General features: G+C 46.1%; 2 protein-coding genes across 2 annotated transcripts; one reads left to right on the forward strand and one right to left on the reverse strand.

The window, feature by feature from the left end:
• The first annotated feature begins 3,565 nt into the window (after positions 1 to 3,565).
• On the forward strand, positions 3,566 to 63,476 carry ARHGAP31 (Rho GTPase activating protein 31). Its single transcript, XM_054269948.1, has 12 exons — positions 3,566 to 3,665; positions 39,015 to 39,117; positions 39,613 to 39,757; positions 44,624 to 44,706; positions 45,329 to 45,436; positions 47,115 to 47,260; positions 48,559 to 48,757; positions 50,525 to 50,649; positions 53,048 to 53,107; positions 53,927 to 54,547; positions 54,877 to 55,187; positions 56,085 to 63,476. Exons 1-12 carry the CDS (start codon positions 3,566 to 3,568, stop codon positions 58,527 to 58,529), a joined length of 4,446 nt encoding a protein of 1,481 aa, XP_054125923.1. The 3' UTR covers positions 58,530 to 63,476.
• Positions 63,477 to 69,366: 5,890 nt separating this feature from the next.
• Positions 69,367 to 80,908, reverse strand: UPK1B (uroplakin 1B). The gene is made up of 8 exons (XM_054269872.1): positions 80,877 to 80,908; positions 75,688 to 75,775; positions 74,967 to 75,167; positions 73,383 to 73,457; positions 72,552 to 72,662; positions 72,089 to 72,268; positions 71,250 to 71,333; positions 69,367 to 70,622 (listed from the first exon to the last, which is right to left on the reverse strand). The coding sequence occupies exons 2-8, from the start codon at positions 75,754 to 75,756 to the stop codon at positions 70,572 to 70,574; spliced, it is 771 nt and encodes a 256-aa protein (XP_054125847.1). The 5' UTR covers positions 75,757 to 75,775; positions 80,877 to 80,908; the 3' UTR covers positions 69,367 to 70,571.
• Between the last annotated feature and the right edge of the window lie 37,192 nt (positions 80,909 to 118,100).

Here is a 118,100-nt window from a genome sequence, read left to right on the forward strand (position 1 = left end):
AGCCACCCCTGTAGCCCAGCCTGCCTGGCAAGAACTCTCCTGGAGCTCCTCATGGTTTCTTTCTCTCGCTGCAGCACATACCTCTTTCACCCAGGTTGCCACGCCATTTCCTTTCTCCAGCTCTCTTCCCTCCATGGGAACAGCAAACCTAGAGCATCTGAAAGACTTTCTGTGAATAAAGTGGCAATATTCCTTGTTTTGTTTCTAGCTTCTCTTCCCTCTATTGTGCTTCAAATACTGATCTTTCTTGTCATGGAGGTGGCAGTCTCTCTGCTTTCCCCACTAGGGTACCATGGTGATGATGCCTGCTGGTGGGTCCTGCCATCTGGTGCTGGATACTCAGAGTCCAGGGTCCTGGCTGGGATCAGGGCAGCAGACCACAGACCCCAAATAACCAAAATGAGATGGTAGCACCTAATTTCTGCAGTGTTCATCAGCCAGCAGGACCCACCACCATGGCTTCCAAAGATGGCACCAAGAAATGGTACTTCCAGCTGAAAATGCCTGCTGGGCTGAAGTAAACACCACGGGGTGAGGGTGATGTACTGACCCAGCAGTGCTGCTGAGTGCCCATGCTCTGGGACTGTGAGCCTTGGAGCAGGGCTGTACAAGGAAGGGGAGGGGATCCATGTTGCACAGGGTTCTCCCCCACCCCTGGGGCCAGAACTCCCTCGCTGGTGACATAAGGAAGCTTTACTCATGCAGGGGGTGATTTTATTTATTGAATTTATTTATTTATTTATTTTAAAATGAAGGCATTCTCTTCTGAAGACATTCTGTTTTAGATAGATTTGCAAGAGAGGTGTAGAGAAACCATATCTAAGACGAGGGAGGGCAATGGAGATGGGGCAGGAGCGTGATGTAGGGGGTCAGGTGGACACAGACCCTGTTAGAGATATGACTTCCATCTGATGTAGAGCAGTGGAGGAGACCAGCACAGTGAGATTAAACATCTTGTTTAGCTCAGGAAGGGAGGGGTCTGCAGAGGGGAGTTCAGGACTTCAAAGAACTTGGTGTGGTTACTCGCCATGCTGAACCTGCTCTCCCCCCGCTGGTCCTGTGTGGGGACTCAGCCGTGTGGGAAAGGGCTGTCGAGTGCAGCAGGACATGCCTCCTCCCTGAGGGGGCTGGGACAGGGCTGCATCTTCCAGCCACCCAGCCAGGGGGAGGATGGGCTGGCAGGGCACACAGGTCTGAGCGTCCTGCTGTCTGTGCGAGCTGTGTGAAGCGAGCCCTTGGCAGGCAGGCAGGATGCACCGTGGCACGCGATGGCTTTGGCGGCATGCCGGCGCGGGGAGGGATCCCATGCTATGACTCGACATCAAGGTGCTGTGAGAAGCTCAGAATAAATTCAAGGAAGTTCTAAGTGTTTCATGAGGACTGAGGGTTCCTGAGAACAGCCACTGGTCTGGTGGTGAGAGCTGAGTGCTCCTCCTTAGTCTGCGAGTGGGAGCAGAAGGTAGGGAGGTGACAGGCCAGACATCTCTATGACACTCTGCAAATCACTTTCCCCTCAACCTGTCAGGCATCAAGCTGTAAAATGGGGATAATTATGATAATTGCAGTGATAAACTGCACAATCGGAGCTATAATTGGGCAAGGTCCATCACCGGGTCCCTTGGCATTTTTTCTTATGTGTGAAGTGGTAACATCCAACACTTCTAAAGGAAAAAAAAAGTCACCATACCAACAGAACCTGAATTGATTTTGACAGAAGTCAGATCTCAGACAGAGCTTGATTTCTCTGAAAAATTAATCTCAAGTGAGTGAGGTGGTGAGTTTGCAGGGAGGTTCCTCTGCCCCATGAAAATGCAGAACCAAGGCTTGTGAAGGGAGGTGGGTTAAGCGTGTCCTTAGCCCCATTTCCTGGCCAATTTTCCTCTAAACCAAAACTACTTTTCTTGTCTTTGGCCTGGTTTTTAGTGAAAAGCTGTAATATACTGTTTTTCATTTGTTTGTTCATTTTTTAACCCAGACCAGATACATTTGGCACAGAGTAAGACCAGTCAGTGAAGCCTTTGGATAAATAATTTTGCCTCCCTGGGTATGCTGGTGGGCATACCCAGTCCTGTAAAGAAATCAGAATTTCTGGGATAAAAAAATGTGAAGTAAGTGCAAGGAACTGCTCTAATGAGCTGACATCTGTGTGTACTGAAAACTGGACCAGAAAAGTGTTTGTGGGGTGAAAGGGGTGATGACACAGACAAGGCTCGGGGCCTGGACGCAGACCTGTCCCATTTCCCTTCTTGCTGTACTGAGTCATTTCAGCTCCTTATCTAAATCCCTTTGTTGGTCAGGGGGAGCCTTTTTTGGGAGCTGAGTCGAAAGTATGTGAACTCAGATGCCCGGGCAGCATCTGTTTCTGCTTGCCGGGGAGGAGGGAGCAGCAGGTTTCCCTCCTTCCCCCTCTCTTTAATTCCCCAGCTCTCGGTCCCCTCCTTGCACTTCAGCAGCTCCGTCCCGCACCTCTGCAGAGGAAGGCAGGTCCTGCAGTGACACAGTCACGTTGGAGGGCAGGAAGGCGCCTCGCAGCGAAGGACTCGGCGAGCAGGGCAGAGATTTATTGGAGAGGCTCCCGCTCTCTCCGCTCCTGGCCGGAGCCTGCCCGGCCCTTGCCGCGCTGTAGGGAATTGAGAGCAGGCAGCGCCCGGCCGCGCCAGGGATTCCTCCCGGGCAGTCCGCTATCTGCCGGGGCAAATCTTCCCTCTTCCTTCCCCATCCCCATCCCTGTTCCCCAAACTCCTCTCCCCGCCTTCCCTCAGCCTCTCGCTCACACACACACACACACACACACACACACACACACACACAGACACACACACTCACACACACACTACTGCCAAAAAGCGTCCTCCGCCCCCCTCCTCAGCTAACTTCCTTTCAGCATTTTTTTGAGCTGGATTATCCCAGGATTTGTAAAACGGGGAAAGGAGAGAGCGAGGGAGCGGGAGTCAGGACAGGAAGCTGGTTTCTCATTCCTCCAACTGTCCAAAGCAGGAGGAGGGGAAGGGGGGGAGCCAAAGAGGAGCCTTGTGCAGACTCTTCCCCAGTCCCTTCTCATTAGTCCGTTTGAACTTCCAGTCTCCTCCGAAAGCCAAGGAAGGGGAGCACGACCAGGCTGGGACGCCTTCTGCTGGAAGTGGCGACAGCGCGACTGACGAAACGCAGAAGGTGGCTGTGGAGGGTCCCGGGATTGCGCTGAGGGAAAAGACGTCCCCCCACCATCTCCTGCCCCCAAGTTGCCAGCTCTGATGCGGGCACCCATCCGCCACCCACTTGCCTCTGATGAGAACCCTTCTGGGCTCAGGCTATGATCGCTGCTGCTGCGGGCTGTGGAGCCTCCTCTCGCCCTGACCTTCTTCTGCCACAGGAGCAGCCCAACATCTGGTGGGGATTAATGTTTACTTCTCTGGCTGGACGCTGTACGGGACCCCCGATGTTGCTCCCTGGGAGCGGGACACGGGCGGTGGTCTGAGGAGAAGAGCACGAATTTTGTCGCCCAGCGTGAGGCCGGGGGGAGGGGGGCAAGGCAGGAGGGGGGTGAACCTCTTTTGGGACTAACCTCATGAAGAACAAGGGAGCCAAACAGAAACTCAAGAGGAAGGGAGCCGCGAGCGCGTTCGGCTGCGACCTGACGGAGTATCTGGAGAGCTCTGGGCAGGATGGTAAATGCTTCTTTATTCTCGCTCTGGTCGCAGAAAAGCCAAGCGCGTGTCCCCCTGTTCTTACTGGCAGGACTGCAAACCAGACCTTTCCAAAAGCTAAGGGTTAGACAACCTGGAGCTGATTTATCCCCGGGAAGTGGAGTCACTGCCCCGTTACTCACAATGAATGAACGGTCGGAAGATTGCTTTGGTGATGCATCTGCATGACCCTTGCATGAGTAGTGCTGTGTGTGTGGAAAGGACTGGGCTGGGGTTCTCGGGCTGCCTAAGTGTGTACAAAGACAGCCTGACATCAGTCGTGATGTCCTCTCCCATCTATCTGGAAGGGAGTAACAGGCTTTTAGCGAATCAGGTCTGGAAATCTGAATGGTGCTCAGTGTTGCCTCCTCCAGGATTTCAAAATCCACCTTAAGTCCACGAAACTAGAATTTTGGAGGACTCTGGGGAGGAACTGGACTCCAGTACAGTTCCCATGTTGTCCTTGGACAGCTGGATGGAGACAGGACAGAGACTGGGTAATGGGGTGGAGTACGGTGTGTGGTGTAGGAGACATCTGAGCTAACACGTTCACCACCCTGCCTGTTGGCTTTCACTCCTTCTCCCCTTGACCTTCGTGCTCCCAGGTATTGAATGAGAACACAGTAGCTCAGACAAGAGGTAACTCCAATAAAATAAGGGGGTCCTGAGTTTGAAATAGTCAGTCCTTGATGAGGGAAGGAGCAGAACATTTTTTCTTAAAGTGGGTTGAATGACAAGAGAAGTGGTTGTGAGTTTGGCCAGCAGAAGGACCTGCAGTTTAGCGAGAGGAAAAAATAAATACATGCCTGTTACCGTCCGTGATGTTAGCATTGTGATCCCTATTTAGCGTTGTGTTCCAATTTGAACTGACCAATTTTACCAATGTCAGGTTATTTCAAGGAAAAAAAAAGACTTCTAGCAGCAATGCCAGTTTTGTACAGGGAGAGCTGTACAATCAGGTCTTTCATTTGCTGATGAGCATGGCTGATGAAGTGCAGTGTGGAACCACACTGGCAGAGGGATGGGCTGCATAACAGGAGTACTTTCCATTGCACAGTGAAGAGGGCAGCAAATGTATCACTAAGATGAAGTGTTATATATGTGCATTTATTTAGGTATGGGGGAAAACCAGACGTTCAATTGCATTGTGGGCTGTCTGCAACAGGTACTGGATCTTTTAACTTATATAGCTCTTAACAGCAATTGAATTAAGTGTCAAAAAAATAACAGACTTAATGAGCTGATGTCCCTTTGCCAGTGTGAGTTACTGACAGATAAATTCCATCCAGTGCTACCATGGACCTCTGTGGTGAAGGAACTATTTACAGCTGTTTACAGGAGCACTGGAAAACAAGGCAGGGATGGCGGGCACAGGCAGTATATTCACTTGAAGCAGCAAGGGGAATTTTAAAGACAAAAAAATACTTACTGCAGTTGAAATTAGGCCAGATGAGCAAAATCTATTACCTAAAATGCCATCTTTTTTTTTTTTTTTTAATATAAGTCTTTTGAGAACAAGAAGGAAGGACATTTTCTCAAATCTCATTTGTAGCATGGTTCACAGTTCCAATGTACTTATCTCTCCATGCTGAGGAGCAGTGGGGAGAGTAGGAAGTTCCTTTACTTTATGTGGTACTGCTGTTTTTTCAGTAGCACATCCCATTGCCCAGTGCTGTGGGATCCAGAAATGAAAGGCTCAGTTGTTGTAGGTTTATTGGTAAGGGTGTAAGTTGGATTAGAAGCTCCAATTCATCAGGACAAGGGGAAAAGAAATTAAAGTATTAGAGATATAAATTTTGTTGGTAGTAGGACTCTCAGGATAAATAGGAATGACCAAGAATGCTGAAGTGATGTCTTGGGGGAAAAAAGGAAGGTTGAGATGTCACCAGGACATCACAAACTTGCAACCAAATTAGAAGAGCATTCAGGGTATGAGAGATGGTTGATTTGGGGAGAGTTGAATTGTCCTGCGAAGAATTATGTCCAGTGACAAGTCAGTGCTCCTGTAAGCAGCAGGTTTTACAGGGACATGAAGCTGTAGCTTTGTTTTTTTCTCAGTGCTGTGTGTTTAACTGGTGTGATGCAGGCTCAGGTTGTTCCCTACTGAGAAGCAATGAAGTTCTAAGACTGTTCCTGATATCTGAGAGTCAGGAGCAGGAGAGCTCTTTGGCTGCTGTCCAGCAAACATTTTGTTGTGCTGTGGGCCTTTCTGCAAGCAGGTTTGAAGTGTACCCAGAAGGGTTAACCGTAAAGAAGATGCTGTGGGCCCGGCAGGACGTGAGTCATACTGGTTGTGCTTTCCGTGCTCAGGTTTGCTTTAGGCCATCCTGCAGTGCTGGTGTGTGTGACTGGAGCTGCACAGAGGCTGAGACCTGCTTTGCTGCTGCTGGCCAGGCGAGCACAGGGGGTAGCCCAGGCTAGTGAAGACGATTCAATTTGGAATTTTCCCCTCGGGGTTAGTACATGACCTTTACAGTTAGGGGGTGCTGCGCTACTTGCGCTATGCTTTGTGCAGGAGAGGCACAACTTGAGTCCCTACATGCTTGTGGTTGTTGATGAGCAGCTTGTGCTTTCTGTACGGACCTTAGTCCCTGTGCTGTTGCCAAATTCCATTGGAGAGAATGATATTCTGCTAAAGGTATCAGCATTTCCTCTCTTCCCATGTAACTCTTTAATGACTTGCTATGGTTCTCTTCAGAGACAGCCAAAGACCCTGCTGTCTCCCTTACCAGATCCATGTACCTAAGCCTCTCTTAGAAAGAACTTTATGATAATACAATAAAAGCTGCAGCAGAGCTACAAAGCATTAAAAAAAGATCAAATAGGAAGACTTTAGCAGGTACAGTGAAGCAGCTCAGGAGCCAGAAACATGATACAAAGCCTTTAGCTGCAAGTTGATTCTTTCAGATCTGACACAGGTCAGTGGTGATGGGCAGATGTGGATGTCTGGTGGCTGGTTGGACACTCAGATGTGTTGAATTTACTGTGTTTCAAGTCAGTTCCTGTCAGTACCACATTTGACCCTACTTGGCCTTTTCCTGCTGGCAGTGTCTGCACAGACACTGGTCACACTTCTTATGGGGGCAGACTGCTATCAGTGCACACAAGCATTTAAAATCATGACTCAGGCCACAAAAACCACCACATAAAATCTTTGCTGGGTTCTTTGTCCGCTTTCTGTTTTCCAAAACTTCATTGTGCATCTGGGTTATGTTTTCAAGTCTTTCTTTGGTAAGAGGGCTAGAAACTCGGGGAAAAATAAACTTCTCTTCCTCCTCACCATAATTATCAAACAATGGCTTAAATAGCAGCGTGTATGAGGACAAGCTCACATTAGACATAAAGGAATGATGGCTGGCAATACCAGTGAGGAAAAGTTGTCTAATTTTATGTAGTCCCTCCTGTGTCACTTCCAGCACTGAGTCCATACTTGAAGGCAAGTGATCTTTTGGAATATAAAAGCTTCACTAGAAAGCAGTGTCCATGCTCAGGCTTTGGACATGGGTAGGTATCCATGCAGAAGGAAGTGAGTACTAATGGCCCTTTACTAAAACTTTTTACTGTGCCAAACTTTATTGAAGTGCATCGGTGTAATGGGGCTAACAGATAATTGTCTTGAAGGATTAACATTAGAGTCATGTTCTGGCCTCTTGATAACCAGCTTGGTTTCCAGAGGAGAAAAATGCATTGTGCCTCTGCTGAAGTCAGTGGGAATTGCACATCAGGCTCTCAGTTACTGTAATAACAACAGTGTAATTTTCTGGTGACGAATAGGCCAGCAGAGAAGACAAGACACAAGTTTGTGCACCATCTTTAGCTGGGGCAGGACACTCTGAACTCCTTAAGAAAACAGTCACAAAGAACAGTCTTGCTTCTGGTTATATCACAAAAGTATTGTAAGAGGAGGCTATTGTAAGAGTCAAAGCTGTTAAAGTGAGAGGAGCTAAATCAAAAGGAATTTTAATATTCCTAGTGCTTCTAACTGTGGGAAATTCAAGCTGGGATTTCAGGTATACAGCCACGTACAACTTCCACTCTTTAAAATGGAAATGCACACAGCATCTACAAGAATTGAATTGTGATGGTAAAAGATTATCCAGTCTTTTGTATAGGAACTGCTAACGATCCAGACCTACCTTTGCTTCATATGCTTAGAGCCAGGTAGAACTTGGAAAAAGGCTGAATGTTTCCTGTGTTTTTTTGGTATGCTGGTGTCTAGATGTTGGGCTAAGAGGTGCTACCAGGTGTGCATAAAGCCAAATCTCAGACTTGATGCCTTGTTCTTATGGTGCAGGTCAGCTCTGTGTGTCTGAGATTCCCCTATTTGCTGGAGAGTTAATTCTGCTGCTGCTGTACCCCTCTGTGGTTTCTTCCACATCTGTTTCCTGCCTGATGTTGTCTGATTGGGATGCAATGAGCTCAGCTTTTCCCCTCAGCCCCCTCCCACACTCCCCACAGCTCCCTCAATGGCTCTCACCCTGAGCCTGTAGCACCCAAACCCCTTCCTATCTATTCATCTGATGCAGCTTATTAGCTTTGTTTGTTACTTGCTTTAGAAAAAAAGGGCTGCTTCGTTTGAGAAGTTTTGGAGCCACCAACTGCCTTGTTCTCCCCACTTGAGGGGAGAGAGAGCAAGAGCAGCCAGGAGCACTCCCTGAGGCTGGGGAGGGAAGAGGAGCTGTTGTCTTCAAATGTAGACAGGGAGACATGAGAGGAAACCCTTACAGTACTATGGGAAAAGGAGACAACAACATGGCTTGCCCATATGACACTCTTCTGTGCTGTGTGGCTGTGCAGTGGCTGCTTCTGCCTGGTCACAACTACGTTTGAATGAAAGAATAAGGAATGTTTTCATTTTGCATTAGTGGTCTCAAAAAGCTGGTGGCTCTGGCCAACCCTGACTCTACAAGCAGGTTCTTCAATGCATCTGAGAGGTGCAGTAGGCAAAGACTTTGCTGTGGCATAGGCAGGTAGTTCAGAGGGAAAGCAGTAACAATAATTCAGCAGTAACAAGCCGGGTACAAAGGAAAGGTGGGTTTGGATACTGCTTGCTTGTTTTGGTACAGCCCCTTGCGCACCCTGTCCTCTGCGCAGTGATTTTGTCATCATGCATTTCACTGTGAAGCTGCCTTGCCCATACACGACTGGATAAGGAGACCTGTCACTCAGGAAAGAATTTCTTGCTTCAAGAGCAGACTCCCTTTGAGTCAATCATTAAACCTGCCACACAGATGTGAAACAGCTTTTCTGGGCCCTGTGGCTTTCTTTCCTCACCCTGGCATGTCTTTCGGGATAGGAGCATGCTGGGATGAGCATGAGGGTGCATGCAAGTCCATAGTACAAATAACTGTGCCATACTTTTGGGTAGGTGCTTTTGGTTAGTGCTGCATGCAACAAGTCCTGGGAAAATTGCTGAAGAATCATTAAAGGCAAACTGGAGGAAAAAGAAGAAGCTTTTATTTATTTTTTTTTTTAAAGTCCCCTTGGAAAAATGAAAATGCCACATGCTCATTTAATCTGCTGCAGAAGAATGAAGAGCTGCATTCATCCCTCTCTCAAAATTAGAAACTGTGGCACTGGGGATTTCTGTCTCAAGAACTGATCAAGCTGAAAAGAACCTTTTTGTGGAGCCAAATTGCCTTCAATCTAGATCTCTTTCCTGACCTACCTTACTCTGTGGCTATGCAAACACTTGTCTCCATTCAAGGAAGGAAGTGGCAGGGGCTGGGAGGAGAACAGGACAAGAACGGCCTCTTGGGCCGGCTCAGAAATGCTCTAGTCCTCTTTATTTTTGTGTGTGGTGTGCTCTGGGGTCTGATCCACATTTCACACTGCTGGTATGCTGGGAGGCCACATGGCCTGTGCTCTGTGGGGTCTATTCCTGGCTCTAGTCATGCAGGCTGTGTGGATATTTAAGGCTGCATCCCCTCCCTTGTGACAGGAGCAGAAGGGACAGTTGAACTCTGATGTTTGGGGGGAAAGAAGTGGGATTGTTATTGTACAGTGAAGGAGAGCTGTGGCAGCGGGGCCTGAGAGCTGAGTACATGTATGGGCAGGTGGAGGAGCTAGGCTGGGCTTTGAGGGAAGACAGCTCCTTGGCCTTTCAGTGTCTGCCAAAGCGTGTCTATGGACAAGAGATGAGCTTTGCTGCCAAAGTGGATACTGTGGAGGAAATTATTAATAATGTAAATTCTTGCATTTTCTCCACCCTCTGTCACAAGTGGTGCATCACATTTTGAGTCCCAGATACCAGCCTCTATGGCAACAAGTGAGAGCAAAAAGACACTGGGAACAATGGGAACAGAAGCCATCTGTTTGCTTCTGCTACTTTGCTGTTCCTTCTTGTTTTGGATTATGTTTGTGTTACTTCCTCAATCTGTTTCTGGTTCCTGGGACCTGGATTTTTGTGTCTCTGTGGCACAGTGTTACTGTTGTTTAACATTCATGTTGCAAGCTCAGCTCCTTGTTCTGTATTGACTTTCCATTGCTAGCACTGTGTGATTAGCAGAGAACTCTTGCATGTTGCCTGCTGCTTTACATTTCCCTGACTGAGCACTGCAGGAGGCAGATGTGTGGTTTGCATGCACCGAGCCCCACTTTGATCCTGCCTTCTCCCCCACCCCTGCAAACAGCATGAATCACATCTTGCCTGCAGATCTTAGGTTAGGACACGTATTTCGATTTAGCAAATGTTTTCTCTTTGTTGGTAGCAGCTGATTTCATCTGAACTTGGAAACCAAGGAGTAGGGACTCCACTGCTTGTGGTGCCACAGCTCTCAAAGGTTCAGGGAAACAGCTGTGCTGGATGAAGCACTGACAGTGCACAGGGTGGATGTGCAACACAGGCTGAGCTAGCAAGGGATGGGCAACTCTGGGAGGTCCCCATTGGTCAGGGTGGCTTGGGTCCCAGCTTTGGTGCAGGCCTGGTTCTAGTTTGGAGAGCTCAGAAAGCATCTGTAACTTGGGCTTGGCATATATGACGCAGTTCTACAGCAGCAACATTTGCTGGCAGGCAGGGTTGTGCCAAAAATGTATGTTCCAGTGTTTCTCCTTTAACGGTAATGGGGAAATGAAAACAACCTGTCAGTGATGGCATAAGCAGCCCCGCTCTGAAGGGCTGGGCTGGGGTGGCTGTCAGATTGACTGCCCACATCATGGCTTGGACTGGATCTCGGTCTGGAGGGTGATTAAAGGATGGAGAGCTACCAGCATCTGCCTCCAGTCCAGCAGCACCAGCAGGGTGCCAGATACACTTAGAGCTCTGACAGGGAAACCTACAGATATCTTATTGAAATGCAAAGGCTGCTAAATGGCTGCACTGCTGGTTATTTCAAGGGCAGCTAGTGTTCCTAGCCGCCTACCAGTGGCTCCTTTCCATACATTCCCTGAGCCTCAAGCCTCAGCTGTCCTTTGCTCGCATGCCAGAGCCTTCAGCTTCTCTGCTGATAACTTCAGTTAATGTGTTTTGCATTGTCAACAACAACAACAACCCAAAACAAACCAACCAAACAAAAAACCCACAAAAAAGCCCCAAACAAAAAAAAAATCTGCAGTATGTTTACAATGCACACAGAGAACAGTGTAGCATAAATTGAATTTATTGTTAAATGAAATTACGTTGTGCAACAGTGCTGACTGTATTATTATAACTTTCATACTTAATTCAATAATGTAGACTCTGTTTTCCACATTTATCTGAAACCACAAGCAGACTTTCCAATCTTCTGCACCAGTGTGATTGCAGATAAGAAAGTACTTCACCATGGACTTAAGATCTACCTTTTTGTCAGATGCTGGGGCCTTTGCATACAATGAAGTCATAGCCACCAATACTGACCCTCACCCTCACTCAGGTGCCAGATCCCTGCTACGCCTGTGTGTGACAGCGAGGAGTTCAGTCCCTAATGCTACAAATCTCATGGAACATAAGTGCACAGGGGATTGCCAGTCCTGTTTCACCCCCCCTGCCTTGAACAGGACCCTGCACCTGGATTAGATCCCCCATTTTCACCTGAGTGGGAGCCCTTTGATTTTAACAGTGCACCAAAAGTGGAAGAGCAAAACTCATGCTTTTTGCCATCAGTTCCTCCAGCTCAGTTGCTGTGTTCCCATTTGGGAGCGGCCACCTGGCCTAGGTTCAAACCAGCCTTCTTCCACCCTGGTGTCAGCTGGGATGATGGGTGTGACAGACTCAGTTCCAGGCAATGTCAGGTTGGCTGCATGGCTGCCTCAGCTTAGGTGAGTTAATGTCCATGTAGGAAGAGTTACCTTAACAGCAGTAGAAAATGTTACAGAATCACAGAATTACTGAGCAGGGACTTCTTGAGATTAACTAGACCAAACCCTCTGCTCAAGCATGGTCAGCTTGAGCCAGTTGCCCAAGACTGTGTCCAGTTGAATTTTAAATATCTCCACAGAATTTTGGATGTAACCTCTGTGAGCAAACTGATCCAGCCTCAGACTACCATCAGAGTAAAAAAAGATTGTGTTCAGATGGAATCTCCTGGTTTTTAATTTATGTATCTTGAATTGTCAATAGGTACAACTGAGAATAGACTTGCTCCCTTTTCTTCATTCCCTTCCAGCAGGTCTTCATTCACAATGATAGATCCTTCCTAATCCTTCTGTTATACAGGATAAGATGATCCTGGCCTCTCCTCACATGAGAGATGCTCGAGTCCTTTAATCATCTCTGTGGCCCTGAGCTGAGCTTGCTCCAGCAAGTCCTTCTTGTACTGTGGAGCCCAGAGCTGGACACAGGACTCCAGCTGTGGGCTCAGCAATGCTGAGCAGAGGGGAAGGATCACCTCCCTCAACCTGCTGGCAACTCACCTCCTAACTCTTCTGATGTTCTCAGTAATCTATGCAGTTACTAGCAGAGATTTTCCTTGGTATTCCAGTTTTTGCTGGCAATTCAATCAATAACGTGCAATCAGGGCATTGTAAAGGATCCTTTCTACCTTGCCTATGCTCTTTCTGCCCTGGTTAATACCCAAAAGGAATTGTCTTTTCATAAAGAGCCCCAGTTCTTTAATGCTTTCTGAAGTTTTGCTGCTGGTCAGCCCAAATAAATTGATTTATATAATACACTGCTCTGCTGCATCTTCTGAAAGCCATGCAGAGCTTTGGCCTAATAGCAAGTCTACAAAAAATGCATTGAAGCAGCACACCTTTCTCAGGTGGTGTTTGTTCCCCTGTCCTCCCCCAAAGCCACAGTGCACAGGGCATTGTGGCCAAAGCATGTCCAGCAGACTGGAGAGTGAGAAACTTTGCTGCCAAAATGGATACAGTAGGGGAAATTATTAATAATGCAAACCTTGCTTTTTCTCCACCCACTCTCACCAGTGGAGCATCACATTTCAAGTCCCAGATACCAGCCTCTATGGCAACAAGGGAGAGCAGAAAGGCACTGGGAACAAGGGGAGCAGAATTTGTGTTACATCTCCAGCACAGGGATCGAGCAAGGGGAGGGGAAACTCACATCCCTTTGCAGGATTCTCAGCTGTGTCTGCTGCTCTTAGAAATATGCCCTGAGCAGCTGACTTGGGTTCATAGCAATTTGTCTCCAGCTCCTCACTGCCCTCTTCTACGCTCAGGGCTCAGCTAACTAAATGCCTTTGGAAATGCTATTATCTCCTGTGCTCTCTGGGGCCAGGAGCAGCGTGAAGATTGATCATCTGGAACAGGAGGCTTTGTTTAGTTCTATAAAGTACAGAGGAGTTAAAGAAAGAACAAAAAATAAACGCCAAACCCAATGCAAAACTCACTTTAAATCTCATGCCCTTTATTTGCTCTCACCAATCTGGGAACGTGAATGTATTTTGTTTTGTCATGTCATTAGATACTATCACATGAGGAAATTGTTAGAGGAGATATACTTGCATCTCTAGAACAGGGATTGAACATCCAAATGGCCAGGAGATATTCCTGATATAAATAAGTTGTGTAATTTATTTCCTGAAGAGCATCAGACCGGAGACCAGGTCAGCTTCTCTGATACAAACTTCATTTAAAGGATGCCCTGGCTGGTGTTCACTAAACACAGTGGCATTGATACTGTGTTTTTACCTGAAAGATGCTGAACATGCTCACAAATTTTCTATACACGTGGGATGCAAGGCTGAGAATCCAGGCTGGATCTGTGCCTGTACTCACCATCTATATTCACTGGCTCATCAAAAAAATGCTGATTTAGCAGACAGAACACTGGGAGGCAGGGTGTCTGTGTGTGTGTTGTGTGTGTGCTTATCTGCAGCTGAATATTTCAGTTGGGATATTTTTTGATACATTGGCATTCTGCATTTACCATCTCAGCAGTGAATGTGACTGTCAGTCCTGTTGCAGACAGGCAGCTTGGCAGCACAACAGAGCCATCCAGCATGTGGAAAACCCTTTGCTGCACATGCAGCTAGTGCTGGCATTTCTATTCCTCTCCCATTGTGGTGGTAGCAGTCACACCTCAGGAGGTTCAGAGGTGTGATCAGGCAGGGTGAGCTTCCTTCTTGAGCCCTTGCATCTGTGCTGCAATTTGTGTGAAATAAATAAGCTGTCAGAGGGACTGAATTGTTTACTTTCTTTGTGCAAAATCAGAGAGGGAAACAGCTTCACCATTTTGCTCATTCTGTTTTTATCTTCTCAGTGTGCCCCAATTGGTAGTGCATTTTCCTTACCCTTGTTCTGGTCAGGTAATTTCAGATACATGAGAGGCTAAATGAGAACAAACTCTCTTGTGAGATTTATTGCATCTTCTGCTTCTAATCAAGGCAGAAAAATAGAGCAACAGACTTCCTTCTGTAATCCTGTTCTCTCCATTCCAGTCCCGACTGGAAACCAGAAGTACAACAAGGAGGAATGCAGAAAAAAAAAAAAGTTAAAACAAATGTCCTGGAATCTCTAAGAAGAGTGTGGGGTTTGGCCTGAGGTAATGGCTCAGGGGTGCAGAGGGGGCATGGAGGATTCTCCCTTCTCTCAAGTGTTTTCAGTTCCCCCTGCTTAGCTGTTATTTTTTACCTCCCCCTGTGCTACCCTCCCCGTCTCTCTCCATTTTGATGACTTTATTGCCAGGATGGCAGTATGAGCATGTTGCCAAAGTCAATACATCAAGCTCTGTGCCCAAGGCAGGCTTAGGAGCAGTAAATGAGAAGAGCTGGTCTTGATCCATTGGGTCCATCATTCTTCCCTCCTGGCTCGATAGTGACTTACACACTGCTGCCTGAGGTTCGCTGCGTAAAGCCACAAACGGGAGCTGAGCCAGGAAATTCAGTTCCATATCCCAGTAACTTCAGTTTGGGGTCATCCTCCAGACTTGCCAGAACCTAGATAAGGAATGGAGTCCCCGGCAGCCCCATCTGTAGATCAGGTGGGTGTAGGTGACCCAGTGCCTGCTGTCCTCCTCGGGGTGGCAGGCAGAACACGGTGCTGGAGGCAGCCCTCCATCGCTGCTCACAAACCTGCTTGGGGCAGGGAGGAGCTGATGTGACAAACACAAAGGAGGGCTAGGAGTCCTAATTAGTCCTAATTTCTATCCTGCTAAAACACCCATCTGTCACTCTGCTGCAATAATGAGATTTGAGGAGATTAACTGGATACTGGTGAGGGCCCTCAGCATGGCAGCTCAGTGAGTGTGCTGCTGCTCAGCTTTAAGCCACGCTTGCAGCAATTACACCCCAAGCAGGTTTTTATGTCTGGGTAGTGCTTGCATGGGAGTGGCCCAAAAAAATCTGCTACAGGAATGGGGTGGGTGATTCAGAAGACGGCAAGCATAGATTCAGCTCTGTCAAGTTGCTGTCTAGGCGTCATGTGGGGAAATGTTGCCATTTGGGCACATGGTAAAACAAGGACCCCAATATTTAAAAAATCCCTGGTTTATCTTTTTCTTTCCTAGAGGACAGGGTCTCTTTTACAAATGCGCATGCTATGCTGTGTCTTTTCCTTTGCAGAAGAAATTTGTGCTGGAGCTAGGATTTGTTTTTTTATCCGGTGTCCTAAACTGTCACGTAGTGCTGCTCTGCCTGGCTCAACAGCTGCCACCTCCCAGCCTAGAGGTGGGTGGAGTGAGTCTTGTTTTTGCAGTTTGTGAAATATTTCAGGATGTAAGGCACTCATTAAATTATTGATGTTAGCTCTTGGGCATTAAACAGATGTGAACTGCAGCTCTGGATCCTAAGGGCTTTAGAGGCTTATCCCTGCCCTAATGATGGTTCCCTGTTTGGGATTTTCATGCATCTCTCACTGCAGATGTGAACTCACTGCAGGATGGTGGAAGGATTTAGCTGACGGACAAAGGGTGACTGCAAGGCTTTTCTTTGCAACATTATATACCTGTGAAGCAGATCTAATTGAGCTTTGGTAGAAAAAGGGGAAAGACACATGCATGTTTTCTTTAGGAGAATGGAAAAATTAGAAAAATATGTTCCTGTCTCTTGACAGAGCATACTTTCAGGGTATGAAAAGATTTTGAATAGTTGTGATTCAAGGAACAGTGCAGGTGCACCTGATATCAATTCTTGCGCTTAAGGAAAGATATTGTAGCTTGTAATGTGCCTTATTCCTATCCCTTTTCCCAGCCCTGCCTCCTTGAAAAGTGGCTGGCAGCAGCAGCACTGCTGACTTTACCTTGTGGTGATGGCAGGGTGGAGGTTGGGACTTTCAGTGCAGCTCTGTCTCTGCAGTACCTTCAGCTCTTTGGCTGGGCTGTGGAGGTGAAAAGCAGCACCTTGGCTGATGAGGGACAAGGAAGGGAAGGTAGAGAATGTAACAAATATGGCACCAAGAGCTGTTGAGATCTCTGGACAAGTTTGACGGCTGCTTTCTGGTTCCCAGGGAACTGACTGCAAACAAAACTCTGTGTATGGCAGGAAAATCCGCTGCCAGGTTTGACAGGGGTCTGTGTTTGTGTTTGGATGGGAAGCATTCAAGAGGCTTCTCCCTTCACCTTTGCTTTCCCACCCATTCTCCCCTCTCTGCTTCGGGGCGCTGAGGGGCACAAAACCCTCCTGTTTGTTGTGGGGCAGAAGAAGGGTGAGGGCCTTCCATGACCCTCTCCTCCCCTCAGCAGTTTGCGTGGTAATTAGCTCGTCCCTAGCAGACAAGCCCACAGCCCAACAGAGCGACAATTCAGATGCTGAACAATGTCCAATTATCCCAGCCCTGGGAGCAAGTGGCCACTCCCTGACACGTGGGCTCCGTGTCCCTGGCCAGATGGCTCCTCAGACTCCCTTGGCTGGCCCAGTAATGCTGCTTGGGGAATTTGACACGTGTCAGCAGTTTTGGCTGAGTGCTTTCGTGAGCTACCAGCAGTGCAGTTGCCTGAAATATTGGGAAGAGCTCAGTGTGCACCCCAGGAAGTGTCACCCACTCCATGCCCTGTGCTGAGGCAGGGCTGCTGGCTACAAGGGAACATGGGTGCTCACCTGTGGAGGGAGATCTCGCAGCCTCAGCTTGGCTACCTGTATTTCCCATCTGGTTTGGTGACCTGCTGGAGATGTAAGCAGCTTAAAAGCACACCTTTTGCTTTTCTCTTTGCATTCCATCATTTGTGCACCAGTGAGGGCTGAACTGCTCAGATTGGAGTTGGAACTGCATGAAGGAGGTGGCAGGGGTCCCACCCATGGCATGCCACAGGCCGTGGCAAGCTCTGCCCCTGCCAGTGCCTGGCTCAATGAGAGACCTTAGGGCACTCCTTTTTCCACATCCTACCTCCCTCAGTGATTAAATGATGCTGGTATCACCTTCTTTTTGGTGCAAAGTTCCCATTATTGTTGTTATTAAATGGGAAGAGTCCTAGCTGTTTTCATCACCCAGTGCTGAAAAGTGGGCTCTTGCAGCTCTGGGGAGTTACACATTGGCTGAGAGTGAGGGCAGGGAAGGATTGGACTCACCCAGCTTGCCTTTCTCAGCAGGTTCCATACCAAGAGGCTCTGAGGGAGGTGTGAGGAGCACCAGGGTGGCATCACATGCCCAGAGTGCTTCGTTGTGACTTGGCTTCTGCCCCAAAACGTGACAATTCAGCTTTGAAGAGAACATGACAGCCATAACCTCTGGGGTTAGGAAATGGAAAAAACAATTCAGCATGGATCTGAAATAGCAGAAGAGATTACCCTAGACTGGAGCTTGGCCAGGCTGCTTCTGCTAATCTTGCAAAAAAAAAAAAAAAAGGAAACCAAGCAGAAAAATAAAAAACACTACAAAGAATTTCTGCAAGGCTTCATTTTATAGTCTCTGATTTAGAAGGCAGAATGTGCAATAACACAGCTTTCCCTTTGCACACCATGGGATGGGTTCATTACTGACTCATGGATAGGACTGCCCCTTACTAGTTGCCTGAAGCAACTTTGATTGATTCTGGTTTTAGGACCAGGCCCAACCTTAATTTATGGATAGAAGTTAATGATAATGCATCCAAAGAAACAGCTGGGAGGAAAGAAGTGTGGCAGAGAAATGGAAAAGGACACTGGAGGAAATGAATGGGAAAAGGGAATAAGGGAAAAAGTAGTATGGAGAAAAGCATGTGAGGAAATTCCAACATGCATGAAAGGGAGCAGACGAAGGCTGGAAAAACTACTCTGAGGGCAAAGCTGACTGTATTGGAACAAATGTAGACTGCAATGAATGGTGGAAGAGAGAGGGCTGTAAGTGGGAAGAAAATTCAACATCGTGGCAGCTTTTTAGTGGGGGTGTTACAGAGGAAGAGACACTGTTCTGGGTACAGACAGTTGGAGGATAGACAGGAACATGCTCAAAGTGTCGACCACGCTTGTTATACAAAACTCCTCTTCCAGATATTTACCCAAAAGTGAGACAAGGCAATTGGTAAAAGAATAATTTCTGACTTGTTTCAGCCCTTGGAACAAATTTGGTTTTATGAAGTGCAAAGGAGATGCCATTGAGTTACTACATTGCAAGTGACGTTTTTTTAATCAGCTAACTACATTTTTTCATTCCCCTTTTGGCGCCTAACTGATGTTAAAATGAGCTTCAGTCTCTGACTGGTTCCAAAGTCTATGGATGAGGACAAGAGCAGCTTTGCCTTGCTTGGACAAGCTCTCAATGTTTAAATGTGCTCATCTTCATCACCTGCTGACGGATGTGGTGCTTCAGCTTCCTTTGCTTTGGAAGCCTGTGCTATGAATCAAAACTTCTCTGATTTTACAGTGTCCAGCATGGTCCTGCTTTTAGATCATTCAGTTCATCCCCCTTTGAGACACACCTGTGCAAGAATATGAATTTAGCCTGGAGTTTTCTTCTCTCTGAAACAGGTCAGCCATATACTAAAATCAGGATACAGGTCATGGCCTGAAGTGTGGCTCAGCTGTGTTGGCTGCATGGAACTGTGAAGGCAAAGAGATGATGGACTTGTACAGCAGTACTGTAGCTATCAAAATGTAAGGAAGTTTGATTAAGTATGATCTCAACGCCCTTTTCCTGCAACACCCCTTCTTGTGTTTGCAAAGTGTTTGTTAGTGTCTCAAAGCCCTTAGTACAGCAAGATCCAGGAGTCAGAAAGACAAAAGAAACACAGTCCAGAAACCCAATTCCTGGACATATGCCTTTGAGAAATGTAGTGCATTAAAGGTTTTTTTCTTTGGTTGCTTCCTCTTTCCTTGCTTCCTCCAGTCTTTGTTATTCCCAGCAACGACTTTATTTACTTATTTGCTTCTTCCCAAACCACTGGACAGACGGGGGCTTCATCAGGGAGCAGTTTAGCTGGAGTGGGCAAAACAATGGGGCTTTAATCAGGGTGCCTCCAGCAGCCACTGCTGGCCAGAGGTTTCTCTGAATTCCCAACATGGAACAGTTGCCTCTTTCATGAAGTGCCTGTGGGATGAGCACAGGATTGCTACACCCAAAGCATTTTCATGCAGCCACAGCTCTCTGAAAGGAAACACTGCTGAGGACACCGCCTGCAACGCCCCAAGCTACTGGGGTGACCAGCATGAGAGAGTCTTTCTTCCAGGCCTGGGCTGTGTTTGCCTTCCACATGCAATATGTGAATAGCTCAAGTCTGGAAAGTGTTTAGGAAAGCATCTAACTTTTCTCTTAAAGGAGAAAAGAAAATAAAGGAGGGAAAAAGAAAAAGAGAACGTCAGGGATAAAGAAATAGTTTCCAGTGACTTGATGCAGTGTGGCCAAACTATTTGTAATAATTTCCTTTAAATTCCTTTTATATAGAAAGAATTAAATATGAAATCATGAATCAGGAAGCAGTCATCCTGCCAGCCAGTGACATGTACAGAGACATCAGAGCAAAGTGAGAAAGACACAGAACAGCAGGAGACTTGCAAAAACCTTTTTTAGCTCTCTCTTTTTCTTCCTCTTTTTGTTTAGTGTACACATTCATGTAGAACTAACATTTCTGACCCAAAAGGAGCTGCGGGAATCTCCTGCTGTTCCTTGTCTCTCCGATGGCAGCCCTAAACCTTCCTGTCTTGATGTGTCTCATCTGTCTGTGTTTCCTGATGGATGTTGCAATCCCCAGATGTTTGGATACCTGATTCATCTCAAAGAAGACTGTGAAACATTAGGTATTTTTAAATATCCAGCTTTATAATTGCTTTGTTTAACTTTGCAGCATTCTGAACTCATGTAAGGCAATAATAAAAATCACTGCTGTTTTCCTTCAAAGTTTTTTGCCATTGCTGCTTCTAAATTTGTGTGCACACAATAGCTTTTGCCTTTGCACTAGCAAGGTTATAACATTCCTGTTTCCTGAATTCGTGTTTTTCCAATGGCTTTTTTTCAAACCCTCTGTAAAGGTTCCTATCAGGAGTGCCCAGGCTTTTGTGCAAAGGAGGATGGATGTTACCCAAGTGCTACCAAACTCAAGAAATCTCCGAAACAAAACCTGAAGTCAGAAGAAACAGAGCTTGTGCCTGTTGTCTGCAAAGGTCTACAGGCCCACAAAGCTGACTTGGGTTGGATTTGAGTTTTGCATATCTCAGAAGCCTGCTGGATTACACTCTGGAGCTCTCTGGAGCCTTTGCTGTGTCTTGGCCAAAATGAGAGCTGAAGATGCCTCTCTGAAGCCCTGTTCATTTCTTGAACTTACTCTTCTCAGATTGCTCTGATCAGGGCTGAATTTGAAGTACAGACGCCTGACTTCAATTTCCCTGAAATACAGGGTGTTCATCTCAGGATTTTTATCTGAGTCTGTCTCTAGCTTGGCTCCAAGGGAAAAGAGAATAAATACTACAGGCCAGGAGACTGCAGATGCAAAAAATTATAGGCTTTAAAATGTCACTAGCTGAGCACATAATAGATATTCTTCACATTTTATGATTAGCTGTTGTGTTCTGTTGGCCAGTGCTGCCTTCCTGATGTAATTTATAAAGGAGTCTCAGGTCAGGGTGAGGCAAGCCAGATTCAAAACTGGATTTCCTGAGAACACCGCTATCTTTTGCAACTTTTCCTTAGCTTTCTCTGAGCAGGACAAGCTTGCCTGTGTACACCTGACTGTGACTCCCACCCGCTTTGCCATCTCCCCTTCCATTCCTAGTCCAACAGGACGTCATTCCCCCAAATATCTGCTTGCATACTGCAAAGCAAACTGGTTTATGAACCGGGTTATGCAGCTGAATCATGCCATCATGCCCAGCTTTTCAGATCAAGGGAAGTGCCTTATGTGTAGGATTCATACAGCTGTCTCCCATCTCTGCCCAGAGCCATCTTAGAAACTGGGATGACCTGAATGCTGTGCGTGAAACCAGTCTCTACCTGAGGCCATCTGTGCCCAGGGGACCAGGGCGCTGGTCTTTAGGCCTTGGCAGCTGTATCTGCACTTAATGGATTTGTATTGATGTGTTTCCTTGCAACTTCTTTCATCTGGTGCTCAGGTGGGCCAGAGGCACAGCTGGCCTCACTGAATGTCCCCTGCCCAGCATCCTCTGGTGTGTGAAGCTGTGGAGTAGAGGGGGCTGTGCAGAGCAGTGTGGCGGAGTTGGATGGAGCCGGGCTGTACAAGCCAAAGGATCCAGTTAGGAGCAAACCCCTTGTCTGTATGTTGTGCCACGAGCCTTCCCTAGCACGGGGCTCTCATCACTCTGTGTGTTCTTTCAACCACTCCATACACAGAGTCTCTTACAGTGGGACACAAGCAGTTTAAGGGATTTTCATGCTGTCAGAAAAAAAGAGTCTTCATTTTGTTACTGTGGCTCTGAAAGGTTTCTCCAGCACCTTGTAGCCTCTGACTCCTTGCCTCCATTTCAGCATGCTGCCTTTCACCACTGAGCTCTTCCTGAGGCACAGCCTGCATGGCGTGGGGCCAGCCTCTGACCTCAGTGATACTAGTATAAATCTGGGATACTGCAGCCAACTGGTATGGAAGTACTCAGCTCTGGATATACAGAAAGTATTCCCAGCCATAAAGGGGCTTATGATTTGGGTTAGTGAAACAGCAGATCAAAGGCAACTTCTATGTGATGGGGATACTTGCAAATCTCTCTTGTGACAAAGTGTTTCTGCAACATCTACACTTTCCTTGTTACTACTAGAGTGAGCCATAACTTAATTCCAAGGATGTCCAAGGAGTGCACCAGAACTCAACTGATGCAAAGAATGAAAAAAATAACCAAATTTTAGGTGGATTTGTCCACAGAAGGTTGGCTGTTGTAAGTTGCTGCATTTGACATTGAAGACAGTGGTGCTGTCAGTTCCAAGAGAAATAGGTTGTGTTGGCCTAGAACTCTTCTCAGATTGCTGAGAAACTCTTGGTGAGATTGGGTATGGATCAGAGCAGTGTCCAAGTTGAAAGCTTTGATGACACTGTCTGGATAGGAGGTTTTGGAGACCTGGAGACAAGGCATTGTCTGATTTGAGTGTGCTTGACACAGAATGACCTTCCTTGAATGAAACTAAGCTGCAGACAAACATGAACTTTTGTGAGACTTGCAGCAAAATTCCTCTTTGGCCAGGGTCCCTTTTTTCTGTAATTGAAGGAAATTAATGGAAAATAAAGAGTGGGGAAAAGTATTATGATAGGAAAAGATCAACTGAACCTGAGAGAAGCAGAGCAGAGAGCAGGAAGAGCCTCAGCTCATTCCTAAATTGGATCGCATCCTTACTGCAATGCTTCCCAGGAAAGTGCAGTAGAGCAGCCTTGCTCAGTCTTCTCAAGCTGAAGCCAAACATGTTATTTTGGAACAACTGAGAGGCCATGACCAAAATTTTGCAGCGTATTGGTGGGCAAAGAAGAGAGAGAGAGCAGGACAACAGCCCTGGAAGCCCTGAAGGTCCCCCTTGGTACAAACACTTCACGTGGGCCAAGGAGCAATGCTAGGGCAACCCTTACTGGGCAGTGCAGGCTAAAAATGCTTCCTGTGATGGGGCAGAAAGAAATGGCCTGTGGTTGCTAGTTGCTTCAGCTGATTTTCCCCTTTCCTTCCAAGAACTCTGCCCTGGGATGCTGTGACAGCAGGAAGACACATTTTATGGGCAGTTCCCTGAGGTCAGGCGAGCTTGCTGGGCTCAGCATAGACTCTCCTGCAATCTTACAGGGAGCAACATGGCTCAGGAAGGTCCCAGGTCATCTCAGAGCAGTCCTGGGGGCATCTAAGGAGGTCTCTGGGGCAGGATATGCCTGGCTACCCTATCCCTACCCTGACACACCTACCCTTGGATTTGAGAAAAGTCAGCAGAGCTGGAACAGCCATGAGATCTGAGTTCTGACAGCCCTGCAGTCCGCTGGCTCAGGAGGCAGCAGTAAGGCATATATTTGGACTCTTCCTCCAGACAAAGCAGGGAATGTGTCTGAAGGGGTGGATACCCATCCCAATATCCAAAGGAGGGCCCTGAGCCCCCAGCATGGTTTTCCTGTGTGCCTGGCAGCATCAGCAGCTGCTGGTTTGGAACAGTCTGAGTGTCCTTGTGCCAGCCAGGGCAGCTGGAGGTGGATTTGTTTCCTGTTGATTTCATGGCAGTGTTGCTGCTTCAGGCCACTGCTTTGGTGTGAGGAACAACAACATCCTGGAGGAGACACCCAGTGACCTGCTGGCTGCTCCATGGCTGGCCAATGCGCGTGGCCGGCGTGGGAAGCGGGCAGACCACCCTGACGGCACCAACAAAGCCATCGTGCTTGCTGACATTTCAGGGGAACAGAGAAGGGAACAAGGGCTGGGAACAAAAGCTAGGAACAAAAGTCTTTGATGCAGTTTAGAGCTGCAGTTGGAAGATATGGGCCTGAATTGTAAATGCCAGATCCAAGTGCACTTTTGCTGGGGAGGGATTTTAAACCTCCATCCAGGTCCCAAAGGTGGGGCTTGAGTCTGAATTCCAGGGAAAGAAAGTTATGCTGAAAACTGAGTGTGCTGTGAAATTAAAATGAAAGATAAAAAAAGGAAAATAATGAGTAGCTGAGGAGATGGAAGAAGTCAGTAGACAAGGAATGCAAGAAGTGTGGTATAACTGATATGTAAACAGAAAGAGCATCTCTTGCAAGGAATTCAGGCCTCTCCTCACCCACCCCACACCCCCAACCTCCCTTCCCTGAAATGATCAGAAATATTGCAGTTTCTCCCTAGATGACCCCTTGATACAGTCTTGCTATTATTGTGGTATTCAGTTATGAGACAAGCATTCAAGAGGGAAAAAAAGAAGAAAAAAATTATAGAAGTGACACCAAGCCACAAAGCACAGGACCAATTCCAGACATTCCCAGGAGCAGGGCTACTGAAGTCTGGTCTTTTGGCACCAACTGACTTCTAGGACAAACAACCCGAAAGGTTTCTCTGACCATCTGATCAGTGATCTCTGATTCAAATCTCCTGAGGTTTTAGCCTGTATGTTCTGGTTTAGGATAGAACTTTGGTCAGGGAGATTCTTTCTGGTTTGGTGGAAGCTTGGGGGAAATTGATCCTCTTCCAGAAAAACACATTTGTGTGAGATTTTCAACTCAGCTTTCTGGGTCAGTGATTCTGACAAACCAGTTACAATTTCTGCATGTTTTACCAACTTCTGAATTTTTGAACATAAGCTTCTGTTTGCCAGGAGTTGAGATACAAGAAAACTGTCTCTTAACCTTAGGTCTTCCACTATCTCAGTGCATGACTCAGGCTGACAAATCATTTCTGTTTCTCCTGTTTGCACCTATGGGATGAGAATGATCCTTATCCTCTGTTAATTCATGACTCCTTGCCGAGGGCTTAGATTCTTGCTGACATAAGCAAAGCACATTTTGTGAGACTGTGCTGAGGTTTTATCCTCACAATAGGGGACGTGACATACAAGCAAGATTTCAAATGAGGGGGTTTTGTGTCCTGAGGGTTGAAAAGCAAACCATAGGACACTCACCTCCTTTTTTCTCATTCATTGACAAGAAACACATGCAATGTTCTGGGCTTCAGCTTGCAAGAAACAGTGCTGCCATCCTCAGAAGTGTACAGAGAGGAGCAAACTCTAGGCAGGCATTGATGATATCACTCAATGTCCATTAGAGCTCGTTCCTGTTTTGCACTGTACTGTATTCCATCTTCCCTTACCACAAGATTTCCTTTCATCCAGAACTGGAATAAAAAAGGAGAAACTACCCCTAAATAAAAATTCTCCAAAAGGTTTAATTAAGTGAAAAATAACAATATAGGAGTAAATATATTTAACCTTCTAGAAACAATGTAACTGAGTGTTGGTTGAAAAATTGAACTGAATCCATGCATTCTGGTGAAACATTTTGATTTTGTGAAATGCACACTTTCCTACTGGAAAATCTTTCAGCTGGATGATTTTCAAGTGGCCTTTCTTCCCACATGCTCTAGTATCCAATTTAAACTCCAGCTGCTGGTTATTCGTCCCTTGCTGTAGTGAGTGCTGGCACTTATGCTTTCCTTTAACTCAGCAAACTCTTCCAGGGAATCGTTCTGTGGCTTAAAAGGCACCACCTGATAATGACATGGGAAGGCTGGTGAGATGGTTTTGTCTTTGTCTGAGCGGCCAGTGCAGAACCATTCCATTCAGAACAATCTCCTGATGGATTTTGAATATCCAGGAAGCCTGCCTCCCACCGTGTCCCTGAGAAGGCAATCCTTCATGATACTGTGTCCCAGCGTTAGGATGTTTTCCCTACTCTGTAATACCCTCTCACAGTTCCATTCACTCATGGCTACAAGCCCTTGATCATGCAGAAGCAGCTCTTTCCCTCGATGCTGTGCCTCCCTGTGCAGACCACTGCTGTGTGCCTTCATTTCTCTCCTGGTCATTGGGCCAGCTGTGCCTATTTGCCACCAGCACTTTGTTCTTCCTCCCCAGCTAATCCCTGCAGGTCATTAGAGTTTCTGTGCCTTTTCTCTTCCTCCTCCCCATGTGCTGCATGGTATCCTGTTTTCCTTGTAACTGTAGCCACACTGCAGGGCTGAGAGACTCAAGGGTTTTTCCATTAATAATCCCCACGCCCTTTTCCTGGTCAGTACAGTGCTTAAGAGGGATTGAGGTAATTCATTCACGAATAGCAGGCGGTGCTTGGAGAGGGGGAGAGGGTGGCAGGAAGATGTGGGCTCGGTGGGCTCGGTGTCTCCTGTGCCCCCCTCCAGCCAAGGGTGATTTTGCTGCCACAGCAGCTCCTGGTCCCCCATCCCGCTGTGGTGTGTGAGCACTGGCACAGCTCCAGCCATGGAGAGCACACCCTCTGTGCCTGGGAATGCTTGCTCCAGTCAGCACTGCACATTTCAGCAGCCCTGGCCAGCTCCTGCTGGGAGAATGAATGTAGGTGGGCTTTTTTTCCTTTGCGTCGTACACCCTCACCAGAATTTAGGATTTTGCAACTGCACCTTGAGTAAGAATTTCTTCTGGTGAGGAAAAACTAAGCCCCAGTTCACTCTGTTTCAGCTCTGCTGGCTCTGCCAGACTTGGGGCCACATCTGCTGTTGACTATAGTTGCATACAGCTGGAATAATTTTGTTGGCCTCTAGTTTGTGGCAAACTGCAGACAGAAATTGGAGGTATAGTCCTTTGCTTAGTTACTGCAGTGTCTCAGGAAGGTGACTAGGCCACAAATAGGAAAAAAAGGAGAATATCACATTATAAGAGTGTATTTTATTAACATATACTTATGACTCATCCCAGAGGACAATTAGGAACACTAGTTCTACATAGTCTGCTAAGGGACAGGTGCTATTCTGGTTATTGCTGTGTACTCCTCAATAAACACCCTCCCCACCCCACCTGTTTGGCTACAGTGGTATGGATGTGGTATAGAAAATGCTGGGGGGCTCCATTTCCCCAGTCAAGAGAAGCCCTTTCCTGCTGGGGTGCATGTCCTAAGGGAACTCAACTCCTTGCTCTGTGAGGGAGGCCATGGGACCCTCATGGCTGAAATCCTGTGAAGGGCAGGCAGCACTGTTACCCTCTGGCTGTGCTCCTCATCCTCTGCCTTGCGGTGTGTCCCTGTAGCCACAGGCTCCATGTCTATTTCTTACACTGTGCAGCAAGCTGCAGACTTCCTGATGGGAGATGGGACAAGCCCATTGCCTTCTCTAATGGGACAGTGCAAACCTTGAATACCATGGGCTGGGGGAGGCCTGAAATGATGTCTGGTTAGGTTTCCTCTTCTCTGCTGTGGCAGTGACACACACAGGGGCAGTCTGTGGAGCTGAAGTGATTCAGCTTGGTGTGAGCTGTGTTCTGCACATTCGTCGCCCATTTTCTCCACTGCTGATGAAACAGCACTGGCAGTGGTAGTGATTCCTCCATTTGAGAGAATAAAAAGGAAGGCAGTAGTCTGGTGTAAAGGTCTTGGCATTTCCCACAGCTTATGACAGCGCTGCTGGAACGCAGGGGCTGTGGCTGTAGCTGTTCTATTGTGAGCTTGCATTCCTTAGCAGTGGGAAATCGGCAGCTGTAATTAGTCTCTGATGTTCTCTGCTAATAAGTGATTTTCTGCTACTTGCAAATACCAGCATCTCTAAGACATAACTGTATTGATTTGACCTCTTATCTCCTCTCCCTCCTCCTCATTGAGAGGGACCCCAGATGTTCTCCAAGACTACTTGGAAAAAAAGTATGGAAAAAGTATGGAAAAAACCCATCCACCCCTGCTCCTCCCTATTACATCTCTTTCTCCAGTGCTATTTTTTTTCTTTTCCCTGCCATTGGGTAGGAAAATGGTTCCTGCCAGTCCTCATGGAAAAGGACACAGATGCCGTCAGGAAGCCCATTTGCTTTAGGAGGAAGAGGAGCCTGACATCAACAGGAAGAGCTGTGCAGCAGAGCTGCTCCTGCCTCTGAGAGAGGGGGCCTTGAAAACAATGTCAGCTCGCAGTTCAGGACCAGCCAGCAGGAAACGCATGCACCCTGGTGTTTGCTGTGCAGAGGAAATGATAAGCACTACCTGGTCTGACTTGGAGCACAGATAGCATAGGGGGGGAAAAAAAGTGGGGGAGGGGGAGCAGGAAAGTTGTTTTTCTTCATACTGCTTCAGAGCCTGCCGTTTGCAAAATGGAAAACAAAATAAAGTGTGAAATATGGAATATATCAGGAATCTGTGGGGGGCTTGGAAACCGAGGAACACAATTGCCAAGTGATTAGATTTACTGCTTTAGTAACTGCTTGGTATTGGGTTTTTTCCTATTGTTAGCACTGAGAATGACCCTTAGTTTGATAACCCCTGGCATGCATGTTTATTGAGAGGTGAAGGGAGTGAGAGGCTTGTATCCCCTGTGGAGGATTTTTTGTGCAGAAAGACATGGGGACAGTGCTAACACTGGGAGCAGAAGGGCCTCGTGAGTACAAAGAAAAGTGTTGTGTAGATGGATGTCTTTCCTGACTTGTCCTTACTAGGTGAGGGGATAGAAGTCTTCTTGAGAAGTAAGGAGATACCATCATGCTGAATATTTTATTCAGCTTTATTTCTTTTCCTCTTTTACTAGTGTCTTTAAAAGCAACATTGTGCCTCATTTCATCACTGACCATCTGACAGAGTTAGTTTCTATTTCTGATGCCCTTCCACCTCTGGCAGGCAGTTGCAGAGTCCAGTCCCTGCAGCTTAGCCTTGGAGAAACCATTCCTTGTCCTCTGGGTGCATCTCAGTAGTTGTGTGCTGATGTCCTGAGGTGGAGGTGGACAGACACAAACAGCATGGCAGGAAACATTCTAAACAATCCTAGCCCAGCTCAGACTCTGGAGGGCTGGGAGGCATTGTGACACCATCTGCAAATGTTGTTCTGCCTCCTTTGCTGTCCTTGCTGATTCTCTCAGGCTCTGGAGAGCGAGCAAGCTGCCCTCTTGCAACATATGTGAGCACTGATGTGCCACAAGGCTGGCAGATGGAGCAGTGCTGTGCTCCCTGCTGTTTCTGCAAGAAGCCCTGAAGGAGCAGCACCACATGCAGATGTTTGAGTCAGGCTGCTCAGCAGCTTCTTCTTGAGCTCTTTACCCTCCCTGGTGTATGGAAAGGAAAACAAAATCCTTGTGAGCACCGCTATAAGAAAACACTTTAGAGTACTGCAGCCCCTGAAGATGAAAAGGTGTAGCCAGCATGACCCATATCCCATGGGCTGCCCTTCTTAACTAAACTACTGAGATAAACCAGTCCATTGAGACTGGTTCTGGACTTGCTGATGCAGATGTTCATGCATGCTTGAGGAACAGTCCCCAGGACCAAAACTTTTCCTTGGCTGTGGGTGAGTGCTTCACCCAGCAAAGCCTTCAGCAGCAACAAGCAGGAGGACCACATGTCATGATGTGTCCCCCAGACCTGTGACATTGGCCTAGCATGACTTTCACATCTTTTGACTTTGTTAGGCTTTGATTGACAACTCAATAAAACCCATCTGTTTCTCTAAGAAGGATTTCCTGGTAATGCATATGAAACCTCACACATGCACACACGTACATACATAAACAAATATAGTTGTATGTGTAAAAATACATTCATTTGTGTATATGTATGCATACACATTTATATGCTGATATGTGCCTTTATTTTTGTGTAGAGTTATGTGTGTCTGATCAGATGCTGCTTCTGGCAGAATTTTCCCCATGTTTTTCAGATCCAGAAACTGAGCCCACAGACTGTTGTAATCATATACCTGGGCATGACTTAGGATGGGTAGAGCAGCACCTTGTTTCACCAGAAAAACATCAGCAACCCCAGTAACCCACACCTTAATCCTCTTCAGAGAAATACTGACCTGTTTTCAGCCTCCTCTGAGCAGGGTTGGGGGGAGCATTTCTAGGTGACCTTCCACTGCCAGCAGAAGTCTTAATTTTCCAATCTGTGCTGAAACTCCCACCATCATTTTGTGCTCCTGTAAAACTGGTGAAAATGCTTCTGTCATTTGTATACCTCCTTTGCTAGTATTTGCATGTCTCAGTAAAAGGTGAGAGGGTGTAGAACAAATTGATCCTATTTTCTTTTGTGGAACACACTGATGAGTCCAATGGGATTTTTTGTATGAGTGTGTTTCTTTGGGTCAGGCCCAGGCAACCTGGCAATGAAAGCACTCAGTCTAAATATGTGCTCAGCAACTGAGCAAAGATGGAATGGATTTGATGCTGCTTGGCTACAAATTATAATGCTTGATTATTGCTAGTGCCTTTGCATGTTTGTTTTCAATCAGACTGAAATCATAAAGCCTTATTTACTTTTTAGCAAAAGTCTGTTTTCGTTTGCCTTTCACTTCTCATTTGCAGCCGTCATGGGTTTGCATTCAGGCTCCTCATCTGTCTGCCTGTGATATGTAATGATCCTCAGCGATTTCTCCTGCTCTTTGCCCTAAGTTGTTGACTGTCTGTAAAACAGCCCATTTGGAATAACCTCTGGAAATTGCTGTACCGCTCTTGACTAGGAGAGCCCTAGAGGCAAGATCAGGGAGAGGCCTGAGTGAAAGAACATTGCTGCATAACCCAGTGTCAGTCTGCATCAGTCCATCAGTGTGACAGAGGGCAAAAGAAAAAGAAGGGAGAAGGGAGAAGATATAAGTAAGTTCTGTGAGATTCAACCATGCCGTTTTTCTTCCACATGAGAGCTTGGTCCAGGACCAGCTTCTCTGTTAGTTTGTACCTTGCTACTGAATGATAACCTGGGCTCTCAGTGGGGTGATGGGCCCCTGTTCTCTCTTTTACATACCTGAGCTTGTTGGCACTGCCATCCTGAGTTAGCTGGCATGGCTGGATGTGGGCTTTAAAGCTTGGGAGTGGTCATGTATGCTTGTGAACGTGTGGCAAGCATGGAAGGAGAACCATGAGTGCTGGTGAGCCTCCATCCTCTCCTTGCACATTTGAAGGAAAATTACACATTCCAGAAATTTCCTGGAAAAGAACAGCAGAGAGAACTGCAGAGCAGCCCACTTTGCTGCAGCACAGGTGTTCCTGAGATAACAGCCCAGTTTCTTGATTCATCTTGTCTCTTCTGCAGCCTTCCAATGGCATTTATTTGGGAATTAGCTGCTTTTGTCACCACCATGCCACTGCTACAAAAGGGAAGTAAGGATCTGTTGAGCAGTGGGAGATCATTACGGAGCAGCATAGAAACTGCAGGCAGATTCCATGTCCTCTAGAGATTGCTGCAGATTTCAGTGTATGGAGATGGTGTTTGTGAAGGGCACAGTACAAAGGACTTCAAAACTGTTTAACTAGTCACTGGTATTTTTCAGGTGCACATCAAGACCTAAGCACTCAGAATTTCCTTCTAACAGCCCCAAAAGTCTGTATTATAAAGAGAAAGCTGGAATTCCTATTGCCTAGCACACCAGAGTCCAAGTAGAAAAGGACTCAGGGACAAACTAACACTGACACTCAGGTAGGGAGCATTGATCCCCTTGAATTGCTGTTCTCCTGATTCTGGAATCCTAATAATCCCATGTAGGAATCTCAAAGTGATGAGGGAGATTTTGGGTTCTACCTCCTTACAACAGTCAAGAAGAATGTGTTCAAGCTTACAAGTTGCCTCCACAGTAATTTTGGGACTGTGAGAAAATGAGCAGGTCTATATCAGGTGGCAGGCCCAAGTAAAAGATGTGCTTGATTTTTAAATTTCTTCTGAAGCTCTTGTAAATGAAAACATGAAGACCAAAAGCTGTGAGAGGAGGAAGAAACTTATGGAGTCCATGCAATCTGGGGCTTTGTTGCCAGCAGTTAAGTGGGTTAGCATGGCTTACTTGGATTTCTATGCTTAAGAGGAGAGCAGAAGAAGAAAGGAAAGCATGATACAGAAAACATGCCATGAGCTTGTTTATAAATCTGGATGAAAGACAGTAGGCTGTGAAGAGACTTCAGATGAAGCCTACATTGCTGGCTTTCCATCCCATCACCCAACACTTACCTGGGCTCTTCCCGGGCAGGTTGCTTGTCCCAGCTCCCTTGAGCTGCAGCATCGGCATCGCCCTTCTCCTGCACTCCATCAGCTGGTGCAGCCTTTGGATTTTTTAGTGGTTTTGGTACCTGTCACCAGAATCGAGGTCCATGGCAGAATTCTTGTCTTACTGCTTGCTTATCGTCACAGCATCTAGGCATTTACCAAGAGAGAGGTCAATTCATTACATGCAGCTCCAAAACTATTCTGATGTTTTCTATACTTACACCCGAGTCCATTCCCAGACACAGCATAAATTATCCAGTTACTCCCATCTCCAGAATTATTTATCCTGATTGCTTGTGATGTGGTAAACAAAATGCTGTACTATATCCACCCTAATCTGCTGTGGATCAGGTTTGTTAGGATTGGAATGGTTAGCTGAGGACGTGCACAGCTCATTGACCTGCCATGCAGAACCTGAGCCACTGTTTTCCGAGGCGGTTGTACCACAGAGTCAGAAAAGCCAGGAGTGGAGATATCCTGTTCTGTTATCTGGTCCTTTTTTTGCAGGAAATTCTCAGCAGGATGTTTTCCTAACAAAACTATTCTAGTATTTTGTACAACCTCTTTCAAAAGTGCCTGCGTGACAGAATTTGCCAGCTATGTCAAGGTGAAGTCACATTTCAGAGGGGCACGGTGACCGCCGGGGCTGAGAGTCAGCATTCAGTGCCTGCTTTGGCAGTGCTTTCTCTTAGGCTCTCTTTGATGTGTGCTGTCTGTGAGCTGGCTGGGTCTGCCAAGGGCTTTTTCATTCCTGCTTCAAACATCACAGTTGTCAGATCTGCTCTGGAAAATCAGGTGTTCCTACATGTCTTATTTAGATATGTTCGATGTAAGCTGGGTATAATATCAATGGGGGAAAAAAATATCCTTGATGGTGGTGCCGTTGGCTTCACTCAAACTCCCAGGCAGGGAGGTTCTGTTGAAATGTGTGAGCCTGCAGGTTGTGTTGAAATGTGTGTGCTTGGAATCAGAAGGGCACATCCCAAACAGCACTCAGTGTTTCCACTTCCCACGCAGGCCATGGAGGGTGATGGCTTGTAGCATCTGACAGATTTGAGATCTGTTTTTCCTACATTTTTGCCCACAAAATCACGACTGTGACAGGACAGTGCTTTCATCACAGGGAATGGCACTGTTGTGATAACCTTTGTGACACTGCAGGGCCATTTCTCACAGAAGCAGAGGGGAAAAAGCACATGAAGTGTGTGACTTACACAGTGAATAAACTGTGCTGCCCATGTGGACAGGATCACCTTGGTGCCAACCATTCATCCTTTTAAACTGCGTTTATGGCAGCTAAAGGAGAAAAGCCAAGGTGAATTGTACAAACCAAGTTGTTTTTTTTTAAGCTGGTTTGATGCTGTTTACTGTCTCATGCTGTTCAAATACAGGTGTGTGTGTGTGTATGGAGGGGTTGTGGCAGCTTGGCCACAGCTAACAGCCAAATTCAACACTGGAATTTGAGAGTGAAACAGGTTTTGGCTTTTTTTTTCTTTTCTTTTTTATTTTTTATTTATTCTGTAAAATTAATTTAGTGCTGGTGAAAAGTATGCACAGACATCCTGGAAACTGAAGCTTTGTCCTTGTAGAATTTATGTCCGGACAGGGCAAACCATCCCCTTTCCCAGCTCTGCCATTTTCATCTCTGAGCAGGAGAGACCCTCTGCATGGATTTTGGATGCTGTGGTCCCTTCCATCCCAGGCTGGTGCTGGCAAGGAAACAGTGGAAGGCAAAGGAAATGCTATGTGGTGGGAAGGCAGGATTTATCCTTAGCTGCCACTGGTTAGGGCAGTGCACTGGGAGAAAATCTGGTGTTGTGACTGATGTGCTGCACCAGGGCTCGGGTGAGCTGCAGGGAGGAGAGCACAGCTTGATCTGCTTTCAAGTCTGTTTCTCAACCAACCTTATGCCTAGTGAAAATCGGGCCATGTCAGCAAAAAAGAAAAAAAAATATAGAGAATCAGCTTTAAAACTCGTGATTTACAGTAGAAAGTCAGGAAATGCAGAAAAATATCATATCAGAGATACTGATGATCAAGTATGTTGCCATTTGTACAATGTTGTTCCTTTCCTGTGATTAGGAGGCCAACTGAATATATTAGTTTGTTCTATTTTGTTATTATTTTGTACAAAATAACAACTCTCGCTTAGTACAGACTGAAACCCTTTATAAAAGGAAGTATTTTCTATTTTAGTCATTTAAATTGAAACAGGAGACTTTTGACCTTTATTGTCACAGTATTGACATAGCATGATAGGAAGCATGCACTACTATTGAGGATAATTGAAGATAATTTTAAAAAATACTTATGTATAACAAAACCAAAAGGATGAAATAAAAATGTCTGCAATCTTTTTTTTTTTTATGGGGCAGGATTCATAGTGAGGGGAAATGAAAAAAAAAAAATCCAAACTATTTCCTGCAAGTCAAAAATCAAAAAGTTGGTGTTCCAGGTGAAATGAAAGGTCTGCATTTATCCTCCAAATAGCTGAACTAAAATTAAAATAAAATTAGAGAGGACGTAAAACCTCCACCATGTGGCAGAAACCAGCAACCAAGGAGGCCCTGAGCGTGTCTGTCACCAGTGCTTATCCTTACAAGGAGTGGTCTGAGAAAATAACAGAAGGATAAAGTAGAAAATTCAGTGTGCTGCTGTTCAGTCCAGCTCAGTGCAGTGCACCCTGAGCACATGGCCCAGTCCAGCTTAGCTGACTTACTGTCTAACTGGGCACTCTTCACACTGACTGGTTAGGGTGTCTGACTCAGCAGCCTCCTCCCTGTGTCCCTCTGTAGCCCATGGACTCTCAGAGTTTCTTCTGGAAGGTGGCACTGAAGGCCAGGATATTGCCTGCATCTCCTGCTGGACCAGCATCTTCCTTGCTCTTTGCTGGCTTTGGTGGGAGGCCAGGAGGCCATCCTCCCACTGGTCACTGGATGGGGTCCCTCCCTCTTTTCTTAGTGACCTCTCCAGCTTGGGCTGCTGGGGGATCCAAAAAATGCTCAGTCCAGTGCCAGATGGAGCCTTTGCCAGGCTGGCAAAGAATGGGCACCTGGCTTGCTGGTGGGGAGGTTTGGGGGGTGGCAGCACCTTGGCTGGGAAGGGACAGGAGAAGGGAGAGCCAGCAGGGCAGGGAGGTGGGAATTTCAGTGCCCACTGCTGACACTGGGAGCTGGGGGCATCAGAAAGAGGAGAAGTGGTGCCTGACCCAGTGAGAGTAGCAGACTCCTGTAAAGGAGGTGGCATGAACTGTTGTCTTGGAAAAGAGCCTGGTGAAGGTGCACACTGAACTTGGAGGTGATGCCCAGTGAGAGTGGAACGAGTTACTGTGACTGCCCTTCTGGTTTATTTTTGTCTAGGGGAAGACAAGTATTGTCTTTTGTGTGCAGAGTGTTTATAACTCAATTTCCCTTCTGACTGGTGCCTTGCTCCACGCTCTCTCGTCCTCCTCCATCTGGTTTCTATTGTAATTTTAAATGAGGACAGTTTGGCTGTCTGGCAGAACAAGCAGGGTCTGTGTGACACCAGCTGCCCCTTCCAGCTCCTAAGCCTCCTAAGCTTGCAGCACAGTGTTAATTATAGGAGTGTCAAGGCTGGACTCCCTGCCCCCCATCTCCTTTCTGCGCCTGCACGTACAGCCCCTGCTGCAAATCCCCATCCATGTCTGATCTTCCCGTGGGAGACACCCAGCCCTGTGATTTACATGCCCTGTGACTCTGATAGAGACCTGCTGTAAAGCACATGCCAGAGCCTGTACCTTCCTCCATTCAGGGCTGATCCCAGCCTCAGTTCATCAGGAGCCATATCTGAAATAATCCTACCAGCTCAGAAACTCCTGGAAGTGGGAGAGAGCTGCTCACTGCTGCTCTAACCTCACCACCCCCAAAAGCCCAAAAGGCTAAGCTTTGTAGGAGATCAGAGCTGCTCAGGAATGCCGGAGCTACAGGTCCTGCTCAAAGAAAACATTTATTGTGCTCCAGTTCCATACAAGTGCTGCATTTAGGGGCTTGATTTGCAGGAAGTCAATGTAGTCCCTTCACCTCCAGGGATCTGAGGTCAAAGTCTGTAATTTTCAGTTGCGAGTGAAAAGTGTCCTCTATGGGATTTTTTTTTTTTTTGACATCACAAAACTGCCACAAATTTTGGCATAACTGACCCTTTCTCTTTCTATGAGCCAAAGACCTGGTATGGCAGGAAATCTTGCACATGATGAATGAAGGGCACTGGCAGAGATATGTGAGAAGCCCAGGGTTGGAAAAGCAAGGAAAAATGCAGGGCTGCAGTAAGAGATACTGGCAGAGCTCAGCGTATATTGCCTATTTGCAATCTATAGGTTGTCCCTGCTGTGCAGTTTTCACCCAATTTTAAAAATGGGTTGAATTTTATACATTTGCTACAGATTGTTCCCCTCAGGCCCGTGTTTTTTGCTTACCAGTCCTCAACAGACAGATGTAGCCTTCTCTTCTTCTGTATAGGGGGTTTGCTTACCTGCCCGAGGCCTCTTGACCTAATTTACTCCAAGGAAACTTCGAACTCAGCCAAAAAATGGTGTGATTTAATAGGTCTTACTTTCAAGAGGTCAAATTAGTCACAACAAACATCACTATCTGCATTTTTAGTTGGTTTTCTTATTCTTAATACTGAGGTTTTAAAAGTATCTAATAAAGCATTCTTTGTGCATGTACCCCATTTTTTGGCAGCCAGGCACCATCATATGAGGCTTGTCTCCATGAAAGACTGTTAACCTTTAGACAAACCTTGTCATGTGGCTGTCGTGATCAAATATGGTTTCTGTTCAATTAATTCTTTTTTTGGGTTGCATGGAGTTCAATGGTTTCTATTCCCTCACCGAGACAGATCTGAGGTGGACATGGATCTGCCTAACTTTCATTTTTGCTGGTTACATGTCATTTATTCCAAGACCCCTACCAAGAAGGAAATTTTAATATGCCATGTATGCATAGCTTCTGCCATAAAGATGTTAAAGCCTGATTTTCCAGAAATGGAAATGAGGCCTGAAGTAATTTATCTTTCTCTTATTTTAGCATTCTCATCATCATATGATCTGAGTTCCCTACTGCAGTTAATCAGGACTTGCTCAGAGATAGGAAGGTCCTCTTTTTTTGATGTGTCACTTGGACTTTTCTTGGAAGGATATTAACGAAATTTAGTACTTCTTTTTTTTCTCTGTCTCCTTCCACACCATTCAGCCCACATAGCAAGTAGGTGTTGCATGCACTGAAAGGAATGCTTCCCAGGTCCTTTCCTTTCTGGAAGGCTCTGATGCACCTTCCCCTCCAAAGTCCATGAGGAGAGAATACCATAGCTCTGTGACTGTTGTGGACAAAGCTTTCACTCTGTACACTTCAGCTGTTCTCTTTGCAATTCCATGGTTTCATGAACACTGTTTAGGCTTAGGGCCTCTGCCATGAGCTCCACCCAACAGCTTGAGGGTCTTGAAAATCAGCACAAGGGCTTTGAGTGTGACACACCAATGTACCCATGTTCTGAGTGCTTGCTCAAAAAACCCATAAAGTCAATTTTTCCCTGATGTTTTGGAGAAGCTCCTTTGGCTGAGAAGAATTAGTCTGTTTGGACCGTTCAGGCTTCCAAGTAATCACTGGGACTTTGTGCATGCCTGTGTTTGGTTTGGCCAAAAAACAAGAGAAGGGACACATGAAAGGACTTCTTCTGTACTTCCCTCAGCAAGTCAGGAGGCAGAAGGGCAGCCCTCCCCTGAGTGACTGGCTCAGTAGCAGTGTGTCCCTGAGGTGGGTGCAAGCTTGGAGCCCTTCTCACCAGAGCCTGTGCCCTGCAGTGCTTGGCAGGGACAGGTCCACCCATGAGCTGGTTCTGGCCTCAGTGGCTCCCATGGGAAATAATAAAATAAAGAAAAAATAATAGTGTAGTAACTTTTTTTGTTCAGGCTGTCATTGGAGGGCTGTCTTTGGATGCCATCTGATGAAGCACATGTTAATATGTCATTATAGTCCTGAACTTTAAGCAGAAGGGCTCAGGGAAGGTCCAGCCAGAGGCATTGTCTCCAGGGTGTCACAAAGATGCAGTAATTGCTATGCCTGGCTTTCCAGTCAAATCTATGGCTTAGCTGGTTTCTCTCCATACAGCTTTTGAAATGTGCTGTGCAGCAGAGTCAGCATTATAGCAGGGAACTTTTGACTTGTGCATTTACTGACTTGTGCCTATGGCTGTGTGAAGCATTGCATTAAATACACAGTAGTTTCTAGCACCTAATAAGGAAGGGCTTTCTTACTGTTATTGTTATAGCTTGGGTTGTTATAGTACTGGGGACAGGGAGCCTTGATCTGACCAAGAGAATGGGGGGCTCTTGTACCTATATAATGGGGAAAAAATAAACATATACCTTGGGTCCAAGCCTGGATGTAAATGTTGTGCCTCAGGCTCCTCTCAGCTTTAAGACTGGTTAGGTCTTTGTCTAGTTATGCTGATGGAGTTCTTTTGAAGCCAATGTCAGGTTTTGTCAGTGTGCAGATCTAGTCAATATTTGAACTTTATACCTCCTCAGTGGGAATTATGAGCACTAAACTGTGGGTATGTAGGCTTATATGGAAGTGTGAATGCTTCTCTGATTTTTGTCCAAGCCAATGAGACCTTTTGGCACAATTCAGCAAGGCTGGAGCTCTATACTGAGGAGGGTGGAGGTTCCCAGGATCTCAAGCTTTGCCACATGCTTTCAATTAGAATGAAACAGCTTATTTTATTTTATTTTGGAAGAAATAGGAAGAGAGGGAAACCCTACCTTTCTTTCTGCTATGTTACTGTGACTTCAGGGTCAGTCATTGTCACATGCCAATGAGCATTGCGTGGCACAACCACAACATATCCTCACGGCCACTTCGCACTTGCCACGGGGCTATTTTTGATTTGCACTGTATTTCTTTCATTGCTGTACCCTCCCCTGCATCCACAGAGAGCCTCTGCTGTTTTTTTCATGGAACTGTCTCCTCTGTGGTGACTTGTGGGAGCTGTCAGTGTGTATTCACTGGACATCTTGCTTTGCTTCCCTCTCGTAGTCCCTTACGTGCTGAAGAGCTGTGCAGAGTTCATTGAGACTCACGGCATCGTGGATGGGATCTACCGGCTCTCAGGAGTGACATCCAACATACAGAAGTTGAGGTAAGGGCAACGTTTGGGAGTGTCAGAGGGATTCAGGGACATTGCTCATACCTTTTTGGTGTTAGTCTCTCAGGTACACACTGTGGCCAACAGAGGTCCACACTGATGCAGAAGATAAACTGTCTTTGAAGTTGCTAACAGGGAAAGACAGCCTTTTAGGGATTAGCCCAAAAAACCTATGTCTCCCTCTGCATCTATTAGTGGGAAAGGCAAGGAGGGTCTCAGTGCAAATACTGAGTTGCTCTCTCTCACTTTGGGACAAAGCAATCTCCTTATATCAGTTTGAGATCCACTCCCTGCGTTAGGGATAATGGAGACTAATTGAAACCTCAGCATCTCCCTGAACTTGGGACACAATCTGGGCCAGCCTGAAGAGACATCTCTGCTTTCCCATTTGTTTTTTCTCATTTACTCTGTAAATGAGTACTTAGGGTGGAGTACTGGCCTGCTACAGCTCTTATTCACCCATATTGTTATGCTTCCATATTGTTTCAGACAAGAGTTTGTTTCTGACCAATGCCCAGATTTGACAAGGGAAGTTTACCTCCAGGACATCCACTGTGTGGGGTCACTCTGCAAGCTGTACTTCAGGGAGCTGCCCAACCCTCTCCTCACTTATGAGCTCTACAAGAAATTCACGGTAAGACCCTTGGCTGTTCTTGTTCTTCTCCAGCAGTGTGGATGTGCTGCAGATTCCTCCATGACAGCTGTTTGGGATTCACTCCAATGTCCTGGCTTCTGGTGCATCTATCCATGTAAACACTTCTCAGTGCTCTAACCTTCTCATCTCATGTTGGCTCTCTTTCCCTGTCCTTGTTTCTTTTCACCATTTCATGTTTATTTCTCTCAGTTTGTCTGCTGTTTCCTCCCCTTCATCTTGCTCATTTTTTCACTGCGTTTCTTCCCCACTGCCTCTTTTTCTCCCCATTGTGCACCTCCTCCCAGCACTACTAATTCTCTTTCTTTTCCTCATTACTGTCCATCACTGAATCTTCTGGCTCACCTGGGCTTGTGATCATAATCACAGGGGTGTGGTTTCCTCATCCCTGTCCCTCCAACTGCCCCTGACACCTGCACAAACTGGTTGCCCAGCCCATGTGTAAAGTATACACTTTTCTGCATCTGTCACACTTTTCATACTGTTTGTAGGGCTGCAGATGAGGATACTGGTTATGCCAGATACGACATATCAGGTCCATCATGATCACATTATAAATAAAAATGGCAGAGGAAAGTGGCAGCTGGCCAAGCAGAAATCTCTAACTTTGTTTAAAGAGATTACAATTCAAAGAGTAGTTACTTGATTCTGGAAAGCAGCCATAGATTATACGTGGATACAGTTGGAGCTTAGGAGCAGACTGCGGGGGAGCAGAAATATAAGACCACAATGCCTGAATTTTTAAGAGACTTGGCTAATTTTGATGACAGATAATATTTTATTAAAAGGTGGCACAGCAAGCTATGCTTGTTATTAAAGCCTGCGTGTTTCTTAGCGCTCTAAATCTACTTTCAGTTTTTTATGACACCAGCAAATTTACATTCCATCATGAGGCTGAAATCTTGCATGCTGAAGGTATGCACTTCCAGCTAAAAGAATTTACCAACTTCTTAAGATAACTGGTGTGGGGGATGGGAAAGATTGTTTTCTCAGAGTTAGAAACATCCGTCCTTTGTTAAGAATTTCTGTCATCCTGCTCTTTCCCATTTGCTGGGAGGAGGAGGTGACAGCCATTGCCAAAAATGTCAGATGTTGCAGAGAAGAAGTTCTGCAAAATCAGGTGTTGCTGTCTGAGTTGCCTCTATCCCAAATCAAGCACTTCCAAGCGACACTGCTGTGGCACAGGAGGCACTGGGAGACATCCATGGGGTCCTCACAAGGAGATGCTCTCCAAAGTCTCCCTGTTGCCTCTTTTGGAAAGAGGTGTCAGTGCAAGGGGTGCTTGCTGTGGGGCAAAGCCAGATGGGACCAGCCAAGCAGGAGCTTGCAGTAAGAAGTCAGGTAGCTCTTAGGAACACAGCTCTGCTGGGGATTTTGGGGTGGGAATGGCTCGCTGTGCTGCCTGACAGCCGTGCAGTAATGTTAGGTGTCTTGCTGTTCCAAATTTTAAGTAAGATTGGTCTTTGTTTCAAGGTGATGTAGAGTCAAATCTTCAGGGAAAATCCTGAGCAGATTTGAAAAATTGACCTGTGTCCTCAGGATAAAAGGATTTTGAGGATATGGGGTAGGTTTGCTGGAGACAGTCAGGATGAATAGGATCTTGAAAACACAGGGTATCATTCAGCCATTCACTGTAACTGATGAGTCTCATTCTTGTTGGAGCTATTTGGCCGGTGTCTTCCTGGCTATCGCTACTGATTTATGGAAGAAAAAATGCTCTAAAGGAAACATTAGGATTTAGATGGAAACTTCTTTTAGGAAAGAATGTTTGCTAAAAAGTGAAGTTTTGGGATGATGACTTGCAGATTTTCAGTAGATACATTTGGTAAATAGCTTTATTCAAAAACAAAAGGGAAAACATTTCTGTAACTGTCTGAGTGTTTCTTTTACAAGTACTTTCTAAAGGAAATGTTTCAATGTTACATCAACACATTCTAACTTACAGAAAATGTCTTTCAGAAAAGGGTTAAATAGTTCCAAATTTTAATTATCATTTCTGTAACTAATGTTTGAGTGTGATGCTTTTGGTCAACCTTGAACAGTTGTTTTCTAAAATCTTATATACCAGCTTCCCAAAATGTTATCACTTTGGGTTGACCTAAAAGGTTGATTTTTTTAAATCTCTGGCTTTTCAGTTTTTCCACTTAGCCACAAAATCCATTATTCATGCAAGCCTGCATAGAAGGGATTTATAATTGGTAACCCAGCTGACAGGAAGCACAGTCAGATACTAGGAGGAAAGAAAGAAGAAAGACCGATTCCCCAAGGAGCAGAAAACCCCCTAGGAGCGTGTGTGTGCGTGGGGTGTCTGAGCAGGGAACAGTGGCAGCTGTACCTCAGCAGAGGAGTGCTGGTAGGAATAAAGAACACATGCTGATCCCAGCCTGACTGAGCCAGAGCTGGCTCTGAGCTGGGATGGGCTGCACTTGGAGTCACCACAGTGATTCAGAGATTTCTGTCTAAGGAAAGTCATGTTCTTAATGACTAGGGAAGGGTTGTCCTCTTGGTCATCTCTATGTCAAGTTCACAGGTGTAGCATCCCGGTCATGACCTCACTGGCTATACATTCTTGCCAAGTGATTGCCATCTTGCATCCTAGTGATGGATGGTTGTTTCTCGGGACATATAAGTTGACTCTGCTTGGCTTGTTCTAGCCTGGGCATAGAGGGACCAGCTCTAGGAGGCCAAGCTTACCTTCTCTCTCTGGACTGTATTCCACTCCTTAACAAGGGCTCATGAATTGTGGACTCCCAGAATCACTAGTGGAGTTAAAAAAAAATGGCATAAATTCATACCATGATGAACAGATATGCAGGAAATTGAATTATTGGTTCTTCCTTGAATTTTGTATTCGGCTGCTGTAATCTGCAGTTTTGCACAGCTCCTCAGGTCTCAAAGCACAGCTCGTGTGGGTCAGACATGTGGCTTGGAGGAGTGAACAGGTCATGACCTCAGAGAAGCTGGTATTCACTTGCTGTCTAATCATTAGGTCTTTGAGACCTGGAAGGTTGAATATGGTTATGAAAATGTGCACCAGGGGAGAAAATATTGTGCACAATCTAATGCTTTAGGTGCACCAGTTAAAGTTTTTATTTCTCTCAGTCTCCATTTTTGGACAAGACTATTCAGCTGGAAACATTGTATTAAGATTACAAGAGCTCTTATGTTTCAGATTTCTGGGCTTTTTTTTTTAAGGCACCATAGATGTCAGCGATGGAGAGAGACAGGGAGACTGACTCCGTGATCAGAATCCGATTTTATCGTGGGATACGAATGCTTATATACTATTTCAGGGAGGCTAGTAATGTGTACTACAATGATTAGGTTAAAATCACATACATAAACTTATGCATATAACAACATCTCTTGCTTGCAGAGTTTAATGTGATTTTCTTTTTCTGGTAAACTCGTTTCATTTAATCTCCTTGCAACCCAGGTCTAATTTTCAAAGTTCTGTTTGCTTTTGCCAAGGCATCCTGTTATCAAATCTCTTATGTTAACCAGGTCCAAAGTCCATCATCCGTCTTGTGTCCCCCCAACATTCCAACACACAGACACTTGTAAAATCACTAGAAGGAGTTAACCTGCCTTTAATTTGGGCAAACCAAATACATGTGCATCTCATATATACCTAACTAGTGAGCTCACTTGTTTTATCTGCCCTCACTTCTCTGGGCTGGAAACTGGCAGTGTTAGGTTAGCTGATGGTTGCAGATGAGAAGTGATCTGCAGGGAAGAAGGCAGTGACAAAACCAGCGGTGGTAGCATCATCACAGAGGGTTCTGTAGTGGCTGCTGCAGGAAGATGCTTCTGTAGCAGTGGTAATTTCAGGTTCATGATGTTTAAGTGATGGATGGCTTGGGAAGGGTTGCTTCCTTCCTTTCCTCCCCTGGCAGAGCTGACATCTGTCTGGAGGCAAAGCTTGTGCTGGCTGTGTGGGTCACAGCATCTTCCTTTGAACTCGCTCCAAGATCCAGCAGCAAGCGGGCGGGTAGGAGGAGGTTCCAGACAGTCGTGCACTGTTTGAATTGGTGGTGGCTTGTCCTCCCCCAGCAGAAATATTGAAAGGGAATAGCTGAACAGATGAATGCCAATGCAGTGAACTCCCAGGAATGCTGACAAAAGCTTCTCGTGGCTTTCTGAGCTCTTGGTCTATAGAGATTTGCTCAAGACTGAGATGTATAACTTTGATTCTGTCTAAGCCTGAGTATAAGAGTTTATTAATCTGCTGGGCAGGGATTCTGCTATGGCTTCTTCCATCATGAAAGATGCAAACCCACAAAAATAATCCCTTCAGCTATGTTGTTATGACAGTCAAAATATTGTTTATTTTGAAGAACACAGAACATGTATATTCAAGGTATTCTCATAAAACAGCTTGAAAAACATGTTTTAACAGGTTATTTTTGGGGGGTGTCATTGCTTTTTGCTTCTTCCATTATTTCCACTTCTCTCTTTCTCCTCTCATTTTATCCATCATTACCCAAGTTAAAAAAAGTGAAAAGAACCAAAAAAATATCCCATGAAAAGCAAAGCAAAACAAACCAACATAAGCCAAAAACCCCCCTGTAATTTGTAATTGAAGGTCTAAGTCCTTGATTGGCCCTCTCCCTTAAATACTGACCACCGTGTCTGAATGTCTGGGCATGGTGTGCTGAGACATGGAATAACAGTGCATGAAATCTCTGCTGTGCTGGGGACACAAAGAAACTTCTTCTTCCAAGAGCTCTGTAGGGTAACAAGAGAGCATTCCCTCTGAGACAGGGTGTCTTGTGTGACCCTTCTTATCCCTCTTCCTTTTCCCCTGAGTCCATTGCCAGGGTGTACTCTTTCCTTGTGTCCCTGCAGGAAGCAGTGTCGCGCTTCCCCGAGGATGAGCAGCTGGCACGAATTCAAAATGTCATCCAGGAGCTGCCACCATCACATTACAGGTAAGATTGTGTCCACAGAGGTGCTGAGGATCCGCATGGTGACCTCACGCTCATCAGGAAATAGTGCCAGAAATAGCTCTAGAATTCATTTCCAGAAATCAATTTCCAAAAGCTGACTCACCATTTCCAAATCTGGCAACAATTTATCTGGCATTTAAATATCATTGAACAAACCTTTGTTAGAGACAGAACAAGGTGTTCTTGCTGCACTCTTACCATCCCCCTTCCCCAAGTATGAGCACTGTGGCACCCTTGGGCAGTGTCCTGGGTGTGGTAAGGAGAAGATGATCTGCTGGAGGTGCTTGAGCAAGGGCTAAGAGCTCAGCCTTTGCAGCATCCCATTCCCTCTTCCACCCATCTCCCATGTTCTTTGCTCCCATCATGCTAAGGATAGTTTGGTTCATGCCCCACCCCTGGCCTACCCCAGCTGGAGCTCAGCTGTTCAGCTATTCACTGCCATCCCCTGCAGATGCTGGTGCTGTGTCTCCTCTGCCCCACGGGCTCTGTGGTGCCATTGCAGACACCTGGGGAGGGGACAGGGCTGGCTCGGAGCCTCGCTGTCCCAGCTGGCAGGCCCTGGTAATGTGACACATTTTTCTTTCTTTGTATGAAACCACTGCAGGACGTTGGAATACCTGATCAAGCACCTGACTCACCTGGCCTCCTTCAGCAACATGACCAACATGCACACCAGAAACCTGGCCTTGGTGTGGGCTCCAAATCTCCTCAGGTACAGTAGAGGCTCCTCTAATTCAGAGCACCGTGCTGAGTTCCAAGGGGAGAGGCAGCATCTGAGCACAATGACCTGAGGGAAATGCAAATATGGGGAAAAACTGAGCAACTAAAGGGAAGAGCATAGCAGAGCAAACAGCTTTTCTTCCAGGTTGAATAATCTAAGGTTTTACTGCCAGCGTCCAAGGAAGCTTGTGGGTTTGTGTGTTTCATATTGAAAAAAAGTTGTTATTTGCAAGTTGAGCATAGATTTAGAAAGGGGGACTTAACTCATCACTTGGGAATGTTAATGACATTTTTGATGGTGCCAGTGCTTCTGCAGCAGGGCAGTGAGAGACAGCAAGGATCAGAAAGGAGAAAAACAGGGCAATAATACTAGACCTGTTCCCAGATCTGCTTGTGCAAAATTGAGATGAGCTTGCTGGGCTTGAAACGGCAGCCAGTGTCAGATCTCAAGACCACCAGCTAGTTTTTCATGTTTGTTATGCCTGGCAATCTGCTGTGAAGAAGCCTGGATTAGATGCAGGCAGGGGTTTGGCTGCTATGTTGTAGAGCTAAGCAGAACAAGGAAAAATAGCATATGGGGAAAAAAATTAAATATTTTGTATCTTGTCAAAATTCCCTTTCCATCCATCCAATACTCCTGCATTTAGAGGAAAGAACTATGCAAGGAGAGTGCAGGACTGCAGCTGGGCAGGAGAGGGGTGATAGCAGAGCCATCAGGGTAGCCCTGGGCTGGCAGAGAACATTGGCTAGAGAGGTGCAGGCCTGAAAAGCATGCTCTAAAGAGTTATCTCACCCTTCTGAATCCCAAAAATGCCAGAGCAGGTTCTGAAAATGAATCAAATGTTGGCTCTATTGAATATCATAAATTGGGACTTTACTGCTGAGACATTTTCATTCTAACATCAGTCCTTGTCAAAAAAAAAAAGAAGTCTGTTTTTCCTTTGCGATCTTTAATAAGTACAAGTCCCAGGGAGGAAAAGAAAGGAGCAAGCAATGCAACTGCAGTCTCCTCACAGGGTTATCCTCTTGGCAATGCCCCAAGCTGTTATCTAACACACCAGTCATTAACTTTACAAAGGATCCATTGCCCAAAGATAATTTCTTCAGCAACACTTTGGCACGTCAAGATAAGGAATATTCCTTTGCTGAGGGCAAGATTGAGAATGTGGGAGCACAGGGGAGGCAGAAAAGAGACTATTGGGGCACACAGTGAAGTATTGAAGAAATTGGCATGGGGAAGACCTGAGCAGGGTCTAAGGGATTTCACTGAGAGGTCATTGAAGCACTGAGTAGGGATCTAGAAGCAGCCTTTGAAGGCTCCTGTGTTGTTTTTCAGGCCCAGCCTTGACATAGCTAAAATAGGAAAAAGGAAGAAGAATGGAACTTGAGAGTCACAGTTTTACCTGATGAAAATGTAAAAGCCATGTGGGGAAAATAACACATTCAGGAAAGGAAGTAGCAGAGATGGCAAAGAAATCAAAGAAAATAATTTTTAAAAGAGTGAAAAGACAAAGAGAGGATGAGGGCCTGTGAGGGAAGGAGAGGAAGAGGTACAGCAAGAGTGGGGAAATGATCCCAGCTGCCTTGCTTGCAGGAAGAAATCTGGTCTGTCCTTGCCAGGGGCTGTGTGTGGCAATGCTCACTAGGGGTGCCCCTCTTTGCTCGTGCAGGTCAAAGGAGATTGAGGCCGTTGGCTGCAATGGGGATGCAGCTTTCCTGGAGGTGCGAGTGCAGCAGCTGGTGATCGAGTTCATCCTGAACCACGTGGATCAGATCTTCAACAACACCAGGAAAGCCAGCTCTGCAGAGAACATTGGTAGCAACCTCCCTGAGCCACTTCCCGTGTCACTTGCTATGTTGTTCAGCTCTCCCTTCAACTAACATTACAAGCACAGAAACCCGTGCTATCACCACAGACTTCCCCAAAGACACCTTGAGCCCAATATCTCATTACTCTTGTCTTCTTCATCCCTATCTTCAACATCTTCTTTTTCAATACTAGCCTCCTTTAGTGTTTTCTCAGGTTGCCTTTTGTCTCATCCTTTGCATGTTCTCCTGTGGCTTAACCCTTTCCCCAAAAGGAAGAACCACCAGATTGATTCTCAGTATTGGTCTAAACTTTCTCTCTAAGTCCATCAGCCACAGTCTCAGCTCTTCTGTCAGATTCCCCCAGTTACAATTCCTCATACCAACAATACCTGCCCTGCAGCCACTATTTCCACCCAAGGCAGAGGTCACACTCCCAGGCACTCCTGGGAAAAAAATTAATCTTGTGCTCCAAAGACTTCTATCTTGTTCCTGAGGACATTTTATAAAAGAGATTTTTTTTTCCTGGGACATCAATAGTTTTCAGAGATGCTGATTTTACTGTTTAGTGATGGTTTTGTTGGCAAAGACCGGGAAGTGAGAAGGCATGGATCAACAGTGACCTCACTGCAGTAATTGCAGAAATATACACCTTCCCATTTTACACAGTCAAAAGACTTCTGATACCTTCAGTACTCAGGCAATATCCACCTTTCTGCTCTGCAGCCCTGTGTCAGCTCATTCTGCCCATCTTTACCTTAACATGGCTTTGCCCCTGCCCCCACAAACAGACACTTTGGGTTATCAGTGAGACTGCTTTCTGGTCACTGAAATGGATTAAAAGGTTAAAGTAATGCTAGTTTTTAGAACAATCCCCCATCCTACAACAAGACAAGGAGAAAGATGTGGAAGTGGGAGAAAGAACCAGATTGGGATCAGGGAGTGAACTGCTCCCAAATTGGGGGAGGGTGGGGGTGAGATGGAGGAAGGGAGTGAGGGAGGAGTAAAGGGAATGTGTCAGTCCTGGTGGTTTTCAGAGACACCTCCTTCACACAGAAGTGTGTGCAGCAGAGGAAGCAAATCCACACAACCCAGCCTTTGGCTGGCAAGCATAGCCCCTGCTGGGAATGTTCTCAGATGGATAAGGTTGCTGGGGAGCTGAAAGGCTTATCTGACAAAAAGCCTTTCTCCCTGCACGTGCCACTTCTTTCCCCCCTCCACAGGAGATGTTCCAGTCAAATAAAGTCATGAAGCTCTTGCTCTCATCTCTCCTCACCCCAGGCTGGAATGTATTTTCTTGTTTTTCAGAGAGTGCATCAGTTGTGAAAAGTTTGACCCTCCCCTCGGCCTCCCTGCCAATGAAACTGGTGAGCCTGGAAGAAGCCCAGGCACGGAGTCTGTCTGCATCCCATCCTGCTCGGAAGGAGAGGAGGGAGAACAGCTTGCCTGAAATCGTGCCTGTAATTGGGTCCCTCTTCCACACAGTTGTTGACCTTCCTGACAGCAAGTAAGTGCCAAGAGGAGTGTAAAGCACAAACAGAAAAGTGCAGGTTCCCCAGTGTGATTGAGCATGATCCTTCTGTTAATGTGATACCCCCACACCTGCACTCATCTGAATCTACTGCCCCTACACAAAGAAAATTCAGTGTCCTCAAAAGAGGCAGAGCTACTCCTGAGAAGTATTTCAGGTGCTGGGTTCATAGCTTCACTAGCTCTCCTCTCTCCATCAGGGAGATCCTCACAGACCTCCTGCAGGAGGAATGAGTTGTCTTTGCATCCTTGTGCCAGCTCAGAAGTTGGCTAAACACGGGATGAGCGTGGAGCAGGTTGGGGCACAGCTCATCTACGAGTTCCACCTGCTGGTGGCTGGTCCAGGGCATGCCTGGTGCCACTGACCTGCTCCTTCATTCTCCTGGTTCCTCTGCAGTTGCAGCCAAGCAGGAAGGCTCATTCTCACTCCCAGCATGGAGAGATATTTACACAGTGGCACCTATGCCAGCTATGTCTCTGCCAGGAGAAGAGTCTGATTGCAGCTGAGGTTGCTGCAGTTGTTGGCACAGCTGCCCAGAATAAGTATTTATCTATTGGTCTATCTAACTGTTAATATATGGCCACTCTACTGCCTGGTTCAGATAGATTATAGCCTCTGCAGCAGGAGGCTCATTAATCTGCTGACCCAGAAAGCACCAGAACAAAAAGATATTTATTGGCACTTGATATATTGAAGCAAAAAGGAGTCATCTAAGAGAATACTGGCAAGAAGATAACCAGCTTAAGACAAAAATATGTTTGTCCCTCTAGAGTGTCTTCTCCTTTCTCATTTGAAAAGTCCTATCCCCAAATATTAATCTCCTTTGTAGGACTGATTTGTACTTCTCTGTGCATTGATCAGAAAGAAAAGCAGAAATATGGGGATAGAAAGCCCAGTGTGGAGAGCAGGACAGGGAGCTAAGAGAATTCTTGCTCTGAAAGATGGGGAGATTGAAGGAGGAGTCAGAATGAGAATGAAGGAAGTGAAACAGATCGTCACAAAGAAATATGTATACAAGGAAAACATTGCATTAGGACAAGAAGCTTCTTTCTGCAAAGGCTGGGATTTCCAAAGAGACTCAGGGAACTGGTGTCCCACTTCCTCTGAGGGTTATGAGAAATTGATTTAATTCCCTTAAACCTCCTCCTGTTTGGTTAGTACATTATACTTGCACATGAATATATAACACCTGTGATTAAATTAAGGTTGGCATGAGAAGCATTAATAGCTAGTTCTCGTTAAGGAATCCCTTTATTTTTGCCATAAGACATGGTCTTTAAAGCATAACTTTGTGCACTGAGAAATGGTAGCAGTTCCATCAGTTCCCTGGAATTTATCATATATTGTGTCATTAAAACCTGTTTAAAAAGCAATTTTTTTGCTTTATTTCAGGATAGTCTGAGCCTTGAAAACCACTCTTTTCTGGAGACAAGCATGGTTGATTGCTCAATCACTGTTGCTATAGCATGATGCCAGAACTAACTATCTGAAGGCTTAGGTGTCTTTCCATCCATGAAATAGTTAAATCAGCAGTACAGATAAATCCTTACAGAGTGATTGCTACCTATGCAGCCAACAAGGGTTGCTTGTATGGCCATGCTTTGCAAGCTTTAGAGTTAAAAGAGGTGTGAGAAGAAAAAAATGGAAAGTGTTGAGGGGAGACAGCTCAGAGGCCTTTGGAGGGCATTAAAAAGACAAAAGTCTCTAATGTTTGGTGACCATCTGAACCTTTTTTCCTTCCAGGAGGAAATTATCCACCAAGTCCAAGAAATGGAAGTCAATATTTAATTTGGGCCGTTCTGGCTCAGAATCAAAGTCTAAACTGAGTCGAAATGGGAGTGTCTTTGTAAGGGCACAGAAACTCTCTGGTAAGAACACACTTTACAGCTGAATGTTTCTCTCTGAGGCTTTCTCCTGTGTTGTTGGTAGCATGGGACAGCCTGTATCCACTTGTCACTAATGCCATAGACTTGAGATAGTCTAATGGGGTCCTGCTCGTTGCCTGGTTTCATACACATCTCATTCTCCTGTGATGGCAAGAAACACCCTTCCAGGAGGCTTGGACAGACAGCTACAGCAAACATTGCATTTTGGTACCTGATAAATGGGCTCCTGTTGTCCAGCTGTCAAGTCTGGGGACTAGGAACTGTTGTGTAGGTTTGGATTCGTCCACTGTTCCAGCCCAGCCAGTCTGTGTCTCCTGAGGCTCATTACATGGCACTGGGTGCATGGCTGTCTTTCTAGGCTGCCCTTCCAGGCTGTCCTTCCACTAAAGGACTTTAAAGAACCAACTGCATTCAGTGTCTTTGTGAAAAATGAGGCACCAGGAATGCCTTCAGCTCTGTCTCTCAGCACTTTGAGGGAAGCCATTGCTTTTGCAGAATTTACAAGAGAGAAGTTGTGTTTTCTTCTGGCTGTAATCCCGAGTTCTAACCTCTCCTGGGCTGCAATCTCTTAAACACTTTGCTTCCTAGAAAATCACATGGCAGTGCCAGTTCCCAGTGTTAAGAAATGATGACTCAATCTCTAAAAATCATGAACTTGACTCAAAAGTAATCACATTCTTAAAAAGAAAGCATGCTATTTTATTTTGAATTCATAAAGAAACGTTTTGCGTTTATATGTTCCAGATTTTTTTCGTATCTCCAAGTCAAGGAATTGTTTTCTATAGGGAGATGAAAGTGGATTTTTTCTTTATATAATCTGTGACTTCAGGAGCTGGTGTTTGGAGGACCACTGCCTAACATTGTAGGACTTCAAATAAAACATTTAATATTGGCATCATCAGCTACCACTACATATAGGAGAGGCTGTATTCAGATCAGAAATGAGTGTGAAGCCAAATGCTGGATCCAGCTCTTTTTGGACCCCTGCCTTCCCCATGTTTTGCATGTACAGGTAGCCTCACACAGTGTGGCCATGACAGACTTCAAAATAGCTCTCTATCCTATTTTGATCACGGGATCACCTTCTCACTTTGATAAGGAATACTCTGTCCCAGAATAGCGCTAGCCCAAGGAGGCCCAGGGAGGATGGCAGCCCCAGTGATCGTGGAGGCTGAGCCTTGTTCCAGGGACAGGTCTGAGTGACAGGGGGCTGGACACCTTCACCAGCAGGACACACAGATGCACAGCCTTGTGCAGAGTTTTCAGCACTGAAGCAGTGCCTTTCTGTGCTGCTGTGTTACATTTTTCAGTGCTCTTTCCTTACAGCCCCATGTGAGGGAACAGACGAAGTTGCTGCTGAAACTCAGCACATGCTTTAGCACAGCTTCAGTCTGTGCACACAAATCTGTAAGTCACATAAAATGTGACTTACACAGCTCCCCAGCTTGAATTCTGTTCCTTCTGGAAAGCGGAAACAGTGCTCAAGATATCACGTCCTATGAAAGTAAAAAGTAGCCAGGACTCCATATAAATGTAAAAAGTAGCTGGAGTTTCTCCTGTGCTCATGTAAGAGTCAGAGCCAGAAGCCTCAATTATATAAACAAATGAAGTCCAACAAGCCTGCTGACTTTCTGCTTTACCTACTTTGTGCAACTCTGTAAACAGCAAACTTTACTCCCAGACATTTTCCAGATCTCCATGGACCCTTTCTGGGCTGCCAGAGACTAACTTGTCTTCCTTGCCAGCTACATTTCCCCACCTCCCTTCCTTTTTTCAGAGCAGTAACAGCTACAAGCTTCCAAAGCCTCTCAGGAACAGACCTGTAGAGTGTATAGTAACAAACAACAGCTTGTTTCTGGAAAAGCAAGTCCAGTGAGGATGGCCAGCAAAATAGGTCTCACTGCCCTCAGAAATTTCCAGAGTTCTTGCTGGAGGCAGGGTATGCTCACATCAGCAAAAGAGCTGGGAGTGCAACGTAAAAATAACCCAACATTTGCTATCAGGAATGAGAGGTGATAAGGCATTTATGTCAGTTTAGTTAAAAAGTCCCCCACAACCAATAGCCTGACTAAGTCGGGGAGGAGAGTGGCACATGGCAGCTTTGGGGATGCTTAACTGCTTCAGAGTGGAGGTGGTGTTGTCTGGCTGGGTTAAGTATAGCTCTCCACATGTCCAGCAGGTGCAAAGCTGTTGTTAGCACTAGCAGATCCCCAGCTGTGGGTAATAAGCCATGTGGTGTAGATACATGGGGGGAATGCTTGGAAATGGAAAATGTCTGCCTGGCATGCCTGTCTATATGTATGCAGCCTTTGATCTTTATGGGCTGAAGCCTGCAAAGCCACAGGATCTGATACCTGCTTCCACAACTCTTTTTCCACAGAAAAAGCAACTATCCGGCCTGCAAAGAGCATGGACTCGTTGTGCTCCCTGCCAGTGGAAGGTGAGACATCCATAGCCCACCTGTACTGTAGGGGGAAGGATTACAGCTCTGCATTCTCAGCAGCATGGATCACAGAATCACAGAATGGTTTGGGTTGAAAGGGACTTTAGAAATCTCCCAGTTCCAAAACCCCTGCCACAGGCAGGGACACCTTCCACTGCACCAGGTGGTACCAATACTTGAGCAAGCCTTGAACACTTCCACAGCTGCTGTGGACAGCCCGTTCCAGAGTCTCACCACCCTCAATGGATGAGCACTCTGTGTCTGGTTGTGTATCTTCCTGTACTTATGCCATGGCTGCTGACGTGTGTCCCCATCTCTCTGTGTGTGTGCATTTTTTATTCTTTTCTGTGTTGTTTTTCTCAGTGCATCCACCTGAGAGTTACCTCTGTGTTCAGCTGCACCTTTATTGGCAGTTGGACTGCTTTGATTTCTTTTCTGGTTATTCTGGGCACAAAAATCCCATTTGGAGGTAAAAAAGGCTTACAAAAAGGTGACAAAGCCTGGTGTGTGCATTGTGGGCACTATGTGATAGCCCCAGACTTGGCTGCTGTGGATGGAGAAGGGTGTCTAATAAAAGTCTGAGCTGACTTCCACTGGAGAGCATTCAGTCCTGTGCTGCCTACCTGCTTTGAAAGAAGCCCTAGGCTAGAGCATAGAAAGCCTTCAGTGCCACTTGGCTTCATCTGTCTGGGGAATAGTGAGTGTTCAGCAGGGCAGGACTCGTCCCTGGAGGGATTGAGGAGGGCTCCTCACAGAGGAAGTTTGTTTGCTAGTTCTTTGCTTCCCACTGACTCGCTCCTCTGTTCCCATCTCTAGGGGAGGATGACAAAAGCAGGTTCAAGCGGTCAGTGACTACTGGAGGATTCTTTGTTCCCACCAAGATACGGACAGGAGGCACAGGCAGCTCATATGACCTCAGCAAGGAGAATGAGTGGGAGCGGGAAGGATCTGCCATGGGGGCCAGAGGAAGTTCAGAGCTGGGTGGGGAGAGAGGTCTTCCCTGCACGCCGCAGGTGAAGTCAGCCCCGGAGCAGCTGAAGGTTTTCCGGGTAGCAGAGGATGCTGAAAATGAGCAGACTGCAGCCAAAGGAGTGCTCATGTTCTACACCTCTGAAACAGCCACCAAGTCAGGCTTCCCAAGCAGCCTCTTTCCCTTGGAGGCCTCTCCTCATCACCAGAGGAAAGCCCTGAACATCTCGGAGCCGTTTGCTGTCTCTGTCCCGCTGAGGGTATCGGCGGTCATCAGCACCAACAGCACACCCTGCCGCCTGCCCACCAAGGAGAAGCCTTCCCTTTCCAGCCTAGAGGAGCTGTCTTCTCTGGTGGAGAGCACAAGCCCCTCTGCTCTGGAGCCAGGGACCCACACCAGGACACAGCAGGCAGCAGAGTGCAAGGAGAAACAGCCGGGGCCAGCTCTGCCACTGGCAGCATCCAGAGGTAAGCTGTGTTAAGGAGGGGGGCATGGATCCTCAGCTGGGCTGCTGGAAGTGCCCTGCAGCTTGGTGCTGTGGAGGTTTCTCCAGCTTGAGCTTGTGGCAGGAAAGAAACTAACCCATAGCAGAATGGGTGTTGACTTGATAGCAGGTCAGGGTGGTGCTTGCTGCAGTAAGGAGCCTGGGGAGGTGGGTGACCTCAAAACATCTGGTTGTGCCTGGAGGGAGCTCTCTAGCTTTGTTAGTTGGTGTTGGCTCTTGGCAGCACTGCTATGTCCCAGTGCATGGGTTTTCAGTCTCAAGTAGTTACATTCGTTTGTGTTTCTCACCCAGGCTCTCATCCTGAGGAGCCGGTGGCAGCTGGGAAACCTGAGTCCCTGGAAACGCCACAGCCAGCAGCAGAAAATCAGGAGACACGTGGGCAAAGCAGCTGCACAAGCAGCACCAGTGGCCCCCAGCAGTCCTCAGAGCAGAATCCCACCTTGGAACAAGCACCAGCTTCAGAATTCCATAAGGGACCACTCCCAGCAGACAAAGCAGAGCAAGGACAGCTCAAGATGAAGGATGTCTCCTCAGGAGGCAGCTGTGACCAACAGGAGGTTGAGATGGCTAAGACAGAAGGAGGATCACGCCTAAGAGATGTGGTAAGGAAGAAGGCATGAGGAAGGTGGGGGACCATGTCGTGGTGGTGACTGGGAGGTTGTTTAAAGTTTCATTGTGTGTCTGTAGTTGTGAAAACTCAATCTGTAACTTAGGCCGAGCAGCACCAATAATTGACCATTAACTGATTTATTTCACTTCTGAAATCTCCATGTGGTGATTTACCTTTATGTAACTACCTACTGTCCCCTTTTGGTCATCTTTTCCTGTAACTGTAGAATTTCAGTCTGTACCATCTGTCTGCTCTGAGACTCTCCAGATGTGAGACTGTCCGGATGTCTGAACATTTTGACCCGTGGTCTCTGAATTCCCCTTCTATTTTTGCTGTCCCATTTGTCCTGGACAGCCTGGACAGTCATTTTTACTCCCATTCTCTACACACAATTTTATTTTTTAAATTCTTACTATTTTTTGCCTCCTCTGTATCTCTAGCAAAGCCTTTTCACCAAGTTTCTTACAGCGATACTCATCTCTGGACAGCTATTTAAAGATCTGCTGGCATATCTCCTTGAATAGATTATTCATTTGAGTTTGTGTGCAGTTTGGGAATGCATTTTCTCTGGCAAGGCCAAGTGAGCCTGAATGGGAATTGCTGAGAAATGGGCTGGAACATTCCAGCTACTCATTCAGCTCACTATTTCAGTATGTCTGTCCAGGCCTCCTTTTGGCTGCACCTCAGACCTTCTCCTCCATAAACCCACTTGTTTATAGATGCATTTTCTTCCTTGAACTGGTAGCAGTCTGTGTGTCTGTGTTTCTCTACCCATGAGCATGCTCATCCAGGAGCCTGGCTGTTCTAGGAGGGCTCTTTGGGGAAAATGGAGAGGTATTTACTGGGAAGTTGTGAGCTCCCAGGTGATAGCATTTTTTCTGTTTTTCAGACTGAGGAGGACCCATCGAATGCCCTTCTAGAACCGCTGTGGCCAGAGATACAGCAGGAACTGAAAATCATTGAACCTGAAGAGGAGCTCCTGCTCTTGCCAGCAGCTGTTCCCAAGACAAGCCCAATTTCTGAATCCTCCTCTTCAGAACAAACAAATAGTCTTTGCTCCGGCCCAGGGCAGAGTCCCACACTCACTGAGCAGAAATCTGAAAGCAGAGCACCACAGATAACTCAGGTGCCTTTATTTGGTGCCAGTGGCATGGAGCAACAAGACAGCCTCCCCAGTTACCAGTCTGATGCAGCTGCACAGCAGAGTGCTGCTTCAGCCCTACCCAAACTGGGCACAGTTCCAATGGGCTCAGCCACTCCAAAGAACCACCAGTCAATGGCGGAGAGCAGGAGTGAATGTCTCACTCCTACCCCGGACTGGACACTTCATGGTCAATCAGAATTTAGTGAGATTGCCACTAGTGATGGATTATCTTGTTCCAAAGGAGCATGTCCAGAATCAGGGAAAGAAAAAGATGGCACTTACCAGCTCCAGAGGGAAAAGGATGGTCTTACCAGAGTCCAGACTGAGAGGGAGAAACATGAGATAATGACTAGTGACGAAAGGGACACATTCTCCTCCAAGGCACTGAGTGGAGCTGGAATCCAGGAGGGGAAGGAAGGCAGTGCTGTTAGCAGAACCCAGGATGCTGCTGACCAGGATGATGAGGATGCCTGGACAGATAATGTGCAGAGCTTAGAACTTGTGGAGCCTTGGGAGGATCACCAGTGGGTTACAAGCCCTCTCCATTCCCCCACCTTTAAGGACATTCAGGAGAAGATGACGCAGGAGTTTCACCCACAGAGGCAGAGGGCAGAGACAAGCCTTTCTCTGAGGCCGCGCTTCAGTCGCAGCCTCTCCCTGGACAGCAAAGACACGGTGCTGAGCCTGTGGGCCACCCCGTTCCCTTTCATAGATGCCCCTGACCAGCAGCTGCCCTGCGGTGACATGCTGCATTCAGTGACTTGTGAGCTGTCCAAAACACCATCCACGTCCCCCTCTGCTTTGGGCAATGCGATGCAAGATGAGAATGGCCCAAGTCCTCCAGAAGAGCCTTCAAAACCTGAGTACCCCCTTATGAGGGAGAAAGCGCCAGGTGAGAAAGCAGGACCCTCCAGAGTCCCTCTTTCAGAGACAGAGGGAAAGAAAGTGCATGTGAGCAAAGAAAACCCTTGGAGCCCAAAGCTTGAGTTGTCTTTCCCACACCAAAATAGCCCAGGCAGTTCTTCACAGACTAAGAACACAAAGGAGGAGTTCTCCATCTCTCAGGACACTGCCCTGGGAGGAGAGACTGTCACCAAAGCATTGTGTTCTGCCGCTGAGTCACAGCTGAGCAATAAAGGTGAAGAAACACCTCGCAAAATAAAGACCAGGCCTTCATCCCTCAACTTGGATTCACTCCTCCCAGCCCCAGATTTCTTCACATTTGAGAGCCTGTCCATGCCATCTGCCCCTGGGAACCTCCTGTATGGGCAGAAGGAAGTAAAGAGCAGTGATTCTGTCCCATCCCTGCCGACACACTGCCCTGCTGCCGCTCGGGGTGTTCCCTGGGGGTCCCGTTTCAATGCCCCCCTGGATCTAGACTTGGATTACCTGGCAGTGGCCCACGCCACCACCGGCCGTCGTAACTCTGCCCCCGTCAGTGTCTCAGCAGTCAGGACCTCCTTCATGATTAAGATGTGCCAGGCTAGAGCAGTGCCTGTGATACCACCCAAGATTCAGTACACCCAGATCCCCCAGCCCCTGCAGGCTCAGAATGCTGCTCCAGCCACTGAGAAGAAGGAATCAGAGGCCAAGCAGGCCATCAGGCCAGCTCCACGGGTGGCATGGAGCCACCTGGAGGCCCCCAAGAGCCCGCTGACAGAGAAGAAAGCCAAAGCAGAGAAAGAAAACAGTGACCCAGCTCAAAAGGACTCAGCCTGCCCCTGGCACGGCAGCCTGGGCTCTCCACTGGAGCCGTCTCAGTCCAGTCACCACCCCGCTCTGGATGCCCCCGTTCTGCGCCGAAAGCGCACCTCTGGTGGGGAGGCAGCTGGAGATAACCCACAGTCTTCAAAGATAGAGAGGCCATCGGGGTTCTCCAAACCCTCGTACAGATCTAGGCCCGGGAGGCCCCAGAGTCTGATTCTCTTCAGTCCCCCTTTCCCCATCATGGACCACCCTGTGTCCTCAGCAGACTCCAGGGTGCTGTTGTCGCCCATCAGGAGCCCCACGCAGAGCTCTTCCCTGAGCCCCATTTGTGGGGACCTGTCCGACCCCGCAGGGGTGACGCTGCGGAACAAAATGACCATCCCCAAGAATGGCCAGAGACTGGAGACCTCCACCAGCTGCTTCTACCAGCCCCAGCGGCGCTCCGTGATCCTGGATGGACGAAGTGGGAGGCAGATTGAGTAGCAGCTGCTCCTCCTATTCCTTTTCTGTGATGGTTGGAATGGGAGTGTCCAAGACCAACTCTGTTGCCATTTTGCTGTTGTTAAAACTATTCTGTGCAAGATGGACCTGAATCCTTTATGGTTTCCTGCAAAGCTTTTGCTATGGAAGGTCATGGTATCTTTGTCTTGCTTTTCATTCCCCTCGTTGCTCCTGCCTAGTCCCTCACTGTCTGTTTTTTTTTAATGGTAAGCCAGTCCCAGGGAATTGCATTTCTCACACCTGTTCTCTAACAAGCCCTGTGAAAGTCTCATCCTCCCTATGGAAAAAAGGAAAGGTAAATCTCTATATAATTATGATATAGAGCTGAGAGGAAACATTGTTACAAAACACTGCAGCTCAGGGTGCAGGGCACAACATCTGCTGAGGAGGTAAGTCCAGATGTTTGGGAACTCCTACCATTGTTTCCCAGACTCCAATGAAGGACTTTCTGATTTACACAGTGTAAATACAGAGTGCAGGAGGCTGGAGGTAGCTGAAGAGGAAGGTGAAGCTGGCATGAGCAAATCACACAGGGCGTGAGGCACCCAAGGGTGTTCCAGTGATAAGCACACAACCTGAAGACGCTGCCTCCAGCTCTCTCCTTGCATCAGAGATGTGGTCTTTCCAGCCTGTGCAAGGGCTGGAATGAAGGCAGCTGGACAGGAAAGGCCTAGTTGTTCTTGCAGTTTTCCAGGTCTTGCTCAGGAGTTTGAGTGCTCAGTCTCTCCTTCCCTGGGCACATAAGGCGGGTGCGGTGAGGAATGAGTGTGCAGCTGGCTGCCCAGCGTGGAGACCCCTCAGGCTGAAAGCACTGAAAGCCAAGACAAGGTCACACCAAAGGCCAGTATCAACCATTTTCATCATTGCTTAAAGCCAGATGACACCTCTGCAGCTGTCTCCAGCTGAGCTCCACACTGCCAACAGCAGACAAAGGCAAGAGGATCTCCTTATCTCTACGTCCTTGGGCTGTTGCCCTCTAGCACCCTGACTGACATATCTCTGACCCTTGATCTTTCGTTGCCACTGTGTGGCATGTCCCCAGGTGCTTCTTCTCCATTTAAATTTCCTCTCCTATGATTTTCCACTGTTTCTTTGAGAGTGTGGCTGGTTGCCACCTCCCTGGACCTCAGTGCTTTCAGATTGATTAGGAGTATGGTAAAGAGGATGATTTGTGGGACTGCAGAACAGATCATGAACAAGTCCTGAGAGGGGGATTTGAAGTGAATTAAACTCTCTCCTGAAGGAAACATTAATGTTACAGACAAATACATGTTCAGATATGCAACAGCTGCCATGGGAATAGAATTAAAGCTTCCTTTATAAAGCCTCTAACTCTGCATTCACCACAGGCTCATCTATTGCCTGATCTATGACTGTGGGTGATGGCAAAGTCAGGTACAGCCTGTGCTGTCTCTGCAATTTAAGAGTCACTGGTGACTAGAGAGGAGATGGGAACACAGGTGTTGCTGCCAGCACTGAGATTGTCCCTGTAATGTGCTTGCAGGGGCCATCATTCCTGGAGATGTCTGTCTGCAGGCCCTCAGGTGGCTGTGATGGGCTGTAGTTTAGGCAGTAAACTCTTAGGAAGTGCTATGGCCACCACAATGAGTGTCAGCCAGAATTTCCCAAAAGACGTGTGTTTAGGGCTTTGTTTTGTGAAGTGCTGGCAATTTCCAGTGGTTAGCAAACTCACCCCATGAGCTCCTGGTCTGTGCAGGCTGTGTCACTTTATTAGTGCCATTGTGGCTGGAGGGCCCGGAGCCCCCCCATGCAGTGCTTTCTCTGAACTCTCCGATTGCAAAAGGAGAGATATGCCGGAGTATTTTTGAGAAGTTATGGGCCCACAAACGCTAGGAATATATCTTCAGCAGAATTTTCTCCTTCCATTTCCAAAGGGCATGTGAAAAACAAGAGGGCTTTTCCTTGTCACAAGCCGCAGTCTTTGATCCTCCCCACTGCACTCTTCATTTGTGTACAGTACCACATGGGAACAGAGCAGAGAACTAAGTCTGTGCTGTCAGTTTTGTTGAGGGAAATTATTAAACCAGATGAGAGCCTGGAGTTCTTGTTTGGGTCCCTGTTCTTTCACAGGCAGCAGCCTATGCTTTACCTGGGCAAGCTGTGGACAGCAGGCCCAGAATATGCAGCTTCATAACAATTGTATTATTCTACTCTCAGACCATAATATGCCTGTGCAGCCTCTTATTAAAACTAGGGAATTTCCAGTCCTTCATGCTCCTCATAGTTCGCACAGCTCCACACTGCATATACATGGCACTGCCTCATGAGAGAGCTTTTGATCACCATGGCTGGGTTAATGACAAAGGGTAGGTGTGATACGAGGTACTGTGGTAAGGCTTTAGAAGAAGTAAAAGTTGTGGAAATGATGCCCAGGTTTTTTGGCATCAACAAAAGAGTTTGCTTTGGACAAGGACTTACAGTCTCTCAAGTCCTAGAAGTTTTGACTGCCAAGGCAGCTGGAAGGGAGCTAGAGAAGCTCACAAAGTAATGCATCAGAAGGAAAAGAAAAGGTGATGAAACCTTGGCATGTTACAACCATTTTTTTCACCTCCTTATTCTCATATAAGCTGATCTATGAACAAGAAATGAGGTCTGGCAATTTGTATATAATACACTGTCTCAACTCTTAACAGCATTCCAGTAAGTAATACTGCTTTTGGCATAGGTGGTAAAACTCCTGCAAGAGAAAATTATTAGAAATCTTTGCTTGATATTAAAAATCAGCCTTAAGTAAGATCTGTATCCAGACTATACTTTTTAAGGATATTTCAGAATTTGAACTCAGATCTGGGTCCTGGACTTTAATTAAGCAGAGATGCTGCAATGATATCTCTATTTTGTTGCTTGATCCCATTGCTTATCTACAATTTCATCTCCAGCTGATGTATCCGCAACACTTAAAATATAGCCCCAGGTCCTGCAGAGATGAAAGCATGTTCTTAGTTGCAAGGTGCCCTGTTGTTCTCAGCTCCAGATTCAGCTTTCTGCCGAGTCTGTAAAGTTTGATGCTGGGTCCATGCTGATACTGGTGCCTGCAGTCAGCTTGAAGAGCCAGAGCCTGGGAGATGGGCAGGGCCAGGAGACAGATGCCACCTCCCTCTGAATGGTGCTGGCTGGGTGGCAGGACCTTCCTGAGATCCAGCTTTACCAGGCCATCCCCAGTGTCAGTTTCGGGGTCAGACCAGGTTTCTTTAAGAAAGGATTTTCTTCTTTCTTGTGTTTTTTCTCCTTGGGTTTGGGTTTGGTTTTTATTGTTTTTGTTTGTTTGTTTGTTTGAGGGCTTTGTTTCTGTTTTTCCTTCGCTTATCTATGAAGCATTATGATGAAGGATAGATTGGATTTATGGGAGATGAGTTTGGCCCAGGTAAGCAAAGCTGGTTTTTCTTGGTATTATTGAAAGGACCTTCCTAAACAGACTGGCTCATCATCTGCAGCTCCACAAGGATCACTTCAGAGACCCTGCAGTACATTTCAATTCTCCTGAGACTGTGAAAAGTAAAGGCTTTTGCCCAGTTTGCAGATGGCCCCAGTATCAGACATGACAAAATATCACCAGCATGTGTTACTTGTGGGCTTTTACATGGAAGTGGAAGAAGAGTGAGTAAATTTCTTTTCCCATGTAGTCAGAGGGTTGGTGCAGCTTCTCTTAAACTAGCTCAGAGTGAAAGGGCTGAGCTGGCAAAGGTGAGAATCCCTGATGGAAAGGAGGGACATGGACAATGTTAGCTTGTGTGGGAGCTGCCTCACTGGCAGGAGAATAAACAGAACTGAAGGTAATATTTTACCTTATAAACCCCAGCCCTCTGGGCTGTCCATCTCATACTATCACTGTAGAAAGACTGAAGTACTTATTGTTTCACCTTTAGAGCTTCAGAGGAACTTAAGTCTGTTTTAGAGAGCATCTGTGAAGTCTGCAACATTTTCCCTCATCCAGCGTCCAAATGGTGCAATAAAAATATTTTTTTCTTTCTTTATGGATTCTGAAACACCTGTAATGGTGAATATTTTAAAATTTTATATATATATATATATATCAACCTATATATATATATAAAAGATCATTCTATGTAAATGTATTTTAAAAAGGAAATGTAATTAACACGAAGGAATTGCCTAAATAGTATTTTACACATCTGTGAAACTTGGGCTGATGCATGGAACTGCTTTCTGCTGCTAGGTTTGCAGCACTGAGAGTGTGAGATCAAGTGGCTTTTTGCCCACAGAGAAGCTAATTAGTTCTGGTTAATCTGTGGTGGGCAGAAGGCCTGAATGTGCCTTCCTGAGAAGGATCTTGTCCTGGGAAAGGAGGGACAAGACCAGGGGAGACCAGAGTTCAAGGGCTGATTTATCTTTCCACAAGCTTCTCCCCAGGCCTTGAAAATGCAGACAATCTACTGAAGCACATACAGCCTTTCAGGCAAGCCCAGGTTTTGCAGTTGTCCTTTTTGCTTCTCTCCATCTCTGGAAAAAAAAAGAATAAAAATCTCTAGGGATGATCCCTATCTTGTTTAACCTTTGCTTGCTCCTAACTGATGTAAAGGCTTACTGGTGGTAACTAATTCTGTTCCAAGCAAGGAATGGAAAACTTCCCATGAGTTGGACTGGAGATGGAGCAGGACTTCAACAGCCCCAGAAAGGAAGGATGGCAGAGGGCAAGAACTTTCTGAGGGCTCCATACAGCAGTCCAGACCTTGGATCTTGTGCTTGCAGGCACTAGTCCCCTTTGAATGTTATTTGCTGCCAGGTCAGGAGAAGGGCTGGAAGCTGGACACTATGAAGAGGACTGTCTCCATCCTGCTGGCCCTGGTTTTGTGATTATTTTTCCTGCTAGCTCTGATGAATTGCAGTTTTGTTAAGCTTTTTTTCCTCTGTGTGGACTTGCCTGCCTCTGTGCGTGATTGTTTAAAAAAAAAAGGAAAGAAAACAACAGCCACAAAAGAAAGATGTTTTGCCAGGTCTCAGCCATGAGATTAAACTGGAGTTTTTATAAAAACAGATCTGTGCCCTAGTGATGTTGTGGAATATTCCATTTTTTTTTTTCTGAATTTGGTTTATGAATACAGTGCAAATGCTTTTGTTGTCCTCTGACACAGAGTTTGAGCCCCTCTTTTGTTCTGTGAGTGGCCAGGGCACTGCTCTGTGTTTGTGTAGGCTTTGATGGTGGGGACTGAAAGTTAGGCCCTGACCACACACTTTTCTGATTGGAGGTTGTGGGAGCTGCAGAGCAACTGCAGCTCTGAAAATGAAGTGGGGGCTTGGAGATTTCTGTGGAATTGCTGTTATCTGAAATGCTTTAATATTTTCAAGGGTAAAATAATCTTTCCTCTTACCATTGCTAGTTCTACCAGGCTGAAGTTTCAGTGATGTGCAACCATGTCCTCATATTTAGCACATCTCCTGCAGAATTCTGCCTTGCCTGTGATAATGCAGAGCAATGCAGAGTAGAACATGAAAAAACTTTGTGCTCCCGGTTCTTGTGCAGCAGAAGCCAGGCTGGAACAGCAGAAGGCTATGAAGGCTGCTGATGCATCATGTATACACTTCTGTTGATTTGTAAAGGACAAGCAAGAACTTAAACAAATTATTAATTTAGTTCCTTGGCTCTCATTGAGCCAGTCTCTGAGCTGCAGCATGGAAGTGAATTTTGGTATTGTTTATTCCATCCTGGGATCAAAGAGAGGGGAAAAAAAAGGAGTGTTTTGTGTTTTTAGCCTCAGTGGATGTATTTGCAGGGCAGCTTGATCACTGTTCTCCCTAAAAGGCAGATGAATCATCAGGTTAGATGAAATATTTTTTTTCCTACTCAGCAGCTGAACTCAGGGCTTGACTCCCTTTCCTACCTCCTTCATGACTTCAGTTTCCCTTTAGGAAAATGCCTGGGTTGTGCTTCCTGCTTACCATGGCAACTGGCATACAAATTGAGAGAGAAAACCATGTTTGTTGAACTCTGGAATTGTTGTTAGCCAGAGCCAATTATGAGTGCTGTATGAGAACCAGTATTTTCCCATTCTTTGCGCCACAGAGTCTCGCAATGACTTGGCCATAAGGCAAGGGGAGAACCTCAGACTGGCCCACAGCATTCCCATGGTTACAAAAATTAGAAATTAGGCCAAAGGGACACTGCAGACCTGCTCCTGCTGCACTGGCACTGTGCCCTAAATCAGGGTGCTTGAACACATGGCAGTGCCTGAACACTTTCAGCCAGTTTATTTTGCCTGCCTGACTCAGGGCAGTACCCTGTGTAGGTTGTATTGGAAGCCATAGCTACAACAATTTGGATACTTTCAGCTAAGCCAAAACCAGAATTAAGCAAGTTCCCAACCTGGCTGTTAACCAGGAATCAACCTTAGCCAGCACCATGGAGCATTTGACACTGGTGTTTCGTGCATCCCCAGTGCAACCTAGGAGTCCAGCAGCTCTGGACAGCAGGACATCCCACTGGAATCCCACTGGAATCTCACTGGAATCCCACTGGAATCCCACTGGATGGGGGTAAAGGTCAGCTGGCAGCAAAGGGGAGGCAGGCAGTGCAGGGAAGGGAAGGGAGACTGGCACAAGGCACCACCACCAACAAAAAGAACAGAATTGTAACAGCCAAGAATAGAGAAATGAACTCAGATTTCTGAGTTCATTTTGCATCTGGACAGAGTAAATTATTCAAAGAACGTGCCTCACCACAAGGGTAAAGGATGAACAGTTTCAGTGTTAAGGATTAGGAATGAATGGGATCTGCAAAGCTCAGATCTGCCCGAGTCCTGATGCCCTCAGAAGTTAGACACAGTGTGAGTGTTAACACTTGAATGTTTGCCTCACTCCATAATGAAACATATTTTTGTATGTCTTTTTAGCAAACTGCAGTGTGAGATGAGCTACATTTTGCAAACCTAGACAACTCCTAGAAATTATGTTTGCAATTTGGGTCCAGATCCATCTTAAAATGGGGCCTGTTTTCTTCCATAGCACATCTGCTGCAGAGGGTACATTTATCTGTCATTTAAATTCCTTATCTGAAAAGACCAGGAATTATTTGAATTCAGTGAGAGGAAATGACTTCAAAAAAAACCTTTGTAGCTGCTTAAGAAAGAACCACAAGGCACACAAACATGGGAACAACCAGAACTGGAGAAAGGAGAATAACACGCATGATAATTCAACAGAGGAAGTTTCTAGATAAGTAAAATCCAAAAAGGAAAAAAAACCCCAACACCCAACAGCCATGAGATTAAATTGAATCAGTCTGAAGAATATCAGGTAACATTTTATTTTCCTCTTCCTTCACAGAGATCAGAAAGAAGAAATCAGAAAAAATAGTGCTCACAAACTGCTTTACTTTTTTTTTTTTTTTTTTTTTTTGCACTGTGAGATAATTTACTTTAAATATCAAGGGTCAGACAGTATAAAAGGACTAGGTTTGTTATTTACAGGGTGACTTGGATTCACAGTCTCCAGCCTCTGTGCCAGCCACAGTACCCTGCTAAGGGTGAGCATTGTTTTGGGAAAAGCAGGGAAGTCCTGCATTGGCTCACAGTTAGCAGCAGCCCTGGGTAGCCAGAGCAGCTCACTGCTCATCCCTTGTCTCTCTTGCAGGGTTTATCTCAACTGGTGATCGTGCAAGAACTGCACATGACCTTGCCTGTGATGTAATTTCACCTCAGAAGCAAGTCAGAAACACCCTCACCTTTTTCCCTGTTGAGGATCAGCCCTCAGCAGTCACAATCCGCTCCTCCCAAAGCAGGATCTCCGAAAGATGCCTGAGATGGCAGGAGAGCTCTTGCAGGAGGTTCCCAGCATACCACACGTGGCAGGGGATTTCCCAGTTGCCAAGGAGGGCAGGGCTGCCAAGGGTTGGGAGGAGGAGGATTCATTTAGGAGCTAGTTTTAGGTCATTGGTCCCAATAAACATTTGCTTGGCTGGAGTCCCTGTTGTAAGGAATGTGAAAAACTAAGATGCCAGGGCAGTGAGCAGGAAAGGGAGTAAATCACCCAGGTCAGAAGGTACAGAACGCCACTGTCAGCCTGGTTCCTAGCTTTCCCAGTGAGGTGGGTAGCCAGATGTAAGTATGGCACATAATGGCCATTTTATGTCATACATGAACCAGCAAAGTTAAGAAAAACAGGGCCTGAAAGGGTCTGTGCAAAGAGGTCTCATGCAGAAGAAGTGAGGGGAAAGGAGGAAGGGGCAGGAAAACTTGGAAAAATGGGGGTTGAGGCACAAGATACAGAAAGGCAGCCCCACAATGCCCCATTGCCTGAAGGAACAAACACCTTCAGTACTGCCAGCAACAAACATTCAGCAGTGCAAAAAACACCAGGTTACATTTCTGTGTGGGTGGGAGGGCAGCATGTGGGATTCTTTTTGGATTGGAGGACACAGCACTCCATCAGCTATGAACAGAGGGTGCTTCTCAATGAGACTCTTGATTTCTCAAAGTTGGGAGTATTGCAGTAAGTTAATGATCTAAAAATACATTTGGTAGCTCCATGAGAGAATTGAAGCGCGCTTTTATTGCCATGAGAGAACTGTGAATATTCACACCTGTAGAGAATGAATACACAGAGCAAATCTGCAAACAAACCAAATGACTTTCACCTGCAGCATTTTTTCCCTTCATCCTGTGTTAGCAGGATGTCTTAGTGCAGCAGTTCTCATGCACACATGCATACTGCCTGCTCTGAAGCCCACATACACCCCATGCCTTCAGGAAGCAATCCAAACAGCTGAGAATGACCAGGGTTTTTTTACAAGTCTCAGCTGACACCTAAACCTGGTCACAACCATTCCTGTCACAGACTCCATCCCTTCCTCACCCTTTCCCTGGCACCTCAGATGATTTCAGAGGGTGGAATAAACCTTCAGAAGCACAGATTTTTCTGATTTTTCATCAGGATTTTTCATGACCCTGATCAACATCATTCTGTCATCAGTCCAATCCTCTCCTTCCCCCTTAGTTCAGGCAGATAATCCTGGGGTTTTCTGGATGCACTGTGGCATTTTTGGAACTTCTGCACTGATCCACCATTGCCTGGTTTACTTGGTCACAGCTTTTATTTTTTTAGAACACAAATCATCAAGTGCAATGGGAGGGAAAGTTTAAGAAGCAGAAAGCAAACTTGAAGAACCCAAACTGAATTTTCTTGAGCTGCCATTTATGTAATAGGTCAATGGTATCGTTTGCAACTGGTTGGAGCAGTTAATACTGCAACAGTCTATTTAAAGTATTGCCAGTTTCTCTTCTCCTTCAAAATCCTGCAGCACTTTCCTCTATACTAAATGCAGTGCTGTAATCATACCACACTTAGATGGAGCAAAAGACCAGAGGAGGAAAATAATATTTGATCTTACCTGCTTCTATGGTCCTACAGTTTTCTCCAGGCAGAATGACCAGTGACATCCATGTTCAGAAGGCCTTGCTGGCCTCTGGAAGGTCCCAGAGCCAGTTGTTTCACCCATTTGCAGAGCTGCTTGAGTTTCAGAAAAAAAACTCAAGCAAGAGGCCCTTATGCAGGCGGGCAGCTATCCACGACCAAGAGTTATTGGAGGCGTTTGGCTGAGCAAGGACAGAGTCTCTGTGCCTGCTGTGTCCTTCCTGCTCCATTTTTCTCCTCTCTGCTGTTGCAGTTGGCAGGAATTTGCAGTTTCTGGCCAGTAGCAGAGAACCTAGTCTTTGCCATTGCTCCCTAACTTTGGCAGATGCTGATTCTCTTTAGATTTCTTTACATTTAGGTTTTACTGTAGCTTTCGGCAGGATAAACATAAAAACACCCAACTCTGCTGATGCCTTGTGAAGGCTGACCTAGAACAGAGGCTAGATAGAGTTAAAGAATAAAGTAGGTGTTTATTAAAAGGCCTCAATGGATGCACATAGGGCAGTACAAGAGCCCAGCTAGCGCTACATCTCCAAGATGAACCAAAATGGTCACAAAAATGGACAACCGGTCATGGGGTCTCTCACTTTTATAAGTTCTGATCTGTTTGCATATTGGAGTTAATTGTCCAACTATAGATTTAGGTTATTGTTTGTTTTTCTCTCTTCAGTCCACTGCTGTTTGTGCTCTTGGGCCTGAAATTTGGGTCGGTTGTTCTCGGTCCCAAGCTAGAAAAGGAATTGTTTTGTCTAGCTATTCTGTGAAGAGAGCTTACCATCCCTTAATATGGAGTTCAGAACTACTACACACTAAAGCAGTACAGAATCAGAAAAATATGAAAGCTAAAACCTAAGGAAACCTAACCTACCACCAAACTTCCCCCTCACCCCCTAGAAAACCAAACCTTAATCACTGACATACATGATCTGCATGGTCAATCCATGACTCAAGTCTCACAACAAAAGTGCTGAAGACTAATTTCCTTGTGGAATTTCTCAGAGTCCAGGGTCTCCAAGACCGTCACCACACCACTGAACCAGGGGAGTGGCTGGTCCGTCAGGATTGTCAGTTCTGAAGGCACAGTCATACAGAAAACTCCTTCTGTGGTGGAGGGACCCAACCTTTCTTCCTCATCTCTTCACCCTTATGTGTGCCTCCTCCTCTCCCTCATCACTCTGGCAAGGAGCTATTTGGCTGCTGAGTTTCTGTAACACACTGCATCTTGGTGCTTTAGCAAGATCTCTGTTACAGGATGTTACAGCCTGTCATTGCCCTGCCCCACATGTCCTAGACACAGACCTTCATTGTTTTCCCTTCCCAAAGACACAATCTTGAACAAGAGAAAAAATTCACTTCCATTTCTTTTTAATTAGTATTTTGGTGAATGTACAAAAACAAAGAATCAAGGCAGATGGCAAGCATCAGGACATGAACCAGTACATCTATGGAAGAGGCTTCACCTTAAAACACCCTACAGAGGAGCACATTTCTCACAATACATTAACTACTGAAGCATTCACTAGGAAAGACACCAGCTCAGTCTGGGCCAAAGTAAACAGCCTTTGTTGAACTGAGTGGAAACAGCAAGCGCTGATGCAAGGACTGGGTTTGGTTCAGTTAGCTCCTTGCTTGCATTTTTTCACAAGAGTTACTCACTGCCATTATTTGCCATTTGTCCTACCTGATCCAGGGACATGGAAGGGGAATGACACAGGGAGTGTGACCATTTACACACAGGCAGCTAAAGCAAGAAGCACAATAAACCAGGAGCATGGAACAGCCACATTTGCAAAGGCAACTGCAGCAGAGAACCCCCTGTGTTCTGCACAAATTCTGGCCCGTAGATGTATGAAATCTTGTGCAAAATAGAGAACAGCTTTTTTGAAGGAGCTGCTTGTTATCAGGTGGAGCTTTTCCTGGACTGGCACTTCAGAAGGTAGGAGCACATGCAGTAGTTTCATCAGTGGCAGGAGGTAGGCTTGCGTATAGGCAGCATAGTGCTGAGGAGAGAGCTAGCCTTTTCTTGGGCTTGCCTAGCAACAGACTGTCTATCTGTGACATGTTTTTATTGTTGACACACTTAAATGCTCAGAGAATTTGCCTTATTCTAAGGCAAGGGTGACAGAGACCAGCAAGAGAAGTTGATCAGTAGAATATAACAGAGATCTGCAGTCTTTTCCCTTGCAACATCTGTCCTTATTGGTCACAGGAGGTTACAGTTTTGCTCACATAGCCCTTCCTGAAGCGTTATAGTTTAAATTCAAACTAATTTTAGAGAGACATTTTTCTGGACCAAGTGTAAATGGACATTTTCTTTTCTGATGTCATCAGAGAACAAAGCAGATCACTTTTTTCTCCTCATCTTATGCTCCAGGATTTCTTGCACAGTGAAAGAAGGATTGTGCTTCAGGCAGGAGGCATTAAGGCTGCAGAACAAAGGGCAAAGGCAGGGACAAGAAGATTCTTTCCTGCAGAAGTCGTCACTTCTTTGTGTTGAGTTTTTGGAGGGGCAAAAGTATATGCAGGAGAGGTAGTGGGAAAACTTCAAATCCTCCATGGCTTGAGGAGAATGGAGTGGGAGACAAACAAATGCAGTTTCACATGGCTCTTCAGGACAGCACTGAGGACACCAGGCCTTCAGTATTCAATTCCACTCCAGTAGAACATGGTGCCAAGGAGGACGCAGAACTGAAATGACAACACTGTTATGTTTCTCTGCCCCCCATGTCCTGATCTCCACTCCTCCCCCAGCCCCATTTAGTCCTACTGGTAGGAGAGAGTAAAAGAAATTCTTGAAAATCAAAGCCTGTTCAGGCAGAGGATCTTAAAAGCTTTTTGTCTGCACAGAAGCTACACAGTAAAGAAAGAAGATACTTGCAGCTGTAACTATTTGGCTATCACTCTGCTCACTGGGGATTGTCATGAAGCTGCTGAAGCCTGAGTACTGAATACATTCATACAAAATCTTCAAACTACTAGCTCAATTAGCTATCTTGATGATCCAATACCCTTCACAAAGAAGCATCTGCAAGCTGTGTTTGCTGTGTTGTATTGCTGAGATGGCAGCAGGTAGCAGCAGGCCATGGCAGGCTGGAAGGCCATCTACTTCCCCACCTCTGGAAGCCAGAATGGAGGGGAACTTGTAAATGTAGCCCTTAGTGGAGCAGGCTACAGGCAGATTTGTGATGAATGAATGACGATAATCTATGGACATTTTAAATGCGTCAGTGCTGTCATCCACCTCCACCCAACTGGGTGTGGAATAGCAAGAGAAGAGAAGAGAAGAGGAAATAAAGGCAAATATTAAGTACTTACAGTCCAGCAGAGGATGGCAAAGCCAAACCAGGCAACACCCCAGGCATGTGCGTTCACTGGCCCAGACATGGCATCGTAACAACCCTGAAAGACAACAGGGATGACTGAACACCAACCATGAGCCTGCACTGCAAGGTGACAAACGTATCCACCCCCGAGAGAGGCTGAGGTGGCATGCTCCTCTCCTGCTGCTATTTGGGTAGCTCAGAGGGTCTCAAAAACCAAGCCAGAGCTACACTGCTTATTGACAACTTGCAGATAACCCACCTGTTTCTGGCTCCAAATACAAACTGGACCCATCTCACACACTTCAAGGACAACTTGCTGTGCCATCACTTGCCAAGTACACTTAGATAACCAAACACAGCTGACACAGAGTTGACCTCCAGAATCAAGAAGCATCAAGAAAATTTGAAAGCTTGAATGCCTTCTAGAAATGCAAGCTAGTGCAGAAGCTGATGCTCATGACTCAGCAGCCTAGTGAATAGGACATGATGGTCTACTGAAAAGTTGTTCCTTGAGGAGGAGAACTGCTGATTTTCCTACTCATATTGTATACTCTCATCTTTGGGCTAAGTTTGATTTAGCTACTGTCCATCTACATGTTAGAGATGTCACTTTTTACTAGTGGCTTGGGAGATTTCTCTCTCCATCAGGAAAGACTTTATCCTAAAAAAAAATTCCTGTCCTGTTCAGCAACATGGCCAGGACTCTACAGGCATTTCTTCTCGTCCAAAAAGCTTCTGAACACCTGTAGCTTGCAGTGAAGGAGAAAGGTTTCTTTCCCTTACAGCAAGGCACTGATGTACGGTCAGAGGAAAAAGCAGAGGTTATCTTACATTGCTGTTGTAGTAGCCAGACACTCCGAGTTTGCAGCCATCGAGGTTGACGGGGAGCCCTTTTGCATCCAGCACGCAGCACGCCCGTGGCCAGGGGTAGTCGGCGTCGCTGTGCGTGCCGCGGAAGGCAGACGTGTAGTTCTGCCAGTCGGAGGGGCCGTTCACCCCGCAGCAGTGGTTCTGCAGGGACACACAAGGGAAAGGTCTCTGTGGGCCCAGGGCACAGCCCTGCACGTGTCAGCACACTGGTTAGGCATTAATCACAGATTTAGGGGGGAGATTTCTGAAGTGCCTGCCTTTGACAGTCGGCCGTCTGATAAATGAGCTAAAGCGGGAGTGTGCCAGAACTTTCTTTAAGGTTCAAGGCAGATGCCATCCTCTTTATTATCCAGCAGCCCCAAGGAGGATTGAAATTCCAGGCTTGCAGAGCATTTAGTAATTAGTGACTTTTCAGTGTTGTTACCTGACGCATGAGTTCATCCCATGTCTTTGTGACCTCATTGTCACTGTTATTGTTTGGCTCTGACTTCTGATATCTCTCCAGCATTTGCTTCAGGAAGACATTTGGAGTCAGCTACAGAAAAAAAATAAATAAATAAACCAGAGAAAAATGCAGAAACTATGTAAATAAGTGGCCATGTAAAGCAAATCCAAGGTTATTTGGAGAGGGTTTGTTTTCTTGTTTCGGAGTCCTGCTGGAGAACAGGAATGTTGCTTCTCCTCTGATTTTACACATGAGAATAAAGAGCAGGATTTGAGGAGCAGGAGCAGCAAAGATGAAGATCTCAAGCCGGCACTACTAGATGTATATCACAAGAGCTGTGCAGAAGCTATGGATTGTATTTGGTATGTTGGAACTAAAGCACCACAGATAATTTCCCTCCCCACAGTATCTCCAATAATCCATGTAATCTTTCCCTCACCAGTAACACTGCCTGGGGCAAAGCTGAAGATTTTCTTCTCTGTGTATGATAGATTAATCAGTGGGTAGCTGAAAGACTAAATACTCTATTGATGATTCAACTAACCCACACTATTATTTCCTCAACCACAAGGTGTTAAACATTTTAAAATGTTAAAAATAACAAAACTATGTTCGAAAAAACAAAGCTATTTCTTTGATTAGAATAATGATGTTGGAGTTTTTTCTTGTGGGATTGTCTTCTGCTCAGCAGTAGTCCTGTGAGTTTACACTGTACCATCATATTTACTACAGTGAACAGGGTGACTGTGTGCCCTAGAACTTGTGTTTCTCAGCAAAGTTAAAAGAATACATGGGAAAAGAAATACTCACTGAGTCTTGGTTAGTCGCTGCTGTGATGCTAGAAGCCATTTCAAATGCAAAAGTGATCAGCATCAGAATGATGTACTGTGGGAGAAAGAGAGCAGAATGGGTTATTGGAGAAACAGTTCAGCATTTTTTTAAAGATTAAGCCAGAAACTCTGCTTGATGCAAAGGTGGCCAGGCTATCATATTCCCTCTCACCCAGCCTGAATGATCTCGTAGCCCTTCCCAGTGCTTGCTCCAATTTGCAATCTGCTTTCTTGAAGGTGAATGACTGGAATTGTTCTCCATCTCACAGACAACATTTCATCAGAACCTCATGGCATTAAGACTACCCTGCCTCCACAGAAAATACTTTGTCCTTTTCTTCGTTGTGTCTCATTGGCAACCTATGTTTGTGTCATGTGTCCTCCTTTCACTTCCACTTACCAGCTCTAAGCTTTTCAGCAGGAAGCTGTTCACTCCTGGCAGGAGAGAATTGTATTTTGGGGAAAGGGAAGGTGCAGCTTAGGGCATCATTCAGATTGTCCTGATTTTCATCATCAGATTTCCTGAACACTCCTACATTGTGAGCAAAGATCCTTCATGAAAACAGATTACAAGGGTCACCTCTCATAGTCTCTTTCACTCTTTCGTTTCTCTTTCCAGCATAATCCCTTTGACAGTTTCCATTTTTTCTTTGGAGTTCTTATATGTACCTGTTCCTCCTCCCACATTATATAATGTTCTTCTCTGATTTAAAGCATTTTTTCCTACTTACCTCAGTTTCTGTCCCTTGTATCCTCTCATAAATCCTAAACCAGAGCCTTGGGTTTCAGCTGAGGCAACAACATTCAGAGTTAAGGGAATTCTGTTTCCTCAGCTGTTTTCTGGCATATTCCCTGGCTCAAGAGTTCAGATCTCTGAGTTCCTCTTGTCTAAAACAGACACCCTGCAATCCCACAGTAATCCACAAGAGAGCTCATTTCAGAGTTTTCATCTCTACCCTTCGTTAATGCAAACACCAATTAAGTTTTGCCACTGCCATACTAAATGACTAAGTAAGACATTGTACTGAGATTTGTCCACATCTTAACCTTGTCTTTGGCTTATCCAAAGCTCTGTCCCCACCCCTGTAATTTCTGCCTGCCTGCTGATGTCTTATGTTCTTCATTGCACTCGTATTTGGTATCCTGACACTCACTAATGCCTTGTACAGAAGTCATTACTTATCAGCTCCTAAACTGAATAGTACATGACAGCTGAAAAGCGGTAAGGGGTGGGGAGAAACAAGGATCTAAACCACATCCCAGACACATGTGATTGCACAAGTGCTCCTGCATTGCTTCAGGGCAAGGTCAGGGTCAAGCCAGTCAAACCTTCACTGTGATTATCTCCATTTATTCCCTCAGCCTGGTTCAGGAGCTTCATGGGCATGAGTCTTCACAGGAGTCACCTTCTGGGATACCACAGCCATGACCAAGAAGAACCTTTGGCTCCTTATCAGTATAAAAGCTGTCTTTGTTCATTGGTTGTTTCCCAAGGTGACCAGGACACCAAGGCAGTGTTTGTTCAGTTTGGCAGCAGTAGGAAGGTAAATTTTGTTATGCTTACCACCAATAGCAAGGTCCTGCTGGCCTTGATGACTCCAATGATACCAAGGATAGACAGGGCAAAGAGTGCAAGGCCGACAAAGATGCCAATCCAGGCGGCAGCGTAGATGCCACTGCTTTCTGTGGCTTTCAGCAGAGGGTAGGCACCATGGGGGTTGGACACAACGTAGATACACTCTGCTGTCAGGGCAATGCCACACATCTGGCAAGCACAAGAAACCCATTAGCTCAAGGTTCCCCAAAGAAATAGCAAAGACAGAAACAGGTGTAGGCTGCTTTCCTTTAATTCAACTTCCTGCCAAGTGGGAGATATCCAGCTCCCTCTGCCCAGCTCTACAATCTCTTGTATTGGGACTTCACAGAAGAATTGCAGGCAAATCTCACCCAGCCTTGATCTGAGAGGTCAGGCCCAGGACTTGAGGATGTTAAGAAAGAATGAACAGAACCCTCCATTACCATAGGAGGGAGGTGGCTGGAAAAATGTTGGTCTGCTCCTGCTGACAGTTCTAAGGCTTTTCCCCTAGCACCTATCTTGGTATTGTGGATCTGCCCCTGCTGTCCCTTTCCCACCCAACTGATCATTAGGCTCTCCTTATCCTCTTCTCTCATGCTTTACTGGACCATGTATGTGTGTATTTCACAAGTGAAGAGGGAGAACTGCTGTTTTAAGAAGTGTCATACTGGAAGGAAGCCTCCACCCATTCTTGTTCCACTTCACTTACCCCAATGACCACATTCCCAAAGACTAACAGACCCTGCAAGATGTGCATGCAATCATCACTTTTCGCCATCTTTAATTCTTCATGCAACCTAGAAAACAACAAATACACTCTTCAATTAAATCACTGGTACAATACACTTCAATCAGAAATACAAATTATCCACGAGGAGAAGGGCAGACAGAACTTGCCAGCCTGTCTGTACACCTCCGATCCCTTGCTTTGTAGTAGTTTCAGAGGAGACCTCCCCAGGTGTTAATCTGCTAACTCAAACTCTCCCTGATACTGGAGCTACAGAAGACTGGGACCACTTTGGGGACAGCTGGTGTCTTCAGCTCCCTTTTGATGAGGGTTTTCATCCTCACAACAGCACTCACAACAACCTCTGCTCATGGGGTGTAATTTCTACCTGGCCAGAAACACCAGCCCCATCTGGATGCAGAGGGGACAAGTTCAGCACCCTCACTTCACCCCCATTCCTATCCTTGGCCATTTTGAGCAGCACCACCATGGGACTGAGCTGGTAACCACAGTGGTCTGGCTGTATCCCACACACACTTTCAGCACAGGGCTTTGCTACCAGCAGCCCCATCTCCCACCCGTGCTGGGAATGGGAGCAGAGTGCCCCAAGTCAGGTGTGAGGGAGGAAGAGAAGGAGAGAGGGACAGCTCAAGTTGCAGCTGGCTCATGGGAGGCAGGCCAAGTAGCATTCCCACCAAATTCCTGAGAATGCTTATATCCTGCAGTCTAGAGTCAGGTGCCCTGCATCAAATTCATCCCCTTCCAGAGAGTGCAGCATAAAGGCATCAGTCAGAGGTGTGAGAGCTCTTGGAGAAAGAAGCTCAGACACCACAGCCCACCAAGTTTTTCTTTGAAAGGGATGTGTGCATGGAGAGGGTAAGGGGAAAAAACCCAATCCTGAGACAACTGCATTTACCAAAGAGGTTAAGAAAATATAAACCAGGAAAGAAAGGCTGCAGTGAGCCCAGCTTGAGCAAAAGCTGCTTGAATGTCCTTCTTCTGCCTGAGTACCTGCACTTGTGCCTCTCTTTTGCTGGGGCCACTGACTTCCTGATTCTTCAAAGAAGACGTTGGGATATATGAGCAGACAAAGCTGTCAAGGAAGGGGAGCTTTCTGAGGAACAGAACATTGTGAGATGTCTCTAAAAATGCCATCTCCTGCCTCCTCAGCAGCTGCCCTTCTTGGGGTATGCAGGACCTCCAACAGTGGCAGATGGAAACCAAGCACTTTGTACTGCTCTCTCTGCAGTGGTGTGAGGGTTAGGCATGCAGACATCTCCAGAGCTGTCACCATTATATTGGCAATGCCTAAGTATTTTTGTATGATAGCATGTGTAGGAATTTTTTAATAATATGCGGCCATTATTTTCAAGTTGAGAAGACTTTTTAGTCCCAGCTGGGTGTTTGGAGGCCAGACCCAGTACACATCAAACTGTGACCTATATTTGAAAATGGCAGGCTCATAAGGTCAACCTGGATCTCCGTCCCTGCCAAATTTCCTGACAAGCCGGGGTGTCCAGGGGCTGTCTTGCAGGTCAGGTCTGAGTCTGACCAATGTTCAGCCATGTGTTCTGTAATACAACACTGCAAAGTCTGCCAAACCTAAGAGGAATCCTGGTCTCCCACTCATTTGAGAGCTGGAGAGAACACTGCCTGGCTCATGGGTCTGTGTCCTGCAAACCCCAGAGACGCTAAAAAATCTTTCAGTTATTGCCATCTAAGGGACATTGCAAGCCAGGCAGCAATCCAAAAAGCAAGGAACTCTTTCCTGATTGAACACAGGCAGGTAAACTCTGCTACATGGAAAAGTGGGTCTGCTCCAGTTGCACTGTATAAAGCAAGGTTGAATGTGTTACCCTGTTCAGGGTAACAACAGCACTGACATCTTGTACATGGACTGTCCATCCAGCCCAAGCTCTTGCCTCTCCACAAGCTGGCTTTCTTCTTCTCCTTGGCAGGCAGAACCTGCCAAGATCTCCCCTTGGGCAGGTATTTTTGCAGTTATATTAGCTGGAGAGAGCAAGCCTCTTCTCTTGGGGTGAGCCCACCACCAGTGGGCTGCTATGGCTGTGAGGAAAACTGGACAGAGTCACCACCACAGGTATCAGCTGGAAAATGGCAAGCTTCCTGACAACCTAAGGTTCTCCCATACCTTAACTAGGCTCAATGGGATTGCAGGGCAGGGGGAAGCAGAGAGACCAAGAAGAGGAAAAGGGAAGGATGTACTGTAGACCTAAAACCTCCCAGTCTTGCCATATTTCTATGAATTATCCCTCTGCCTCCAAGTGATACGGGCCAAAGGAGCTCATTTCTTGGTTTCCACTTTATTAACCTGTGCCACATGGGTCAACCCCTTGTCTGACCTCCTCTCCCTTGCAGGTGGTCCAGTATCACCATCAGCAATGAGAGCACCTCCCAGGCAGGTGCTCCAAAGCCATGACAACAGCTGGGCAGCTGGAGAGCCAATCCTCCAACCTGTCCCGGAGGAGAAGCTGTGGGAGACCAGGAGCTTTCCTCTGCTCCTCATGCCTCGGAGGTGAGCTGTGTTCAGCAAGAGTAGGTTGCACAGCACTAGGCACAGGTGCATGACCACAGAGCCATGAGGCCAGCCTGGCTGGCGTGCCCGAGGCAGGCTGTGCACAGAGACAGCTCACAGGCACCTCTGGGTGTGACAGTGGCAGGCAGCCCTCCACCAACCCCCAGAGACACAGCTGCCCACAGGCACAAATGCATTTGGAGGTAGAGAAGCCTTCTTCTTGGGCTTGTTAAAATTAGTGTTATGACCCAAATGTAGTTTCCTGGGCTTCAAGGAAATCCCTGAGGAAATGGGAGCTTCAGCTGCAACCTTTATCCAAAACTTCCACTAAGAAGGCAGCCAGGTCCTGGAATTTCAACCTTGACCTGGCGTTCCTCAGCACATCCTAGAAACCTTGTAATTTAGGTGTGACCTATCTAGGTCTGAGGTATTCAATTATCACTGCCACAGACTTTGCTCCATGCTCTAAGCAGCTTTGGAATGGTGTCTATTGCTCTCATTGTACCAAAAAACCCTGTGTCCCTCCTGAGGAACATCTTACTCCTCCTGACACTGGTCACAAGCAGTACAACTGGTTATAACTTCTCTCTCCTCTCCCTTTACACCCCCAAAACACTCCTTACCCTCATGGGGGCCCAGGTGAGCCTGCCATAGCCCAGGAGAAGTGGTAGCCTTGCCTCCCCCTGGTACCCCACAAGGTGCAGACAATCTATTATTTCCATGCCCTTGAAGCTTTCTTGACCTCCCCTCACTTCCTTTACCCTCAGTATCTCTGAGACCCTCAGCACAACTGTGGGAGACAATAAAGAAGCTCCTTTCTGCAGAGGCTGGCTTCTGCCCTTGTGTTTTGGGCGATAACCTCATGCAGGCTTTGAAAGGACACTCTTCTGGCAACAATTCCTGGATTCAAATGGGATTTAGTGTCTGTTGTGCACCTCTTGTACACATTGTGCTGGTCAATCTTTTGAAGCCTCCACACCCTGTTTCTATATATCCCTGGGACAGGATTTCAGTGGCCTTGCGGATTATTTCCCCCTTCTTAGCCTAGCTCTACTCCATCTCTAGCCAAAAAAACTAATGGATGGGAATTCATTTGGCATTGCCCACCACAGAACCAGGTGGCATTTTGATTGCCTTGCGTTTTGTGCTAGTTGTCCAGCACTGTGACAAAGGGACATCCCAAAACATCCCTGTGAGCATCATTGGCATTGCACCCCACTCCTGGAGGTTTCTCAGCATGGTGGTGGGGCTTGTATGTGCTTCACATCACCCCTTGCCACCTCCCTTTCCCTCAGCGTCCCTGCTCAGGGCGTTGCATTCTCATGCCCCGGTGCAGGGAGGCAGAGACAAAGGATGCGTTTGTTTTGTGACTCACGGGCTCTGCCCCACTCGAGCGAGTGCAGCTGAGCAAACCCGGCTGCCCGGCAGCAGAATCCTGCTCCCTGCCCGCACAGCCCGGGGCAGGAGCCTGGGCACCTCCCTCGTGTCCCAGCCCCTGGAGAGCGTGTCCCTGCAGGCAGCAGCAAGGTGCCGGGCCAGCCCTGGGTGCTGATGGAGGGAGGGCACCCAGGTGGAACCGCTGCTGGAGGCTGTGCCAAGGCCAGGGCCAGTGCCATGGGAAGCTGCCCTGAGCCACAGACCGCCTGCGGACCCCGATGCATCAGCAATAAACTTACTTTTGGGGTTTTTTAAAATTGGTTATGATGGAAAATTTATCCCCTAAGGGGCTTAAAAAGAAGGTATTTTCCAAGTGCTTGGGACACCTCGAGAATTACACAGTTATTAAGAGGAAGTAATTTAATATGTTAATGATGAATCGCTTGAACTCCACTGTAAGAAGCTGAATGTTCTACAAATGTCAGTTGATCAGTTGTTTACTTATTTCAAAGCAAACATCTCCAGTGGACACAAACTCATGCACTCCTGCCCTGCTGGACTTTCCCCAGTGCTCCACCTCTGACAGAAAACTTCTTGTGTGCTAGGAGTCAACCACACTCAGAAATGGAAGAGGCAGACAATTATTTTGTGCTACCAGAGGAGAAAAATAAAGCAAAAACATAGCTCAGCATCAAGCAGGGGTCACAGACTAATTAAGTTTCCTTTCAAAGAGGTTGGTACGAAATGAAGCCTGTGTGAACAGTGGCGTGGCTGGTAAATCATCATCAAGCATAATTACCTTGTAAGTAGAGCTGGGAGGTAGGTTTTTCCTCTCTCCTTTATTAATTCAGCACAGCCAAAACAAGCAGGTTTTTTTAACTTTCCTATTTTCACAAGTGAGGGGAACTACAAGATTCATCTTCCTCTACAACAATTTTTCCTTTTTTTTTTCTTTTAACACTCAGATTTACAACAGATTTAATTTTTCCATTCCCTTCTCCCCAGTCTTTAGGAGAAAAAATATGAAACAAATGAAAATACACATAGAGAAGACACAGCCTGAGGTAAGAAAAATTAAATACTTAACAATTTCATGCAGTTAACCTTATCCAGGTACCAGACTCCCACATACCAAACACAGCCCAGGGACTAAAATAAAAAAAACCATTAAATATAAGAGCTGTCTTTTCTCCTAATAGACATTTCTGGCTCACATGCCTCTTTAAGAGGAAGACCATGACCAAAGGAAGGCACTCACCGCTCTCTTCTCGTGATGCTTCCAGCAGAAACCCCAACCCACCTGCAGAGCTGAAAAGGCCCTTTTCTCCCACCTCCGCCGCCCTTTAAAGAGCCCAGTTTGCTGAGGAGCGTGCTGTGTGATTGGTGGGGTGCCCATCACATGAGGAAAACTTTTTTTTTCTAGCCAAACCTGTTCCCCAGTCCTCCTGGGACCGAAGGGTGTCTCTGTGATTCTTAGATCATATCGGAATGTCGTTGTGCTGAAAACACAAAGCTTTAAAGAATTTCTATTCTTATACTCTCAAAAGGGTGGATGAGTGAGTCACTCATATGAGGCACTTGAACTTTAAAGAGGATGGGCAAATTGGAAGGACGTAAATACATGAAGATTGCTGGGTCACTGCTTCAACGTAGGTATAAGAAGAGTGCACTGAATAGAAAAATAAAGTAAATTAATTTTAATGTTTTTATTTCATTATGTAGCACAGGAATGATCCAGTTGTTTGGGTTGGATCCATTTTCGTTTCATTCAGCTTGGGATTTTTTTTGGAAACAGAAATGTAAGTGTTGGCTACTCTGCAGGACACTGTGGATGACATGAAAAGTGGGGGGAATATTTCATTTCCTTGGGCATTCTGGATTTTTCATGTAGTCAGTCTTATTAAGACAGAACAAAATGAAGAACAGATATATCTATTCATTGGCCTGTGATGAACTGAGAACAGCTATGGCTGAGGAACAACAACAGCAATGGAATGTCTTTCACCTTCCCCTCTCACCCTCATTCCAGCACAAATTTGCCAAAAGTCAAGATTCACATTACTGGTGTCTTGAACATGTCTCTGGCAAAAGCACGGGTGGTTGTACTTGTTCTTCATCTGCTGATGCAAAAACCAGCCAAATAAATAACAGGCTTGGGAAAGGTAATGGGAGTTCCATGATGTTAGAGCCCATCACAAGTCAAAAACAAGCACGAAAATAACATCTATATGTCCTATTGGTGGCAATCCTGGCAAATATTTGGTGTGAAATTAGTGAGCAATGGTTCACTAAAGGGTCTTACGGATTTCTTGGTACTTGAAGACAACTGAAGAGAGATCCCACTCTCCCACGTGAGGTCTGTGTGAGGTTTAACCCTGAAGAAAGGACAGTACTTTTGGCATTTCCAGTTCCATGAGGTACCACAGCCATAAGCAAAAGGAGACACATCGATTGCAGCCAGCCTGATCTACTAGAAAGGGACAAGAAAATAGTCCCTTGGGTCCTCAAGAATACAGATGCAGATTTGTCTAGACTTAAATGACTCAGACCTCCTTGCCCACTAATTTTGCTCCCTAAAACCCATGCAACCTATTTTGGTGTATTTGCCACCCCGTATTTTGGCAATGCTGGTGGGACCAGGTGTTTCACACCAGCTGGTGTCCTGGGCTCTAGGAAGGCAGGCTCACATCATTTTTCTTGGACACTGAGAGCAGCTGGCAGGGGAAAAGCAGTGCCTCCATCTCCTGAGCATCATAGTTGGGCTGATCTTGGGGCAGTGATTGGACAAAAGCCTGCCATGGTAAAACACCCCATCACATCTCAGCTGGGAGGAGAAAAGAGGCTGCAACTGTGGAAATGCTCTCTTGGGAAAACAAGACGAAGAAAGAGAGGAGAAGAAAGGGGAAGCTGGCAGTGAAGTTCATAGCCTTGCCAATCACCAGAACTGCAAGTAGCTGCTGGAAGAGAACCCAGGTGCAGCTGAGCTCTTGCAGCTCTGTAGCCCTGTCCAGGGCACTGCAAAAAGCTGTTAGAGTGAATCCTTGTTTGGGCTGGAAGAGTGGCGCAGGCTGGACTGGGTGGTGGTCACCCTTCAGCTGCTGTTACCATTTGGCTGTCACAGTTTGTTAATTTGGTATAGAATGTGGGTAAGAATATTTTTTAAGGTCTCTGGAGAGAAATCTGATATAGGAAAGGAGAGGCTTGGAATGGGGGTTTTGTTTGTTTCTTTGAACTTCTTTTGGTGTGTGCCAACAAGGTGAGACTATGAGTTTACATGAATGCCTGTGCAGAGCAGAGGGTCAGACAGACACCTTGTCTGGGGAGGGAGCACAGTGGGGCTGACAAGCCAGGGCTGGGAAGCCTGGGAAGCCCCCATTCCCACAGGGATACCTCCAGTGGGGTGCCTACAGCTGTTTTAGCCTCCCCTGTAGGACTGTGTCTGTGCTGGACCAACACTTCTATACAGACAGATCCATGCATTTGTGTGTGCTCTTGCACATGGGAAAGCTCCAGACTGTTGAGTGTGCACACCAACACTTCTATCCAGCCAGATCCATACATTTGTGCAACCGCTTGCACTTGGGAAAGCTCCAGACTGCTGAGTGTGCACACCCTTACATAGAACCAGACGTGTGTACATGCACAGGTATAAACTCATACACGTGTGTGCTTTGTGTATCCAGCCACATGTGTGCACATACGTGCACATCTCTGCTGCGAGTAAGTTAAAGGCAAAGTGGGACTTGGGAGTGAAGACATGCTGCCATTTGGGGTTTCATCTGCAGGGATGGTCAGATGCTGAAGCCACAGCCTGGCCTATTTTCAGATGGAGGTGAAAAATGGATTTCTCAAGAGATCTATCACTTGGTTATTGTTACGTGCTCAGCGGGTGACAGGGCAAAGTTAGAACACGCCTGTCACAAAGTATGCTGTGTTTATTCAAAATTGGTATGGAAGGCATGCTAGAGGATGCCCAAAGCTGCTGAGAAGGGCTGATTAGATGTTGTGGTTAGTTCCAGTGTGTTGGTTCCACTCTTCACCTCTAAGAATACTTTCCCGTCTTCCCGAATCCTTTGAATTTCTTCTCTTCGTAGTGCGGAAATAATGATTTAAGGCTGACATAATATGAGAGGGAGGAATTAGGGAGGGAGCGAGCACACAGAGAGGAAAAGGAGCTTGTGGTCAAAGTAGCAGACTCCCAGGAGTCACCTCTGTGACCCCCTCATGCCGGTGTCACGACAGAGCCTCTGCCATCCGTGAACAGGAGGCTCCTCACTGCATTTGTGGTGCTGCACATTGAGATTAAAGCTCATGGCTGAAGGACCAGGCTTGGGAAATCCCTTGTCCCCACCAATGTGGCTTCAGTGTTGGCCAAGCCTGTGCTCCCATGCACAGGTTCAGCTTGACACACACTGTCTGTTTGGCCCAGGGAGAGGACTTTTTTAATGATTGTCCCTCCAGTATACAGTGGCAAGTTCATGGCAGCCCTGCTGGGAGTAAAGCCAAGCATCCCTGTTGCAGCTTGCTGCAGAGTGGCTGCCACCTTTCCTGGTAGAGTCCCGACCTCATCAGCTGGGTCAGCAGCCTCCTCCTTGAGGGCACTGCTCCCAGTAGCCCCAGCCCCAATTCCTGCCACCCAGCTTTGCTCCTGCGTTCCCGGCAGGGCTGCGAACAGCTGCTTCCCAGTCCGCAGTTTGACCTTCCTTCCCTGGGCCAGATTTGGGTTTGAGGCTTGTGCCTGCCACCCAAGCCCTCCACGTGCCATGGCCAGGAGCCAGCTCCTCCTCGGAGGAGAAGGGAATTCCTAATGGCTCCTCCTCTCCCAGCTCAGTGCCGCGGCACAGGGGGTGAGGATGCAGGCGGTGGGGGACAGATGTCACGGTGCCTCTTGGGTTTGCAGCTGGCCTGGCCCCCTGCCAGCCTTGCATCCCACCTCCCCAGTGGAGTCCTGTCTTTTGCTACAGCTGCCTCCCCCTTTTGGCAACATTTTTGCCCTTTTTTGCCACTTCTATACCTCTCAGCCTCAAGAGAGAGGAATAACTGTGGGGTGCAGAGAATAAATAAGTGAATACCACCTAGTGAGATCAGGGGAGAGCAACTCTGTCTCTGAAATTGTTTACCAAACAGTGCTGAGTGTGGGGAGACAAATGGCATACCATGAGCAACAGCCATGGGCTAATTATAGTGGGTTAGGATAAACCACCGGGCCACTGGGCTGGCCACCCCAGCTAAACCTGCAAACATATAGGCTGAAATGCTGAACTGTATATATATTTTTATATATATATATTTAGTATGATGTGGAACGCAGTCAGTAACTTCTGTCTGAAACTTCAGCTACCTTGGCAAAGAGTGTTACAGAGAACACAGATACGAGCACCTTTGTGATGCTAGCAATCCTGGAGTTTTGCATTTAGCAATTCTTCATTCCTAAGAAGAGTGCTCATAGGGCACACTCTCAAGGACTGGGGTTTTTTGAGTTAAGAGAGGGATGCACCTTATCTTCCCAATTTTGTACGATAGCTTTATTCATGAGCTTATAACTACATCTGCATTTCAGTATCATTAAAACTTGCAATTTTGGGTAGTTGCGTAAAGCCCAAGCTACTGCAATCATGAGATTGCATGAAAATTTGTACTTTCAGCCTTTCAGAAGAGAATGTTCCTCCTGAATGTGAGCAAGCAGAAAGGACAAACAACTTGGGAGAAAGCTGCTCTGTCTGATAAAGAACAGAGGTCAGGCAGGGACCTGCTTCCCCAGGGAGGTTTGGGCTAGTATTCATAGTGATATTTGCACGAGTGGGTAAAGGCAATAACAAATTAAATCTCGGTACTCCACTGCTAACAATTAGACCAGCTACTCTTGCTCCCTTCCTCAGTGGTCTCAACCCAAAAGCATAGAGAAATAGCGGATTCTTGTAAAGATTAATCCTTATTGGCTGCTACTACTGTTAATAAAGGAGACCCTCAGGGTGCCTTCTTGTACTCACTGAGTGAGATTTGGGCTCTAAATCTCACCCTAAGGATGTCTCTTACTGTGCTGACTACGAAGGGAATTTGTAGGAGAGCCTCAACACATGCCCAAGGCCAATTTCTGCAGAGGAAAATCCAGACCAAAGGATTTGCATCTTAGAGCTGCTGATCTCACCCAGGTCTTTCAGCAGCCCACAGGTCACATTTTTGTACACAGAAGAAGCAGAAGATAAAACAAGCACGGAGGAGCATGGGAGAGTGCAGAGGTCAAGCTGTGCCCTGACTCCCCTACCACCAGCAGGAGTTTCTCCTGGCAGGGAAGGGGAGCCAAGCCCGAGAGTGACGCTCCACAGCCAACACCCTTGGGGCATAAAGGGGCCGGTAAAAGGGACATGGTGTTCTCTTGTATCTCATCTTCAGAGGAGGGCAGGCCAGCCCCCTCCGAAGGGGAGCCTGGCCACAGGCAGCCATAGAATCACAGAATCATAGAATGGTTTGGGTTGGAAGGGACCTTAAAGATCATCCAGTTCTGACCTCCTGCCCTGGGCAGGGATGCCACTCACTAGATTAAGTTGCCCCATTCAGCCTGGCCTTGAACACTTCCAGGGATGAGGCATCCACAATTTCTCTGGGTAACTTGTTCCAGTGCCTCACCACCCTCTGAGTAAAGAATTTTTTCTTAACATGTAATCTAAACCTGCCCTCTTTCAGTTTCAAGCTATTGCCTCTTCTCCTATCACTACCTGCTGATATAAAAAGTCCTTCTCCCTCCTTTTTATAAGTCCCTTGTACTGGAAGGCTTCAAGAGAGGTTTCCCCTAAGCCCTATCTTCTCCAAGAGGAACAACCTCACCTCTGGCAGCCTGTCTTCATAGAGGAGGAGCTCACAGGGAAGGCTCATAGGAGGATAGAAATCTCATTATGTCTTGGCAAATGATTGCCTGGGATTTGCAGAGATCTTTGGCAGGAGAAAAGACTTTTGAGAAGGCAGAAATTTTCTGCTTGCCTTTTAGATAGCTTCTTTAAAAGGCTGTCCAGGGAAGATCTGCTAGACAGTGTCTCTGTATTGCTCTTGGTTATGAAAACTGGCCTCTGAAAGGCAGCATATGTCAGTGTCAATACAGCCATTAGGATGCAATCCCACTCCCAAACAGCTTTGGCACTATGATGGTCCTTTACTACTGTTGGTTCAGTTGAGTTCCCCTAACAGACTGGGAACAAGCTGTTCTGTCTGGATCTAGTGACTGCATTGTTCTTGCTGATGGTTAAAAACCTCTCTTCCAAAATCCCCTCTGTCAGTCATGAGCCATGACATGCTTCAAAGAAGCGATCTTTTTTGGGAACATTTACTCCTTGTTTGCAAGGGGCCAAAGACACTTGTTCACATTGATTCCAGTTTATTATTGAAGAGTGTTTGGGGACACCTCATTCCTCCCAAACCCACTGCTTGCCTCCTCTACATTAGCTGCATCTGATGCAGAGGCCACAAAGGGCTGGCAGTGGAGCACTGCCATCTACATATGGTTGCCTGTCAGTACTCAGTTTCCAACACACTTGCTGCAAGCATATGTCTCATTTATCTCAGCATTTCCACCATCCACCTTGCCAGAGGGCTGGAGCACCCAGCAGAAAGAAGGAGGACAGTCAATTAGAGCTGCATCACAGCAGTCTTGGCAGTGGGAGGAGCGGGAGCAGCAGAGGGGTGTTGGCTGGCGCAACACCGTGATGGAAATAAATAGCTCCCGCCTGGGGCGAGTTTACAGTGCTCCCGGGGTGACAGCCTCTGCCTCGGAAAGGGTGTGGTTGATGTCTCACACACCAACTCATTGCCTTAACAGAACTGTAGGCACTGTCCAAAATTCTTCCACTGAAACTCTTTCAAGGTTTCAGTATCTAACGGGAAACTTCCCTGAGAAATCTGTGAGATTCAAACCCTGCTGTGCACCTGGGGTCTGACCCACTCAAGCCTGTACAGAGCCGTACCTGGGTTTCAGTTTCAGGCGGATGACGGATGAGCTTGTGCTTTAGGCCATCTAGCCCTTCGACACAGATCTTTTCGCCTCTGCTTGTAGCTACTCCGTGCGATGTAAACTCATCCCTCTGACTAGCCTTTAGCAAAGGCTCAGCCGGTCTGTGCTGCCCTCTCATGGGCACACACAGGCAAGGTTACATTTTATTCTGGTTTTATTTTTTTAGTTCCAGATGCTCTATAACCTGCTATTCCCATACTGTTTTTCCAACGTAATTTCTGACAAGCCAGGAAGGCTTAGAACAACTACTAAGAAATCTATGGAAGCTAACTAGGAAAAGTTCTACCTTTCTAAAGGGCTTTGCTCTTCATTTACAAAGATTTAATCATCTAACGGGGCAAAACGTAGGGAGCTGTTGCTAAACTTCTCCCATATATGCTCCAATCTGCCAAGGCAAACATATATTTTCATCATGGCATCACACCATGGTCAAGGAGTCTCTCAAGATAGCTGTCTTACACTACCAAGGAATTCAGACAACAGGGCCAAAAGCTGGGTTCTCCAACGGGCAGGGTTTGCTTTCAATACTGTGGGGTTTCAGCAAACTGGCAATGGTGTCCTTTGCTGAATCTCCTTGCAAGGAGACAGGATAATATGCTAGATCCAGGGTATACTTATACATATATTGTATAAACAATAACAGGATTGAACTGGCATCGATCTGCTCTTCAGAGGGACAGTCATGTTCATGATGTTTATGTAAATTTGAGACACTGTTAAAAACCTTTGAGTCTCTGACCATTTTCCTGCATACGATACAGCCTTCCCTCCAATGTCTACTCACCTATCCAAAGTTCAACAGCTCCTCAAGGTGGGAACTGTTTTTCTTCAAAGGCTGGTATGACATCTGTTTTTTCCACTAACAAACAACTGCAGCATTACACATCCTTTATTCACCCGTTTCCTGTTTTATGCTAGAAGTTAAGCTGAGGAACAGGAAGGAGGAAGGACAGAGGTCATCTCTTTTCCTTACCAACTCCCTAACCCTAACATGGATCCTGCCTCCCAGTTAATAATAATTTTTAAGGTTGGACCACATGATTCTAAATAAGGTATTTGCCTTAAAGACTTTTAAGTTTATAGTGAAGTTTTCATGGCAAGTGTAAACTGAGAGATGCACTCCCTTAGCTACAATGCTTCCCTTTTAATTTTGAGAACTGCACTAGATAGCTGTGCGCCTTCATAACTCTGGCTCTGTGCACTATATGTTCCTCCACTTCTTGTCTCTTTAATGACAATGAAAAAGATGCTCATTTTGGTCTCAAAATAACAATGTCAAAAACAAAATGAGTCCATCTCATTATTTGTTTCTTTCCTGGTATTATTCCAGTGCAGTTTATGATATGACACCAGCAGTTTCGCCTCTCTTCTGCCCTGGAAGATAGTTTACCCCAGACTCCTGGATGAATAAGCCATGGAGATTTCCTTCCTAGTGCTTGAAACAATAGGGTCTGTGACAAAGGAGGGTGAGCTACTCCCATCTGTGAGAGGAGTTGCATGGGCAATTGAGATTATTTCCTTGAGGGAGAAGAGCCACACCATTCATTCATACCAGGAATTTCTAAAACAGACCAACTACTGGGGTGTCCACAGTCAGTTTCCAGTGTTGAATTATATATACAGAAATCTCTTGCATCTGCTTTGCCTAAATTCATCTGTTCTGCAGTGACATTCCAGCCTACTGCTTTTCTCCAGGAGATGATGGATGAATATTCATCCAATCCACATCTCTTCAATAACTCAAAGTTCTTCTTCTAATTATTGTATGTCAAGCTGTGGCTGTGAGCTTTTGGTGATGCTGCTATATCAGTGTTGTCCATAACAGTCCCCAAAAGAGGAATGCAGCCATGGATAACAATTCCTGACCTTAAGAAAATGTTTATTCATTTTTCCCCGCATTTATCTGGATGAAAGAATGGTCAAGAGAAGCTTTCTCTGGAATACAACCTGGAGGCATGTCAGACAGGGTTTGATCAATTTGCCTCAGTATATTCCCTTTCCAAGCACATTCTCCAGTGTTCAGCCTGGAGGAGCTCTCTTTAGCTAAGCTCTTTGTTGGACTTTACCCAGAGGTTATTTTCTTCCATTTCAGACATGAAAGCAGTTGCTACTGCCTACTGTGAGTTCCACACGATTGTGAAACTTTGAAATCAATGGCATTCAACTAGCTTAAAGTTGGTGTTGTATAGCAGTGATTCATATCCAGTGAGTCACAATGAAATGTCTCATGCTGTAACCAGCTGCCCATTGAAGGGAGATCTTGCCTGTGCCCTGCACTTAAGAACCAGAGCAGAGGCTGTGTGAACTTTTCAAAGGATTTTTAATCAGCTGTTACAACTTTTTTTCCCCCATTGGTTAGAAGCAGTACACAGGCAACTCCAGTATTGCTTGGGGCAGCTGAGTGTTTTCAAGTTCCATACAGAGATGGCAGAAAAAAGAAACCGATGTTTTGGTCCAAGAGACCTATTTTATAGGGACTGCACTTTCCTCCTGATTGGCTCCTCTGTGTCCTGCCTCTGGAGGAGCACAAGGTTCACAACAGTCTGGACACCATAAGACCATGCCATTTGGCAGATTAGATGGGTGTTGCACCTCTGTGTCTGTCCATGGATGAACAAAAAACATCTCTCCCTTGAAAATAATGTGTTTTCTCAGTACGCAGCTCACACTGCAGAGGATTCATCCATGGGAACTACAAACTACCTCCAACTTCCACACCTTCCACTTCATGACTTATCCATTGGAAGTACACGGAGATACACAGGTGTGGTAAACAGCCCAAACCACCCTTTCTAGAAGAATGCACTTCAGTGCACAGCCATTTCCCTTGTGGAGAGGAGAAAGAGCAAACAGCAGATGTTAGTCACGTTGCTTAGCACTCTGGAGGGCATTCAAATGTGCTGTGACTAGTGTGCTGTAAGGACTTATATGGAAGAGTTTCGGTTACACACGAGGAACTGCTAATTCCTTCTGAGCACTCAAGGCAAGAAATTTAATGACAGTTTAATGTCATGTTGATAAATGTCCACTTACAAAGAAGAAATAAGGATCCAATGGTTTTGGAAAGAAATTGTGGAAAAGGGACAGTCACTCTGGAATTAAGGTTACAGTAAAAGTTTCCATTCAAAATATAACTTTTCTTCTTCAGCACAGAAAAGCCTTCTTGTACATAAACCACAGTGCCTTAATGTGAAATTGTTTTTTTTCTAGAGCTAAGTGTATTTCTCAGAATAATTGTGAAGCAGATGAAAAAATACAGCTGTGTGACACTACCTTAAACACTGTAATTTGCAAACATTCTGGAGGATGCTTTTTCGTTTTTATAAAATTAAGTTTGATCATCTGAGAGATTTGAGGTAAAGGAAGTGACATTTCTGATCTAAGTCCTTGCTCAGAGGTTATATCCCCCCGCCCCCCCAACTCTGAATGCTGAAGGATTTTCCTTGGCCCACTGCCTTGCCCAGTCCCTACACATTCCATCTCCAGGCCCACAGACCTTATCCTGGGTACAGCCTCATTCATCTCTAGAAAACTGCTCCTCAATGGAGAAGGACCTCTCCTTAATAGAAAGAAAAGAACAGAAAACACTGTTTTTCTTTTCTGAGAAATAGACAAGACAGATGCTCTCTCTTATGTGTACTGGGGAGGAATTCTTGCTGCCACACAGCAACTTTGTTAGCATGAGATGAGGTGGCCAGGCCATCAAAGGAAAATTGTGGCCCTGAGATTACTGAGGCACATTGGGTAGGGCCTCTCTTGCAAAACTTCTGTCACCTGTAAGAAGACTGCTTTCCAGTTCATTTCAACCCACCTGGGAGAGGAATTAAGGATCTTCCCTTGCATAACTCCCTTAATGCTGACATGAAGTTGAAGGCATATACTTATAGTCTGAGAACATTTACAGGTCAAAAGCTTTTTGTAAGCAAAAGACAACAACAAGCTACAATACCCAAATGAGAGAGGCAGGAAATACACAGTGGAGGCTGTACCCCAAGGCATCCTAATCCTGCTCTACAATAAAATTCAAAGACATGTCAGCTTCTCCATTTCCTGGGACAATGTGCTGACAAATGACCATAGAGACAAGAAAGCTTCAAACACTATCTTCATCTTCCATACATTTCCTGTTCCACAGAGATACATTAGGACAGGGCATGTATGCATTGTTTTTCAGCCTGATACATTTTTGGTCAAGAATTTGTAAGCAGATCAATCTCAGATTCTTAGTGTCAGATTTTTCCAGTTGCTGGAGATAAGTAGGGATTTCAAAAGCATCTCACTGCTGCAGTGGCATCTAGATGCTTAAGTATACATTAAAACTCCTACAAAACCAATGAAAATTTAATCTGAATCTTGAGCCATTTTCAGGCTCACAATAACCTTAAAAAACTCCTTTCCTTATGAATGACAGGGGTGCTTACCTGTTTTCAATCTTGAAACACATGAGTTAACTGATCCTTTTTGAGAAACTCAGATAGAAAGGAAACTCATCTCACACATGGAATTTGTATGCCAAATACTTGCCCTCTGTTATTCCCAGACTTTTGGCACCCAAGCTGGGTTGTGTAGAATCACACAACCCAATCATCATATATTATTTTTTAAAAATAGATAGATGGAAGTTTTTATGGTGCTCTCTACATAGCCATAGAAACAGTCATTTGGGAATACACCACCATTCATCAGGAAATTAGAGCACTTGCCTAAAAAAGAGAAAAGCCTGTAGTGACATAAAAACCCTTTCTGGCATCTATTGCGTATAAGACAATCTATTAAGACAAAATAACAGTATGCTCTGTTGCACATTTTCAATAATTGTCAGGCAAGAGACAAGAAAAAGAAAAAAAATGGTTTTTTTTACAGGGTAGAAGCAGACACTTGGATAGTATGAAAATTAGAATTGTAATTGTTTCAAAAATCAAACACAGTTCAAATGATGTGCTTGCGAAATGTATCTTGACTCTTAATTCTCTGGGCTACCAGTGCTTGGTTTTGGATTGTTTGCTTTTATTCACCTCCCACATTCCTGAGTGATAATGTCTCCTGAAAGCATAAAGGGTGTGTGCAACTGTTGCTTTACTGTTCTGGTTAAACACCCTACTTACAATGATAGGGGCAGGGCCACCCCAAAAAGCAGAGTGATCAGTGTCCAGCAGGGGTGATTAAGGGTGAGACAGCTGTATCCAGTGTGTGGAAGAGGCAGAGAGACAGCTTCTTGCATTAGAGGAGCTCTGGGGGCAGTGGGAAAGCCCAGACACAAACTATCAAAGTATGAGACAGGCATTGGTGCTGCTGCATAACTGGACACAGTAAGCCACCAATGCAGCATGAGAAAAGAAGGCTGTGGGTTGTCCAGGGCTGCTTTTGTCAAAACCCTACTTGCTTTTGTCCTTGCATTGTCTGAGCTGTGAGGTTCCTCTGCAGAGAGAGGCAGAGTGTGGATTGGCCTAAATATGAGATTTATGCATTTATATGCCTAGAAGTTCAGCAGACCTGCCTCTTCAAGATGTGCCATATGTGCATGCAGATCCATGCACACTTAGATCTCCATCTGTGATTCCAAACCAAAACTTGGTTGCAGGATTTAAACCCAAGGGGAAGCACAAGCATACAAAACAGAGAAACCAGGCAAGAGACAGACAAGCAGATCTTTTCCAAGTTATTGCTAATGACTACACGGTGCTGGGAAGGCATGGTGTGGCAATACCACAACAGCAGGGTAAATGGGGGCCAAAAGGAGTGCACAAGCCTTCTTCTAGAAACACCTACACATCTTCGTTCTATTCCGATAGTTTCTCCGGTTCTGCTTGCCTGGCATTTATCATAGACTGCACCTGGGCAAAAGGAAAAGGAAAAGAGTCATTTGGGAGCTTATTTGCTTTCACACTGATGGCCAGAACTGACCATGACATTCCTCTGGAGGTTTTGTGCTTAGTGCACCATGAACCCAGCAGCAAACCTCAAAGATGGTGCCTCTCCTGACTGACTGGAGGGCAATGAAGGAAGACACTCTTTTCCTCTGTCTGCTTTCTTTCTTCTAACCTCCTCCTCCCAAGAAGCAATCCACACTTCTAACTCACTCCCAAACTATTGTCTCACTTCACTGACTTTGAATTACCTGTGTTTTAATACCCTTCTGGATCAGCAGAGAAAGCTCTCTTGAATAGAGGGGTGTGGGCAGAAAAAGTGCTCCCTCCCAGTTTGGGACAGAGGCAGCTAGAGAAGGGTCACAGAGACCTTTGTCATTAAGCTTCCCTCACCTCTCAGGTAATTCCAGGGCACACTCACCCCCATTCTTCCCCCACCCTCCTATACCTTTCCTTCCTCTCAGAGCACACATGGTCCCTTGCATCCCAGGCCCTCTGCTGCTGCCTGTGCTTTTCTCCTTCCCAAGACAGCAGACACACAGTCAGGGAAACAGTCCTGGGCTGACCATGACTCTGGTGTGCTCTGCAAAGCTGACCCTGTTCCCACAGAGCCCCAGCAAGGCACCCTACCTCCAGCAATATGAACTGCAAGGGGTCATCAGGCTTATGGATCAGCAGTTTTTCTGTGATATCCTGAGACAGAGACAAACAGGAGGAAAGAATTATTGATCTTTGGATAGATGGGTGCCTGCACTTCCTGTTCCAATGCCATCTCCATTTTAAAAAGCAAGAATCTCTTCGGACACCAAAGAAGACCTAGGGTCCTTTTCTACTGCTTTTTCTTAAGTCAATACTTAAGACAGCACAGGACAAGGAGGGATCTGGGGAAGGGATAATTTGATTCAAGCTAACTTTAGGCCAAGCTCCTCATGTAAGCCTCTGGAAGAAGATAAGAAATATGTATTTCACCTGAAATAGCTGTAGAATTTTATGTTCCTCCACATAATTCATGGCAACTTGATAGGGGTCTCCAAAATCCTCTGGATTCTCCAATGATTCAAATGCAATCTCTGCTGCTGACAACACAGCCTCAACGGTGTTACTGCCATCCTGTGTGGATTCAGAGGTGTGCATCTTGACTTTGAAACCTGGAAGTTCACCCAGAGGTGATCTGATCTCAGGTGAGCTTTCCCTGGATGCAGACTATACAATGAGCTGGAAGTGGTGCTCGGAATGGGGTGGATTCTTGACAGCCAGCTGGTCTGCAGATAGTGGCAATTCCACTACAGACGGCTGGGCTGCAGATGCTGGTGTTTCCACGCCACGTGAGTCATCCAGTGATGGTGGGGATTCAGCTATGGGTGTGTGGTCCTCAGATTCCTCCACTTCAGATTCTGAGTGATGATTGAACCCTTGCTACAATATTTAGCAGATAAAGAACAAGAGTATTTAAAACATCTACCTCCACAGACTAGACTTAGCATATTACTCCGTCCTCTGCAAATATGCTGCAGAGGATGGAGTAATATGCACACCTAAAGCATGTACTAACAGGGTTTATTTCTGTGACTGGCTCCACCTGCACCTTCTGCATGATCACCGGAGCTTTACTTAAGCTCTGGCTGCAGCCTTCAGAGCTGAACTGTGCAGCAGTTGTATCTGTGCCTGATCCTCACTGACTAGTTTTCCTACGGTTACTCTGAGTGTATATTCTAGGTAGCTTTGTGTCTCTGGAAGTCCCTTGGATGGATCCCAGACCGACCCATGGATCCCATGACCTTTCCTTGCCTGTGCCTGTTGGTGACCCCTCTGATACACTGCGGCTGCCCTCAGCTCCTGCCTAATTCCCTGCTTGGAATGAAAGGTTTGCTTTCATTCACCTCCAGGTTTGCTCCCTGACAGCAGCAGCCGAAATTTGGGCAGGCATTGCCCATGAGCAGCTGGACTGTGCTGTGTCCATGCCCCACACTCCCATCCCTAGACCTGTGACTGAGTGCGGGCAGTCTGGCCCTGTTTCTTTCTCCCTTCCCGAGTCCCGGCGCTGCAATGTTGCCCGAAGCGCGGTGCTGGGGAAGAACCGAGGGGGAGCAGGAGCTGCGCTCACCCTCCTGGAACCGGGAGGGAGGGTGCTGTTCCTGTTGACAACGGGGTTCGCTCCGAGCAGAAGGGAGGCGGTGGGAGGCCGGGCCGGGCCGGGCGGTGCAGCCCGGGAAGCGGGGGGAGCGGTTCCCGGCCGGGGCTCTCCCTCACCTGCCCCCGGCTCTGCAGGGAAGGGCAGGGGGCGCTTCGCCCCCCGCCTGCGCCGGCTCTTTCTGCCGCTCGCCGCTCGCCGTAGCCGGGGGAGAGCTAGGTGAGTGGGTGGGCGCGGGAAGCCGCGGCGGTTGCCAGGGTAACCGCCGTCACGTGCCTCGGCGCGCGGCGCGGCCGGCGTCACGCGGGCGGCTGAGGGCAGCGCGGCCATCTTGGGTGAGGGCGGAGCTCCAGGGCGGGGTTCCAGGGCGGAGCTCCAGGGCGGAGTTCCAGGACAGGGTTCCAGGGCGGGGTTCCAGGGTGGAGCTCCAGGGCGGGGTTCCAGGGCGGGGGCGGGAATCCCGGAGTTCATCGGTGGGAAAAGATCCACGAGTCCAGCCGATGATCGAGGGCTACAGTGCCTGCTGGACCATGGCAGTAAGTGCTATGTTCAGTCTTTGCTTAATCATTTCCAGGGACGATGGCTCCACCACCTCGCTGGACAGCCCATTCCGATATCTAATCATGTTTTCTCTGAAGATATTTGTCCAACCTGAGCCTCCCCTGGCGCAGCTTGACTGTGTCCTCTTGTCCTATCGCTGGTTGCCTGGCAGAAGAGACCAACCCCCACCTGGCTACAATGTGTTTACAGGTGGTTGGAGAGAGGGATAATGTCCCCTGAGTCTCCTTTCCTCCAGGCTGAGCATCCCCCTGCTCCCTCAGCTGCTCCTTGTAGGACTTGTGCTCCAAACCCTTCACCAGCTCCATTGCCTTCTCTAGACTCTGTCCAGTACCTCAATGTCCTGTAGTGACAGGCCCCTGAAGTGAGCTCGATTCAGAAGAGACAGGATTTGAGGAGTGGCCTCCCCAGGGCTGAGTACAGGGGGACAATCACTGCCCTGGTCCTGCTGCTCACACAATTCCTGATACAGGCCAGGATGTCACTGGTGGTGGTGCCTGGCCCTGGCCCTCATCCTGGTTCTGGTTCTAGTTCTGGTCTCAGTCCTGGAAAAGGACATGTCAAATAGCTTGTGCAGGAAGGCAGGGAAGCAAGAGGTAGGGTAGTAGAGTGCTGAGAGAAATATTTCCATGTACATTGATGTGAGAGGTACTTTGTCCTGTCCTCAGTTTTACACAGATCCAGACAGTTTGTGTTCTGAGTGATGAACTTCGTCAGAAAAAGCAAATAAACAGAATGCCAGTTTTCCCCAAAGAGGAGATGAAAGGAGAAAGATAAAAGCTCTGCTGGGTTACCACAGTAACCAGCTTCTGACATATTCTGGTTCATGCTCCAGTCTGACAAGAGCTGGGTTTGAAACAACTGGCTGAAAATGCCATGGGGGCTTATGGGGATGAGAGGAGGGGAGATACAGGACTTCAAAAGCTATTCTAAACTTACAGATGTCACTTCCATTCAGAGCAGTTCACTTTGTGTGTGTTTTTCAGGTTATGCCATTGGCCTTTTAAGAGAAACAGCTGCCTCACTGCTCCAGTGCCAGGTTCATGACTGCTGTCCATATCCTCAGCCACGCTGACCACTCAGATCCTCTTGCACTGGAGCACTGCTGTTTGCACTCATGGGATGCCAGGTCATTCCCTCTCCAATCCCTTCTTGCATCTCCCATTTCTCCGTGTGACAGTGATGGTTCCAGACAGCATGGGACTGCCGGCTTTTTGTAAGTGCTGATGCAGTTTTATCTGAAGGAGGCATCTTGATATCAGTTGTGTGTTGGGGTGGTTGTGTGCTGAGCCATCCCTGAGCTGTGTTCTCCACAGCATGACTCCCTGCAGGAGTTCTCCCATGGGTTTCTCCTCTCTATCCTCTACGGGACGGAACTAAGCAGTTCTCAGCTGCCTGCTGGCTTCAAATAGTGTCATGCTGGGGGTAAATCTCGAGCCCCATGTGTTCCTTTCATCTGTGCCTCATTGGTAAACAGCAGATCTCTCCATTTCCAACCCCACTGCCTACTGCAGGGATCTGGCTGCTGGGTCTGGAAAGCTAGGATTTTGCACAGGGAAGTAAGATGAATGACTCTATTAAATAAACATTACTGCTCTGTTTATTCTTTCAAAAGAACAGATTAAAAAAAACCAGAAGATGCATTTTAAATGCATTAAAAATTCTGAGCAAAATAATGCCTTAAATACGACGCTCATGTAAGATAAATCACACGGCTTTTTTCTACACAGGCACATGGAAAGCAAAAGCATATTATTATATCATTATTTATATGGCACCATATGCTAAGTCTGGAACTTAAAGACTTTGAAATAAATAAGAAAACACCAGCTGCAGATTAGCAATACACTCCTTTATTGGGAGTCACTGTGTAACTGTGGCTATCATTCCTGCTGTTAAGTTAAAACTTAAATAAATTGTCAGAGAAATAAGATAGCCATTAGAGATTCAGTGTCTGTCTCCTGGGGACGCTTTTTCTAACAGCTGTAACAAAGACATGCTGCTGGTTTTGTCCTATCTCTGTAGTAACTCACTGCATTTGTCCCTGCAGTATCGCACAGTTGTTCAGCAGAGATGGTTGAGCTGCTCACTATAAATAATGTTGGTTAACAATGCGGCCCCTTTTGGGTTAATAAATTACTCTCAAACCACTCTTGAGCCTCTTTGATTGGTTTCTTGCAAGTCTGCAGTGGAGAGTTGGAAGAAATCACTTTCCACAGTCTGTTTACTTTGAATATTTCTTCTTATTTTATTGAGCCGTAAATATACGTGTATAATAGCCAAACCCTGAAAGTGCCTATCTCAAATTCCGGTCGCCTCATCTGCTACTTGAAAATCGTAATGAGATGCATGGGATGAAACATATCAGCAAATTTAAATGTCATTGCTTAAAGGGGCAGAGGGCTCTGTCAGCACCATGCTGGAGATTTTTTCCTCTCCTTTGTGTGGGATTTGCTGTCCAAAGCTGGGGTTTTCCCCTGGCTGAGGTTGGTGGCCAAAGCAGGGAGCTCACCTGCCACATGATCCATGAGCTGTGGCAGCCCAGTTGATATCCACAGCCAGGGCCTCGTTGTTCTCTGTACACTGCAGCCCCAAAACTCTCTGACCTGTGCTTCTGCACAGGTGTGGCCAGACATAGTTAAAGCCTTCCTGACCTCTGGTGAACAAAGAGCAGCTTCAGGTCACGGGACAATGATCAAAAAAACCCCCCAGGCTGTGAGGCAGAGGCTTGTGGTCCTTGGAGAGACATCTCTGCTCATCTGTGTCCTGATCGCACTCTCTGGGGGTCATAAGGTTGCCCTACCACGTTACCTCAGTGGTAGGTTAATTGTTCTGCTCTCGATCCAGAGGGTTTTGAGAAAAAAAAAAACAAAAAAAAACAGGCTGGGAGGAGAGCAGGTGTTAGTGCAAGAGAGTAGAGAAAGCCAGCTCCTGCATGAGGTAGAGGGCTGGGCTGCAAGGGGAAGAGAGGTGTCTAGGGCTGCGGATTTGCATCCAGACTGCTCCTGTACCAGCAAACTTTGGTGTGAGTGTACTTCTGGCAGCGATGTTGAAGAGGAGACACCTGTACCCAGGTGTCTGTACTTGTTCAGGTGGCTCTGAGGGTTTATGTGCCGGCAAATGCATCTCTTCCCCCAGCACTTGTGCAGCTCGGGCTCTGCCCGCATTTCCCAGCAGAGAGCAGCAGAGCCTCGTAGCTGCTCGCAGGGCCTCGGAGTGCGGCAGCTTCCGGGACCTTCTGGCAGCACTGGCCTCCGCAAAGCACAGCAGTAAACCTTCGCTGTGCTCGCAGGCATGTCAGGCTTTGGTTTGCCTACACCAAGAGCATTGGTGTGGGCAAGCAGAAGACACATCCTCTCAATAGCTAAGATCTGGGGCTTTCCTGAAAACCAAGATGTTTGCAGAAATCAATGAGACCTTTCTTGAAGGGGTGTTTTCCGAATTGCCTTTCTGCTCGAAGTTTCCTAAAAGGGAGTGCCTCAAGTATGGCTTCAGAAAGTGGGGGCAACAGGATAAGCAAACCTCCTTCATAGATGACCAGCACAGACTAGGTAACCCCTCAAGGTCTCCTTCAGGCCAGCCTTCAGCAGTGCAGGAAAGAGATGTGTTATTAGCTTCTGTATTTGGAAATATTTGCTTTGGGAACCTGTTTTGCCAACCTTAGATTTAACCCTTTCTGTTAAAAATAAAGTTTCAGCTGACTATTTTCCCCTCATTTGTAACGTTACCAGGAATGTTACTGGAGATAAAGATGAATGAAAAAAGTGGGATAATTTCTTTGCCAAGGTGTCAAAACGAATTAATCTGTGTCTAGTTTAGATAACATTCTCAAGGAAAAAAAGACGTATTTCCCTGTTTGGAAGTTTCCCTGCTTTTCCTATGGCAGTTAAATAAGTAAAATTTGGAATTGTATTAGAAGGTCCTCAAAAATATTAACTGGGACTGGTTTTGTCATTCCTTAATTGTCTCATTCTAGTTCCTGAAACTGTTATGGTTTTATACATTCTCTTGGAAAATAATCACAGACCTTCTGGGAGGCCCAGTCCTTGTAAGGCAGAGAGCTGAAGTTTGGTCTCACTATCACATGGCATGAGAGAGGGGATGCTGTGTTCTGGCTGAAGTCCACAAAGAACCTTCATCCAATCCTGTCTCCATCAGCTGTGAAACCCCAGAAGGAATGAGGGGTCCAGACGTGAAGTTCAGCGGAGGGAGTGGTGCCTGTGGAGGATATTGGGCATAAGGACAGCAGCTGGGTACTGGGAAGACTCTGGTTTGCCTTTTTGCTCCATCCTGCAAACACTGGCTCATTGCTGTGTTCCTCTCTGCTGTGAACCCATTCCTGGCATTGGCACAGGGAGGCAGGCATGATACAGAACAGGATTTTGGAAGGCAACTGTATCACGCAGTGACAGCAAGGCCCTGGATAACCCTGTCAGTAGGTCCCTCTTGAAGAGGCTGTAATCCACAGATGGTTGTGAGGGGCTTTCTGCATTCCTCAAAGCCTGGTGGCCACAGTACCCTCTTCACCCTCCCTTCCACACAGCCCCTTACTAGGCTTGTATGCCAAGCTAATTTAAAACGTGATGCAGACCACCTCAGCCCTGGGGTCACTTAACTGGCCCATACAGCCTCCCACCACTCACCCTAGGTAGGATCTGTCCTTCTTTATTTGTGCAAATGATACTTTGTCTCTGGATCGTAGCTGTACATGGGAAAGGTACAATTAGCTGCTGCAAGGAGCCAGGCCTGTCTGCCTTCCCTTGTTTAACAGAGGCTTTAATTAAAGACCCCCTGATGCTAGAAAGGCACATTAATTATTCATCTGAAAACATTTACATAGAGTCCCCCGTTTCCCTTCTTCAATAAATTATCAGCTTCACATCTCCATAATTCATCGAAATGACTAAAAATACATTGTCTCAGCCTCCATCACCTCCCTTTTCACTTTGTCTATTCCAACTGTGATGGGTTCAGTATCTTAATGTGAAGGTCTCCTACTGCTCTTAAGTAAAAAGGGAGGATGGAATACAAGGGGGAGAGGGAAAGATTTGTCCCCTGATGGGAGTCATGCTGATGGCAGTAATTTTTGGTTTTTTTCTTTCCCACAAAACTGGCATGATCCTGAGGTTTGAAGAAGCTCATTGACTGTTTCTAATAAGGAAAAAAATCACTTAGAGGAGAAGAAAATATGTTTCCAGGGGCAGAAGAGGTCTGGGTTTAGATATTTTCTACGCTCAGATGTAGACAGCCTGTGTGATCCTTAGCCCAGCAATTAATCTCCCTAGATCATCTCTGTTCCTCACCTGTAGACCAGGCCAGCAGTTGCCTCTCTGCCTGGTAGAGGGATGGTTCTTTACTAGTTATAAGCTGTTATAATATAGATGTGTGAAAGAGAAAAAAACCAGATAAGGTTAGGCAGAGGGAGAAGTTTTGCAACAATTCACAACAAAGATGTCACTCCAGGCACAACTGAGGGAAAATTCACTGCAAATGGTATTCTCCAATGCATTTCACTTTGTGACAAAGTGAACCATCACATGAGAGAGGAAAAAACCAGTCCTCTGAGGGCTTGTTTACATGGGGAGTTAAAAAAATTAGTGTGAGGTGTGAGGTAATGTGCAGAAGATGAAGTGCATTTAACTTCCGTGTGGGGGCTCTGATACAGAAGGAAAATGGCCACGGTTCACTATGGTGTCAATTGAACAAAAGCAAAGCAAAGATCACTTTATCTCCATATATCTATGCAGGCCTTAACATGCTTTCCCATGCTCTCATTTCACATCTTTGGTAATTTCTTCTAACTTTCATGAATGTTCTAATCTGCAGGGATTGGAGAATTGCATGCTTCACGTGGCTCTGAATACCTACTGTTCCTGGAAAACCTGGAGCAGTCTCAGTGCCTACAGAAATCAGACCAGATGTGCTCTTCTGGGAGCAAGGGGAGCCAGATGCTGCAGACAGGTGATCTTCTAGGATGATGGGTGGAAGGGGCAGGATGGATCCTGGCAACTTTCTTTGGATGTGGTCAAAGAGGGCATTGGATAATGAACCAGGAAAGAAATGTTGACTTCAGAGGACTTGACCACTAAATCTGAGACTAAAAATGGGGTGGAACTGATTACAATGAGAGTGACACAGTTATCTGAAGCATTACTTTATTGAATTCTCTGGGTTTTTTTCTTTCTCTTGCCCTTGTTGCTGTTTTAGATGGGCTGTCTTGGCTCAGCAGTAAATAGCACGGTGGCAAAAACCTTGTCTGATCATGGGGCTGTGTCTAAATCTTGGGCACTGCAATCTTAGAGCTGAGAGACTAGAAGCCCTTCCTGCATTCAATACATTGATTAAGTTTACTAAGATATAAATATCATCTATTGCTTACCAATTACATTATAGTTCAGATTATTTTATTAAGGGATCTGAATTAGCATTCTTCTGGACATAAGAAGAGCATGTTTTTGCAGGCAATAGTTAAAAGCTCCCATCCTTTTCTTCCATCTAAACAAATTGAATTAAAATTTTCTGTAGTGAAGTTTTTTAGCACTTATCTATGGAGACCCCTTAAAAATTGTCCAGGCAATGGCTTTCATCCAAATGTATGTAAGTATCAGTCTTGAGATACCTTACTCACAATCCAGCCTTTGCTGTTAAATTTGTATTGGCCTTAACATGCTTTGAAGTAATAATCAGTGCTGTGTCTCCAGGGGGATAGGACAATATGTAATTGGCTTAAACAGAAGGAAGATCTCGTTAGACATTAAGAAGCCTTTACTAATGGTACAGTAATTAAGCACAGGAATAAATGGCTCGAGGCCTTCTGCCTGTAGAGAAGTTTGGATGAACGCACTGAATCTTGTCTTCTCCCACAAGGAAAGCAGAGATCATTCTTTGCAGTTTCTTTCTACTGTGTTTTCTATGATTCTGCAAATGTCCACAAAGTTTTCTTGCCAAAAGTGGCAATAGCAGCATTTTCATTGCCACCGCATTGTCATTGAAAATGCTGCCCCATCAGTGCCCCAGCGGAAGAACAAGCTGAAATAACAGAATGCCAATGAGAGCATCCTTTCTTTCCAAGCTGGCAGGAGTAAGCCATTCTGGAAGGTGATGTACATCTCCCATAACCCATGCTCCAGCTTCCTTGGTTGAGCCAAATTGTCTTCCCTGCTTGTCAAATGGGAGAAGTGTTAACACTGTAATTAGAAACATTAAAGCAATCAAAATGAGCATACAGGCATAATTAAGGCACTATTGGTTTATGTCCCCCGCAGGCATTCTTTTAGAATAAATGACTTTTTGGTTTAATTTAAGCCTCTTCCAAAACATCACTAAAACAAAGGGGCAAAGGAGTTTCTATCCAAATATTCACCAGTAAAACTATTTAGTTTTCAATCTCATAACCTAGTTTATACTGGTAAAATTTCCCTGCACTGAATAAATAGAGGGTATTGCTGAATAAAGAGCTTAGCTTGACAAGAATGAGTTGGGTCTGGACAACAAGAATCAAAGAGGAGCAAGAGAGACTGCACTGGCTCTGGATCAAGCCCTTCATAAAAGAGAAATTAGCTGTGCCGTGCCAGTTGGACATGATGTTATGAAAGTGCCATTTTTTCCTGAGAAGGAAAGGTACACAGAATAATTAAGAAGGCTGGTAGAGTTTTTTCCAATCTGGGTGAGTGCATAAAGGAGAGATGAAGATCAGCAACATTGGGTGAGTATGGAGGAGTTGCAACTCTTCTTCTTCTCTGTAAGTCTAGAGTGGTCTTGCACTATGAAGGAGGTTGAGCCCATTCACAGTGCTCACTGGGTTAAGCCTTGGAAAAGTAGATGTTCAGCTCTGACTTGCTGAGGCTGAGCTGTCTGCAGAAAGTAGCCACAACTTGTCTAGTTGAGAAAGATGGGCCCAGAGCTGTGTGTGCATGTACATGTGGTGTGATTTTGGTGCTGACAAAGAAGCACAATTGCCACCCTGTAGAAAAGTTCTGCCCCTTGGTTCCTCATTCTGCCATAGGAATACTTTTTCTTGTCATCCTGGTAGTTGTAATGGCCCATTCAGCCCGAGAAAAGGGGCTCAGGGTTACCCAGGGGTCAAGGCAGAGTTGTTTGCACCCAGTGGCTTCATATAGAATGGGAATCTGCCCATCCAAATGGCATCCTGTCCTGGCTGTCTTCAGCTCACAGGAAGGTTGAGTGACTGGAGGACTGGCATGTGGACTTTATTTGAGGTTGATGTTAACCTTCCCATTGGTGGGAAGTTACAGGGTCTACTGAGTATTCCTAATGGTCTGGGAAGAATATTCAAATTTGACCATCTCTGCAGGGATTTGATCTTACAATATGCTCTTGGAAATGTCTTCCTTGTATCCACTCTTCCCTGTTTTAATGAACTTCAGGTCTTTGATTTATCCTCTGATAAGATCCCATACAAACCCTCAATCTGTCTGGTATAGGCAAGAAACGTGATAGAGCCAGCTAATGGTGGTGCAGATGGAAGGACACTTTCTTTGAGGACCTGCCTTCCTGACAGGGTTAGCAAGACCTGTGTTAGCACTGTGGGGTCACTGTCCCACTTATGGCTATTCCAGACTCAGCTGTTTGCCCATGAGCCAGAAGAGTGACAGCTCCACAGCTGGCATCTCCCACCACCGGTTCCTGGACTTGGCTGTTGTGAGCTGCAGGCTAAACTCATCCCGTGTTCCTTCCTGCAGGTAACATGACCAGCAACAGGTACCACAGGATACTGCTGCAGCTTCCTGGTCCTAGTACTACCCTCGCAGATACCAAGTGGCATCCATCAGGATCCGAATGTTCCTGTGCTGGGCAGCTGAGAAGAGATGGCAGCGTAAGCCAGAGGTAAATAACAGACTCTGAGTCTGAGTTTCATTATAGTTCTTCATGCTAAAATGAACTATGGTAAGAGTCAATGGGTGTACCCTTCCTCCCCAAAACTGAATAAGCAAGAGGTTCAGAGATGTAAGGGGAATTTTTTGACTCATATTTTGGCACACACATGAAGAACTGTGGAAATGACGTTTGTCTTTGCTCACTCTAGCTCTGGCTATGATCTCTGCAGTCATACAATGACTGGAGCAAGTAGCTCCCTTATCCCAAAGCCTTGCCCTGTTACTGCATCCCCTGCTTGCTTGGCTTAGGTTGCCTGGGTTAGGATTGCTGAAGTTCCTGGATAGGGAAAGAAGCACAAGAGAACCTTTATGCTGTAGACTCTCCTGCAGCACCTCTGCAGAGGGGCACAAATGCCACTCTTCTACCTCACTTTTTTTGTCCTGTCCCCAGTGAATGTTGCCACAGCTGACGTGCCATCTGTACAGAGCAGACTGATGGCCCTTTCCCTTGGCCTCTGCCCTCTGCAGAGGCAAGGGGCTGGAAACTGGCTGCAACAGACGGGCAGAAGGACAAGGTGAACGTCACAGGCAGCACCAAGAAAATCCATCTAAAACCTTGCTCCATATGGGGAAGTACAGTTCCAGCTGTTCAGCCTTTGGAGTAAACTGGCTCCGAAGCTGCTGCTACCCTGGCTGTAATGCTAGGCAAGCACAGCCCCATCAGAGCTGGTGAACAGGGGGAAAGCAGCAGGGGTAGCGGCATCACGCTGGTACAAGGAATCTCGTGATGCTATTGCTCCCCATGATTATGCTGTTAACAGCCAAGCAGGGTGGAGTTTAATGAGCAAAGGTAGATGAGAAAAGGAAAACAACTGAGACAAATGATGTTTAAATGTGATGGCTCATTAAACAAAAGCTCTCTGCTATGTTTCTTTCCTTGGTAGCAACAAAAGGGACAATGGCCATAAGTAAAAGGCAACCCACTGACAACAGGAAGGATTTATAGAAAGCAACACACTTAATTTAGCTGCTCCAGCACGAATGAGCGGAGATATTTTGCATCAAGTAACTCAAGTGAAGGATTTTGCAATGCCTTTGTATGAGACAGAGTGCTTTTTTCTGCCCGAACCATAGGAGCTTCTTGCTATTTGAATACCAAGAACAAGTCCTGCTTTTCTTCATATTTGAATTCTTGTTGTCTTCAGCAGATGTTTTGCAGTGCAAAAGTCAGTGCAGTGTGAGCTGGGGGCCTCATATTAATGTGTCAACCATCTTGTCTGGCCTGGCTTAATGATGCCTGCCTGTGGGGCCTTGCTCCTGACCAGATACTGTAGCTTTTACTGAACTGTAGGCCTTTACAGATTTTGAGAAGTTAGGCTAATCAATTCTCCTTCAAAAGACAGCAACAGCTTCACTAGTGTCCTTCCTGACAGATGTAAAACCACTTCCCGAAGCATCTGTGGCGTAGAGGCTCCACACCCCCCCAACTGAGCAACTATTCCAGTGTTTCATTGTCATAATCCACCTTGTCAGTATATTGCCCTCTCCAGTCAGGATATAGAGGAGAGACTATTTCCTCCTTATTTGGCAAAACCTTACTATTGATTGTGTAGTGGATTGCCTTTCAGCTTTCCAACAACATGTGAGAAAAGATCTCCATAATGTTCATCTGTCTTACAAGGCAAATGGCTGCTCTGCATTTGTATAAATCATGGAACTGTGTGTGATTTTGTGCCTGAAGAAAAAGATACAGTCTATCTTACTGGAGTTCCTATTATGTTATTTATGAGACTGGTGAAGGCAATAGTCTGCAGGCATGAAATACCTGATCCCCCAGGAGCTCCCACCATTAAGCTCTTGACCTGAGAAGTTGGCCCTGCAATCCATCCAACAAGAGGAGAGATGGGTCCCTGGACTTCTTTGCCAGTTCAAAATGTGTCAGGAATGAGAAAGTCATGATCCCTTCTGATGTTAAAATATCTTAGATAGCAAGAGAATGATATATTTACTGTTCTTTACTTGTTTTCTGCATGGGCAACTCAGCCTTATCAGAGATTTCATTGTCCAGTACTGGAAAATTTAGTCATTTGGATGCTGTAGAAAGTGTGCTGCTAGGTCTCTCCATAACAAAAAACAACAACTTCAGAGCAGATGCAGAGAGATGAGATTTAAACCTCTACTATTCACTGGCCTTTTTGAGGGTCATGTGCCAAGGAACTAACACAGATTCTAGCATTCCTGGTGAAATGGTGGTGCACAACAGCAGTGGTTTTGTTGGTTGTGTTCTGCCCATGGCTGCACTGACATCGTAAACCACAGTAAAAGAGGTAACTTCATTCTGTCTGACGTAACAGGAGGTCTTCTGTCTCCAAATGTTATTTGATCCCAGAGGGATTGAACTGATTTGAAAGCAGCTTTCATCAACACCCTCTCTGTTCCAGGTGAGGAGCTTGCACCGTTGGAACTACCTATTCACAAATCTTGTGGGAAGGCAGCCAGCAAAGTGCAGTATCTGTACAGAAAGTGCTTATTGGTTAAGAGATGGCAACTCTGTGGACAAGAAAAATGCTGCTGAGACAATTTATCTACAGTGAGGAGCTTAAACATTCAGTTCTCACTTCTGTACCACTGCATCTCCTACTTAGTGGAAGTCAAAATGTTGCAATTGAGCAACATCTAATTTTGTGCATAGAAATCAATGACCTGATTGATTGCCCTCAGACTGGTTTTTGTTCAAAATTGCTGAATCCCCATTACCTGGATGATATGAGTCAGAGAAATTAAAGTCTCACTGATTATGACATTATAAGGCAATCTGAGTCTGCAAAAGAATAACCTGCATATTTGATATCAGGGCATGTTGTGTTTGCAATTGACATTTTGAAGGCAGATACCTAAGGCTAGAGCAAGCTACAAGAAAAGCAGACCACAACATTAAGGCAAGGCCAACTGAATATTCAGTGACTTAGAATCTGGCTGTGAGTGAATTTCCAAAAATTCTTACTGACAGCAAGATTTACCTCCAACTGCATCGCTAAAGTGGAAAGCTGTGACACTGCAGAGATCAGCAGAGATCCAGTCAATGCAGGTGGTGCATTGGAGAGTTGTGCTGCTCTTGTTAGACACAGTAGACGCAGCTGATGGGTTGAGTGGCTCTCCAGAGTCTGCAGCCTGCATTGACTCCATTTCTGTTGACAGAAAGCAGACGTTTGGCCCCAAGGTCACGCGCAGGTACCCACAGTCCAGACAGCCACATCTCACACTATCTGTGAGTACGCACCGTTCTTCTCACTCCTGAGCTACAAACCTCACCTTGGTGTGCACCATGTCAGTCAATAACAAAAGCAAGCAGCTGGAAAAGGTGGTTGCCACAGAATAATCTCCTATTCCCTGGGAATAATATCAGTTTAGTGTTTAAGACCAGTCCTTCCACCTTTTTTCACACCATAAGGGTGTAGAAAGTGTTTGAAAACTGAGTCTTGAGTTGGAATGTCTTCTGAAGAGTATTTTCATAAAACATTCAATCCCAGAAGTCAAGAATGTATAAATGTATATATAAATGTCTTCCCCCTTGCAAAAGGGAAAACTTTTGCCCACTCTGTCTATCTTATAAATGACTTCTTCTCCTGACTTTGCTCTGATGGATTTCCTAGAGTTTTCTTATTTCTTTGCAGGTGGCCTCTCTCCAGTTTCATAAGTACTGATGACCACATTTTCTTCCTGTGTCTGTTGAAGGCAATGACCACTATATCTGCTCCAAAACAGCTCCCCATGGACAGATCCAGGGAGCTTCTAATGACAAAGAGGAATTTGATGTTCATACACAATATGCTGGCATGTAAACCCACCAAGGATGACCAGAAGAAATGGTACCTGACTGTCTTCATAAATTTCCTCAAGTGCCTGGTGGGTAGCAGAACATGCTCTTGCCAATGACCTCTGAGATTGCAGTATAAAATTAACCTAAAGCAGCTAAAAAGCAGCTGAAGGGGAAGGATGTATTTTATGTCAATTCAGTCAAAAAGTCCTCAGAATTAGTTGCCTGAAGTGTTTGGGAAAGCTGACAAAGTATAATAGCACAGAGACTATTTTCTTGCTTCTTAGCAAAGACAGCATTAATCGTCTGGGCTTAATATAGCCTTCCACATGCCAACTGGGTGCAAAATTATGGCTGGTATTAGAAAACCACTTACCATGTGGACAGGCTTAAAGTGCAATAAGCTGTGGGGTGTGGATGCAGATGGAGTATGCCTAAGGACAAACAGTGACCTTGAGAATTGTGTGCCATGTCTCTGGAGATATAGTGCCTCTTCATTATAAACCTGACAGACATGGAGCTCTTCATCAGTGGTGGGGCAGGGAAGGACTTAGATTTGGAGCCAGGCTTGAATTTTGCAGTCCAGATATATGTAGAGATGTCTGAGCACAAGAGATTTACTGGAAAGGGTTGTATACACCCTTATAATAATATATATTCATAATGTATAGGCCAATATACATCAAGAGTGTTTCAGAGAGAGAATCATGGCTTTGGATGTTTGCAAGAACAGCATGTATAGAAAAAAATAATCATTTTCTGTGCCCAACCTGGCTTGATTGGTGCCAAATAGTTTTCCTTATTTTGATAGAAAAGGAGCAGAAGTATGGCTGAGTATCTCATCTGAGACTTTGTCTTAGCACTTGAAGAATGCAGAGTATATCAAATAAGGTCAAACCCTTTAACACCCTGCATTGTAACATCTGTACAACACAGCTTAGAGATTGTTGTTCTGGTATTATTACCTAGTAAAGTGGGCTCAATGGTGCAGTGCTTATATAACACTATTTTTTCTGTGCATGAATTGTGTCTCAATCCTGTTTTTCTCTCAGTAGGTTCTTGATAGTTATTAATAAACAATTTCAACTAGTAAGTTTCAGGCCTTGCAACGTATTCTTCATTTTTGTATAAGTAGTTAGCCTCCTTGGTTATGCAGCAATCTCTCTTGGTGGTCTCTGATGAGGAGATTAATTTTAAGAGCATGATAATAAATATACTGTCGTTAAAGTCTTTTGGACAAATGTAAATCTTTGCTAAAATTAGAAGACATTCAGTGCAGTATTTCCGCAGTTATCCAGACACTGACATACAACATCACGCAGACTGAGTCGAGCGGAAGGCTGATTCATGGATCAGGATTTTTGATAATCAACCAACACTAGTATTTAGGTAATTATGTCTGTAAAGGATGTTATGACATCTCTATCTTACATGTAGTGCCAGTTACCGAGACAGCTTCTTTTTATAACTAAAATATACCTTTCCTGCCTGAAAACATTATGATAATTGTGGGAATGTCTCTTATTACTGAGCCACCTACCACTTGATGAAAATGACAGAGCTCAGCTTGTGTGAATTAATGCTGAAAGCACAGAGGAGACTAGCTATGGCTCCTCATCTGACTACTGGAAGCATGAAAGGTGTGGCAGCAGGGCTGGAACTGAAAGAGGCAATTAAAAAGAAGGGGAAGTGAGAACATCCCAGCATTTCCAAGTGTCATATTCTCTTGTTAGTGGGCAAGATGACTGCCACTGAGACCCACTAAGCTGAGGGGCTGATCCATGTCTTGCCTTCCAGCTGGAAAAGGGGCCTCTGGGAGATGGCTGCATACTGTGCCATTGCTTTGCTATTGTACCTATCCAGAGGGAGGAGCATCCTTTGCTGCTGCACAGGCTCTGGTGCAAACGCCTCTCCTGGCCACAGCCAGGAAGGGAGAGTTGACTTCACAAAAAGCAGCTGCTGTGCACTTAATGTCTTGTGGTGTTGTTACCAGATGTGTTGGGTTTTAGTTATACTGGGGATCCATCTTCCTTCCCAGCCTGAAACTGGGAAGCGTAGCTGTGCTCCTCACTGCTAGGCCACCATTTGGGCTGTGAATGGAAGGTCAGCCCTGTCTCCAGACCACAGGCACACACTCATCTCTGACGTTCTCACTGACAATCTTCCAACAAACTCTGCCCCATGTTCAGATTTAGGGAGAAGTAGCCTTAGTTGTGTGCCAGACCTCTGATGCACACCTTGCAAAATCTTCTGGGGTCTGTCTAAATGACTAAATAACCAGGCCCAAGGTGCTTGCTCTGAACTGGAGTGCTGTAGCTGTGCTGGTGTTCATCTGAACCAGCATTTCAAGATGCTCACTGTGCTTCTTCCACGGGATGATACCTCACCATCCCTGCTTCCTTCTCCCTTTTCCCTTCCATCCCCATGGCAGGAAAGACTCCTTGGCTTTTAGGTGGGGGTAGGTCATGGCAGATGTGTGTTTTCCTTTGAGACTTGCCCACTGCTTGGCTTAATTAATCCTGACACATTGCAGTTGCTGTTACGGAAGAAATGTCAAGAGAAATTAGACCAGCTGGTAGCATGAAAACTGGGGAAGTGTGGTGCCTCACTTTCCTGGGTAGATCTGATTTGCTTTCCTGGCAGGAGCTGTGGGACACTGGATGGCTGTGAGCAGAAGAGTCTGACCTGTGTCACCTGCTCGTGCCACAGTTGCCTTGCACCAAGATCCAGCAAAAGGAAATCAAGGACCTGTTTCCCAAACAAGCCAAGCAGGGGATCTAATGAGCAGCAAGTGGCATGGCTGGGCTTGCATGAGAACTAGGACAGCCCTGGGATCTGGCTTGGCTTAGGGTCCTGGTTACCTGGAGTGTAAGGCTGTGAGGAGCTCTGGGGCTTTCTTGAGCTCCTCAGGGAGGAGACAAGCACTACTGAGTTGCTTCTTTATCTTTTTTTTTTTTTTTTTTTTTTTTTTTTTTTTTTTTTTTTTGTCTATGAGCATCTTTAGCAGCTGTTTCTCACCATTTTCTTCACCTTTATATCTACTTACTTGAATGTTTTCATATACCAGTCAATTTTGTGGGATTTTTATCAGCAGCTTTCATGCTTTTTTTTTCCTTAAACAAGCAGCTTTCATATTTGATGTTTCATTAGACCATTGCATCTGAGTTCTTTCTTTTCTGCAGTGATCTGATTTAATAAAATGAGAAGCCAGTCTAATAATGCACAGTGCAGCTGCACAGTGTGGATGCCTTGTGAGTGTGTATTTCCTTGAACATCTTCTCCTCTGTGCTCTTCTGCGGCACATTTCAGTTTGTAAGTGTGCAAATGCCGTGAACCTGGAATAGAATTCCACTTGCAGAGAGCTGGCTTTAACACTTAAATATGGCCCAAAGATCAGGAGCATTTTTTGTGCTATCTTGGGGATGCATGCAAGTAAAATTTCACCTCTGCTTGATGATTGGCAAAAAAATCTCTTTGTTCTACCAGACAGGCACTTACTTGCCAAGGGCATGTTGCTCATATTTAAATATTAAGAACAAGACCTTGCCATGGCATGGTGTCTCTAGCTTGAAGAGCTCAGAAGTAAGTTTAGCTTCTGGCAGGATAAAAGGGATATTTTTCTCCTGTTTTGAACACATAGATCACGCATCCTGTTGTGATGTTGAAGATCTCACTCCTGATTTCTATGCTGGGCTCAGTGGAAGAGTGCTCCTCTGGGACTCCTCTGGGGAGTAGATCATGAGCTATGCTGCACCAAGAAGCAGAGAAGAGACCAGGTACTCAGACAGAAGAGCAGAGAGGAGGAAAAAGAAGGATGGTTTTGTGAGGGCCATGTCACTCCGTAAGGGACAACGACCTACCTGCAGCAGATCTTTTGGTAGCTGTGATGGCATCATTAGGTTCTTTGCCCTGCCCCAGCAAGTTCCAAGCTCAGGGGTTGGTCTAGGCACAAGGTTACCCAGGCCAGGAGGTTGTAGGAGGCAGCGGCACAGTCACTGTCTCTTGTCCACTGCACCTATTTGTGCAAAGAAAGCTGAGCTATTGTTGGCCAGTGACAGCCCCTCTGATCTGCAGCAATTGGTGCATTGTGGTTGCTGTGTGTCCACCAAAGCTCAGCTGACCCCTGAGAGAACAATGCTGTGGTCTTGTGCACTGTGTCCCTCATCCCCATCCTACTCCATACTCCCCAAAAGGTTACAGCATTGCTTGTTCTTTCTCTCTTGTGGTCAGGGAAAAAAGGGATGTTGTGTTGTAGAAGACTTGGTTTTTGGAAACAAGCCCTTCTCTCTGACTTTCTGCTTGATCTGGAGCTTAATGCACATATCCAATGTGTAAGAGGGCAAAGGGAATGGGATTTGGGGGCTATGAGAAGCCTGGCTCAGATATCAATCCCTGTCCCCATGTCCATTCATTTTTCCTTTGCTATACCACCTTCAAGAGGTCCTAGTCAAGAGTCCTAGAGATTGCTGGACTCAGTGTAACCAGGCTGCAGAAAATGCTTGCTGTCTGTGGTAACAGCAGGTCTGCCTGCCCTCTGGGTGGTGAGTTTCTGAGTGAGTGAATTTATAGGAGGCCAGAACCCAGTAGGTATCACTGCTCCATGGGTCCTAGCATCCATTTCCTTTTTGGAAGAGCTTAAGGAGCTGTGAGCATGGGAAGCAGCCTCCCAGCCTTGTGTGGAGAGGGATGTGTGTTTGCATGGTGCTGATCATGCTGCATGAGGTGGGAATGCACTTCTGCCATGTATAGGCCACTGCCTGAGTTGGGGCTGTCTCATGCTGAGAGAGGTGCCCACCTGAGGGCTGCTGTGGTATTTTTTTTTCCGCAAATCACGGACCAAATTCATTGACCAAAACTGCCCACAACTTAGAAAGGGATGGCCAGTTTAAGTCATTTTAACACAAGCACACAAGGGTCCCATGGTGCTGAAAGGATGGCTGTCCCAACTCCCAGGCACTGCTGCCCTGTTGGAAGTTGCCAGCCTGGCACAATCTGCTGGGGAAGCTGTTCAAGTTTCCCTCCCTCATCCAAGATGTGCACAAATCTCAAGCTTAGCTCACATCAGCCATTCTGATGACACTGAGGTACCTCTGCTCATCTGGCATGACTGAACCTGAGGGAAGGCACCTCTTCATTACCTGAGGCCTTTCTCATTCACAGCCTTACCCTGGTTTAATTAAAGCACCACAATCCTCTCCCTGAGCTCTCCCATGTTAGTCTAAAAGTGTTTTACATCTGCTCTTTAATTCATAATTTCCTTACAGACTTAACTTGGATCATCATAATCTTTTCTCAATCCTGTAGAGTACAAGCGAAGTCGGGAGGGGCTTCAACTAAATGTGTGTTACACCAGCACAATTTTATGGGTAGGCAAGCTCTGATCAGCATGACTCAGGACATGTGAATATTCACAGCCATTAAAGTCAAAATAAATACAGTGTGGGTGACCTAATAGATTCAAACAGTCAATGCAGTAGCAGGAACTGCTGTCAGTGTCCATGACCAAAGAAAGACAAAGTTCCTTCAAAGAAATAAAAAAAGCATATTCACTCTGCATTATTCACCCAACCACAGCTTCTCAGGGAAACCAAGCTGTTAATGTCTGGAATGCGAGAAAGCTAAGCAAAAGGTACAAGAGAAATGGAAACAAAGTATTTTTTCATGTTTTAGCTACTGGGACTAAACTATTAAACACGTTTGCTCAGGATGGAAGGATGTGAGATATGAAGCCCTCAGGCAGGAGCAGTGGTACACAAAGATACCTCTGATCTTTTTGCTTTGGCTCTGAAAGGTGCTCCAAGGATGGTTTTCATTGGGCCCATGTGAAGGAAGGAGAGATTCCCCCCACACCCTTTCCTGTAGGACTGCAGATAGTGGGAATAGAAGGACTGGCACCTGGCTGTGTTGGGAGGGAAGACTTACTGATGGTTCTGCTGTCCTCATACTCATGTTCTTGAATAAACCACTAGAAGTTAACCATCATTAGTGTCTTAACAGATTACAAAAAGGTTTGGGGACCTGCTCCTTTGGGCACTTTAGTAAACTTGGACCTTATTAGACATCTTTTAGAAAGTCAGCAAAGTCTTTGCACATTTACTTCAATGTTATTAATTTACAAGGGCTACTCAATTAAGAGAGTCCACTAACTTGTAAAACTTTACTTATTTACGCTGCTTCTCAGTGAAGGATTTTCTCAGAGCGTGATGATGATAAGCTTAGGCATTGCAAATCCTCTTGCTGCTTTTGTCAACAGGCAGCCTGAGAGCATTAATCAGAGAGATGCACACTTCCCAGCAGTGGCTTTGCTCCAGCTCCCTGCTGCTTCCCTGCTACAGGGTACGGCCCTGCGGGGCACCATCTTCCCTCTGAGTCTGGAGGAGCTCTGCACACTGGCATTAGCTTTTACCAGGGCTGGAGACCCCATTTGAAAGGCAGCAGGAAATTGGGAATCTTATCATGACCACTTTTTAGGCAGCAGGCAAGATGAGGCTGTGTTTGCCTCAAAAGCAAAGCACTCTCCCCAAAGTGTGCATTTTGGCTCAAGGCAATTCTCTTGCACCACGCGTGTCTCCAGTGTATGAAGCTTCATCAGGGCAGGATGTGGGGTACACTTGGGCTTCAAAGCATGCTTCAAATCACTTTTCAGACAAGTGAAAAATTGCAGTTCAACTTACTGCTGCAGAGAAGGGAAATGGGAGTGCAGGGTGAAGAGGACTGGAAATATTGTGACCTCCAAGCCCTCCAGATCACCTTTAGGGATGTCCCAAATGCTCTGTGTTTGTCTAGGAGCCTCCAAGTCATTTAAGGCCAAGTCAGTCACGCAGCTCTGTGGTGCTCACAGAGCAAATGTGGTAGGTAAATGCTGCTGCTACTCCTGGGAGGTGCTTGTATACATTAATGGTATGAGGAACTTGGCACGATTTCTGCCTTGCCCTAGCCCAGGGTGTTATTTTTCCCTCTGTCACTGCTGCAAGTGAGATTTAACAAGGATGATTTTCTCATTCCCGATAGTTACTGAGATTTTGCTCTGGGCACTTGGTGAATCCCCATCTCCCTGTGCAGACACTGTGGGTGCACAAAGTGTGAAGTTTGAACCCACCTGGCAGACTGGGACAAGTCCTTCCTCCATTATGGATTCATTGAGATGCTGCTGGGGAGGGTAAATCAGTCAACTAGCTGCTATGGGCAAGAAAGCCACTGTCACAGGCAGTGAGAAAAAAGGGTAGCATCCATCTGCCTCAACAGGCAGATATTAGACACATGGAGAGTTTGACACAGGTTGTGTAGCAGTGAATTATTGTACATTTTGACCCTTTGTCCAGTGTCTGCCTCTCTGGCTGCTTGGACTTCTTTCTGTGTTATTCAGAGCATTATGCTGTGTATTGACATTTGCCTTCTTTGAAAGCTACAGGGAGAGGATTATCCACTGCTTTCCTACATGGAAAATGCCAATAATGAAATTGAATGCAGTGGGTTCTTCCTTCACTAGGAGCTGCAAGGCTTCACAAGCATGTCATAAGTGTGGTGGTAGCCTTTGCTGCCCTGAAAGGGTTTGCTTCTTGAAGCAAATTGATTTCCCCTCTGAGTCAGCATGAAAGTAAAGTTTTTCAGCTCTGACTATTCTACAGGTGCTTGTGCAAAATCTAATGAATGTGTTAATGTGCAATGCAAGGATGTTGCTAGGAAACTTGTGAGAGCTAAATGAGGAAATGCTGTTAACAGAGGCAAGTGGCAGGGCCTCAAAGTTTTCCTTTGCAATCCTGCTCATGGTTATTATTATATAAACAGGGCCAGTTGTGGCACTGTGTTGGGTCATCCTCTGGTGACAGCAGGTCTGCTTAAAAAGCAGTAAAAGTAAATTTAAAAAAGGCTTGACTCTTATGGGTTTTGATGTTCTTCCATCCCAGAAAAGCTTTACTACACTATCTGCTTCTGTAAAGGGCGGGTAAGTGCCTTCTCTTGCGATGTGCTGATGGGAACTTTGCTCTGCCTTGTTTCACAGTGCCTATTTGACACTCGCTAGTGACCGATCTGAACCAGCCTGTGCAGACCTGTGTAAGCCCCAAACTGGGGCAGTGCTTTCCCAGTCAGCCTGAAAGGTTTTGTGAGCTCTAGAGCACTGAGGGAAGTGATTTTTGCCTCTACCTTTGCCTGTCTCCAGTGGGCCTCCCGGAGTTTAATTCAGCTCAAAGATGATATTGAATGAGAGATTTTCTTCCCTACTTTGTGGTGTTAAAATGCCCATAGAGCCCAATGGATGCAAAGTTAGCAGCGACTGCTAATATCTTATGTTTGGAAGAGGCCAAGAAGCTTTTGACTCAGTTTGCCTGTGGGCGCACTTAAATGATCTCCCCAAATTAAGCCCTCTTGCCTTTCCCTCCTAATGGCACATTGTTACTGTAGCAAGTGTTGCTCTTCATGCCATTACTAACCCTCGGAAACAGCACATTTTGCTTCTTCTGAAGGTTAGGGAGTGCTGGGCTTGTTCTCTTTTGGAGAAACATTGAGCTGTGTATGTTATGTACTTTCCAACTGCTGAGGAAGTTTGGGCTGGCAAATCTGGCTTCCTTCCAGCTGAAGCTGTGAAATTCTGCTGCTTTAGCTTTTCTTCCAGCCTCTTCAGTTCTTAATATTTCTATTCATGTCATCACTTGTTGAATTAATTTTTATCTTTTTTTCCCCCTTTTTTTTAGAAACAGCTAGGGGAAAAAACCAAACCGACTAAAGAAAGTTACAAAACTCCAGCAGCAAAAGTTTTCTTTGGATGCAACTACTTGTTCTCTTATCTAAGAGTGAACTACAGGTGCCAGCTGTCAGCTGGAAAGACTTTGCTGTGGTGTGGTGTGGGGATGGGAGCAAGTTGCATGCCAGGTAAGCTTTGTTTTGGAATGAGTTGACAAGGGAGTTGTTCCTAATGTGTCCTGAAGTACAAGTTGTTTATGTGGCTCATCTTGAAGAAGCCCTGATAACCTTTTAGCCCACTGCATGCCAACTGCTGGGGAAAAAAGCCCAACCCCGGAATAATAGTAGCGAATTTAAAATGCTGTTTGGAAAAATTCTTCCTCCTTGCCTCCCTAGTGTTCAGATCCAAGGATTTTTTTTTTAATCTTGAAGGCTTTGCAAAAGATTATGTGATATATTTTTTCATCTCTTAGTGATCTAATAAAAATTAATTCCTTTCCCTAGAAACGTTGTCTCAGCTACAGCCTGAAGAATTCACAACTACAACAATACTACTACTGTGAGCAAAGTTGCCTCCATTTCAATGAA

This window comes from Melozone crissalis, unplaced genomic scaffold, assembly GCF_028551555.1.
Source record: "Melozone crissalis strain CALT ecotype California unplaced genomic scaffold, PUWL_Pcris_2 ptg000008l_1, whole genome shotgun sequence".
NCBI lineage: Eukaryota > Metazoa > Chordata > Aves > Passeriformes > Passerellidae > Melozone > Melozone crissalis.

What these genes read in the sequence shown, in the direction of transcription:
- ARHGAP31 (XM_054269948.1), top strand. Translation starts at nt 3,566, where the DNA reads ATGAAGAACAAGGGAGCCAAACAGAAACTCAAGAGGAAGGGAGCCGCG. An exon ending in TCCAACATACAGAAGTTGAG is followed by an intron (nt 39,118 to 39,612) that starts GTAAGGGCAACG and finishes ATATTGTTTCAG; the next exon opens with ACAAGAGTTTGTTTCTGACC. An exon ending in CTGCCACCATCACATTACAG is followed by an intron (nt 44,707 to 45,328) that starts GTAAGATTGTGT and finishes AAACCACTGCAG; the next exon opens with GACGTTGGAATACCTGATCA.
- UPK1B (XM_054269872.1), bottom strand. Translation starts at nt 75,756, where the DNA reads ATGGCGAAAAGTGATGATTGCATGCACATCTTGCAGGGTCTGTTAGTC. An exon ending in GGGATGAACTCATGCGTCAG is followed by an intron (nt 72,269 to 72,551) that starts GTAACAACACTG and finishes GTGTCCCTGCAG; the next exon opens with AACCACTGCTGCGGGGTGAA. An exon ending in CTGGCTACTACAACAGCAAT is followed by an intron (nt 71,334 to 72,088) that starts GTAAGATAACCT and finishes GTTGTCTTTCAG; the next exon opens with GGTTGTTACGATGCCATGTC.